General features: G+C 36.7%; 1 pseudogene; it reads left to right on the top strand.

Annotated features, from left to right (window-relative positions):
- Positions 1-62,976: 62,976 nt before the first annotated feature.
- LOC122754784 lies at positions 62,977-137,593 on the top strand (annotated as a pseudogene).
- Positions 137,594-144,179: the final 6,586 nt, after the last annotated feature.

The raw sequence follows: 144,179 nt of genomic DNA, 5'->3' as shown, positions 1-144,179 counted from the left end.
ACATTAATTCAGCCTTCTGGTTACAACACTTGGTTAATCTGAGGAAAAGTTTGGGGCAAGAAAATAATGAGGAAATTGCTCTTTTAGCTTTGTCTTCAGACACACAAATGCAATGCTCTTCAGTAAATTTCTCTCAACTAGTGTCTCATTATTAGACTGTCAAAATCTAGTTTCTGCATAGATATGAACTTTAAATTCATTCATGTGTCCACAGAACTCTTGACTTCCTATGTTTAATGAAAAACAATTGAAGTTTATCATTGTCTTCCTTCATTTCAGCTGTCAGTTCTTTCAGTTCATTTACTCATTGATATTTTCCAAAAAAATCACCTTTTTCCTTAAAAGCACAAATAGCATCTTATAGCAAGTTCCTGGCAATGAAACCCTAGTCAAATGGGTTCCAGGAATATTATTTCTGTATAGATATAGAGAAGACAAGGGAAAATGGCCCAGTAATAAAAAGGTAGAATTGAATATTTATTTCCTTAGACAAGACATACAATACAACCTCCCTTCCCCCACTAAAACAAAGGAAAGGAAAGGAGAGAGAGAGAGAGAGAGAGAGAGAGAGAGAGAGAGAGAGAGAGAGAGAGGGGAAAGAAGAAAAGAATGAAGGAAGGAAAGAAGGAATGAAGGAAAGAAGAGAAGGAAGGAATGAAGGAAGGCAGGCAGGAAGAAAGGAAGGAAGAAAAGAAGAAATAAAAAGAACTTTGTCAAATTTTTTATGTTTCAAATTATCTGGATGATGAAGTTGTGAATATAATTCTTTTTTTTCCCCTCTTCCTCTTCCCCTGCCCCACCAGCTCCCATTCAGTTTTGGCATTAACAATGGGGACAATGGGGGGAGGGGCATGGAGCCAAGATGGTGGAAGAAAGACATAAATGCACAGAACTCCTGACACAATTACCTCAAAAACTGCAATAAAACAACCCCATGGAGCAGCAAAATCCACAAAAAGACAGGCTGAGATTATTTTCCAGCCAAAGACAAATTAGAGGGGGCCATGCTGGGCTGCTAGCAGTGTCCAATTTCATGATTGCCCTGACACAGACCCCAGGCATGCTGTGCCAGAGGAACTTACCCCCTGAGCCTCCAAATCAGCTACAGCACCAGCATCTTCTGGAACTAAGCTAATGTTTGGGTGAGAGGGCTGAAAAGATGACTGGGGAGGGGAATAAAGGGGTGTCTGTGGGACTTAAGGAGGAATTCGGCTATCCCACCCCAGTTGGAAACCAGGAAGAAATAGTGAGTGGTGGGAGGCCCAGGTGGGGGAAGGATGCAGGCTCATCAGGAGATGAGAACCACAGCACAAAAAGTTCTGCTGGCTGGTTAATTAACAAGTTGGCTTGAGGTTATCTTTGGACCAGAGAACAGGCCAGGTGAGAGAAAAATCTTCCCTCCCTCAAACCAAAACACCTGGGACCCTCTGAAGCTGGGGATAGTGTAACTTGGAAGTAGGGTCCCACTGGAAGATGAAGTTAAAAGTCAAGTAAAAGACAGCAAGATGAGCAAGCTAAAAAAGTTGAGAACTATAGAAAGTTTCTTTAGCAACAAGGAAGATTGAGGTGCACCCTCAGAAGATGATAATGACCTTAGGGCCCCTACATATAAAGCTTCCAAGAAAGATATGAATTGGTCTCACACTATGGAAGTGCTCACAAGAGACTTTTAAGAGAAATTAGGAAAGATAGAAGGGAGATTTAGAGAGGTAGAAGAAAGAATGGAAAGAGAAATGAGAGCAATGCAGGAAAGTCATGAGAAAAAAATCAACAGCTTAAAAAGCCGAAAGGAAAAGGAGATACAAAAGCTCTCAGAAGAAAATAATTGCTTAAGATTTAGGATTGAACAAATGGAAGCTAATGACTTTATGAGAAACCATGACAAAGTAAAACAAATCCAAATGAATAAAAAAATAAGCAGCAATATGAAAAAATCTCCTTGGAAAAACAGCTGACTAGGAAAATAGATCCAGGAGAGATAATTTGAAAATCATTGGATTACCTGAAAACCATGACCAAAATAAGAGTTTAGATAGCATCTTCCAGGAGACTGTCAGGGAAAATTGCCCTGGTATTCTAGAAGCAGAAGATAAAATAGAAATTGAAAGAATCCACAGATCACCTCCTGAAAGGGATTCCAAAAGGAAAACCTCTAGGAATTTTATAGCCAAATTCTAGAACTCCCAGGTCAAGTAGGAAATATTGCAAGCAGCCAGACAAAAAGAAATTCAAATACTGTGGAGCTCCAATAAGGATAAACCAAGATCTAGCAGCATCTACATTAAAGAACTGGACGGCATGGAATATGATATTTCAGAGGGCAAAGGAACTGGGACTACAGCCAAGAATCATGCACTCTGCAAAAATGAGTATGATCTTTCAGAGGAAAAAATGGGACTTCAATGAAAAAGAGGACCTTCAGGCATTTGTGATGAAAAGACCTGAATTGAGTAGAAAATTTGACTGGCAAATACAAGATCCTACAGAAGCATAAAATGGTAAACAGGAAAAAGAAATCATGAGGGATATTAAAAGATTAAACTGTTTACATTCCTATATGGAAAGATAATACTTCTAACTCATAAGAACTTTCCCAGCATTAGGGTAGCTAGAAGGAATACACTTAGACAGAGGACACAGGTCTACACTGAATATGAAGGTATGGTATCTGTAAAGCATTTATTTTTTGTTTATCCTTGTTTTTTGTGGGACAGGCAGGGTGGGGTGTCTTATGTTTGGGTCCGGATTTGGGCTTGGGGCCTCCTGAGTCCAGGGCTAGTGCTTTGTCCACTGTGCTACCTAGTTAACCCATGATGACATCTTTAAAATAGGTTTGAGGGGCAGGAGGAATGCACTGGGGTAGGGGGAAGGGAAGAGGTGTGGACTGGGGAAAGGTAACTCACATGAAAGAAGCAAGAAAAAGCTTATGGAGGGGACAGGAAGAGGGGGAAGGAGTGGGGGAGTGAGTGAACCTTACTATCATCAGAATTGGCTCAAAGAGGGAATAACATACATACTCAAGTGAGTAAAGTATTATATTTTGCCCTAAGGGAAAGTGGGAGGGCAAGGAGATAAGGGAGGAGGGAGAAGAGGGGAAGGAAGGAAGGGCAGATTCGGGGAGGGAGCAGTAAAAAGCAAAACACTTTAGAGGAAAGTGAAGATGTTCTGCATAACTGCACATATATGACTTTTATTGAATTGCTTGATTTTATAGGGAGGGTTGAGGAAGGAGGGAGGAAGAATGTTTAGAACACATAATTAGCTCAAAGACTTTAATCTCATCAGAGTGGGCTCAAGGAGGGAATAATATATATATATATACCCAATTGGGAGGAGTAATCTATCTAACCCTACAGGAAAATAGGAGTGGAAGAGGATAAGGAGGGAAGGTTGAAAGAAGGGAGGGCAGAGCGGGGTAGGGGGCAGTCAGAAGCAAAACACTTTTGAAGAGGAATTGGGTAAAAGAAGATAGAAAATAGAGTAAATATCACAGGAAGGGAATAGAATGGAAGGAAATCGTTAACATGATTGACTACAATGTCAAAACATATGGTACCTACTTTGCTGGGCTATTGTGAAGAAAGTTCTTTGTCAAGTTTAAGGTACTATATAAAAGTTATTATGAACATGATACTATCAGAAAAAACTGGAAAGACCTACATGAACTGAAGCAGAGTGAAATGTACTATATACAAAATAACAGCAATAGTGTAAGATGATCTACTGGGAAGCACATGGCTATTTTCAGCAATGTTATGATCCAATATAACTCTGAAGGACTTATAAAAATTGCAATCCATCCACCGAGAAAGAACTGATGATATCTGAAAATAGACTGAAGCATTTTTTTTTGACTCTTCCTTAATGTGAAGTTTTGTTTTTAATCTATTTTCTTTCACAACATAGCTAATGTGGAAATGTTTTCCACGACTACTCATGTATAACTCATATTAAATTGCTTGAGTTCTTGGGGGTCGAGGGTGGGAAGGGAGGGAGGAAGAGAAGTGAGAACAAAGCTTTAAAACTTGATCTCAAAATTTGTTTTTATATGTAATTTGGAAAATAAAATTCTAAGTAGAAAAAAAAAAGAACAAAAATCAATGGGGACTATGACTGGAAAGTATAACATTGAGGAAATAGCCTAGGGCCAAAGGTTCTCTGACTCTGGAATGAGAGTATCTGGCTTCAAATTATATCTCTGATACTAAATACTTGTGTGATCTTTGGTAAGCTTCTTAACCCCTCTAGGCCTCGGTTTCCTGAACTGTACAATTATGGGATTGGAATAAATGACCTTTAAAATCTTTTCCAATTCTACCTCTGCACTCCCCATCCTTCTGGACAGAACCCTAAATATAGTGTGGTGATGATACAAGCTTTGTCCCAGGACTGAATTTTAATGCCCTGACCTTAAAAGTCCAACTGAATGGTCTAACCACAGCATAGAATCAATAGTTTAGCACCTTGTCAAGAATCACTAGTTAAAAGAAGAAATTATGCAATGACCCAAACTTCTACATTCTTTTCCAACCCTCCTCCCATTGCAATTGCTCTTGAGATGAATGCATCACTAGCCTAGTCATTCTCTTAATCTCCCCTCTAAATACCTAGCAACAGCCTCATTGGACACTGGTGCCTTTATCACCTCCTCCATAGCTACACTGAAGGCTTTTTCCATTCCACTTATGCCAGATGCAACTTGTATTCCTGTTAACAGTCTAGTTTCACAATTTTTCAAAGCACTTAACACAAGGTTTGGCATAAAAGCAAATGCTTTTGTCAACCCTTATGTTATGCAGATGGAACCACAGAAATAAAATGTTATTAGATTGGTGAAGGAGCTGGGTGGTTTGTCCAAAGCCCAAGAGTTCCCAGTGACAGCCTAATAAAAGCCATAATGAAGAAGATATTTCAAGGTACTTTTAAAACAAAAAATTTCATCTTTTAATATTGTAATTGTGTCAAGAAGGGATTAAAAAGTAGGTCATGTTTTCATCATTTCAAACTCTGTTAGTCTACAGATGTTATGCTTCAGTTATTTCATAGAAGTTTTTCTTAACCAAAATTTCACCTGTGTACAATATTTCATTTGAATACATGGCATGATTACTTGGTATCTTATCTATAGCTTTAGATGTTTTTGTTTTTGTTTTTAAATGTGAATGACTCAATCCAAATCCATACTTGGAAATGTCATATTTTCTCAGACTCAGTGGGGATTTACAACATTTTTTTAAAAGATCAATTTCTTGGGGAAAGCATTTTATATATAAAGAGTAATCCTTTGACATACCACACAAAGACAAAAATCTTTTAACACTGGTGAACTTCTTTTTGCTTTTGACATTTCTATCCTCTAAGGAGTTTTCCAGAAGCAATATACTGTAAATAGCCCCAGTTGATCACTACTCATCCCAATTCATTTTAATTGCCCAAGTGGGAAAGAAAATCCTTCTGACCTTTAATTGGAGAGCCTACAACTCAAACTCTGACAGCTGACTATTAGCTACCAATTAATAAGGCTAACTTTACCTTGGTGTCATTTTCCACTTGGCTATATTGAAATATTGGAATTTGTATCCTTCAAACAAAAAATCCATGGCAACCCCTAAATGCTTTAATAGCTTTCTTCAAATTTTGCTATCACATTTTGTTAGTCCAATACATCTAATTCAGTGAAAGACAAGGCTAAGTGTTTTTAACCTATAATCTGTGAACTTTTTTTGCCTTTTTAACATTTTAGAAACTATTTCAAAATAGTTCTTTTCCCTTATAATCATAGTTTTTTCCTTCAGTCATTTAAAAATCATATTTTTAGAAAAGATTCATATAGGTTTCACCAGATTGTTCAAGGGTTCCATGTCACAAACACACACACACACACACACACACACTTTCTGGAGAAAGCCTAGAACCAAGGAGAACACTAGACATGATATTCAAAGGTTCTGTTGCCTCTGTCTACTCACTTCCATATCATTGACAGCTTAAGTGAACTATCTGTGATTAAAGCTAGGGCAGATTCTATGCCATGCCAAAAAAAGGACCTCATTCTTTCAGCTCAAAGTTAATAATTCCATGGTTTGGCAACATTGAAACTAAACTCATTTGTAAAGCTGAAATCCTCTCAATGGTGAAAATGGCAATGAAGCCTAAAGTCAAAAGTGATGAAGGTTTTTCAAAAGATTGCCATAAACTTGCTTGTTGAACTTTGTTTGCTCATCTCAGAATCACCCCGAAAAGGAAATTCAAGAATGAAAAAACCCAGATAGGTCCCTTATAGGAATCCCAATGTTATGAATGTGAGCAATGGAACTGCCCAGCAGGAGAACTACAGGGATGACTGGATATTATCTAGTTAAAATGATGGCGTACCACTTTGAATATGATTGGTCATCCTCACTTTTATGTGACTATGAGAAGTCATCATTTCCAGGTCACTGGCCTGCCAGTCACTTCCAAATGATGTAGCTTAGGAGTCAAGGCAGTGAATTTTGAAATACTTTTAAAGAGAAAGGAGGAGGCAAGGGGAGAAGAGACTTATAGATTCTTGGGAAATTTCTGTAAAGGAGATATCCATTTTGTTTTGTTTTTCTTCCTAAAGTACAGATACAAAAAACATTCCACAAGGCATCGTGCTAGGCACTAATGAGAATGCACAGACTAAGAAAGGTACTAATGAGAATGCATAGACCAAGAAAGAAAGGAAGAGATAAAGGGAAGGAGAGAGAGAGGAAGGAAGGAAGGAAAGAAGGAAGGATGTATTTTCTAATGGGGAGCAGGACTGAGGGGAAAAGAATGTACTCAAGTGTAAAACAAAGAAAACTGAAGAATAATAGAGCACTAACAATTGTGTTTGGGGAATTTATTAGAGAAGGCTGAATGGATGAGATGATGTCTTAGATGAGCCTTAAAGGAAGACAAAGAGCTAGGTATGGTGGCCCAGACCTATAATTCCTGCTTCTGGAGAGGCTGAGACTGGGAAATCATTTGACTTTGGGAGATCTGAGCTGCAGTAGGGCTAAAATCAAACGGTATTCTGAACTGACAGGCACCAATATGGTAAGGTCTGGAGAGTAAAGCATGGGGGGCGGGGGAGCAGGGATTGTGTGGGGTAGGAATGAGGAATGTGTTCAAGAATAGCCTTAATTAGAGAGAAAACTGGTCAAAAGTTCCTGAACAATCAGTAGTAGGATCAAACTGTGAGTGGCTACAGCATTTGCAGATTAGTTGAAAGAAGTGAACCATCCATTCCCCACTCCAGAACTACCCCCTCATTAAAATAAATAAATACGGATTCTAAGGTAGGTAAAAATGAAGTATATTCTAACCGTAGGAAATTAATTATAGAAATGCACAGGGAAAGAAGCTATAATCTCAAATTAATATTATTATTGATATTAAGTTAATATCAATATTTTCTGGAAGAAAGTATGTGGAAACAAGATGATTTTTCTTTAGCATCATTTTACTTCCATGTGCCATAGGAAGAGATTATTAGTTCCCTTTCAGCATTTCACAAAATTCTAACCTGATTCTTCACATATGAATTAAAGGTAAGGTATCCATCTTGTCCAAAGTTTTTTTTAAAAGATATTTCAATGGAACTATGATATAATTAGAGCAGATAGGTGGCACCATAGATAGAATACCCGAGTGGAATCAAGAACACTCATCTTCTTGAGTTCAAATCTGTTCTCAGACACTTACCAGCTGAATGAGCCATGGTAACTCATTTAATCTTGTTTGCCTCAGTGTCCTCATCTAAAAAATAAGCTAGAGAAGGAAACGGCAATTCACTCCAGTATCTTTGCTAAGAAAATCCCAAATGGGGACACCAATAGTCAGAAATGACTGGAAATGACTCAATAACAAACAACAAAATCATCATATCATCATTATCAGTTAATGAAAAAACTATATGTACATTCTGGCCATTTCAGGAATCAGGTAATTAGATGTCAAACTAATCTAAGCAATTAGTTACAGAAAAGAGGGGGAAAAGCCAGGAAGGCCCGCTGTTAAAAATAAATTTTTAAAATCTCATTTAAGAGCTCTCTACAAAAAAAAGAAAAAATACACCTCAGCAAATAAAAAATGATCTGGGTCTTTTAGCTGTGAGTGTTAGCAGCACTAAGGATCTCAGATGTAGCCAGTACGGATGACAAGGAAAATGCGCTATTATGTTTTGTGCTTCTGCCCTTGCAAAATAATAACTATGACTTTTCAAACTGCAAGTTGGCTGTCTTGTAGAGGGGAAAGTGAAAGGGCAAAAGGAAGATCTCTCTACTCTCCAATTTATCTGGAAGGGTGTGTTCCTTGAAGAATAGAAGAGGCAATTAATGGGAAAACATAATCTGAAGATAGAGAGGGATAATAAAGTCTTGATCACAGTCTTGGTGTCTGGAATAATGGGACCAAGAAAGCAAGAGAAATAAAGGAAAGCTGAATCTGTGAAAGTATGTAACGAATTTCAGACTCTATATGAGGAAGCTATAAGGGTAGGGGTGGTATGGACTTTCTGTGGATGAAACAGTTTCCCAAGCTGCATGAAATTACCACCCAGTCCTGGGAAAAGGAAAAGAAATAAACCCAAGTTGTTAGTGATGCCTTCCCAAGTATGATATAAGTAGTCCTATGTTGACAATGTCATGATTTCCTTAGAGTCATCTTCATGTCCTCTCTTGGCATCCAATGGGGGATCTTCAGCTCCCTTCCTGGGGCATTATATGCTTGACTGTTGAGAAGGTTCTATTCATAGCTCAGACCAACCCACACTACACTGCTGTCCTTTTTAGAGATACATGTCAGAGAGACCTAGAATTCTAGGAGGAGAAAAATGATGGAATTAGGGAGAGAAGTGTTGTTTTTATATTTATTATTGATTCAAATTAAAGTTTCCAGAAGAGAAAGCAAACTAAAGAAAGTAGAAGATGTGCATTTTAAAACAAAAATAAATAAAATAATAAAATCAAAGAATCAAAAAGTAATCTGTCAGAAATGAGGTTCAATATAGCACTCTATGTATAAAAATAAGGATCAAATGGATATATGATCTAAATACAAAAGCTTACATAGAGGACAAAATTAGAGGAGAAAGAAGGAAGATTACTTTTGCTATAATAGGTAGAAGTGGATATTTTGACTAAGCAAGGGGATGGAGATATACATAAAAGGTAAAATGTTGATTCTACAAACTTGAAAAGATTTCATGCCAGAAAAATCAATAGTTAGATTTAGAAAGGATGCAATTTTTTGAGGAAAATCTTCGTAGACAGTTTCACTGACAAAGATCTGATATCCAACGTATATAATGAATAGATACAAATGTGTAGCCCTGCCTTAAAATGCACACTGCACTCCAGAATCCATTATCAATAGTATTTTTAAATGGGAAGAGCTATGTGAAGTTGTCTAGATTTGTTCATAAAGAGTCCTGGGAGAAACATGCCAGAAAGAGTGAGTAGGCAGTTTGTGGATGCAATGAACATTATCTATGGATCATGTGGAAGATGATGGGATCCAGGATTCTACCTCCTCCACTCCAAATCCTTCAGAAAGACTAGGATGCTACAATACTCTATCACTACAGAGGCTGCTGAGGGTATTGAACAATACAGTGGTCAAAAGAGAGAGACCAAGATTAATTTGGTTGTTGTGGCAGCTGTAAAGACTGATGAGGATGAGGTATTGTGCTGAACAGATTGGGTTCGATAATACTGTCAAAGTTATTCTCTGTCTCCCAAGATATGTTAATTAGCCTCTGGTATCTAAGCAGGAAAAATCATTTTTTGCTCTTGCAATCAAAACCTCTGACTGTTGTTAGCCATAGCCATAGACTGGCTTTGTCTCCTACATTATTTCCTGTTCTTCTTTCTTGGCAATAAACACACATATGTCTGTATATGTATCTGTATACACAAAGCCATATATATGTATGTATACACATATACTCACATACATATATGTACACACACATTATATATATTTGTGTGCGTATGTATTTTTGTTTGTATGTATATGTGTGCATATGTATATATGTTTGTGTGTATATACACGCATATACATACAAATATGTATGTATATACATACACATACATATACATACATATATATACATACACACACACACACACATATATATATATACACATATATATATAACAAAAAATTCTGACATCCAAGATATATAGGGAATAAATACAAATATGTAGCCCTGCCTTAAAATACACACTCTAGTCCAGAATCTATTAGCAAAAGAATGTCATGCTAGCAATGGCAAGAATACCATTTCTATGCATTTTAAAAGAGTAACCTCTAATGCTTGCATTGTGTTTCATAGTACTTCTGGTCACAGAAGTAGAGAAAAGTTTGGTCTTAGAAAAGTGGTAGATTCCATTACCTCCTTTACTGTACCAGTAGGAAAGTGGAATAGTAGAAAAAATCTTTTCCCCTGAGGTTGTGGTGCTGTCTGGGATAATTCTCTTTAGCCAACCTAAAGTAATAAATAGGAAGATTTTTTTTTTAATAAAGGAAGAGGGATTAGGAATTGAGGAATTTAAAAAAGTAAATGTCACAGACTAATAGATATATTTGGATAGAGAAAGGAATTCTTTCTTGGGAATACTTTAATCACATATATACATACATACATACATACATACATACATATGTATATATACATATATATTTGGCTTTATCTCTGGGAATAGACATTGGCAGCTGGGAGGAGATGGCCAAGGACTGCACCTAATGGAGTTCAGTACTCAGGAGCAGCTTGTGTGCAGCTGAGATGGGCCTTCAAGCTCGGGAGGAAGAAAAACGAATGAGACACAGGAACCAACAGGCAACAGAGAGCGCAGTTTTCCGATGTTCTCATTGCAGCAGGAGCTGCGGTTTGTTCCCATATCGAACTGCACAGCCACACTGTGGCCTGTGGCTCTTCAAGGCGCTGATCCATGGTAGTCTGTGACTGGTAGAAGCCTACTACTACTACTATATCTGGCTTTACTTATTCAGCATTTTCTCCTTTCTTATTACATATAACATATTCATTTGATAAATATGGGCCAAATTGTTTTAAATATGTAGGGTACTCCAAAAGTCAGTGCAATTTTAAGCTTTAATAGCTTAAGCAGCTTAAAATTGCAATAATGCTTTTGTGACATCCTGTATAAGAAGAAGGAATAATGTCATAAAAGATAAATGGTCAATGTCATTCAGCCAATAAGCATTTATTAAGTACCTACTCTGGGCCAGACCCTGTGGTCAATGCTGGGAGTTGGGGTGAGGTGGTGTTAAGCAAATGATAACCCCTGCTCTCAAGCACCTTATAGTAATAATGCATACAGCATGTAAAAATAACTTTGTAAAAACAAGATACTGACAAGATAAATTAAAGGTAATCAACAGAGGGAAGTCACTACTATCATGGAGGGTTAGGAAAGCCTTCTCATACAGGGTGTGATTTCAGTTGACCCCTGAAGAAAGTCAAGCAAGCTAGGAAGCAGAGATGAAGAGGGAGAGAATTTCAGGCATGAGAAATGGACATATAAAATGCAGACAATCTAGAGATGGGGTTTCTTGTGTGAAGTACAGCAAGGAGGACAGTGTCACTAGATTGCAGAGTTCATGGTAAGGTGTAAGACAACTGGAAAAGAAGGGGAAGTCAGGTTATAAAGGTCTTTGAATGCCAAACAGGATTTTATAATTTATCTTAGAGCTGATTGGGAGCCCTTGGAGATTGAATAGTATGTGTGTGTGTGTTTCTGTGTATGTATGGCATAATCAAGAGAGCCAATTGTTAAATTTTCAGTGTGAGCATTTATTTCTCAAACATCAGCAAAAAACTACAAATCAGGACTTGATTAATTGCTTTGTTGATTTCTGGACTTTTAAAAGCAACAGAAAATTTTAATAATACTTTTAAACATAAATATGCATCATGTATACTTTTTTTTGTTGGTGATGGGCATCTGGAGGGGAAAGTTGGTTGTTAAGCATTCACCAATACATTGTTATAAATAAGGCAATGATAGTGAAAAATGAAGAAAAGAAAATTTTTCTCAGTTTTGCTTGCTTTCTTTACTGAAAAAAAATGATCATCAGTCTCAAACAGAATTTTTTTTTTTTGGCAGGGCAATGAGGGTTAAGTGACTTGCCCAGGGTCACACAGCTAGTGAACGTAAAGTGTCTGAGGCCAGATTTGAACTCAGGTCCTCCTTAATCAAGGGCCAGTGCTTTATCCACTTCACCACCTAGCTGCCACCCCCAGAAAAACATCTTTAACAAGTATTAAAACAAATGATAAATAAGAAGATAAAAAAGATTATCTATCTTCCCCTCAATTAGTACAAATTACCAAGTCAGAATGAGATACATTAAATCTAGTGGAGCAACCTCAAATATTATTGCTATTTTAAATGGCTTTGGGAAAATTATTGATAACAACAGAAGTGCTATAGACTATTTTTAGGTCCCAGTCTACAATTCCAATGGGGCAAACTCTTCCTACTACCACGTGTCACCAATGATCCTGCAACTAATAGCTATTTTTGCTTTGCCTATGGATATGGAGAGGCTAAGACTTCCCCATGATTACAGAACCCACTTGTATCAGAGGTGGAGCTTTGATCCAGGGTCTCCTAACTCTATTGTCAGCTTTCTAATACATCATGCGGCTTCTTAGCATAAGAACAGAAATGAGCACATGATGGTCAGGTTTTAGAAAAAGAAAAGAAGATAGATCCTTCAAACTACAGGCTATTGAGTTTGGCTTTTATTCCTGGCAAAATTCTAAAATGAATTATTAAACGGATGATTTGAGAGAACTTAGAATGTGAAGTGGCGATTGCTAGGAGCCAGCATGACTTCATCAAGAATAAATCATGCCAGACTAACCACATTTTATTTTCTGATACCATAATTGTCCCGGTAGATCAGGGAAATACTGTCAATTTAATGCAATAAATTACGTAATCTCATTTAGAGTAACATGAATGGAGGCTTCTAGCGAATTGTCATAAGGCCTCTCATTTTGTTCAAACTTAATTTAACTTTTTTTTTTAAGTAACTGTGAATTAGACAAAACTGAAAAATAAAATCAAGGTCCAACAAGATTTTTTAACAAGATGTTATGAAAATGAATCAAATAATAGTAACTTTATTTTATTTTTAATTTACGGAATAAAACAAGCATTTCCATAATATGATAAAATAAAATAATATGATTGTATATGAAACTTTATTATGTACAACTTGTTATTTCATTTAAGTATATAATAAAATTATCAGTTTTTTTTTTCATTCCCCCCTCACCTGTTGCTCTAGAGATGACTACCATTAGACAGAAATAAGCATGTGTATGCATATATATATATACATATATATGTGTGTATATATATATATATATTGTGTATATACATGTATATATATATATAATAAATGTGTATGAAGTTATTCTATACAAACTACTATTTATCAGTTCTTTCTCAGTATATAGATAGCATCTTTCTTCATATGTTCTTTATCATTAATTTGGACATGTACAATAGAAAAAATGACTTATTCACTCAATGTCACATTTAAAATTATATTTATGTTGCTGTAAACAATGTTCTCTTGGTTCTGCTCATTTTGCTCTTCATTATTTCTTACGTCTTTCCATGTTTTTTGAAAATCATTATCATTTCTTATAGCACAGTGATATTCCATCACAATTATATAACATATCTTGTTTCAGCCATTCCCCCAGTATTCCTATAATTTCCCATTCTTTGCCACCAAAAAGAGAGCTGCTATGAATATTTTAGAAGCTATAGCTTCTTTTCCTTTTTTCTTAATGATCTTTGGAAATAGACCCAGTAGTGGTATTGCTGAGTCAAAGACTATTTAATAGACAATTTAATAATTCTTTGGGCATTATTGCAGATTATCCATTATCCAAACAGTTGTATCAGTTCACAATTCCAACAACAACAAATTAGTGTCTAAATTTTTGCACATTCCCTCCAATATTTGTAACTTTCTTCTTCAATAATTTTAGCCAATCTGGTAGGTATAAAATGATATCTCAAGGTTATTTTAATTTCCACTTCTCTAATAAATAATAATTTGGAGCATTTTCTATGACTATAAATAATTTTGATCACTTCATTGAAAAACTGACTGTTCATATCCTTTGACCAATTATTAGTTGAAGAATTACTCATATTCTTATAGATTTAACAAAGTTTTTTTGTATATTTGAAATGTGAGACCTTTATCTGAGAAATTGTCTGTATTTTCCCTCAATTTTCTACGTTTTTTCTGAATAAATCATAGTAATTTTAACATAGAGGACTGCCTAGGTAACACAGTGAATAGAGTGCCAGTTCTGGAGTCAGGAAGACTCCTCCTCCTGAGTTCAAATATGGCCTCAGATGCTTCTTAGCTATGGGAGCCTGGACAAGACATTTAACCCTGTTTGCTTCAGTTTCCTCATCTGCAAAATGAGTCTGAGAAGGAAATAGCAAAGAACTCCAGTATCTCTGACAAGAAAACTCCCAATGGGGTCAAGAAAAGTTGGACACAACTAAAAATGTTTGAACAACAAATTCCTACATTTGCATTTACTTTTTAAAAGTCAATTGCAGAGGAATATTGGTGGTATGGCTAGACAAAAGTTTATTTAGAAATGACCTTGGGGTTTTAGTGGACTTTAAGCTACATGTGAATAAATGATGTGACATAGTAGGCTTCAATTAATTTTTTTTTTTTTTTTGCAGGGCAACGAGGGTTAAGTGACTTGCCCGGGGTCACACAATTTGTAAGTGTCATGTGTCTGAGGCTGGATTTGAACTCAGGTACTCCTGAATCCAGGGCCAGTGCTCTATCCACTGAGCCACCTAGGTGCTCCTTAGGTCTCAATTTTTTAAAGGGTAATATTGGAACTGAATTAGTAAAACCATAGTGTCAGGCATGAGGAACACAATAGTTTTGATATACTATTCCCAAATCAAACCATATCTAGATTTTTAAGTTCATTGCAGGAATCATATCTAAGAAAGAATGTGAATAACCTAGAAGTTATACAGAGGAAGACAATCAAGATAAACATTTCATACGATTATACATTACAAAAAATGGAAATATTTCCCCTGCTTAAGAGACAAGTTTTGTCAAGTTATATAGGAGGCAGGGGTAGTTAGTTAGTTCATTGTTGATAAAATATATGAAAGTCTATTAATTGAGAACGACCATTGTTATTTTGACTTGTCTCAGAGTACAAGATTAGGAGTCGTGGGGGAAAGTTTAATAGAAGGAGATTTTGGTGAAATATGACAAGTGAACAAAAATTTGTTAAATATCTTTTTGTGCCAAGGATTCTTCTAATCAATGGGACTACAAAGAAAGGCGGGGAAAGAGTCCTTGGCCTCAAGCAATTCACAGGCTAATGAAAATAAACTAAATATAATTCCCAACTATTAGAGCTATCAAAAGTGGAAGATGCTTGCATAGGATGTAGTGAGGGAATCATCCATGATGGGTTGGGTTTACAGGGTATTCCTGATAAGGTAGAGGTTAAACCAGAAGACCAATGACCTCACTTTTAAGTCTTTCTTTCTTTTTTTTTTTTTTTAGTGAGGCAATTGGGGTTAAGTGACTTGCCCAGGGTCACACAGCTACTAAGTGTTAAGTGTCTGAGGCCGGATTTGAACTCAGGTACTCCTGACTCCAGGGCCGGTGCTCTATCCACTGCGCCATCTAGCTGTCCCTCCCCAGCTCACTTTTAATTCAGATCATAAGACTTCTAAATCAGGGTTAAGGATTATTGAGAAGTCTTCATATGATCACCCCTTTCACAGGAAAATGTCTACACTTTGTTGGGATAGTTATGGTGGAAGACTCAGATTGTATAATAAGCCTGTTCCCATCATATAGTCAAGTGACATAGAAAATTAAGAAGCTGTAGTGTGTGTGTGTGTGTGTGTGTGTGTGTGTGTGAGAGAGAGAGAGAGAGAGAGAGAGAGAGAGAGAGAGAGAGAGAGAGAGAGAAAGAGAGAGAAACCATTCAGTCAGGGAATCAATAGAATTAGAATCCTTTCATCATTAGGCCCCATTAAACTATTAATGAGGCTGTTTTTGGCAAGGCACCCAAGAAGCGATTATCACCCACACCTCTATTGCCCAATAAACTAGGCCAAGATACAGCTCAGGAAATGATTTAAGGAAGATGCAAAACAAATGTACATTCCCTCCCAAAGCACAGAATTTTCTCTATGCCTAACCTGTACATCTACCCCTGATTAAAAAAAAAAAATGGAAGGAAAGGAAGGAGGGAAGGAGGGAGGAAAGAAGGAAGGAGGGAAGGAAGGAAGGAAGGAAGGAAGGAAAGAAAGAAAGAAAGAAAGAAAGAAAGAAAGAAAGAAAGAAAGAAAGAAAGAAAGAAAGAAAGAAAGAAAGAAAGAAAGAAAGAAAGAAAGAAAGAAAGAAAGAAAGAAAGAAAGAATAGAAGAAAGAATAGAAGAAAGGAAGAAAGAAAGGAAGATTCCCTGTGCTGGGAGAGCATATTTTGTGATGCAGTCACAAAGAGGTACTGTGGTTCCTCTGTACCTTCCTCAATCAGCTGCAAGTTTCATCGAGAGTCCACTAACCTCCTTCTAGTTCAGGTCAATAACTATGGGTCTAGGGACATCCATGCCAGACAAGCAGTACAAATCAGGGCAGAGTACGAACAGCCTTTGCTCCAGGATCAGTGCTTCATTTCAGTATTGCTTATTTGCTACCATCCCTCTTGCTTATTCTCTCTGACCTTCTCAACACTGCACATTGTGTGATTACACTTATGGGCAGCAGCTTTCTCCTTCTGTCTTGGCTAACTTTCTTAGGCTTGACTGATTAATTTTAAATTAATTGAGCAGTTATCCTGTAAACATATACATTAATTTCTTTTGCTATAGCTTTACTCATAGGTGGAACTTATTAAGAGAATAACAAATGTATTTCTTATTTTTCTATAGCATATATCATTGGGATGCCAGTATACATATATATATATATATATATATATATATATATATATAATGATGAAGTATGATGAAGTGAAAAGAGTAGATTTAAAGTTAGAAGAACTGAGTTTGAATAGAATTCTGCTACTCATTGGTGTGACCTGGGGCAAGTCACTTTATCCCACTAGGGCACAACTTCCTCATCTTTAAAATGAGCATGTTGGATTCAATATCCTCTAAGTTTCCTTCTCACTTTAGTTCCATAATAATGTTTTTGAATAATCAATAAACAAGAATTGATTTAATGTTTGCTATATTTACCACTTTACTATGCACTGAGGATATAAATACAACATAATTGAAACAGCCCTTGCCCTTAAGAAGCTTACATTCTGGGAAGGCATGTACATATACAGATATTTACAATACACAAATCAAGTACTGTACTTTAGCTTTAAGGGAAAGTCATCGGCAGCTAATGAGACCAGGAAAACCTTTTTCTTTTTCTTTTTTTTAGAAGGTGGCCATAGAAATGAGTCTTAAAGGATGTCAGGAATTGGGACAGCTAGAGATATGTGGGAAATCATTCAAGCTTGTTCAAAGACATGGAGAAGAGTGAAGGAATATCATCTGTGAACAACAGCAAGAAGGCCAGTATGGCTGAACCATAGAGACTGGAGAGGGATATAATATGTATGTATATTGTGAAGGTAGGAAGGGGTCTAATTGTGAATGTCAAATGCCAAATGGAGAAGTTAATATGTGGAACTAGGGCCCCTGGGGAGCCAGAAGAGGGGTTTTTGTTTGTTTTTACTATTTTTGTTTGTTTTTGAGTGAAGTGTTGATATGGTTAGATTCATGCTTGAGAAAAATAACTTTGGTAAGGGCTATAAAACTGTGCATACCCTTTGACCCAGAAATACTACCACTAGCTCTGTATCCTAAAGAGATCATAAAAAAGGGAAAAGGACTCACTTGTACAAAAAATATTTACATATGCTCTTTTTGTGGTGGCACAGAATTGGAAATTGAGGGGATGCCCATCAATTGGGGAACTGCTGATCAAGTTGTAGTATTTGAATGTAAGGGAATACCATTGTGCTATAAGAAATGTTGAGCAGGCAGATTTCAGGAAAAACTTTGGAAAACTTAAATGGACTGATGCTGAGTGAAGTGAGTATTATATTGTACACAGTAGCAACAACATTGTGTGATGATCAGCTGTGACGACTCGGCTCTTCTCAGCAATACAATGATCCAAGACAATTCCAAAGGACTCAGGATGGGAAATGCTCTCCACATCCAGAAAAAGAACTGTGGAATCTGAATGCAGATTGAACCGTACTATTTTCACCTTTTTTGTTGTTTTCTTTTTCTTTTTTTTTTTTTGAGGTTTTCCCCTTTTGTTCTTATTCTTCTTTCACAATATAACTAATGTGGAAATATGTTTGACATGATTATACATGAATAACCTATATCAGATTGGTTGCTCTAGAGGGGGAAGGGAATGGAGGGAGGGAGAAAAATTTGGAACTCAAAATCTCATAAAAATGAGTATTGAGGGCAGCTAGGTGGCCCTGAATTCAGAAGTACCTGACTTCAAATCCAGCCTCAGACACTTGACACTTACTAGCTATGTGACCCTAGGCAAGTCACTTAACCCTCATTGCTCCACAAAAAAAATGAATATTGAAAATTATCTTTACATGTAACTGGAAACAAATAAAATAGTATTAAGCTTGAAAAACAACAACAACAATAACAAACTTTGATAGCTCCAGAGTAAATAGTTTAGAAAAGGGAGAGGTCTGACACAGGGGAACAAATTAGGAGGCTATTTTAATTATCCAGGAGAGAGGTAATAAGGCTTTGCTTAAAGTAGGGGAGTGGTTCTGAGTATGTGAAAAAGAGAGGGAGAAGGACGGATGTACCTCCTATTAAGTTGGTTATATGAAAGATCACTAAGGAGTCTTTATTTCCCCATAAAAACATAATAAATATATGAAATGGACCCCATATGAAACAATGATCAAGGAAATAAGAGGAAATGGAAGCTCCTCCATCTAGTCCAGAAATCCAATCATATACAGGTTTCAGAAATCAATAGAAGCTGGGAGGTTGAACACGCCAGGAAAGCCAGTGTATTTCCAGGTAATCTTGAATCCTGCTATCCCAAGGAAAGTGGCTGTGCCAAGGAAGCCAGGGCAAGCTCTACTAAATGGTACTGAAATCAGCAGGCCCTCTGGGACAGGGTGTTACAAGTGGTTTGCAAGCCAGTGTGAGTTCTGGTAATGGAAGATTGAAACATGATTCAGGCCCTGGCCTTTCAGAACAGTACAGTATAACAAAGCCAGATCTTTATAGATCATTTTACAGGGAGGCAGGAAAAATCTGTGGACAGTTACTTTGTCTTTCTATCTATCTATCTATCTATCTATCTATCTATCTATCTATCTATCTATCTATCTACCTATCTTAGTTATCTATCAATATTCCTATTCTTGTCTGTCTGCTCATTTGTTCTTTCCTTCCTTCCTTCCTTCCTTCCTTCCTTCCTTCCTTCCTTCCTTCCTTCCTTCCTTCCTTCCTTCCTTCCTTCCTTCCTTCCTTCCTTCATGGATGCATTCATTCATTAATTTAATTCTTTATTTCTTTGTTTATTCACTTGTAATCTATTTATTTGGTCATTTATCCATTTGTTCATTCACTTAATTCTTTCTTACCTTCTTTATTTACCTATTTCTCTATCATTCATTGACTCAGTTATTTTATCTATATACTTGTTTATCCATTTATTCCTTCCTTTATTTATTTGTTTATTTTCTTTTTTTATTATTATTCATTTAAAACTAGGTCTCTCTTTTATCATGCAGGCTGGAAGTGCAGGGGTTCAATCTCACTCTAACCAGTATGGTCATTTTGACTAGCCCTGGGCTTGTTGACTACTCTTTAGGCAGTCTCACCATATTAATCCCAAACACTACAGATAACAACTTGTTTTTTTCTCTCTGTAGTTCATAGCTCCTACAATTGAAATATTCACTAGCCTTAGCCTCCTGTGGACCATGGCAACAATGAAGTCAAAGCAGGATACAGGGACAATGAGAACCTGGGATTCCTTGACATGGAGCCTTGCCAAAGGCATAGGACCAATCAACACAATAGCTAACATTTTACTATTCCCTGGCAGAGCAATAAGAAAAATAGAACCAAGTCCTTTCTATAAGGAAAAGGTAGAAATGGAACAAGACCAACAACCACAATGGAACAGGAGACTGAAAGATAAGCTGGAAATAGTGGTCCCGGTGATATCCACATACCAGCTATCTGTAGCAAATACAAAGCATACAGGTCAAAACAGGGTCTAAGCCAGAAGAAAATGCTGGAGTGGGCAGAGCCAGGCCTTGGTGCAAAGTCCCAATTCAAGAATATAGAAACCACTGAAGTTAATGAAGAAATGCTATGGATGAAGGTAAGCCCAAGAGTTAAACCCTGAAGAAGAAAGAAATTATCCAAGAACTACAAGCAGAGGCTCAGTGGAAAAAAAAAATGTCTTGGCCACAAGGTCTATAAGGTTAGTGGTGTGTTGTTTAAAATCTAAATTGTGGGTTCTAATCTGCCCCACCACCCTAGTTTTGGGGGAAAGCTGGATAAAATCACTGATAAATTCAGCAAGAGTTTAGGCTTTTAAAGATTTATTAAAATATACATTATAAGTTTGTGAAGAGAGAGAGATTGAGAACAGATTCCTTATAGCATGAAAATCCTAGCTCAGATCTAATTTGGTATATCCAGAGAGAAAGAAAGCAATTTCCTTTCCTAGCAGCCCATGTGAAATCTCTCACTACCAAGCCAGTGTCTGAATGACTGAGGCCCCCTCCCCTGTTTTCCATCTGCTGCCATGCTTGTTCCTCCTCACCAAAAAAAGAGTTCTTTTATAAGCTAGTGTCCACTTTCTAGTTCCTCTCTACCTCCCCCAAAGGGGAGGTCCTTCAAGCTGGTTGGTTGAGAGTGGTCTCTTGCTGACCTCAATAGTATACCAACACATCACTCAGGGCCAGCCAGGTGTGGCCTCCATTCAATCATCCTTAAGTAGGTACTTAGTTTCTCATTCTCACCCATTTCAAACAATACTAAATCAATAAGATGGGGCCCCTGGGCTTCTGCCAAATTCCATTGTTTTATCACAGTGGGAATCAATGAGTCAAGGGATAAAAGTGAAATTATGAATGAAGTAAAAGCTTTGAAAGGAAAAATAAGTTAAAATAACTAGAAGGAGAACACACACTTTACAACATACTTTGGAAAATGTTACTCAGGTAATGAACTCTGAATAGTAGAGTAGAGTAATAAGGGCTTAATAGCTCCATGGGGTAACAAGAAACTTTAGAATAAAATGAAGAGATTGAAAAAATGTAAGAAGTACATTTACTAATAAATTTGAAAAAAACGTTATTTGGAAAACAAATCAAGGACAGAATATTTGTTTAATTGGATTCCCTGAAAACCATAACCAAATTAAAAATATTATATTTCAAGAAGATATTAGTAGTAAAGTTGATTTGGAAATTGAAAATCCCAAAAGTATAGGATTTGAAAGAGAAAATAACAGATTCAAAATGGAAACACCTACAAATAAAGTAGAAAATACATTTTTGCAAAAAATAAACAAAAGATAGCTTTTAAAAATAAATTATATAGAATCTAAAGTGACTGGCTTTGAATATCAATACACAGAGAGAGCTTAAGGAATATGATAAATAACAATTTCAAAAACCCTGAATACCATACACATGGTAATAATAAGTGAAAGCTGTTTAGAACATTTGAATATAGACATCATAAAAATGAATGGTCAAACCCAGAGATGGCTAACATAAAATAATCCCATATTTTAAATTCTAAGACATGTAGTAACATTTAGCTATTCAAATAACAATAAATTTTCCAAGCATTCAGAAATCATTCTGCTGTCAAAGAATTCAAATGGAAAAAATATATAAAAATGTCAGACTACTGTTAAGGGCTAAAATTCTAGCTATTCTGTCTAAAATGTCTAATGAGTGGTCGCCAATAAATTATAAGCTTTAGCAAGAATTAGACTTTTAAGCATTTATTAAGGAGAATAAGAGTTTGGTAAAGAGAGAGAAAGGCTTAGATTCCTATCTATTAAAGGGAGAGCACATTTCTAGCTCCCCTCTCCACCAGCGTCCTTAGGAAAGAGCGCCCGAGACAGAGTGCTAGTACCTTCCTTCCTCCTCCCACTAGCCAGCGTCACTTCCTGATGCCAAAGAAAAGACTCCTGGTCTTGCCTTCAAAGACCTTCGCTTCATGGGCGGATCTCTTCTACAGTAAGTCTCCAGCAGGTGGTGTCATTCCAATCATTACACTACCTTAAATCATCAGGGGAAAAAATTGCATATGATAGTCCAAAAAGTAGAGTAAAGGAGCATAAGCTACAATGCAAAATAATATATGTACTGCAGATTAGACTATTAATCAGTGAAAAAGTCTGGGATTTCTACAAAAGAGGAGCATTTGGGGATCCTTATTGGAAGGAGAGTCAGAGATGAACTGAACATTTGACTCGCAATCATTCCAAATAAGAGAAATGTAAGAAAATGAAATAGGAACAGGATCATAAACTTGGAGATGAATAAGGAAAAAAAATAATCAAGAAAAGACTAAGCAAGATAAATAATCATTTTGTTACTGAGTATAAGTTTAGAAAGATCACTGGATTTGGAAGTCAGATGTCTTTAGTTCAAATTTAGGCACTGTAGGGAAAGCTAGGTGGTGCAGTGGATAAAGCACCAGCCCTGGATTCAGGAGGACCTGAGTTCAAATGTGACCTCAGATACTTGACACTAGCTGTGTGACCCTGGGCAAGTCACTTAACCTTCATTGCCTCACACACACACACACAAATTCAGGCACTGTTAATATCTGTGTGACAATGGGCAATAGGAAGATGTACTAGAAAAAATGAAAAGGAGGAAAAAATAAAGGAAAACTTGGAAAACAGAGGACATAGAAGAATGTCATTTAAATTAAGAGACTGAAAGGTAGAGGGACGGGAGTAAAGGAGGAAGGAAGGAAATAAAAAAGAAAGGGAGGGAGGCGTAGATTAACAAAGTACATTTAAGGAATTTGATAAAAGTTAGGTGGTAGGTGAGAGTGAGGAGATCCAGTATGTAATGGACTAGCTTCAAAATAGTATATGAAAAGTTAATGACTGGGTCAAAGAAATGTTTTAAATGACAAAAGGAATATAAATCAATACAAATAAATGGAGGAAACACAAACTTAAAATCATAATTTTAGATATAAAAAGTAGCAGGATGGATTAGAAGAAAAAATGAACATTTTACTTCACACACACATACAAATATTTAAAAACTAAAAAAACATCCAGGGGAAAAATGAAAGGCAACAAAATTTACCATACATCATTCCAATAAAGAATCCCCAAACTTTAATCATGCTATTAAAGTAAAAATAAAAACTCATAATATCAAAATAGATTACAAAGGCAGAAATGATGATCAGCCAATTAACAAGTATTTATTAAAGTGATTATTATGTATCAGACACCATACTAAAGATTGAACTGCCCTGTTTGGCAGTTGGTGCCTGTCATGACCTAGCTCCCTCCTATTTTTCCAGTCTTCTCATACTTTATCTTCACTAAATAATGTTCGATCCAGTGATACTGGGCTCCTAACTGTTCTGTGATTAAGACACTCCATCTCTGTGTTTGAGAGCATTTTCCCTGAGAACATTCTTGGCTTTCCCTTTTATTCTCTGACTACTGAATTTCAGGGAATCTTTTAAGTCCCATCTCATCTTTTACCAGAAGTCTTTTCCAACTCTTCTTAATTCTAGTATCTTCCTTGTGTTTATTATTTCACAGTTATCCTCTATTTTGCTTGTTTCGTATATATTTGATTGCTTGTTCTCTGCTTAATTAGATTGTAAACTTCTTGAGGGCAGAACTGTCCTTTGTAACTTTTCTTATTGTTAGTGCTTAGAACAGGGCCTGATACTTACTAGGTTCTTTTTTTTTTTTTTTTTGGTGCAGGTCAATGAGAGTTAAGTGACTTGCCCAGGGTCACACAACTACTCAGTGTCAAGTGTCTGAGGCTGCATTTGAAATCGGTTCCCCCTGAATCCAGGGCCAGTGCTTTATCCACTGTGCCACCTACATTCCCTTTAGTATATTCTTAGTAAATGTGTATTGATTCATTGATACAAAGTAAAAAAAAATAGCCCTTGCTCTCAAGGAGCTTACATTTTAATGTGAAAGACATGTAGAAAGAAGATAACCTTAGAAGGGAAAGCACAAGAAGCTTAAGAAATCAGGACAGGTCTTTTGAAGGTAGGTACATTTCAGTTGAGTTGTAAAGGAATCCAGGGATTCTGGGACAGGCTGTGCATTCCCAACATAGGGGGCAGTCAATGCAGAAACAAGGAGCATTAGGTGGAGCATCAACTGTGAGGAACAGCAAGTAGGATTTAATTTAGCTAATGGCTAAACTATAGAGTGTGTGGAGTATGAATATGTAAGATTGGAAAGCTAGGGAGAGATCAGTTGTGGAAAGGAATTTATACTCAGTCCTCAGTCAACTAGTTAGTTGAATAGTTAAGTCACAAGCTCAAACTTAAATTGTAGGAAAATCACTATGGCACATGTGTCAAGAATGAATTTCAATGGGAAGAGATATGTGCAAGGAACATAATTTAAGTGGTTAATACAATAGTCCAGGCAAGAGGTGATGAAGATCTGAAGTAAGGTGTTGGTTGTGTCAATGGAATCTACACTCATACCACCCTGAGCACATTTGATCTCTTCTGATCTCAGAAGGTAAGCAGGGTCAGGCCTGGTTAGTATTTGGATGAAAGACAACTTGGGAGGACCAGCTTCTGAAGGTTAAGAAAAAATTAGGATTTTCCAGGCAAAGATAGCTTAGAAGGTCAGCAGGAGGGGGCTGCTCTCCCAGGGTGGGAGTGCAGCAAACCCCTCAGCCACACTGACAAAGATCCAGCCCCAGGCTGGCCACCCAGACCCAGGCCAAGCAGACACAGATCTAGCCCCAGGAAGGTCATGCCAGAGAAATTTATTCCAGAGCCTCTGAATCAGCTGCAGCGCCAATGTCTTCTGGAACTAAGTTCATGGTCTGGTGAAATTACTGAGTGGTTGGCCAGTGGGAAAATACAGGGGGTCTCTGCTGGTGCTGAGGTGGAGCTTGGTTGTTTTACCCATGCCGGGAACCAGGAAATAGTCTTGAGTGGCAGAGGCCCAGGTGGGGGAATGGTGCAGGCTTGCCAGAGCTATCAACCATAGTAAACAAAATTTTGTTGCCAGGTTGAATAGCAAGTAGGCTTGGAGTTACTTACAGACCAGAGCACAGGCCAGAAGAATGAAGAATTTGCCCGTCCTTGAAGTGTGACACCTGGGATCCTGTGAAGCTTGTGACAGTGCATCCTGGAAGGAGTGCCCCATTTTAAGAATGAGGTAAAAGTCAAGAAATAGGCAGGCAAAATGAGGAGAAAGAGAAAATTGAGGACAAAAGACAGTTTCTTTAGTGACAAGGAAGATTGAGGTGCAACCTCAATAGAGGATAGTAATGTCAGAGCTCCTACATCCAAAGCTTTCAAGAAAAAATATCAATTGATCTCAGGCCATAAAAGTGCTCAAAAAGGAATGTGAAGGTAAAGTAAGAGAGATAAAGAAAAAATGATAGTGATGCAGGAAAGTCTTGGAAAAAAGTCAACAGCTAAAAAAGCCAAATATAAAAGCTCTCAGAAGAAAATAATTGCCTAAAAATTGGGATTGAACAAATGTAAGCTAAATGAATAAAAAAGAAATTAGAAGGCAATGTGAATTATCTTCTTGCAAAAACAACTGACCTGGAAAATAGATACAGGAGAGATAATTTGAAAATTATTGGACTACCTGAAAACCATCATCAAAAAAAGAGCTTAGATAGCATCTTCCAAGAGATTGTCAGGGAAAATTGCCCTGATATTCTAGAAACAAAAGGTATAATAGAAATTGAAAGAATCCACTTTCACCTCCTGAAAGAGATGACAAAATGAAAACTTCCAGGAATGTTATAACCAAATCTCAGAGCTCCCTGGTCAAGGAGGAAATATTGCAAGCAAACAGAAAGAAACAATTCAAGTACTGTGGAACCACAGTCAGAATAGCACAAGATCTAGTAGCTTCTATATTAAAGTATCTGAGGGTTTGGAATATGATATTTCAGAGGGCAAAAGACTTAGGGTTACAAGCAAGAATCACCTACCCAGAAAAACTGTGTGTAATCTTTCAGGGGAAAAATGGGACTTCAAAAAAAGAGGATTTTTCAGGCATTTGTGATGAAAAGACCTAAACTGAAAAGAAAATTTGATATTCAAATACAAGACCCTAGAGAAGCATAAAAAGGTAAAGAGGAAAAAGAAATCATTAGGGATGTTAAAAGGTTCAAGTGTTTACATTCCTCCATGGGAAGACGATACTTCTAACTCATAAAAAACTTTCTCAGTATTGTTTTTTGTTTGTTTGTTTGTTTGTTTTGTTTTTATTAGCAATAAGTGTTAAGTGACTTGCCTAGGGTCACACAGCTAGTGTCAAGTGTCTGAGGCCAGATTTGAACTCAGGTCCTCCCGAATCCAGGTCCAGTGCTTTATCCACTGTGCCACCTAGATGCCCCACTTTCAAAGTATTGGGGCAGATGATAGGAATAAATTTAGACAAAGGTCACAGGTGGGAATTTATTATGAAGGGATGATATCTGTAAAGCATTTATTTATTGTTTATAATTTTTTGTGGGGAGGTCAGGGTTGGGTGGCAAGCCTGGGGTAGTGGAGTTTGTGAGTGTCTTGTGTCTGAGGCCAGATTTGGGCTCGGGTCCTCCTTCACCCAGGGTGGGTGCTTTGTCCACTGTGTCACCTAGCTGCCCCATGATTACATCTTTAGGGTAAAATTGCAGGGTAAGAGGATTGCACTGGGGAAGGGGGAAGGGAAGAAGTAGAATGGGGTGAAATCTCACATGAAACAAGCAGGAAAGGGTTTATGAAGTGTGTGTGGGGGGTGGGAGGTGCAGCAAATGAGCCTTACCCTCATCAGAATTGGCTTAAAGACCTTACTCTCATCAGAGTTGGCTCAAGGAGAGAACAACATACACAGTCAATTGGGTGGAGTATTCTTTCTAACACTACAGGAAAGTAGGAGGGAAAAAGGATAAGGAGGGAAGGGTGAAATAAGGGAAGACAGAATGGGGGAGGCAAAACCTTTTGAGGAGGGATAGGGTGAAAGAAGATAGAAACTTGAGTAAATATCATGGGAAGGGAATAGGATGGAGGGAAACAGTTAACAATAGTAACTGAAAAAATTTTGAAGCAGAGGCAAGAGTAATGTAAGATGATGGTGGTGGTGATGATTGATTAATGGACGGATTGATGATGATTGGATTAAGATGGGGAATGATTGATGAAGATTGATTATGACAATGGTTGGTGGATGATGATGTTGATTAATAGATGATGATTGATTGATGATTATGACAAAACATATGGTACTTTACCAGGCTATTGTGAAGAAAATCCTTTGTCTAGGTATAAGGTACTATATGAATATTATCTATTACTGTTGTTGCAATAATTAACCTCATGGGTTTATTATAAAGAAATCCCTCTTTAAAGTACTATATAAATGTAGTTTACTATAAAAACTGATGAGCAGGATGCTATCAGAAAAACCTGGAAAGACCTACATAAGCTGATGTAAAGTGAAATGTTCTATATGCAAAATAACAGCAATATTGTAAGATGATCTGCTGTAAATGACTTGGTTATTTTCAGCAACACAATGATCTAAGACAATTCTGAAGGTCTTATGAAAAATGCTATCTACTTACATCTACAGAGAGAGAACTGATGGTATCTGAATACAAATTGAAGCATATTTTTTGTTAGTTCCTTTATCTGATGTTTTATCTTTGTTTTCTTTCACAACCTGACTAATGTGGAAATGTTTTGTGTGACTGCTCATGTATTATTTATATTGAATTGATTGAGTTCTTGGCGTGGAGAGGGAGGGAGGAAGAGAAGTTGGAACACAACATTTTAAAAAATTGATGTCAAAATTTGTATTTTACATGTAATTTGGGAAAATAAAATTCTAAATATTAAAAAATATTTTAAAAATTAGGACAGGTAGGTGGTACAGTGGATAGTGTGCTGGACATGGAGTCAGGAAGACTTATTTTCATGAGTTCAAATGTGGCCTCAAAAATCCTTACTAGCTCTGTGACCCTGGGTAAGTCACTTAACCCTGATTGCCTCGGTTTTCTTCTTCTGTAAACATGAGGTGGAGAAGGAAATGGCAAACCATTCCAGTATCTTTGCCAAAAATAAACAAATGAACAAACAAAAAACACTACAAATGAGGTGATGAAGTCAGACATGACATTAAAAAAGGGAACAGTCTAAACATGTTTTAGGGAAAGAAACTAGATCTAGCAAATGATGGGATATGCAGGGTGAGAAAGAATGAAGAGTTGAGTATGAGTCCAGTGATATAAATCTAACTGACTAGAAGGCCAGCAGTGGCTCTAACAAAGATAGGAAATTTCAGCAAAAGTAGGGGGTGCTCTGTGAGGGAAAAATAATGAGTCTGGTTTTGGACATGCTGATATGTTCAATGGTCTATCAGTTTCCAAATATCTACTAGAGAGTTGGTAATGAGGCACTAGATTTCAGGAATGACACTAGGGCTGGATATATTGATCTTTGAATCCTATACATAGAGATGATAATTGAACCCAAGGGAACTGGTGAGATCCTCAACCAAGAGAGTATAGAGAGAAAAGAGAATATAATACAGAATAGACTGTGGGGATACAATAGTTATTTGGCACAACATGATTGAAGATCTATCAAAGGGGACAGAAGAATTGTCAAACAGGTAGGAAGAGAAGCAGAAGAGATTAGCACCAAGAAAAGCGGGAGAAAAAAAGAATATCCAGGAAAAAGGTAATCAACAATGTCAATAATGTAGCTAGGTCAAGGATAAAGACTGAAAAAGGGCCATTAAATTCAACAATTAAAAGACCATTGATGACACTGAAGACAAGTTTCTGTTGATTGATGAAGTCAAGACAAATTGTAGACCTTTTAGAAGAAAGTGGGAGGAGAGGGAAGGAAAACATCAAATACTAATAGCTTTTAAAAGTACTTTAGCTAAGAAGGGGAGGAGATGTATAGACTAAAGTTAATGGTAATGGTAGGATTTAGTGTTGTTTTTATGAAGGAGAGATCTGAAATTATTTGTAAAACAGTGGAGAAGGAAATCATAAGGAGAGATTAAAGACTACAAAGAAAATCAATCAACAATTATTAAGCACCTACTATGTGTCAGACGCTATGTTAAGTTTTGAGGATATAAAAAAGAAGCAAAAGACAGAAGAGAATCCCTTCCCTTAAGGAGCTTACAGTCTAATGAAACTGATAATATGCAAACAAATATATACAAATAAAGACATACACATACATATATACAAAAAAAGAAATAATTAGCAGTGAGAATGCACCAGAATTTAGGACTGGGTAAAGCTTCCAGTAAAAGGAAAAATTTTAATTGGAACTTAAAGGAAGCCAAGGAAGTCAGTAGGCAGAGGAAAAGAAATAGTGTTCCAGGGAGGGTAGGACAGCCAGAAAAAATGTCCAGAGTTCAAGATCATTGATAGTGAGGACTATCTGTTGGAAAATAGGGGAAGGGTTGTATCAAGAGTATATATAGAAGGGTTTACCTTAGTAACTACAAGGGCCACTTCTTCATCAGAAATTACTACTTTACCCCCCTTAAAGTTCTATGGGTAGTCCTGAGAAGCTGTGATGTATTTCATGATATAGCTTATGAACCACACTTGTTGGCTTCCAGTCATGTTTATCAGTTGGTATCAATTAGTTAGCCATATTTAATTCACTTTTAGAAATGGGTATGGCAGTGGTATCATTTATACAAAATAAATAAATAAATAGAGACAGAAAGAAAAAAAAAAGTTCGAAAATTGTTTGACATACTCTCCCAACTAATACATACAGACATTAGGGTTCAAGTTTGCAAAGCACATGGGTAAAGGGGTAATTTTTGAATTCCTTTTCTGCTGTGCCCCTTCCCTCTATGCTCCTGCTTAACTTTTAAATCTTCCCTTCCTAATTACATCTAATCTATCCTCACCTCTAAATGAAAAATAACGCCACCAGCTCCATCTGTCCCAGTGACATTACTTAGAATGCAAATGAAAAAAATTCAAATCCTCTAATTTTCTTGACTTCTCAAGGTCCTCCTAATGTCAAGGAGGGAGTCGGTGAATGAGAAAAAGCGCATTTCTCCCTACAGAGTTTAGTTGAAAGACTTTTACCTGGCTCAACACTCACTGAAACCCCCAGGTTCCCAATTAAGTCTGCCATTTTACTGATAATCCATGGGGTGTAACCAAGTTTCCTCAACCAACCTGTGCACATTTTCTGTCCAAGTGTGTATATAACCACAGTTCATTCGATGACTTTCAAGGACATTTAAATTTCTCATGGGCTGTTTTGGCCTTAGTCTAAAGCCTCTGATTGACTGATTCAATTTAGAAGTACTCTTCTCTGATTAATCTGGGTGTAGCATCTTAGCAAATATTTTAAGTGAAGCATGGAGATAATAGGTTCACTAACTCAATTGACCCTCATCCTTAACAAAACCAATATATATGAAATATTATATATACTTATGTAGTTATTTATTATATTCAAATGTTTTATGTGAGTGTTAGAAGTTATTTAGCTATAAATACACACATATATAATGTGTATATACAATACATATAATGTGTATATATACATATACATATATACATACATATGTATACACAAACACATACATATGTGTATGTGTGTATGTGGTATATGTGTGTATATACATGTTGTGAGAATACAGTGAGAACCCAAGAAACAAGATCCCAGTCCCCAAGGAATCCTTAAACTCTTCTGGGGGGGGGGAAGGGGGTTGCAGCTCTGTGTCCCACCTGAGGATTGGGTGTTGCTGAACAGGACCCCAGTATGCTGATGAGCAATCCCGAGGTCTACAAGATGATATGTAAGATTTGGATGGGGGCTTCATATCTTATTCTTACTCATGCCCTGTAAGGAATTAATTGTGATTTGGGGTTTTCATAACTCTATCTTTGCTTCATTATGGACAGACTGAAAAAAAATGTAAGCTTGAAAAGCCTAAGAGAAGATGGGTGTGTACTTTAAGAGATAATTGAACAAACAAGAGGAACTCTGACCACAGGGAATATTTATTGAAATTAAGTAACTAAAGCTCCCCACACCCACATGGATCTGGCAAGATTACAATGGGGACAGCCCATGTGGGTGTGCTGAGCCAACTGGAGACTCAGCATGACTAAGAACCACCCCTTCCTGTGGGAGAGTAAGTTAGAGGCATTAGAGGAAAAGAGAGTTAGGGAGTTTTTCTGAGGAGAGTTGGTTCTGAGGGAAATAGGAAAGGAAGGGACAGTTAGAAGAGCTGCTGGTGTTTGACCTTCTGACAAAACCAGAAGAGACTACACAGCTAATTCTCCTTAGAGCTATAGATTTCAGGTGTTGGTGAGTTTATGTTTTTGAGCTGGGCTGGAGGCAGGTTTGGGGTGCCTGGGGCCTTTTTATCCCCACAGATTTAGTTTCCCTAGCTCTATTAACATCACTTGTGTTTTGAATTTGTTCCCATTAATAAACCTATTTTGTTTTTTGAAAGAGGCTGTTTCCTTTCTTACCACAATACTACAGAGAGCCGCCCAATTAACTTTTCCCATACTAAATTTGGCCCTTACAGCCCCATTATTCCAAAATCCCCTCCCTGTTTGTATTTTCCTCTCAGTGCTTTGTAATACCCTTCCCTCCCCTTTGTTTTGTAAAGATACAAAAGACCAAGTCTTCTCTTAATCCAGTGGGATAGTCACCAGGGTGATTATTTCTCTCTCCTAATAAATCTCTTTTATTTTACAAAATTTGTGATGAATTTCCAATTCTTTAGGTGAGCTGTCCACCCCCCCCCATCCTGGTCACAAGTCCCCCCAACATAGAGAGTACTAATTTTTATGGGAAAGAATATCAGAAAATAAAAAATTAGGGAAAAGGGAAGAGAAGAAGCTTATGGTAAATTATCCCTTTTAAAGATTTTCGAAGTATAAGACAAAGTGTTAAGAAAGTGAGGGGAGGTGGACTCCCATGGGATTCTTGAAGAGATAAGAAAAGATTTGGAACAGCTGTCATATTTAGCTGAATAGAAAATTCAGTTATTTTCCACAAACAAAGGCAGATCTAATTACTTGGAGAAATAATGCTCATTGGTAGGCTGAGTTAATATAAAAATGCCAATGCTACCTAAATAAATTTACTTATTCAGTCATACCAATCAAACTACCAAAGAATTAATTCATGGAGCTAGAAAAAAAAATAACAAAATTAATCTTCAGGAGCAAAATATCAAGAATATCAATGGAATCAATAAAAAAGTGAAGGAAGGTGGCCAGACAATAACATATCTCAAACCATACTACAAGCATTTGTCATCAAACAATCTGGTTCTCGATACAAAATATTATATAAATAAAAGTTTGATCAATGGAATTGATTAGGTACATAATATACAGGAATAAATGACCACACTAACCTAGTGTTTGATAATCCCAAAGATCCGAATTATTGAGATAGATAAGAATTATTTGACAAAACTTATTGAGATTACTATTTGACTAAAACTTACTGGGAAAATGGGAAAGCAATCTTGCAGAAACTATACATAGACCAACATCTCATACTGCATACCAAGATGAGGTTGAAATGGGTACATGATTTCGTCAGAAAGAGTTATATAAGCAAATTGGAACATGGGAAAAATTGCCAAGATAAAGTTGATTTATGGAAAAAGTTACTTGTCAAATATATGGATGGTAGAAGTTCCATTAATAAGGTTCATAACCAAACTAGTGATAGAGATGGGTAGTGTTAATTTCATAAAATTCAAATGGATTTTACACAAACAAAATCAATGAGGCCAAATTTAAAAGGAAAGGTAGGAGATGAAAAGATAGAAGTTTCTCTGATGAAGCTTTCATTTCTCAAATAATGGGGAAATAAGTAAAATTTTTTTAAATAGGAGCTACTTCCCAAGTTATAATTAGTCAACATATAGTTTTCAGAAGAAAAAATCTAAACTATCAATAGTCATTGGAAAAAAATGCTCTAAATCACTAACAATTAGAAAAAAATGCATATTGTCATGGCTGAGAAATTACTGAGGATTGGGGGGATTAGAAGACATGTGAAGGACAAGGAATTTGATTAAGTGGAGTAAAGCATAGGAAGATATGATTAGATTTAGGAATTTCAGAATTATTGATCATGAAATTGTCACACATATGGGTGATTTTGAGATCAAGATCTCTATTTGTAAATGAGGTAGAGTAGAAAAGAAAGTTAGGGTATTTGAAGCAACATCAACATACATGTTGAAGTCCCTAATATAGGTATGAATGAGAGGTAGACTGAGACAGGCTTTGAGCTCAGGAGAAAGGAAGAATAATATCCTAAGATTGATAGAAAAGAGTCACTAGCTTTTGAATTAAGTAATATATTTGGATAGTGTAGACATGAAAGGAGACAGGTGATAATAGTACAAAGAGGTTCTGGAAGTGATAATGGACCCTCTCCTTACCACCACTGCCAGGATCAGTCAGTGCCATAGATAATAAAATACTATCAATAATAAATATGCACTAAATGGCAAAACATCCATAAATATAAAGGAAAAATTAAGTAATCATAAATAACAACATAAAAAATTTTAGAAGACTTTAATGTTCCCCTCAGACTCAGATAAATCCATGAGAAAGATAAACAAATAAAAAGGTTTCCTTTTATTTATATAGAGCTTCAGGATGGAGCCAGGATGGCAGAGGAAAGACATTAAATGCACAGAGCTCCTAATGCAATTACCCCAAAAACAGCAATAAAAGAATCCCTGGAGCAGAAAAACCTACAAAAGTATGGGTTGAGATTATTTTCCAGCCATAAAGAGATTAAAGGAGGCTGTGCTGGGCTGCAAGTCAAGTCCAAACCATGATCACACTGACAGAGACCCCAGGCACACCACACCAGAGGAACTTAACCCACAGCCTCTGATTCAGCTGCAGCACCAGAGTCTTCTGGAACTGAGCTTGCAGTCAGGTGAGAAGGCTGAACAGCTGGCCAGGGGGAAAAGTGCAGGAGTGTCAGTGGGACCTAGGGAGGAATTTGGCTGTCCCACCCCACCAGGGATCCAGGACATCCTGAGAGGTGGGAGGCCCATGTTGGGGAGGGCTGCAGGCTCATTGAAGCTAAATACAACACCATAGAAAGCTTTGCTGGTTGGTTGTTTAGTAAGTAGGCTTGAGGTTATCTTTGGACCAGAGAACAGGCCAGGGGAGAGTAAAACCTTCCCTCCCTCAAACCAAAACACCTGGGTCTCTCTGAAGCTGGGGACAGTAGTGTAGCCTAGAAGCAGGGCTGCCCAGTGGGGAGTTAAAAGTCAAGTAAAAGATGACAAGATGAGCAAGCAAAGAAAGTTGATAACTATAGAAAGTTTCTTTAGCAACAAGGAACATCAAGCTGCACCCTCAGAAGAGGATAACAACCTCAGGCCCCCTACATCCAAAACCTCCAAGAAAAATATTAACTGGACTCAGGCCATGGAAGCTCTCAAAAGGGACTTTGAAGAGAAAGTAGGAGACATAGAAAGAAGATGTAGAGAGAGGGAGGAAAGAATGGAAAGAGAAATGAGAGCAATGCAGAAGAGTCATGAGAAAAAAGTCAAAAGTTTGAAAAGTCAAATGGAAAAGGAGGTAAAAAGCTGTCTGATGAAAATAATTGCCTAAGAATTAGGACTGCACAAATGGAAGCTAGTGGTTTTATGAGAAACCAAGACATGGTAAAGCGAATCCAATTGAATGAAAAGATAGAGGGCAATGTAAAATATCTCCTTGGAAAAACAACTGACCTGGAAAATAAATCCAGGTGAGATAATTTGAAAATCAATGGACTAACAGAAAACCATGACCAAAATAAGAGCTTAGACACCATTCTCCAAGAGATTGTCAGGGAAGATTGTCCTGATATTCTAGAAGCAGAAGCTAAAATAGAAATGGAAAGAATCCACAGTTCACCTCCTGAAAGAGATCCCAAAAGGAAAATCTCCAGGAATATTATAGCCAAATTTCAGAACTCCTAGGTCAAGTAGAAAATATTGCAAACAGCTAGGGAAAAAAAGGGAATTCAAATACTGTGGAGCTCCAATAAGGCTAAAACAAGATCTAGCAGCATCTACATTAAAAGGACCAGAGGGCATGGAATATGATATTCCAGAGGGCAAAGGAACTGGGACTACAGCCAAGAATCATGTACCCAGCAAAATTACATATGATATTTCTGGGGAAAAAAATGGGACTTCAATGAAAAAGAGGACTTTCAGGCATTTGTGATAAAAAGATGTGAAGTGAATAGCAAATATGACTTTCAAATACAAGACCCTGGAGAATCATAAAAAGGTAAACATGGAAAAGAAATCATGAGGGACATTAAAAGGTTAAACTGGGGGGTGGCTAGGTGGCACAGTGGATAAAGCAGCGGCCCTGGATTCAGGAGGACCTGAGTTCAAATCTGGCCTCAGACACTTTACACTTACTAGCTGTGTGACCCTGGGCAAGTCACTTAACCCCCATTGCCCCACCAAAAAACAAGAAACAAACAAACAAAAAAGGTTAAACTGTTTACATTCATACATGAGAAAATAATACTTCCAACTCATAAAAACTTTTTCAGTAAGGAATACACAGAGGACACAAATCTGAACTGAATATGAAGGGAAGTTATTTGTAAAGCATTGATTTGTTGTGTATCCTTGTTCTTTGTGGAGCAAACAGGGTTGGTTGTCTTATGTCTGTGGCTGCATTTGGGCTCTGGGCCTCCTGGGCCCAGGGCTAGTGCTTTGTCCACTGTGCCACCTAGCTAACCAATGATGACATCTTTAAAATAAGGTTGAGGAGCAGGAGAAATGGACTGGGGATTCGGGAAGGGGAGAGGTGGACTGGGCAGTGGTAGCTCACATGAAGGAAAAAAGAAAAAAGCTCATGGACTGGAGGAGAAGAGGGGGAAGGAATGGGGCAGTGAGTGAACCTTACTATCATCAGAATTGGCTGAAAGAGGGAATAACATACGTACTCAAGTGGGTATAGTAACATATTTTGGCCCTGAGGAATAGTGGCTGGGAAAGAGATAAGGGGGGGGGGGAGAGGGGAAGGAGAGAAGAGAAGTTTGGGGGAGGGAGCTGTAAAATGCAAAACACTATTGAGGAAGGTGAAGATGTTCTGGATAACAGCACATATATGACATATATTGCATTGCTTCATTTCATAGGGAGAGTTGAGGAGGGAGGGAGGAAGAAAAATTTAGAAAACAGAATTAGCTCAAATACCTTAACCTCATCAGAGTGGGATCAAGGAGGGAATAACATACACGCCCAATTGGGAGGGGTAATCTATTTAACCCTACAGGAAAGTAGGAGGGAAAGAGGATAAGGAGGAAAGGGTGAATGAAGGGAGGGTAGAGCAGGAGAGGGGGCAGTCAGTAGCAAAACACTTTTCAGGAGGAATAGGGCAAAATAAGATAGAAAATAGAGTAAATATCACTGGAAGGGAATAGGAAGGAGTGAAATAGTTATGATGATTGACTACAATGGCAAAACACATGGTACCTACTCTGCTGGGCTATTGTGAATAAAATTCTGTGTCAAGTTTAAGGTACTATATAAAAGTTATGATGAACAGAATGCTATCAGAAAAATCTGGAAAGACCCACATGAACTGAAGCAGAGAGAAATGTACTGTATACAAAATAATAGCATTAGTGTAAGATGATCTGCTGGGAAGCACGTGGTTATTTTCAGCAAGGCAATGATCCAATATAACTCGTAAGAACTTATGAAAATTTCAGTACATCTACAGAAAAAGAATTGATGGTATCTGAAAACAGACTAAAACACATTTTTTTGACAATTTCTTAATCTGAAGTTTTGTTTTCATCTGTTTTCTCTCATAACCTAGCTAATGTAAAGATGTTTTCCATGACTACTCATGTATAATTTATATTGAATTGCTTGAGTTCTTGGGGTGGGGGTGGGAAGGGAGCGTGGAAGAAAAGTTGGAACACAAAGGTTTTTTAAAAATTGGTCAAAATTTGCTTTAACATGTAATTTGGAAAACAAAATTTAAAATAAATATTTATATAGAACTTAGTAACAATTAGAGAATATAGAGATAAATGACTTCTAACATATTTTGAATTACATCATATAAATATATTCCAGAATTAAAGGATATGTTTTTACAAAAAATAGACCATGGGATAGGGCACAAAGTAAAAAAAAAAAAAAAGTAAAAGCTTAAGTGCTAATCATATTTTTTAAAGAGCTATAATGAAAAGTTAATGATGGCTAATTGCACTTTTACATTTGTAGGGTATTTGAGAGATCCTGTTAATGGAAAGGGGATTCCTGTATATTCAACTGATGTGGTCTATGCAAAGAGATGAGAAAATATACTTAGAGTAGCAATTATGAAATCTATGATCAGATGGAACCTAAAGTTGCCTATCTGAATTATACCAGCTGAATTCAATTCCTTCCACCCCAAAAACCTCCTACTCTCACTCCTGGAGAAAAGTTCTATAGGACCAACATTAGATACATGACAAGTTTCAAATATATCATGATACTGGATAGTGAGTTGATATCCCTGCCACATGACAGATTAGACAACTGAAGCAACAAAGAAATGGTAATAATAAACCAAGACCATATCTTAAATAAATCATGGGGAAATTAAAGAGAAAAACAAAATAAATAAATGTCAGTCAGTGTTCTTGGTGCTTTACAGTGTGTGTGTGTGTGTGTGTGTGTGTGTGTGCATGTGCACGCGTGTAGGGAGTACTTCCCTGGAGATGGTGGTAGTTGCAAAGAACAAAATTCTCAAACTGATGGACAAAAATAGACTATTGTTTTATAAGATTAACAGGTATTGGAAAACAGAGCTGCTAATTCTTTAAATATATATATACTTCATTATTATACTTTAATTAGTGAATCCAAATCTTTAATCAATGTTAGGCATCCTATAGGCATTAATACCATGCAACAGTCACATATCAAAATATGATTTTTCCTCTTGCCAAGGCAAAAATAATGCTATGGACAACAATCACAATGATAATATTATATGAGGATTTAATTTTTCTTATAAAGAAGAAAAATGTACCTCTTTATGAATTGTCAGGTAGAAAGGATTGCTTTAATTTGAGTCTAAATGAAAATTAAGACAATATATCAGAAACAGTTCTTCATTATTTTTTATGTGCTCTAATGCAAGATAATCTTATTGATTTTCCCCGAAAATTTTATACTTCAGATCAGTGGTGTCAAGTTCAAATAGAAATGGGAACCACTGAACTATACATAAAGATCTCTGTAGGCAACATATTGACTTGGGAAATTATATATTAATATTATCTGTTTTATTGTATTTTTATTTATTTTATTAAATGTTTCTCAATTATATTTTATCCTGACACAGGACATGTTTGCAAGTGTTGTAGGCTGCATGAAGCCTTCAGGCCAAGTTTTAGACACCTCCACTGTAAATAGGATGGATACCATTAGCCCTACTTTGTAGATTAGGAAACCAAGGTTCAGACAGGTTAAGTGACTTGCCCATGATCACATCGCTCTTGTCTGACTCTGGGGAAAATAACCAAAAATGCAAAAACAAATAGAGCCACCAATCCTTTCTGACTCAGGGTCCAGTGGTCCTTTAACTATACCACACTATTTTCCCATCCATCTGTCTTAAACTCAGCTACAGTTACCTTGAGTTTTTGATATGAGCTTTTTTGCTGCCTAGGTTTTGTCATCTTTTAATTTCAGGCAACTAGATGGCATAGTGGATTGAGTACTGGGTTTGGAGTCAGTAAGACCTGAGTTAAAATTTGACCTCTGATGCTAAGTTGTGTCTGTCTCAGCTTCCTCAACTGTAAAAGGAGGATCAAAATAGCACCTACCTTACAGGGTTGTTGTGAGGATCAAATAAGATTATATTTGTAAAAGGATGAGCATAGTCACTGGCAAATAGTAAGTGCTTAATTAATGCTTGTCCCTTTCACTTTATCTGTTTTAAATTAGGGCCGTATATTTTACAGTTGGGTTAAAGAATTTAGATCTGCTTTTCCTCATTTATAAAATGAGAGTGTGGGACAAGACCGCCAAAAATGTATGTGCCATTAGACAGTAAGTTCTAAGAATGGACTATGCCTTGTTTATATGTTTCTATTGATGACTCCATCAAGAGCCCTATGGTTTACTATTATTCCCTTTCTATCCAATTTAACATTGAATGATAATGAAACAACAAATACAGTAATTAATCCTTCTGAATTTTTTCTTAATAATAAGAGCTAAAAACAACAGGGAATGACTTTAAGTAAATCTCTTGACTAAAATGCATGGTAGCATTCTACCTGGCATTTGCACAAGGGATCTTAAGCTCTGGGACTAGTCAGACCTTGCCCAAATTATTTAATTGTATCTCTGGGCCTTGGTGTATGAAACATTATGAAAGAAGTGGAGATGCATCGTAAAGTTTGTATTTTAAGGAAATCTCTAGCTCTGACTAAATGAAGGGAGTTGGGAATGAATTACCACTTGGGCATGTAATTTGAATAAATGCAAATACCAGAATAATGGAAGCTGATATATTCAGGATGGTAGAATGAGTCTGATAAAGGGTGACTGAATTTCAATAATAACAAACAGAGTAGGATGGAAAGCACCCACACAGAATAGCTGGGGGAACAGAGATCAGTTGCAAAAAGCTGCCCCCAAACCATAAACATTGGATTGTAACATGGAGAAATGTTAGCTTAATATAAAGAGCAACACTTAAGTTACAAAGAAAAAAATGAGGAAGAAAATCATCATTGAAAGGAAACAATTGCTAGCATTTTTGCACAATATAAGCATTCAGTGAGTAAAATCCTAAACAGCAATTTATTTTTGATATGGCATGTTTTGGTGCATAGAACACTGAAAATGGGAGTTAAGAGTACCTGAGTTCAAATCCAACCCCTTACTGGTTCTATGACTCTGGGTGAGTAAATAAACCTTCCTGAGTCCTAAGGCTTCTTTCTTTCTTTCCTTCCGTCTTTCTTTCTTTCTTTCTTTCTTTCTTTCTTTCTTTCTTTCTTTCTTTCTTTCTTTCTTTCTTTCTTTCTTTCTTTCTTTCTTTCTTCCTTTTTTCCTTTCTCTCTTTCTTTTCATTTAATAGGTTTATTTATGAAGACATACATTATGGCAAATAGCTTGCTTACTCCATTCTTCAGAAATGTTTTATAGGTTGTGGTTCTTCTTTAAGTTTGATTCCTGTATAGGAGAATCTTATTTCTTAAGCAACTTATGTCTTATTATACAGAAAGGTGCAGCAAATCCAGATGCAAAGTTATCATTGCCAGCAACCACCATTTGTTTTCTACTGAAAAGGGCAGGTTTTTCCCCAGGCCCTTCTCACAGTGGCTCCTGCAAACCAAGGAGGTAGAGAACCTATGCAAGCTCTGCCCAAAACATGGCATTGCAGAGGACTCTGTGATCACCTCAGAGGAAGCCGTGATGGAAAAGGAAGAGCTTGGCTTGCTTCTTTCCAAAAAAGTTGACACCCACTTTGGAGAATTATTGAATTTATTTTTGGCCACAGAAAATAATTTCAATATACTCCCAAAGTGAATAACAGAGTCTAACTCATTCCACTGAAATTTAGATATTAATATCCAGCCTTTATTTCTCCCCAGGGGGGAAAAGGCAGGATTTGTTCAAAATGTTTATAGAAATCTGTAAACAGATATAGAAACATGGGAAACAAACAAATAGTCTTCTAATGTCTCCAAAATATAACTGAAATTGGGGATGTAACAGCAGCAACTTCTCGACTTTTCAATGAAATCCCTCACTCTCATAAGTATACACGGTACCTTAAATATTCATAGTGCCACCCTGTGGTTTAGACTCCCCACAGAAGGTAAACAGGATTTAGGGACTGCTGAATAAACAATCCTTTCCCCAATGAATATACACCTTTTGAGTAACTCATTGGATTTTTTCTCCAAGTAAATGAGTACATAGGAACTATGTAAATGATCACCTTCTTCCTCCAAGGAGTACACAGCATGGGGAAATTCTCTCTATATATAATAAGGGTTCTTAACATTTTGTGTGTGTGTCATGGACTCCTTTGGCAGTCTGGTGAAGTCTATTAAGCCATTTATTGAATAATATAAAATGCTTAAAATACATAGAAATGCAAAAAAGAAATAAAATTGAAATTATATTACATATATATGCATATATATATATACATATAAAATATAGTTTTGCCTTCCAAGTTCATGCTTTCCTGGAAATATATTCATAGATATCTTTCTTATACAATCCATTGTCAAGGATTGTCAATTTTATCTTTGCAACATCTCTCAAATATTCCCATTTTTCACCTCATATACTTCCATCATTCTGGTCCAGCTTTCCATCTCCTCCCACATTGAACCTCTGCAATTGTTAGTCTACTTGACAAAAGTCATATTCCATATGGCAACCTTTCATTTATTTAGCTGCCAAAGTGATTTTTTGAACCAAAGGTCCAACTATGTCACTTTCCTATTCAGTAAAGGTTTTTTGCTCCCTATTACCTCCAGGATCAAATGCAAAATACTTTGTTGGGCTTTTAAAGCCCTTCTTAACCTAGCCCCAATGCCTATGTTTTCAGTTTTCTTATACTCTTTCACCCCTCCCCATTATACTCTTCAATCTAGTAACACTCACCTCCTTGACTTACAGGCCATGCAGGCTGAGAACAAGCCTCTCATTAAATCATACCACCTGGGACCCAATGCAGCTTACGAAAGTGTATCCTGGAAGCAGAACTCCACTCTAAGAAGGAGTTAAAAGCCAAAAAATAGTCTGGCAAGATAAGAGATCAGAGAAAGCAACAGACTATCAAAATCTTCTTTGGTGGCAAGGTAGATCAAAATACACCCTCAGAAGAAGATGATAACAAAGTCAAAGCTCCTACGTCCAAAGCTTCAAGAAAAATATGAATTGGTCTCAGGACGTAGAGGCCCCCAAAAAGGACTTTGAAGAGAAAGTAAGAGAGGTAGAGGGAAAAGTTAGAGAGGTAGAAGAAAAAAATGGAAAGAGAAATGAGAGTGATACAGGAGAATCATGAAAAAAAAAGTCAACAGCTTGAAAAGCCAAATTGGCCAAATGGAAAAGGAGACACAGCAGCTCTCTGAAGAAAATAATTGCTTAAGAATTAGGATAGAGCAAAATGAAGCTAAGGACTTTATGACAAATCAAGACACAATAAAGAACATCCAAATGAATAAAAATATAGAGGGCAATATCTCCTTGGAAAAACAGATGACCTGGAAAATAGATCCAGGAGAGATCATTTGAAAATCATTGGACTACCATGACCAAAAATAGAACTTAGACAGCATCTTCCAGGAAACTATAAGGGAAAATTGCCCGGATATTCTAGAAGCATAAGGTAAAATATAAATTGAAAGAATCCAAAGATCACCTCCAGAAAGAGATCCCAAAAGGAAAACTTCCAGGGATATTATAGCCAAATTTAAGAGATCCCAGGTCAAGGAGAAAATACTGCAAGCAGCCAGAAAAAAGGAATTCAAATACTATGGAGCTACAGTCAGGGTAACATAAGATATAACAGCTTCTACATTAAAGGACTGGAGGGTGTGGAATATGATATTCCAGAGGGCAATGGAACTGGTACTACAGCAAGGAATTACCTACCCCACAAAACTTGTATAATATTTCTGGGGGAAAAAACTGGACTTCAATGAAAAAGAGGACTTTCAAGCATTTGTGATGAAAAGACCTGAACTGAATAGAAAATCTGACTTTCAAAAACAAGACCCTAGAGAAGCATATCAAGGTAAACAGGAAAAAGATATCATGAAGGACATTAAAAGGTTAAACTGTTTACATTCCTACATAGGGAGATAATACTTGTATCTCATAAGAACTTTCTCAGTATTAGGGCAGCTGAAAGGAATATACTTAGACAGAGGGCACAGGTATGAATTTATTATGAAGTGATGATATCTGTAAAGCATTTATTTTTTGCTTATCTTTGTCTTTTGTAAGGCAGGCAGGGTGGGGTGGCTTATGTCTGGGGCCAGATTTGGGCTCAGGGCCTCCTGGGTACAGGGCTGGTGCTTTGTCCAGTGTGTCACCTAGCTGACCCATGATGACATCTTTAAAATAAAGTTAAGGGGGAAGAAGAATGCACTGGAAGAAAGGTAAATGGAGAGGTGGGAGAGTGTAAAGTAACTCAAATGAAATAAACAAATAAAAGTTTTGGGAGTGAAGGGGAAGATGGGGAAGGATCATGGAAGTGAGTGAGCATTATTCTCATCAGAATTGTCTCAAAGAGGGAATAACATGCACACTCAAGTGGGTATAGTAATATACTTTGCCCTGAGGGACAATGGGAGGGAAATGGGATAATGGGGGAGAGGTAAAGGAAGGGAGGGCAGATTGAGGCAGGTGGCAGTAAAAAGCAAAACACTTTTGAGGAGACATAGGGTGAAAGAAGATAGAAAATAGAGTAAATATCAAGGGGAGGGAATAGGATGGAGGGTAATACAGTTAGAAATAGTGATTGTGATAGAAATGATGAGCAGGATGCTATCAGAAGGATGTATGCAAAATGCAAACTATCAACAGAGAAAGAACTGATGGTATCTGAATACAGATTGAAGTGTAATTTTATTTGTTAGTTCCTCTTTCTAAAGTTAGTTTGTCTTCTTTCACAACCTGACAAATGTGAAGATGTTTTTCATGATTGTACATGTATAAATTATATTGAATTACTTGATTTCTTAGGGAGGGAGGAGGAGGGAGGAGGGAAGAAAATTTGGAACACAAAGTTTTAAAAAATCAATGTGAAAAAAGTTGTGTTTTTTTTTTACTTGTAACTTAGGGAAAATTCTAAATTAATTAATTAATTAACACTCACCTCCTTGCTTTTTCTTAAATGAGGCACTATATCACAACTCTGGGCATGCATGACTATCTCTCATGCATGGAATGCACACCATCCTCATCTCCAATTCCTGTCACATAATAAACTCTATTATTATTATTATTATTGTTGTTGTTGTTATCATCATCATCATCATTATGACCTTGAGCATGAGCAAGAGTATGAGTGTGAGTATAAGTGGTTTTTCCACTCAAACTATTTCTGGAATAATTTAACTGAATTTCTTTTTTTACCCCATCATACTCTACTCTGTATAATGTTTATTTCTGTATATATTGTACCTTCCCTACATCCCCATCCATATCAATTTTTTTATCCCTAATACTTTGACATATATCACATTATGCATAATATGTTACTAATAAGCACTTATAAAATAATTTTAGCTAATCGCTAAGCTAATAATAGATAATGATGGACTATCATAACAATCTGTGAGGCATTTTGAACATCCAAAGATTTCAGGTAGTCTTAATACCCTGTGCCAATCAAAATAATTTGCCCAACAGAGCAAAGACAGTTGTTCTATAAGTTCAGTATCTAAAGCCTATAGATAGATGTAATGGCAACCCAAACTCATGAATTATCAGTCACAGAAATAGGGAACCTGGAAGTAGATTTCTTAGTTTGTAACCATGAGAAAGATGAGTATTTACAAGAAATTTTTCTGCTACTGCCCTTACAAAGGCAGCTAGGTGGTACAGTGGATAGAGTGCTGATAGAGAATAGAATCAGGAAGACCTGAGTTCAAATCCAACCTTAGAGAGTTACTAGTTGTGTGAGCCTGGACAAGTCTGTTTCCTCCATTTTAAAATGGGGAAAATAAAAACCACCTACCTCCCAGAGTTGTTGTGAGGATGAAATGAAATCATAATATTTGGGGCACATAGTAGGCACTTGAAAAATATTTACTGATTTGTAAAGTGCTTAGTGAACAGCTAAGTGGTGCGATAGGTAGAGCACTAGGCTTGGAATCAGGAATCTTTATGAATTCAAATCAAGTCTCAGACACTTACTAGCTGTGTGACCCTGGGCAAGTCACTTGACCCTCATTGCCCCACCAGAGAGAGAAAGAGAGAGAGAGAGAGAGAGAGAGAGAGAGAGAGAGAGAGAGAGAGAGAGTGAGTTGACAACTTCTTTGAAAGCAATAAAGAATGACAGAGTAGGTAGGTGGGAAGAAGACAAAAGAGGATTAGATGTTTGCTTTATATTTTCTTATCTGTGCATGTTATATTCTTCCAGTACAGGGGTTTTTAACTTATTCATTTCATAACCCCCTTTGACAGTTTCATAAAGCTTATGGAACCTCAGAATAATATTTTAAATGAACAAAATAAAATACATAGAATTACAAAGGAAACAAATTATGTTGAAATAAAGATTTATGATTTTCATTCAAATTCATAGACTAAAATCTATCCACAGATGGTAGATTAACAATTTCTCTTGCAGGAAAATGTATGTCCTCCTTGAGGGCAGGGCCTATTTCATTTTTTGCCTTTGTATACCTAGCCTAGCATGATGTCTCACACAGGGTAAGGCTTAATGAGTGTTTATTGAAAAGAATAGAATTGGATTGGATTGAATTGGATTTCTGTGGCTGCTAGAAACTGATGAATATCTTTTCTCAAGGAAGCAAGGGGATCAGTAGTAGTTGGCTTCCCATTTCCATCTCCCCAGAGTATTTAGAGATTCTAACCAATATTGATAAAGTTGCTTCTATGCAAAGAGTTTGTAGCAGTTCTGAACAGCATCAGAACCAACCTGCCTTCTTCCCCCTCCCTCCTCTTCAGTTTCTCCTCCCTTTCTGCTCAGATCCAAAGTTCCTAACAACAGACTCACAAATGAACTTTTAGAGCTTTTCCCCATACATAAGCTGAGGACTGCCTCTATTATAAAATTTTAAAAAATATACAGAAAGGATGAAGAGAAGCAAGAGGAAAAGGGAGCTGGAAGGGATCCTCTTGTGGGTTTCACTATTTTGTTGTTCTTTATTATCTTTTTCCAAGGAAGCCATGCTTAAACAACTGCCTCACTTACCCTTTTTTTCCCTGTTTTCCTAAATAGGAAAGGAACATTCTGATATATATATAAAAAAGAGACAACTGCTTGTTGGTTCAGATATGAGAAGTGATCTCTACATGGCGATAACCTTTATACTACTATATGCTTTTTGGATTTAATCAGGGCTGGAAGTGCAACAGTGTTTCCATTCCCAAACTATACACTGGGGATTCCTGTAGAATGTGGTGAACAAAAGCCATCCCACAAGCAGCACTAATAGAAAAGAAACAGATAACAGCAGTATCACTCACATACATACTGGCTCACCGTGTTGCAGTCAGGGCTTTAACATTTGATGCAAAGATTTGTCCTTAGTCCAGCAGAGCCCAGGACTTCATTTATACTCTTCGTACATCTTGACTGCTGTGCTAGAATATATCACTGAGATTAAAATCCAAATGTAATCTAGGGAATTATTCACAAATAGTATTTTATCTGTATTAACTGAGATGCAGAAGGCATGTCTTACATATTTTTATGTATACCTTTTGTTGTATTATGATTATGAAGTCCATTTAACCCCATGGATAAATTAATCCTGTTTTGTTGTTGTTGTTGGTGGTGGTGGTGGTGTTTTTTGCTTGGCCATATAGATACATGTGTACATGGGTGTATGGTAAAAAATTAATTTATATTTATTTCTCTGAGCCCTTTTCTGGTTAAATTATCCCATTAAAAAGGTAAAGATATGTTTCTAAATTCAATGTATGTTTTTGACCAGAAACTGTAATATCACATTGTTCGTTCTTGAGGAGGATCATAACATTGGGAGGTGATGTCATGACTTATAGTGAATTAGATTTAAGTGAGGGAGGGCTGTGAAAAGCCTCTCACTCTCTCCTCCAGAGCCATCTAGGTCCAATGGCAAGATATACATCAAGATGTCCCCAGATTTTTGAGACAATCAGGTTTAATTGACTTGCCCAGGGATACACAGCTAGTAAGTGTCAAGTGTCTGAGGTCTGATTTGAATTCAGGTTCTCCTGACTCCAGGACCAGTGCTTTATCCGGTGTGCCACCTAGCTGCCCCTATACTACCATGAGTAATAGAAATAGATGATGTGTCACTGCAAAGGTCATGTTACTGTTGCTGTTTTTAATGTCTTTCTACTAGTAAACAAAGACAGCAAGCTACATATAACATTATCATACTATATAATTTTCTGACTCTTTAACACCATCTATTTGAAAGGTAAATTAAAATGTTATTAAATCAAATTTTGCTTTTCAGGAATATGAGGGACAGTATAGTATAGTAGGTACAACATTGGACTGGGAGGCAAGAGACCTTAAAGTAAAACTGATCTCAGATACTTAGGGTGTAAAGACAATGGAACTCCAGAACTTCAGATTTCTCATTTGTGAAATGGAATAATAATTGCACTATAAATTTGGTATAGAGAAAGAAGGAAGGAAGGAAGGAAGGAAGGAAGGAAGGAAGGAAGGAAGGAAGGAAGGAAGGAAGGAAGGAAGGAAGGGAAGGAGGGAGGGAGGGAGGGAAAGAAGGATTTATTAAGTGCCTACCATGTGCCAAGCACTATGCTACGTACTTTACAAATATCATTTCATCTGATTCTCATAACAACCCTGGGAATTAGGTGCTATTGTTATCCTCAATTTGCAGCTGAGGAAACTGAGCCAGACAGAGGTAGACATGCTAAGGGTCACACTACACAAGCTGTAAGGAAAATGCTTTGTCAGATTTAAAATGCCATATATATATATATATAAGAGATTAGTATTATTAGGAAATTTGTAAGCCAGAAGTAGATAAGAAAATGGACTGACAAATTAAGGAATTTACTATTTAAGGTTTTTTTTTCTTTATTAGTTTTATTTTTTCCCCATCAACTGATAAATAATAAATTTGTTTATAAGAATTATCAGAGGAACTCAAATTCCCATCTTTAGAGTTTATTTTCCTTATCCATGAAATGAGGACATTGTACTGAATGATCTCTGGGTTCCCTTTCAGGTCAAATATTATCAAAATATTACTGTGGAATAAGGTAAAACTTCATCTGAGAATCCTGTCAATCAATCATCACTGAAGTGCTTACTAAGGGTCAGACACTGTGCTCAATCCTATGAAGAATAAAAGAAAACAAACAAACAACAATAAAATCAGTTCCAGCTCTCAAGGAGCTCAGTCATATGATGAAAACAACATGTAAACAACTATGTACAAACAAGAACTATACAAGATAAGTTGGAGGTATTCTCAGAGACAAGCCCTCACAGAATGCAAATTTTACATACATACATAATCTTGCTTGGCAGAAGTATTTAACAATATAACCAGATTTCTTGCAAAAAAAAAAACATTAAAAATAAGTCCAACATCTGCCACATAACCTGTATCTAAGGAATTTGTTTCTGAGGCTTTTACTACAGGAGAGTATAGAGTTGTTTTGTTTAGTCTCTACTCCCTCAGCCCCTCCCTTTCCCTTCCCGAACTTACAGCCAATAATCTTATGACTAGTCACTTTTCCCTTTAAAAATAAAATCATTTTTTAAGCAGGATTTCTTCTGAGAGCACTCCCTGAGCTTTTAATTAGCAGCACTATACATATTACTTGCACTCTTGATTTTTGCATTCAGAAGTACCCCAAATCCAGGTGCTATAATACCAACTAGCCTCAGCAGATTACATGTTGTAAAGGGAATATTTTGGGATTCTTTTTAAAAAGAGCTTCTCTTGGTTCCTAGGAAACACTTAAAAGCTCCAAAGTTTCTTTGCAAAACTCACAAGTCAGCTTTAATTCTTGGAATACAGTCACAGTTGGATGTGGCTGCTCCCCTCCAAGAGCTCTACTTCCAAGGAAGAAGTAAATGCTAGAAGTCTGATATATAAGAAGGTGAAAATTGCTCTAATCACTTTCTTTGAAATGATAATGACTTCTAGAGGTCACAAGTTAGCTCAGATAACAGGAGTTGCCTAGGTTCCCCTTTTCTGTCTTTCAACATTTTGTTCCATATTTACTCCAGTCCCGAGTTTCTAGAGCTTAACCCAAATGTCAAGATGGTAATTCAAAGACAACGACTTCTTCTTCATTTCAGCATCCACTGTGTGCAGTTAGTTTTAAATTTGCAGGTCATTCAAAAGATAATGGAGTGGTGCATTGTGGGAAGACTGAACTGCAACCCATTACCAGTGCTGAATTGAACAGGAGAAACAGTACAAAGCATATCAGTGGGGAACAGGTGTGACAAGAAACTAGGTCCTCTTACTTCAAATTCTGCAGTCTTTCCACTCTAATTATGCTTCTTCTAAAAATAAGACGTTATAGGTCAGGTGCCCATTAGCCCTAAGTACAGGGTCAGAATTTGGTGAGATTTAATCACCAATGCTGATGGAAAAACAAAGAAAAAAACCCAAAAAAGCAAGCAGAAATACTTCTTTTGTTAATGTAGCCCTTCTTTGTGTGTGTGTGTGTGTGTGTGTGTGTGTGTGTGTGTGTGTGTGTTGGGCAGGAAGGAGAGGAATGGCAAGGTGAAGTCTTAGACAGGGGGAAATAGAGTCAGAGATAGAGATTTAATACAGGCTGGAAATTAAGTTTAGGGGTATTTGTCCAGAGTTCTCCTTTGGCCTTCCTCCATAGTGTGAGCCCACTAATTTATAGCTAAGACTAACTCAGAATGCAATGAAAATCAGCTTATCTTTATCTAGAGACAAAAGCCATTATAAAAGTTGAGATAGCAAATAAATAAGATTTAGGGGTAACAATGCCTAATCTCCAGGCAGTGATGAGGCAGGGGAGAAGGAGCAAGTATGGAGCACTGGTTCCAGTACAGTTGCAAATTCCATCTAGCTTACTTCTTTTTTTTTTTTTTTTTTTTTTTTGGGGGGCAATGGGGGTTAAGTGACTTAAGTGACTTGCCCAGGGTCACACAGCTAGTAAGTGTCTGAGGCCGGATTTGAACTCAGGTACTCCTGAATCCAGGGCCGGTGCTTTATCCACTGCGCCACCTAGCCGCCCCCATCTAGCTTACTTCTTAACCATGGGGCAGATAAGTGGCACAGGGGATAGAGTACTGGGCCTGGAGTCAGGAAGACCCAAATTCAAATCCAGGATCAGATACTAGCTGTTTCACCCATGGCAAGGCACTTAATTCTCTTTGCATCAGTTTCCTCATGTGTAAAATGAGCTACAAAAGGAAATGGCAAACCACTCAAGTATCTATGCCAAGAAAACCCACAAAAGGGATGATGAAGAGTTGAATAGGACTGAAACAGTTGAGCAAGGACAGCAATTCTTATATGAATTAGGGAGACAAAGTTTCAACAGCTTATTAGCTGCTGACCTCTATGTGTCCTTCCCCAGGATCTCCACCATTACCAGGTTTCCTGGGTTTCCTCATGGTGTCCATTTCCCATGAACCTTCATTCTCTCCAACTAAGAAAACTACACTTCTTATAATCCCCCTTTCCAATAAACCACTAACTAAATAATGACAGTAAAGGTACTACAGTTATCCCAGATCCCTGCCTGGGTTGTGTCCGGCTCATTAACAATAGCAACCCATCTGGGTATGAGGAGTCTTTCAGGTGTGATTACCATAGGATTATAAATTTAGAGTTGGAAGGGAACACAGAGGTAATAAGAGTGCAACCCTCTTGTTTTCTAAATGTAATGATTGGAATGACGCCACCTACTGGATACTTGCTGTGGAGAGCTCCACCATGAGGAAAATGCCTCAGAGGCATTGTGGCTTTTCCTTGGCGACAGGAAATGACGTTTGCTCATGGGTGCTGTCTATCAAGTCTACCAGCCAATCAACTGGAGGAGCCTCCTATGGTCTGGGAGGAGAGAGGAAGGAGGAAAGGGAGCCTGCGCAGAGAGCGCGGGCCTTTTTGGCTTCCGGACTTGATGGTGGTGGCGGCAGAGGACTTCACAGGAAATTTGAGGAAAGATAGGAATGCCAGGCTGTTAGAATTCTGTTCTCAATCTTTTTCTTTCTATTTTCCAATAAGCCCTTAAAAACCTAAACTCGTTTTATCAGTGATTTTTAGTCAGTTTCCCCCAAACTGGGGGAACACATTAGAATCCACATTTAGAATCTTAAATTACACATAAATAAGGAAATGGAAGCATAAAAAAGGTTAAAGACTTGCCCAAGGGCCTTATAGTTAAGTATTTGAAGTAGCATTTGAACTCAGGTCTTCCACACTTCCTATCTGGTGCCTTCTCCACTATACATACCATATTTTCTCTCCATATCTTACCTTGGCGATGGCTTAATCGTGTTAGCAAAGATAAACTTTCGTGCATATAGGCAATAAGTGAAGCACATAGGATTCTATTACCTAATTTGTAATTTGAGAAAACTACATGTCTTTAATTGCTACCCATAGCCTTGTTTCTGACCTTGGTAGCTAGGTGGACAGGCTGTTGGGCCTGGAGATAGGAAGACTCCTCCTCTTCCTGAGTTCCAATCTGAACTCAGATACTTACTAGCTGTGTGATCTTGAGTAAGTCACTTAACTCTGTCTGCCTCAGTTCATTTCCTTTCTTTCCTAAGAAGACCATGACATTGGGGTCATGTCATGACTTGGAGTGAATTGGATTTAAGTGAGGGAAGAAGACTGGAGATAGCCCTGGATGATTAAGGCAATTGGGGTTAAGTGACTTGCCTAGGGTGTCACAGCTAGTTAAATGTCTGAGGGCAGATTTGAACTCAGGTCCTCCCAACTTCAGAGCCAGTGCTTCATCCACTGTGCCACCTAGCTGCCACCAGCATAGCTAGGTGCTGAACATTGCGCTGCAGGAAACTTTAGCAAATATTATTTGGGGCAAACCCAAGGGAACAAAAGAAATAGAGATGCATACTTTTGTCTTGGGACTGATGAGTTCAAACCACACCTAGATAATGGACTTTGCCTTAAGCAACTTTGAGTAGAGAGTATTTAAAATACTTTCCCCTGATGTCACCTGTAGAATTCATTTTAATATGGACCACCTTCAAATCATGTCAACCAATGGAATTGATTGATGCTAACCAATTAGCTTTTATCAATGTATAATGACCAAACTCTGTCTAAAGAGAATAAAAACTCTGGCAAAAGGCAGGAGCTGCCCTCTTGGTGCACTCTCTTGGCTTGACTCTCTGGCTGGAAAGGCTTGTGAAAGCTCTTGGGTCCCTCTGGGAGACAGCATGGGTCTTTTGGGGTTTTTCTTACTGCCATGCTGAAGCTTTCTCCCTGCTTTCTCTACCACGCAGCCTGAGACCATGAGAAGTTAGGGAGACATGTGGTCAATCCTTTACTAGTATTTAATATTCATAAATGAAAATATGCTTACCCCAAGCTGTTATCTATAGCAATAATAATTATTTTAAAAAACACACTTAGGTTTGTCCCAAATTCAGTTAAACAAGGGACCCGCCTTTATTCTTTTAGTTTGCAAAGGCCTAAAGCCACTTTATAAGCTGGTATTCAAGGATGCTGCTTTGGTAGTAGTGGTGGGAGGAGAGGGACAGAACTCAGGAATTCTGACCTAGCAAAGAAGACATTATCTAATCTTATACAGTTACATTGCTGATGCATATATACATAATTCCTGCTAAGAAAATGAATGAATGAATAAACAAATTAATGGGGAAAAAATCTAGCAAGGACTTACTATATGAAAAGCATAGTGCTAAGTGTTAATGATATAAATAGAAAGGAAGAGATTGTCTTTTTTTTTTTTTTGAGCTCAGATTCTAATGGGATAAACAACATGTATAGAAAGTATCAGCTACAAATCAGATGGAAAGGTCTCATGGTCTATAGCGTGTAGCTCTAAAGCTGATGGTAATGGTGAAGGTAGTTTTCCTCTAACTGCAATAGTTTCAAAATGAGAGCTATACAGAAAACCTAACAAGGGAAGTGGATCATTGAGCTCAATTCCAGCTGGGTGCTGCTGGGCTCCCACTAATGGGTCTCCTTTTGATTTCTACTAATCACTCAGCAGCATCATTCAGATGTTGACTCCTACTTATGCCCACCCTTTAAGGACAACATATAATAATAAATTTGAATGAGAGCCATGGAAATGGAAGTACTAATCAAAAGCTACCAAACCTAAGATTGTAATTTTGACTCCTGTAGGTACACAGAATCACTCCCACTCCCTCTGGTACAAGTGTTAACGAGTACTATTTCTCTAGGCCCATTATTATTTTCCCTTAAAATAAAAATAAAATTTGATTAAATTCTTCTGCCATTTTTTAACATTTGATTTTTTTGGCAAGGTAATTGGGGTTAAGTGATTTGTCCAGGGTCACACAGTAAGTGTCAAGTGTCTGAGGTAAGATTTAACCTCAGGTCCTTCTGATTCCCAGGCCTTTGCTTTATCTACTGTATCACCTAGCTACCCCTTTTACATTTTATTTCAATTGCCTCTCAAAATGAGTGATTTTGGAGGAAATCATTGTCTACACTCATTAAGGGAAAAGAAGAGAGAACCCCCACAAAAAACTCAGAGATATTGAAAGATATTCTTTACATGAGGAAGACATGGAGGGCTAGAGATCGGTATGCTACAAACCTTTAAGTCTATGTCTGGCAATATTCACGTATGTGCTGGGACTTGGAAGGGACTTGGAAGTTGGCTTCACAACTTTCCCTTTTTTTCATAGTTTGCACCTCTGGTGTTCTGGTAAATATCACTTGTTTCCTAGAGGCTCTAGGGTAGAGATTGATGAAAAAGTAAAGTGTTATCTATTTACCTGCATTTGCAAATTGTTTGGAATGTTTGAGTATTAGATAAATGGGATGGGGGCATAATATTGGAACATTTATTTAAAATATTAATTTATCTTGTCACCTGAGAAGGGAATATTTAAGTCTGTCATCTGTGATTTCAGTTTTTATGGGTCATTTGGGTTTAAGTTGTGTACTGGGTAGGTCTGAGGCCAAATTCTCATCAGTCTACCTTCAGTATTGGAACAAAATGACAGAGAGAGAGAGAGAGAGAGAGAGAGAGAGAGAGAGAGAGAGAGAGAGAGAGAGAGAGGAAGAAGAAGAACAAGGAGGAGGAGAAGGAGGAGGAGAAGGAGGAGGAGGAGGAGGAGGAGGAGGAGGAGGAGGAGGAGGAAAAGGAGGAGGAGAAGGAGGAAGAGAAGGAGGAGAAGAAAGATGTTGTTCTTCATTCATGACCTGTTTAATCTTTCCTCAGTAGATAATAGTGAAATCCTGAAGATTTTTGAGCAGCTCTATGTTTATAAAATTTGAAATGCATCGTATATGAGAAACAGCTTGGATACGCTAATACTGTTGTGCTCTGATTTATGGAAAATATGCAAGTATTGTTCACACTTCAATATTTCAAAGATTTTTTATTTCATTAGTGTGGGAACAGCATTTACTGTTGCAGATCCTATCCCCACATGCCTTAGTAGGCCCTTATGTATGTGTAAGTGGAAAGAAAACTGCCAGTGTGGCAGCAGACTTTTTGGTGGTGAATCACTCCACATTTAGTCAGGCTAGTACTCAGAAGACAGCCCATCCACGGGACCATCTTGAAAATCTTTTTAATCTTACCAGGACCTGCCTGAACTTTGCTTAACTAGAAAAGACCCTCTGTGAACTCAGGATCACCTTCACATCAAGATGAGACACAGACAGAGATTTTCCTGGAGGCACATAGATAGAGATAACACACTTCAGCAAAATTAGAAAACTGTGAAATATCACATTATGTTTTTTTTTCTGAGAATGAGTCTAAAATCATAAATATTTTGCATATTTATAGATAATGCCACATGTTCTGTGAATGGCTTCTTTTCTTCCTCTATTAATCTCTTTCTGGATTAATCTCTTTGAAAGGGAGAATGTACAGGGGATGAAGAACTGACCTCACACTTAGAAACTCCTAAATTCAAGTCCCACTTTTGAAACACAGTGGGCGTGTACTTCTGTATAAGTCACTTAATCTCTCAATGTCTAGGCAAATCTGAAAAAGTGTATGTTGATGTACAGGTGCCAATTTCCATTGATAAAACGAAGTCTTCCCATCAGGATTTCCCTCTAACAGGATTTTAATCAGAGGCCTGCCAAAACTTATTTTTATATCTATATCTGTCATACAAGTCTGTGACTATTTATAGAGTTTTGGCTATATGTATTTAGATGTCACAGTGGATAGAATAGAGCCAGAGGAGATCATTCAGTAAGTCCTGAGTTCAAATCCAGCCTCAGATACTTTACTAATTGTGAAGACTTAGGCAAATCACTTCACTTCTGTTTGACTCAATTACTTCAGCTATAAAATGGGAATATTAATTACACTTATTTCCTAGAATTATTGTGAGAATCAAATGAAATAACACTTGTTAAAATCCTAACATAGTGTCCAGCATGTCATAAGCAGTGAATAAATGATCTTCTTATTGCTGTTGCTGTCTACACATTTGTCTAGTCATCTATATGTATCAATATAAATATATATGTATGCATACATATAGATATACATATATAGATAGATAACTACATCAATGTATTATAGATCTATGTATATATGTATTTATAGATATGTATCTATGTATAGATATAGATATGAACATAGTTATATGTATGTAGATATTGATATACATATTTTTTTAATGGATCAGCTTCATTCTGGGTGGTTTTTGGGGGTGGTTTTTTTTGTAGGGCAATGAGGGTTAAGTGACTTGCCCAGGGTCACACAGCTAGTAAGTGTCAAGTGTCTGAGGTCAGGTTTGAACTCAGGTCCTCCTGAATTCAGGGCCAGTGCTTGATCCACTGTGCCGCCTAGCTGCCCCAGCTTCATTCTAATATATCTCTCCCTATTCCCAATACAGAGATCAAGTCCAGTAAGGAAGAATAATAAAGGAGGGTGGTGTTATTGGGGAGAAAAGTAGTTTAGCAAAACTAACCAACATTAACCATGTTATAGGCAGCTAGACAGCATAGTAGATAGAATGTTGAAAGACCCAATTAAAATTCTACCTCAGATATTTAATTGGTTGTGTGATACAGAGCAAGTCACTCAGCCTCAACTACCTAACTGAAAAAGAATGGCCTCTTAAACTGCTGAATTGGGTGTCTCCTTCCATGTTAATTCATTGCTAGATGCTGTGGGCAGCTAGGTGGAGCAGTGGATCGAGTGCTGACTTCGGAATCAGGAGGCCCTGAGTTCAAATCTGGCTTCAGAATCTTACTACCTGTTTGACCCTGGAAAAGTCACTTAACCCCTTTTGCCTCAGTCTTCTCATCTGTATGGCAAACTACTACAGTATCTTTGACAAGAAAACCCCAAATGTGGGTCACAGAGAGTCAGGTACAACTGAAACAACTAAACAGCACAGATGGTGTGGACGTTATGAGGCAAGAGCAGAGAAATCCTTTCTTTCCTCTCTGCACTGGTTTGTCTCTAAAGGGCCATCATGGATTCCAGAGCACTTCCTATTGCTTAGATATGCAAAGTCCTTCAAAGATATGTACAATAAGTTTGCTCCCTTTTTATTTACTGAAGGGATCACCAGGCATTAATACCTTGTTAATACATTAACAATTCAGTACCTCTATTATGATATCAACTGAGCTGGAGATGAAGAGGAGGGAGGCCAATTCCCTTATGCGACCTTAAACCTGTGTTTCCACAGAGATGTATCTTTCGAAATTTTGGCTATGTTTCTTTTCATTCTTGTTTTGTTTTTAATCTATCACAAATGTGGATTTATACTCCAAACTACCTTGAAAATTATTTTAATCATAAAATCCATAAGTTTAGGTGTGAGGGTAGGCTATACTCCTTTGTTTCTGAAGTCTCTTCTCACTCTAAATCCTAAAATCCTGAAACTTACACTTATTCAACATAATTTCAAGAAAAATATAATGGGATCATAAATTTAGAGCTGTGATCATACCATTAGGTCATATAGTTTGATTTCCTCATTTTACTGAAGGTCAGAGAGATGAAACGACTTACCCAAAGTATCAAACAACAAATCTAGGATTTGAATCCATGGCCTTTGACTTTCGATCCAATGCTTTTTCCACTGCCCCATGCTATCTTTCTACTGTTTATTTTTTTTTTCTGCTTGATGCAGATATGTAAGAAGCTTTTAGTCTTCCTTTTTGCACTGGTAGTGTAAAATAAGAGCTAAAGTTATTTTAGATACTAGAGTTAAATCAACACAGCAATGTATTGGCCTGATGATTGCTTTTACCTTGGAAATGATAGATAATTTCATGCTCAGAAAATACTTCTGTAACTGAACTCTCAAAATCACACTGAGCTTGTTCTTTGAAAATGTAGCAATAGGCATTGGGCAAAAGAATACATTCTCTCCTAAATATATCCTATGTGTGCATGCTTCTACCCATATACATGTATTAGCCACCCCATCTCCTATTTAAAATAAATTTAATTTTCTCCATAGGTCAGGACATGATGTACTATTGTACTCTGATACTTGCCAACTTGTCAACTAATCAACATATGAAAACTGAAGTATGTTTTGTTTTCAAAATATATACATAGATAAAGATACATCTAGCTCTGGAACCTGAGCACCCAGCCAAATGGACTAACCTCATATTTAACTGCAATCACCATGGGCCTGCAAGATACAAATATCTAGTAATCATATAGTACTTTAAAGTTTGCCAAGTGCTTTGCATATATCACATTCAGTCCTTACAATAATACTGAAAGGTAGGTGTTATTATTTTCTCCATTTTATAGATAAAGAAACTAAGGAATAGAGAGATTGTGACTTTCTCAGGGTCATACAGTTAGTAAATTTCTGAGGCATCAAAGTTCATCAAGTTCAAACTCTCTATCCACTGAACCACAGAATGACTTAATGGCCAGATCTCAAAGTTTTCTACTACTCTGCTGATATATGTATCCTAAATATAAATATATCTGCTGATATATAATCCTAAATTATCTGATATCAGAAAGTTAAAAGGAATGATAGGGGCAGCTAGGTGGCACAGTGGATAGAGCACCGGCCCTGGATTCAGGAGGACCTGAGTTCAAATCCGGCCTCAGACACTTAAACACTTACTAGCTGTGTGACCCTGGGCAAGTCACTTAACCCAATTGACTCACACACACACACACACACACACACACACAAAAAGCAAATGACACCTCTTGACAAATATGACTCCTGGGTCCTTATAAATTGCAGGTGTTTTTCTTTTATAACGTGACTGAGAGGAACAAATGATACCTCACTGAGTGATAATAAAGGGTGATATCTGATACGCAACATTGGATGTGTCAAGTGTAATTCAAAAAGGCTTTGCAATGATTGGAATGATGCCACCTGCTGGAGACTTACTGTAGAAAAGCTGAGCCATGAGGTGAAGGTCTCTGGGGGCAAGAACATGCATCTTTTCCTTGGCATCAGGAAGTGACATTTGCTTGTGGGAGGAAGATGGGTGAGCCTGCCGCTCTGACTCGGGCTCTTTGCCTGTGGACTCTGGTGGAGAGCGGAGCTAGAAATGCACTCTCCCTTTAATAGATAGATGAATGTAAGCCTTTCTCTCTCTCTTTACCAAATTCTTATTTTCCTTAATAAATGCTTAAAAGCCTAACTCTTGCTAAAGCTTATAATTTATTGGCGACCACTCATTAGATATTTTAGATAGTTTATCTAGAATTTTAGCCCTTAACACCTTACTTACAGAAAAAGTCTATGAAGTAACTAAGATACAAGAGATGAATTAAAAGGCTCTCGGTTGGAGTAGAAGCAAGATGGCTGAGTATAGGCAGGGACTCAGCTAAACTCTCCTAATGTTCCATTCCAAACAACTTTAAAATAATGCCTCAAATCAAATTTTGAAGCAGCAGAGGCAACAAGAGTTTGGAATAAGACCTTTTTCCCCCTTAAGACAACTTAGGAAATTAGCAGGAAAGGTCTGTGACACTGGGACAGGAGTCAGCCCAGAGCATAGCAGCAGTGCCAATTGTGGATTGTAGAGATTACAACAGTAACAAGTGGCATCAGAAGCAGTAGCTTCAGGAACTCTCAGCCTGGAGTTTATAAAGGGCATGGGGGGTGGGGTGTAAAACAACTGGTCAGAAAAAAAGATTACAAGCAACCCTTTGTTGGCATTAGATGCAGCTGAAAATGATTGGGAAATTTATTACTCATACACACTTCTGGGTCTCAGTTCCAGGGTAGAAAGGAGAACTAGCACTTGTGGCCTCAGGAGAGCAGGGCTCCTGGTCATACTTTCAGAGCCAAGTAGAGTGCTAGCACTTGTAGCTGCAGGGGAACAGATACCTTTAGTGGGTAAATACCAGAGCTAAGATCAGGAAAGAGGTGACTACACCTCTCCAAAGATCACACCACCTTGGAAATGCCAAAAAGTTTCAGACCCTAAGAACTTCTGAAAACAGCAGCATGAAAATGGTTGAAGTTTGGGAGAATAACTCCCCATACTCAGGTGAGAAGTGCCCAACTTTAACATAAAATTCAAAGTCATGAAAAACAAGTAAAAAAAAAACTTGATCATAAAAAACTACCATAGTAGCAAAGAAGACCAAGCCATATTCAGAAGACAATAACAAGAAATGGCTACAAGCAAAGCCTCAAAGAAAAAAAATAATAAATAAATCAAAAGCCAAGAAAATTCCCAGAAGAGTTAAAGAAAGAAATAAGAGTGGTAAGTGAAAACTTCTGGGGGGAGGGGCTGTATAAGATTGATACAAGAAAATTATGAAAAGAATTAACATCTTGGCAAAAGAGGCACAAAAATAATGAAGAAAAAATACCATAAAATTGGCTAATGGTAAAAGAGGCATACAAAAAAAAAATCACTGAACAAAAGAATTCCTTAAAAAGCAGAATTGGCCAAATGGAAAAAGATCTATAAAAGCTTATTAAAGGAAATAATTTCTTAAAAATTAGAATTGGATAAGTGGAAGTTAATGACTATATGAGACATCAAGAAATAACAAAACAAAGTCAACAATAAAAATAACAGAAAATATGAAATATCTAATTGGAAAAATAACCAACTTAAACAATAGATTAAGGAGAGATAATTTAAGAAATATTGAACTACCTGAAAGACAACACCAAAAAAATATTGCCTAGATAACATATTTCAAGAAATTATAAAGGAAAACTGCCCTAATTCATCAGATCCTGAGGATAAAATGGAAATTGAAATAAATCAATTGCCTCATTAAAGAGATACCAATATCATTTTTCTCCTATTAAAGAGGTATAGAAGTTTTGAATGTCAAGTTTTCTATTCATCTTTGATCTTTTCATCAGAAATGCTTGAAATCCTTTATCTACTTAAATGCCCATTTTTCCTTTGAGGAATTATACTAAGTTTTTCTGGGTAGGTTATTTTTGGTTGTAATATTAACTCCTTTGCTTTCCAAAAGCATCATGTTCCAAGTTCTCTACTCCTTTTGTATGAAAGCTGCTAAATCTTATGTGATCCTGACCATGGATCCGTGATATTTGAATTATTTCTTTCTGGTTGCTTACAATACTTTTCCTTGGCCTCAGAAGTCTGGAATTTGTTAAAATATACTATAGACAATGTAAAATCAAAATTTTATAGCAAATTTCTCTGATAAGTACTTCATTTATCTAATATATAGAGAACTGAGTCAAAATTATATTTGAAAAATGATCCATTTCCAATTTTGATAAATGGTCCAAGTATATGGACAGATAGTTTACAGAGGAATAAATCAAGGTTATCTATAGTCATGTGAAAAAATGTTCTAAATCACTACTGATTGCAGAAACAATTTAAAAAGTTAAACAAATCTGAGGTACAACCTCCAACTTATCAGAAATGACAAATGCGGAGGGGAATGAGGGAACATAGCTACACTAACAAACTATTGGTGGAATAGTGAACTGGTCCAACTCTTCTGGAAAATAATTTGGAACTATTCCTAAAGGCCAAAAAACTATGCATACCCTTTCATCCAGCAATATTACTCTTGAGTCTATACCCAAAAGAGATCAAAGGAAAAGATAAAGGACCTAAATATGCAAAAAATATTTAAAGCAACATTTTTGTAGCAGCAAAGACTTAGAAAATGAGGAGATGCTCATCCATTGAGGAATGATTGAAGAAGTTACAGTATATGATTGTGATAGATAACTATTGTGCTATAAGAAATGAAGATAGGAATGGTTTCAGAAAAAATCATGACAAGCTGTACGAACTGATGCAAAGTGAAGTAAGAAGAACCAGGAGATAGTTGTGTACAGAGACCACAATTTTGTAATGCTGATCAACTGTGAAAGACATAGATACTCTGATCAATACAATGATCATCCAAGATGATTCAAAAGACTTATAATGGAAAAAATGTTACCTCTTTCCCAAGAGAATTGATGAACTCTGAGTGCAACTTAAAATATGATTTTTTTCACTTTATTTTTTGTGAAATGGCTAATATGGAAAATATTTTGCATGATTTCACACATATAACTGTGGCGGAGCTTTCCTACAGTAAGTCTCCAGCAGGTGGCATCAGGTCAGGAACCAAAAAGGACCCAATGCTTCCTCTGAAACTGGGAACATCCCCCATCCACATGCACACACAGCTCCAAGCTAATTGGCCGGTAGCCTTGATTGACAGTACCCACGAGCAAACGTCACTTCCTGAAGCCAAGGACCTGACTGCATGGCTTGCCCTCAGAAGCCTTCTCCTCATGGTGGAGCTTTCCTACAGTAAATCTCCAGCAGGTGGCGTCATTCCAATCATTACAACTGATGTTATCTTTCTATGCCTTCACATTAGGTGGTGGAGGCAAGGGAGGAAGAAAATTTGGAACTAAAATTTAAAAAATAATAGAATCTTAAACATAAATAAATAATACAATTTTAAAAGCTCTCAGTAGGTGATATCCATGGGATTGCAGTCAATAATATATTGACAAAGAAGACTTGAACAATTGAATGAGTCATGCAGATTTCTTTCTGGAAATGGACGGGCTTTTGATGACAAAGAACTAGGTCACTGCCATCACAAATTACAGAAGAGTTTTGCTTTAAGACCCTGGATGTAATAATCAATGTAGATAATGCAAAGAATTAAACTCAGTAGGATGTCACTGAAGGCTATGAAAAATGTAACACCTGTCAAATCTAAGAAGACATGGTCCACTGGCTAGAATTTTGTGTCAGACATCTTTTGTAGACCTACTGACAAGAAATCCCCATACTATAAATAATGACCTCAAAATATTCTGAAGAATTCAATGAAGAAACTGCACTAAAATGAAAAAAAAATTATCACAGACTAAACAATTGCCCACAATTCACAATTTAATGTTAGTCTACACAAAATTAAGAAAAACATTTTAGTAGATGTTAGTTCACAAAATACTCATGATCTCCAAGTTACATGGGATGATGTTGTCAAAGTACAGAGACATGATTAACGAGATCAAAATCATAGTTTTGGAATAAGATGAAGTACACATGATGCATCCTGTCTTGTTTGTTTGGGTTTTTTTTAGTGAGGTTATGTTAAAGATGATTTCATTGAGACTGTAGCTAATGTACTCATATCATAATGTTTTTATGCAACTACAAAGAGCAATTATTTTATCCACCTATAAAACAGCCTTTTGGAGAAGGAAATGGCATACCACTCCAGTATCTTTGCCAAGAACACTTCACATGTGGTCATGAAGAGTTGGACATAACGACAATGACTGAAAAACCACCATCAAACAGCCTGTATATAATTCAATATAAAAGAATAATGGTACAGCAACTTATCTCAGAAGTGAGTTTTTTGGCCAAACCCCAACAAAAAGGTGAGAAGAATTATCCTAATTCTTAATTATATCACACTTTTAAGGTCCTCAAAGTAATTTATATATATATTATCTCATTTAATCCTTATAACAACCGCAGGAAATATATACTACTATTATCTCCCTTTTATGGGCTAGGAAATCAAAACTCAGATAAGTTAAGTGGCATCTTCAGAGTGACACAACTGGTAAATGTGTGAGGAGAATTTGAACCCAAGTCTTCCTGATTCCAATTCCAATACTCTTTCCACTTACCACATTGCCAGCTGTTTCAACTCACCTACTGTAAGACATTTTACATTTATTAAGGCAGAGACTAAATGTTGATTGTTTAATAGTCACACCCACTCCATGATCCCTAAACTAGTATTAATTTCCCATGTCTGTAAAACCATTGTTCTTCACTTACATCATTTGAACTTGTCTCTTGTGGAAGTAACAAAGGATACAGACATCCCTATTCATAGGATGCTTTCTCCTTTCTCTTCACTGCTTAGCAGATTCCCAGATATCAATTGGCAGAGCACAGGAGGAATCTTCAGGACTTCCCTCTAGATAACAACAGGATGTCCGAGGGACCAGCAAGAGTCTAGCAAGCCAATACAGGGAGCTAAAAACCATTCTCTCACCCTTCTTAATCCACCCATTCTCTAGATTCAAAAGGCTGACCTAGCAACAATTTTAACGGGCTCTTGAAACCCACTCCTCTGATACAAATCAGTTATATCACCCTTTGTAACCCTGACCTCTTTCAGCTTCAGTTTATTCATTTGTACAATGTAGAAAATAATAGCATCTACCTCAGAAGGTCGTTGTGAGGATGAGATGACAAGTATGCAAAGTGCTTTGTAAGCCTGGATGCATTATAGAAATGTTAACCTCCTCTGCTCCCCACTCCTCCAAACAAAGGCAATGGAGATTTCCAGGGTGACTATACTTCAGTGAAAATCTCTGTTTCAAGGAAGCATAGCTCAGGGTTGGATGGATCAGCACTGGGGAGCTCATTTATGTTGACTCTGCTTTCTGCACTCTATGAATCAATTAAGCAAACTGACTACCCTGTGCTTGACTGTTAGGATATTCTTCCATGGCACAACCAAGGTCCTTTATCCTTGCCAGGCAGAGGTCTAAAGCTATTGTTCTTGGTTTGCTCTATATGTATATTATTGTATGCATTGCATGAAGGTCCCTTAACATAGCTGCCAATATTGCATAGTAGTCATCCTTAAATTTACTATAGATGCACCCTAATGTTGCTTCCAATATTGAATAGCTTTTGTTATTTGTTTGTATGTTTCATTGATTCCCTCTGTAAAGGTGAAAGCTACAGATGCTGGTTAACTCTCCCTAGGTTACTATTTAAAGTTGTATTTTTATCTCTTGCTTTCCTATCTGGTTTGAATACACATTGATTTTTAAGTGAATTCATCACAGCTTCTTGCGATTCCTCTAGTTGGCTGTACGTGGTGCTTAGTATATAGCTTTATTGATTTTTCAACCAAACATTTTAACTTCACTATGTGAATATATTGAGCAGTAGGCATGGGAACATATGTTTCTATTATTTCCTTAACACTAACAGTAGGCTATGGAAAATGAGCACAAACATGAGTTTCTCCACTTGTAATTTATATGGTGCCTCAGATCCTCAATGGCTGGAAGTAGAAACATACACATCAATGCCAAATCTCCCATTAGGTTGAAAGATGAGAAGCAGGGAAATGACTACTGACATGGAGGCACTGGGTTACAGAGTATTCTCTTCTCAAGGTAAACTCTACCCCTTGGTACACTCAAAGCTGGAGTTCCCATAAAAACACATGAGTGAACTACACATAAGGTTTTCAGCAAGGCACTTCTGGGAATATCAGTGCCAAAATATCACACTAGGATGTTGCTGGCAGTATAGCAAGAAGCAGTTCCCATGCATCTCCCAAGAAGAAAAAGGATCAGTCTTAAAGAGATTGTTTTCAATATTCTTTTTTTCTCCATCCCTACCTTCTGTTGCAGATATCATGACTCTAAGTATCATCTTCTTTCCAAGACTGGACATATAGCACTCCCTAAAGTGTGGTGATTTTAATACTTGCTTTGCCTGCCAATTCATAGATTCTCTGTTTTAAAGATCCTGTGAAATCTGGGTGCTTATATTCTGCACATATATCAGCCTTATGAATTTTGCAGATTATACCGTTGAAGCTTTCATTAGTTTTAAAAGCCAGCAATTCACTGAGCTCCCTACAGTGTTCAAAGGGAATTCAGTGTAGGCAAAATATCTGATGAGTGACTTCATTTCCAAATAAGTTAGTTATTTGAATATGGCAGGCTATACTTGTATTGGTGCCATCCATATACATATAACCTTTACTAGGATATAGCAAATGAGGATGCCTGCCACAGGCATGGGAAGGCAAATTGAAAGCTCCTTTAAGTCAGAGATGGTTTAATTTTGGTCTTTTTATCCCCAGTGCCTAGTATCATGTGCTATGTTTGGATATGGATATCTAGATTTGGGATTACTTCAGTGCAGGAGACTAACTCCCAGTGAGGAAATTCCCTTTACCAATTTAACTCAGCATATGATCTACACGTTTAGATTGAGAGAGTTCCCAGAGGCAATGAGAACTTAAATGACTCCTTCAGCATCTTAAAATAATGATGATGATGAGAAGGATGAAGAAGAAAAAAGATATTACTACTTATCTAACTTTAAGGTAGGCAAAGCACTTTACTTATGTTATTTCATTTGATCCTCAGAACCATGTGAGGTAGGTGCTATTATTATACCCATTTTATAGATGAGGAAACTGAGGCTGAGAGAGGTTAAGTGATGGACCTTGGGTCACATGGTGAGTAAGTATCAGAGGTAAGACTGAAACTCTGATCCTCGTTTCTCTAAGACTGGCTAGCACTCTATCCATTATACCATGTTTTCTCTCTGCAAGCCCTGAATAAATGCTGATCCATTGAAACAATGCTTCAACTTGATATGGACAATCAGCTCATAGAACTCTTTTGTTTCATCATATACTTGTATGTATGTGTGTGTATGATTTTTTTCCTTCATTTTATTGCCTCCAAGATCCTAAAATCCTATCATTCTAAGCTCTTCACAACCTCAACTCTATTTTTCCAGTCTTCTTATACCTTTCCCCTACCCCAACCCACGCCCTGTAATCTAAAATCCAGCGACACTGGATTTTTGTCTGTTCCTCTCCTATACCACTCCATTTACCAAATACAAGTATTTTCAATGGCTGTTCTTCCTAGGTCTGAAACTCTCTCACTCCTCATCTCCATCTTCTGGCTTTCCACATTTCCTCTAAGTTTCAACAAAACCTTTTGCCAAAAACCTTTTCTAGTTATCCTTAATCTTAATTCCTTTCCTCTGAGGTCATTTCCAATTTATCTTGTTTATAATTTGTACACAGTTTACATACATTACACTGTGAGCTCCTTTAAAGCTAGAATTATTTTTTATCTTTTTGTGTCCCCAGCAATGAAGACAGTGTATAACACATAGTAGAAGCTTAATAAATGTTCGCTGACTGACCTTTCATGGTTGCCCTTGATTGAATTCAACAAGCATTTAGTAGGCATTTATTGTGTATAGGGCATTGTGCTGTTTTTAGAGAGAAAAAGACAAAAAGATTTCAGTCTTTGCTCTCAAGGAGCTTACATTTTGTAGATGTTCATTTTGATATAATTTTACAAAGAGAAAAATGTAGTGGGGGAGAGGAAGGGACATGAGAGTGTATGAGGATAGTATGAATTAATTTGACTCTACAGCCACTAGAGATGGCCCTGAAATAGGCTGAGAAGAATGTTCCCATTTTTCAATTTCTTGGTATCAACACAGAATAGGATTATTTGACAATTCCATAACTTTTATTACTGTCATACATTGCTCAGTTTCTCTCCATAATTAAGACTTTACTTGCTAACAGACTGCATGGTATAAGCTCACACCTGACATTTTTATGAACTGACTAGAGGGGAAATGTGCTTGGCAAATACAAAGATGAATTTTCCCCTCCTTCTTACTGCGATAGTACTGAATTGTTAGTGAAGAGAGCTTCATACAATAGCCCTTGATTTGCAAGTTGCAAAAAACCAAAACAAAACACCTAAGTCTCAAGTTGCTATATTAGGAGAATTAGTGTTGGAAATCAACAACTAGCATTCTCTACCTTTTCCTCCCTACATAATAAAGGAAACAATTTTTTTTCCTGGAGTTGTTTCTGTTTTCTGAAAATGCTAATTTCTTTTAAAAAGTTATAGGATATGGGTGAAAGTTTTTTTTTTAATATAATCACAATACAGAAAAGAAGAGCTATAACAAAGTGAGGGGGGAAGGATGGTTCACTGTGGGAAATTTTTGATTAGAACAAATGTTTATCCACCCCCAAAGAAGGAACTGATAAAAAGAACACTTGTGGATTGTACATATATAACCTGGTTGCGATCTTGTGGAGTGGGGAGGAAAGGGAAGGAGGGAGGGAGGGAAGGAGGGAGGGAGGAAGGAAAATTTGGAACTCTAAAATAAAGCAGATGATAAATAAAATAAAGGAAAGAAAAAAACCAAAAAAAAAAATAGAGCAAAGGTTTAAGTGAGGAACCTAGGTTGCCTCAGACACTTATTAGTTGTATGACCCTGTGCAAATCATTTAACCTCTCCTTCACTTTCCTCATCCGTGAAATGGGCATAATAATATTACTTGCCACTCAGTGTTTTTGTGAAGATTAAATGGAATAATATTTGTAAAGAGTTTTGCATACCTTAAAGAACTATAGAAATGCTAGCTTTTATCTAGTATGACTGTTCTTGTTTGTCCTTCTTTCTCGAAGGGGACCACGGCAAATGTCATAACTTGCAATGAATTGGATTTAAGTGAGGTAGGGCTATGCAATGTCACCAGTTTCATTTCTCCTCTAGAGTCATCTGGGTCCAGTGCAAGATATATATTATCAGGACAACTGGAGATGGTCTCAGCTGTTTGAGGCAATTGGGCTTAAGCCCAGGGTCACACAGCTAGTAAGAGTCGTATGTAAGGCTGAATTTGAACTCATGTCCTCCTGACTCCAGGACCAGTGCTTTATCTACTATACCACTTAGCTACATATTTAGTATGATAATGTTTGATGAAGAATTGTTGACTGTAGTTGTGGTTTTATCATCTGTGCTACATCCCTAACATTTCTGGTGCTGCTATTGCTCATTGTCACCACCTTGCAACAGGAAACTCTTTGTAAACAGCAGAAATTTGACATCACTACATGTACCAGATCATTGTGCTTTGAAACTCAGTCCTTTTGAATGTGGGAGGAAAGGTCTGTGATTTTGGTTTCTTTTTTCCTGATTTGTGACTCTCTCTGGGAGGAGATATGTGTGTGTGTGTGTGTGTGTGTGTGTATATCTATCTATATATCTATATCTAAACACATTCACAATACACATATGTATGTATATGTGTATGCATATATACATGTATGTGTCAATTTTTATGAATGTGTATGTATATGCATATATTTATGTAAGTATGTATATATATATACATGCATATATGTGTATGTGCATATGTATTTATTTGTATGTATATGTTTGAGTAAATCTGTATATATTCTGTGTATGGTATTCTGTATCTTTTCCTTTAGTTTTTAATTTTAAAAATTACTAAAATAAAATTTATTTATGCATATGCTTATAATAATTATCAATTCATAATTATAGATATATTTATATAAATATGTATACATTATATTTAATTGCATTGAATTATATTTTAAGTTTTTGGGGGGATTTTTTTTTTGGTGAGGCAATTGGGGTTAAGTGACTTGCCCAGGGTCACACAGCTAGTAAGTGTTAAGTGTCTGTCTGAGGCTGGATTTGAACTCAGGTCCTCCTGACTCCAGGGCCAGTGCTATATCCACTGTGCCACCTAGCTGCCCCTATATTTTAAGTTTTTAAAAGCTTTTCTTTATATTTTCTCTATTTCTATGTTTATCTCTAATCCTCCCAGTATTGCTTATATCAGGGGAATTGTGCAGTAAAATCCTTTAGAATTTTTTCAACATAATAACATCCCTTAGAAGTTCTTTGGTAACTTGCCAGGGGGAGTCAAAGTTCAAATTGTACCTCTCTAGATGTAGTTTCCTATTAGCTTTTGTATTGACATGACTTCCTGGTCACTCATGCACATAGTTATGGCACCCTTCATACTTGGCAGATGTCCTGAGAACATAGGACTATATCTTACCCTCCTAACTAGATGGTTTCTTATTTGGAGCTAATTGGGCCCATGTCTACCTGAGCTAAGTGCTTGGAGTAACCTTGTTGAATATCCTTTCTATGCTATGACTAAGTGAACTTCCTTTTGTTAACTGAATGAAATACAAGTACCTCATTTGATACCATGATTGAACCTGAACTAAGAGAGTTCTGGCTGGAGTCAGTCCTGCCCTTAACAGCTTGGGGAAAAAACAAAACAAAACAAAAACCAGATCCACTATAAATATTTGTTAAATTGACAACTCAAGAAATGGGCAAAGCCGGTGTTAAATCTTTGAGGGAATGGTCCAGGGTTTAATTTATTAATTTATAGCTAACAATAGTGACAGAGATAGGACTCAACCTGTGATTCCATTGGTAGAGGGAATTAATTCCCTGACAAGTAAACTCCCTTTATCAAAGCAACAGAGTAATGAAAACCTAGAGGGAAGAGAGTATCTAGAAAGTGATTGATAAAGCCAAATTTATATATGTATGTATGTATATGTATGTGTGTATATATATATGTATATATATGTGTGTGTGTGTGTGTGTGTATGGAGAGAGAGAGAGAGACGCGTCCTGAGAGAAGAACATCAGATTGTGCAGCTAAGCAATAGATGGCAACTTTGGAAAAAGCGATTTCCGTTGAGTGATAAAGTCAGAATCGAAATTATAAAGTAATAAGAATTTAGAGAGAAGACAGTAGAAGAAATATATGTAGAGAGATTTTTTTTTTCTAAGAGTTTGACTGAGAAAAGGAGGTAGGATCTAGGGCAGGAATTTTGGGAGGTCTATTTTAAGATGCTGAAAGTTGGGCATATTTGAATTCAGTAGGGAAAGAATAGTAGTGGTGGAATATTGGGCATAACATATTAAGGGGGGCAAAATTCTAGAAAAGATGGGAGGGACTGAGATCAGGAATATATAATGAGGTTAAGCTTATTAACTTATTGTTAGAGATTGAGGGAAAGGAAGAGAAAAAGAGGCATGATGTCAAGGGGCTTTGAGATGAATAGAAGAGAAGAGGGATCTTCCTTCAAATGGTTTCTATCTTTTTAATAAAGAGACAAGATCCTCAGCTGAATGGGAGGGTGAAGGCTTAGGGGCTGGGGTGTACAAGACTTGAAGAGCAAAGAGATTTGAAATCTAAATGTGGGTTCTAATCTGCTCTCCCCCACCCCACCCCAATCATGGGGGGAACCTGTCTAAAATCACTGATAAATTCAACAAGAGTTTGGCTTTTAAAGATTTATTGAAAATATATATTATGTTAGTGAAGAGAGAGGGATTGAGAACAGATTCCTTATAGCATGGAAATAGCTCAGATCTAATTTGGTATAGCCATAGAGAAAGAAACCAATTTCCTTTCATAGCAGCCCATGTGAAATATCTCACCACCAAGCCGGTGACTGAACCACTAAGAGGGTCCCCCCTTATTCTCCTTCTGCCACCACCAAGCTAGTTCCGGATGAAAAGAGGACCTCTCTTTTTCTCTCTCTGCCACCACGCATCGGTTCCTGAACTAAAGTGTGTTAGGGCATCAATTAGGAAGGCCTAAAAAAAATTGCCTTATTTCAATGAGGCCTGAGTAGAAATTGAATAACATTAATTTATAGTGCATCTAGTCAGCACCATTGTGAGATTTCTAGTTATTTTGGTAGTACATGAATAGGAATGAAAGAGACAGATGGCAGGAGTAATCCAGAGGTGAGATTTAGCAATGGCATGAGCAGAGAAAGGACAAGGAGGCAAGAGATTAAATAGTAGGCAACAATTTATTGTTGAATTGGTCAAGGTTGTCCCATGATTGTTTGGTAATATCTTATATGGTGTTTCATCTATGCCATACAATTGTTTATTGATAATAGGCTGATATTATTACTGATAATAGTAAATACTAATGCCTGCCATGGATTTTAAGTGTCTGAAACTAAATTTGAACTCTTCTCTTTTATGATACAGGTATGACTGAATGGTTGTTTAGATCATTGCAGATATAGAGATAGAAAAGATGTCAGAGACTATATTGTTCAATTTCTCTATTTTCCAGAGATGAAACTGAGGTTCAGGGAGGTTGAAAGACTTGTCCAATATAGTGACATTATTTGAATCCAGATTCTCTGCCTCTGGAACCAAAGCTCTTTTCCCATAACATGCTGCCTTGCTTCTAAATAACAATCCTGATGCTCATTCTGATGAGTCATCTCTATTGAGATGTCTATACTTTAATGTGTCTAATAATCATTCTTCATCCAGTAGGGGAATACTTGGGCAGAATTCTTTTGAGGGATTGTGGATCTGATTTAGAAGGCTTTAGAATGGCTTTAAAATGTTCTAAGGGTGGCTTGGTGGCTCAGTGGATAGAGTGCCATGCCTGGAGTCAGGAAGACTCATCTTCCTAAGTTCAAATCCAGTCTCAGACACTTATTAGCTATGTAACCCTGATCAAGTCATTGAAAGCTGTTTGCCTCAGTTTCCTTTTCTATAAAGTGAGATGGAAGAAATAATACATCATTCCCATATTTTGCCAAAAAAGGGGGGGCCAGGTCATGAAGAGTCAGACATGGCTTAAAAATGACTGAACAACAACAACAGAATATTCAAGGGTTTGACATCATCCAGTGCTTTGCCATCCACAAAGCTGAGCATCAGGAGGACCTTACCATCTATAAGGAATCCCTATTCCATTAGGATTTTGCCTTTAGGGAAAAGTAAAGCTCCTTTAATAAACCTTTAATTTAATTAAATCATCCTTTAAGTAAGGCAGCTAGATAGTGTATTAGATATTGGACAGGGAATGAGGAAGCCCTGAGTTTGACTCCTATCTCAGTCATTCACTTAGGACCCTAGGCAAATCTCTGTACCTCATCTTTATAGTTTACATACCTATAAAATGAAAAGGTTGCACTCAGTGGCCTCTAAGACCTCTTCTAAATCTATATAATATATGATCATTTGTTCCTATGACTCCAATCATTTCCCAAAAAGAAAGGCTAATCTTTTAAATACACACTTATTAATTATGTGATTTTGGGCAAGTCCCTTAACTTCTGTTTGCCTCAGTTTCTCCATCTATGAAAATAGGGATAATAATAACAGTTACTTCCACAATTGTTGTGAGGATAAAATGAGATTCTGTTCACAAAATGTTTTGTAAACACTAAAGATCTATTTATATATGTTTATAGCTATATATGTGCACATATTAATGGAGAAAGAGAGAGAGAGAGAGAGTTATATACTCACTATTCAACTGCTTGGTGTCATGACCAGAGAGCCAGGCTTGAAGTAAGGAAGAACTGGATTCAAGGTCAGCCAATTACACATATTTACACATATTGTCTTTGTAACTCTGGACAATTCACTTCTCAATGCTACAGGCAACTCTATTATTATAAGCTGCACATTTTTAAGACCATAGCTCTCTGTATCTAAAGGGAGAATTTCCTTATTGGTCATTCTCTATATTAGTGAAATTGTGATTCTAATAAAAATAATAAACAAGCCAAAAATAAAATTCCCCCAAAGAAACAAAAATGAAACAACTTGGTAGGGCAAAAAGTCACATGATACAACAGTCTTCAAGGAATCTGTATATGACACAAAGAGAAATTGAGAAATGCATGGTAGGGGTAATCAAGCTGCAATGTCTAGTAAGTAAGAAATCCTGAACAAGAACTGGAAAATATCATGTGTAGTATGTATTAGTAATGATGCCAACTTAGGCATTATCATTATAAATACAGAAGCAAGACAGTCCCTAGCCTCAAGGAGTTTACATTTTCAAAAAGGAACACAGAACATATGGGGAAATCATGGCCAGGGAAGGCTCTTATGGCCTGGGACGTAACAGAGAGAGTAGAACAAAAAGGTAATTCAGTAATATATCCATTGCAGAAGCAACTGGATCAATTTAATTATTGGGAGAATTCACTCAGCATAAATTGTACCTCTTCTAAAAAGCTTTTCCTGTCACCTCTCTCACCCCCACCCATACTGCTAGTGTTTTCCTGAGATTACTGTCAATTTACTCTTTATAAATCCAGTTTGTATATAGTTGCTTTCAGTTTGTCTCATCCATTATATGGCATACTCATTATATGCAAATTCCTAAGGGCTCTGGTTTTGCCTTTCTTTGTATCCCTAGCACTTAGCACAGTATTGGTGCACAGAAAGTGCTAAATAAATTCTTCTTGACTTGTATAGAAGTTTGTTGCAGGGCAGAAATTGCCTAGGATAAATGTAAGGGCACATGGTCCCAGGAAGTACAGAACTGAGTGCCTTAGATCCCTCCATGCTAATGTCTATTGGACCAGTTTCTAAGCTGGAGCAGCAGCAACAGAGATAGAGTAGAAAATGATTGGGGTGAAGATGAACTACTATACTACAAAGTATATATACACATACATACACAGACACACTTATGTGTGTCTGTATGTCTATATGTACATATACACATATGTGTGTACAGCTATTGTGTATAATGTAGTAATTATACATGTGCCCTCTGCTGTTCAGAACAAAGAATAGAAGCTGATTACCTATCTATAGGTCTAGGGATCACACCATGGGGGGGCAGGGATCATGGTATAAATAGGGGTCTAACATGGAGTTACAATAAGGTCATGCAATTCAGGATTGATGGATCATTGAGGAATGACTAATCATTACTATAAGAAATGGTTTGTGGAGGTTGATGGACTCTTCTTGTCCCAATGAAATCAGGAGAAAAAGGGTTTTAATTTTTCTATGTCAGATTGGATTTGCCATAGAAAAATGGATTTTATCATGTCAGATCACCGGAAACTGAGTCTTGGGACTGAGGATGCTAAATGGGGCCGCTACTTTAGAGCTGGCAGAACTAGATTGTGGAGTTACTAATCACAACCTTTGTATTTTTCAATCAGTACCTCCCATCATATAAGGGGGAGACTTTTGGGGGCAATCATTTCTATTATCTTATATTATTAACTTGAACATTAATTGACTGGTGTATTAGGCTAAAATAGTACTAATGCAAATAGATACTGTCTACAACTTTTTCTTTACAGGACCTGAAATAGAATCGTATTATTATCCATATTGTGCCTGTGTGTTTTTATGCATTTTGTTTTGTTTTTCACTTCCTTTCCATAGATGAAATTTCAAAATTCTCCCATTCTGCAACTTTTCTGCCTCCTTATTCATTTGTCCATTACTTTCCACTCTCACTGAAATGACCTTTGTTTGAGTTTTTATTTCTCTCAGCTGAAAAACTAACATAGCTTCTTAATTGGTATTGCTATTCTTATAATTAACTGTTATTGTTATTATCCTCTCTTACTCTTTCTCAACAGCCTCATCAATCCCCTTACCTCCTTTTTAAGTGCCCTTTCAACTCCAGTTCTCAGATCATGATCAATAGAGTTCTTCCATTGTTCTTAGCTTTTACCAACTGTGAGTCAATCTAATTCTTTTTGGCTCCACTTGACTAACTATGCTGTCTTTCCTACCAAAATGACTAGCCTCCCTCTGTGTTTTATATCTTCCATCAGAATGCAAGCTCCTTGAGGTGAAGAACTGTCTTGCTTTTCTGTTTGTATCCTCAAATGTTACTTAATTTTGCACATCTATTATACAGGTTTAGTGTGTTTTCCCCCCTCCCCCAGTTTTGAGGAATGGGAGGGAAATGGTGGTAGCTAAGAATGGGATCACTGAAACAAAAAATGAAAAAAAGAGAGACATTGAAGTGTTTCTATTAATGTAAAGAAAAGAACCGAAGATTCTCCAAAAGAAATCATAAACAGGATAGCTTTTAAAGTTATATGTAGATTTATAATATATTATAAAAGTAAAATAAGCCATAGATAAAAGTGACTTACAAATTCAGGTTCAATCTTCTTTTAGAGTTCTTTACCATATATGGAAGTATTCATTTTATTTGGTGTTTGCTGAAGAAAGAAAAGAAAACTGTCTGTGTATATATATACTGAGACACATATATCATCACTATTTATTTGGAACTCGGTATATAATAAATACTTAATAAGTTATTTTTCATTCTTTTATCAAAGTAATATTATTCCTAATTATATGGCAGCACAAATTTAGAAGCCACTAAAGACTTGGGCTTATGACTTGCCTCTTACACAGTCTGGGTACATGTATTGGGGCAAGCCATTTAATATTTTAACAATTCAGGAAATTCTCTAAGACTATAAGTTACAGAGATAATACAGATCTACACTGGTAGGAAGGTTATCCTCCTCTGGGAATACTGTGTTCCAAGGAAATCACAGGCCCAAGCCCTTTCCCTATCCCAAATATTCTTAATATACTCTTTTGATCATGTCCCACTCTAAAAGTTTTGAATTGTATTTAAATATTCTTCATTGTATTTCCAGGTAAAAGTGAATTTCTCCTTTTTTGGAATATTCCTGCTATTTTGTTTTACCTTGCATTTAATCATTATCACATGCACTATAGCTATTTATCTATGACATCTTTTTATCCTTTTGCACCAGTGTGAACATCACTACAGTTGAAATAACTAAAAGAATATTAAAAAGCATTAACTTTTTTTTCTGTGTACTGAAACATTTGTGAAAAAAATATGCCTGTACAAAGACTCAGGAGCTGAAATTTAGTAGCCTATTTAATCAGGGAGATTTGGAAACAATGGCCAGAAAGCAGAACCAAGGAATCAAGGCACATAACCAACTACAGACAAGCTAAGGAATTAGGCTCAGGCAAAAGCCAGTGGCTGACTATATATCCAGCATTTTCTTGTTTGTTCACCAATCTTATATGCCAACTTTTATTTCTATATGTAATTTAAGGTTCACAGAGCTCTTTTCTTAAAATTATCCTGTTAGTCATATATTATAATTATACTCAGATATATGTGTGTAGATAGATACATATGGATTTGTATCTACATACAAGTGCATATACAAATCTATAAACACAGGTATAGTGGTATATATGTACATTCTCAAGTACATACACACACACATATATATATGGCATATACATATATTTCGTACACTATATGTACACATACGCACCTATGCATTTTGTAAGTACCTAGAGATGCATATACAGGCATACATGTACACATACAATAGTCACTTGCAATATAGGCATTGCATTTATGCATGTGATCCACATATACACACATGCACACACATGTACATTGTGTTGTATTATAATGAAGCACCTGGCTTTCACCTCTTCTGCTATGGAGTATAAGCTTTGATGCTATTTTTTGTGAAATAAAAATTTATTAGTATAGGGGAAGCTAGGTGGTACAGTGGATAGAGCACTGGTCCTGGAGTCAGGAGTATCTGAGTTCAAATACGGCCTCAGACACTTAACACTTACTAGCTGTGTGACCCTGGGCAAGTCACTTAACCCCAATTGCCTCACTAAAAAAAACAAAAAACAAAACAAAAAATTTATTAGTATAGTGGTAGAGAGAAGTAAATCTGTATATCTTCTCTTTGAATTTTGTCTGTCCTCCCTCCATTAACTGAATGTTTCTCTTGCCTGTCCTGATATTTGCTTCATAGAAATCGTATATATACTTTTTTAATGCCTGTTTTATCCCTGAGGTAGTATATAAAATCTTTAAGGGCAGGGACGATTTGTTTTTGTTGATTTTACCAGTGTCTTGCATAGTAACTGGTACATAAGACACCCTTAACAAATTCATATTTTTTAATTGATTGCAAATTGCCCTGGCAAAAGACTCTACAATTCCTATAGTATACAATCAATCTACTTAAAGGATGATTTTTATTTTTAAATGACTAAATTTAGAATTGTCTTTAAAAAAACATTTAAAATCTGATTGGATTTTCCTGCTAGACTGTAGTAATTTTGGTCCAGATGTTTAGCATCCTTAAACCATCTTTTTCTTATGATTTATGCTGACACTTCAGACAACTAAGGGGGAGAGGAACGCTGCACTCAATTTCACATTCAACTGTGAAAACTTCTGGTTAAGATGCCAAAATAAAAGGCATAGAAGGGCCAAATTCTCCCATATATGCCCTAGTAATTATAGAAAAGTTTCCCAGATAGAGCTATGAGTAAGAAAATTGAAAAGAAATTAAAACAAAGTCCTCTGTCCAATGAAGAACTTCACAGGAAGGCAACCAGGGGATTGACAATGTTGGGGAGAATAATCAGACCTGGGAAGCTACCCCAAAGAATACCATAGCACCACCTTGGAGCTACATGATGGAGGAGTCCACCTTCTTCTCCCCTTCTTGAAAGCAGCTTAAGATATCCTTTGTTTCCTATTGGCCATAATGGTACTTTTAATTTACTGCTCAACTAAATTTCACTACTTGGCCCTTTCCTTCCTGCTGGCCTCCAGAAGAAACTGTTAGTTCTGTAATAGGTCAATTTTCACTTTCCTCTTTTGGCCTGGCCCTATATGAAAATGTATTCTTAAGGGCCATAAAGGGGCAGCTAGGTGGTGCAGTGGATAAAGTACTGGTCCTGGATTCAGGAGGACCTGAGTTCAAATCTGGCCTCAGGCACTTGACACTTACTAGCTGTGTAAAGCTGGACAAGTCACTTAACCCTCATTGCCCAGGGGAAGGGGGTAGGTGGGGGGTGGGGGTGGGGAAGAGCCATAAGGCACTGTGAGACCTTGAAAGCAAGCTAGCAACCACCACACTCCACCCTTATTCCTGGGCAATTGAATAGCAAAGTATTAAAGTACTAGGGTAGTTACAATGGCAAAAAGGGGTAACCATAAATTAACTGAGAAGAAAAGAGAAACCACCTGAGATAACAGAAGAGATTTGGCCTGCTTTGGGCTTCAGTGATGGTGAAAGTAACCAATAAGCAACGCTATTGCAAATTTTCTGAGAAGGCTTGAATAATAGATTCCTATTGAATGATTCTTTATTGCTTAACATTCCCTTTTCTGTGCATGGAATTAAAAAAAACTGTTCTATACTGAATTTATTATTTTTGGGGGGAGCAGGGTAATGAGGGCTAAGTGACTTGCCCAGGGTCACACAGCTAGTAAGTGTCAAGTGTCTGAGGTCAGATTTGAACTCAGGTCTTCCTGAATCCAGGGCCAGTGCTTTATCCACTGTGCCACCTAGCTGCCCCTGGATTCATTTTTTGTATTCTGGGTATTCTTTAGATTTTCTACCTGTTCCCTTCCACCTAAGATGTGGAGGATACCTTAGATTAAAGTCAAAAATAGAACTGTTTCTTAGAAATTTGAGATGGGAACAGAATTAAAGCACTGAAGAAACTAATTTCTCATTGTAGGAACTCCAGAGCACTGAAGCCAGGACAAAACTTTGAGGTAAGGTAAGGACAAGACAGTGTCAAAGGCTTCCAGCATCAATCCAGGGGTGCCTGGGTAGCTACTATACTAGACAATTCTGACAACTGTGTAAAGGGAAATGATTTTGGTACTCTTGGGAATTCTGATCCATGAACAGACAAATCCAAATACCAGAAGACTAATGACAAAGCATGCTCCCCATCTCTAAACAGAGAGTGGTGTGGTAAAAATTATTTGTGGTAAAGATTAATATTGCCATTTTTAGCTGACTCATTTGGGAGGGGCCACACCTGGCCCACCCCAAGGTTACGTATGCTACTGAGGTCAAAAGAAGAACTCTTCATAGTCAGCTTTTGAATGCTCCCTGAAGGGTGGTGGAGGGTTCTTCCAGAACGCTAGGCATCTTTCAGAACTCGGTCTCTCTGTCTGGTGACTCCCCTTGTTGTAGCACAAGTTCTGTCTGTCTCAGGCGACTGCTGTTATGATGCAACTATAGACTGTCCAGGTTTTGGTGAGTTAATTGCAGAAAACCCTAAATTCCTTTGAACTAGCTTAATTGGAAACGGTCTGAGGATTGAATAGGTTAAGTTTAGAGTTGAGTATTTATCTGTATTTCTATTTTCCTATTTCCTTAACTTTGATTTTTATTAGTTTCACCTTTGTTGTTTAATTAATTCCCAAGTAATAAAATCTGATCCTTTTGTGAACTAATACTTAGAGGCTCCTTTCTTATTGGCCTGGGAGAAATATCTAAAAAGGGCAGTTCAGAGGGGAGGGTGAACCTAAAAGGTCCCTCATATTTCCGGGACCCCAATATTAAGGCGAGTCACCCAAATAATGCTCCGTATATCAAATTTTGTCCCTCACAGTGGATAGAGTAGAGCTACAAAATGAGAAATACACTTTCAGACATAGGCAATGTGTGCTGTTGTTTTGCTTGACTATAATTATTTTTTTCAAAGAAGGGCTTTTATTTTTATCTAGGCTGAAAGTTGTGAGAAGAGCAGTTGAGGATAGGAGCAATGCCAAAAAGAAGATAAAAAAGGTTCATCAATGAACCATTAAAAATACAGAGCAAATAGCAGAAGGGAGGTCAGAAGGGCACGGTCAAGTAGGGCAATAATATAACTACCTTATTAAAGTATATATGATATTAAATTATAATATATAAATATGAAATTAAATATATAAAATTATATATAACACTTAAAGGTACATATTCATATGTATGTTCATATGCATATATATACACACACACACACACATATATATGAGCTTAACAATTTCATAGGAAGTCCTCTTCTGTTCTTTACAATGTTCATTTCCCTTCAAGAATAATAATAAAAAACTTAAAATAAAAAATATGCAAATTTTCATATTTTCATCTCTTCTATAGTGTGCTAACAGCAATCTTCCACACAACACATGTAAAACAGAAATCAAAGAGTTAATTCTATAGCTCAATTCAACATATGCTTCTTGAGTGACAGTCCTTAGACGGTGTCACCTGTCCAATCTTCTAGAAAAAGTAAGCCTGCCAAAGTGACTTAAGGACTCAGATGATTACATCACATTTCATTCCAGGCTCTCTTTGAATTCATATAATTATCTCTCTAATGGCTGGAGATATTTGTCATTTGATTTCATAATATTTAAATGTCAATTTGATATTACTTCTTATGCCTTGAAGGCATTGTAAATCAGGCTTACACACAATATGAATCCTAAATGTTAGAAAAATATGATTACAGGAAGCTTCTGAAATATTTACCAAGTTGATTTTTTTTAGCACTCTGACAGAAGAATCTGTTCTTACCATTTGGCTCTAAAATTATTACAACTTCATCTGCTTGGAAACCATGTTTTAATCATCCTTTTATTGTCTATATCTTTCTCTTACAGGGGTACAGTAAGAAAAAGATCTTAAGATAGCTTTGCTTTACTTGAGAAAAGTGAAAGCATGTTTAAGAAGTTACTTGTTCAGATTACATCTGCCTTAAATTGGATATTATTATCACTGAGTTCTATCAGTTGCAGTTCATCTTGTAAACCGAGGCTGCTTTTAAGATGATCTGTTACTATATTGGAAGTTAGAGAGTTAGGGAAGGAAAAAAAAATCTCCCAGAGGCATCAATCCTTTACTGAATGTCCTTGGGCAAATAATTTAACTTTTTTCATGCCTGGCTTTTTTCACTTATATAGCTGGAATAACTACACTGTCCTTTTCTCAGCTAAGAAGTCTCAATGAAAGAATTCCTTAAATTTTAGAATCTGCCTTGGGTCAGAATATCAAAGGTGAAGCTAATTATTAAGTTCTGTTCCTAATAAATTACTTAATTACTCATAGGATTTAAAGATATTCTTTGTGTTTCTTTTCTTTCTAAAACTCCAAGAGTTATAATTCATTTTAATTATTTTTTTTTTTGGAAATAGGGACTCTTCCCCCTGGAAATATTGTGCATCTTGGATAATAAAACATGGTTTATAGGGATTCACACGGGGTCTGTGGGTTAGCCCCTTGAGGTAGTGATATTTCATTGATTTTCGACATAGATCATTTACTTGGGGATAGATGTGGATCTTTTTTTTTTCCTTCTCTCCAGACCTTGAATAGTACTCTGTTTGCATTTCTTTCACTCATTTACCTAAAAGGCTTATTTTGCACTATTATTATGTGGACTGTTCTCTAATCTCCTCCACTGCTCTGTTTGTTCTATGAGAACAGACACCATGTCTTATCCATCCATGTTTCTCCATTAGTGAGTAGAAAGAAGCTTATTTTACAAGTATGAGTTAAACAAATGGACTAGTTTTGTGATTTCATGGGTACAGGGACCTCCCCAGTGAACAAACTCCCTCTACCTATAGAGACCAGTAATTTAGAGAGTTGCCTCAAGCATTGAAGGGTTATATGTCACACATCTGAGATAGAACTTGAATGAAAATATTCTTGATTCTTAATAAGCTCTTTATCTACCATGCTACTGCCTAAATATGTATCATATTTGAATACCCAAGCAGATATGGATTGGAACAAATAAACCTGAGGTGGATGAGAAAACAGGGGGTGGTAGCTAGTGTGGGCATGACCTCTAAAATGACTATACTAAATGCTAGAACTTCCCTTCTTAACAGGGGAGCAGAATAATGGAGTTATAAGGATTCATGACACTCAGAGCTACTTGACATACCAGTGATCCTTTGCAAAATGAACTCTAGGTGAACTTGGAGATGGCTGCATAGTCCAGACCAGCCCTGATCAGCTCAAAGTGGCATTGAGCAGCAGCTAAAGACTCGGGACTTTCCAAACACCTTACTTCCTGACTCATCCTATCTCCAGATGTCTTCTCCCTTAATCTCACCGCCCACACACACACCTCTAAAAGCCTCATGAAACTATATTATCTTACCCTTTTTTCCTCTCCCCTTTGAGCAGCTGAATAACTCTCTCTACTTCTCTGTTCCCTTGTAGGATGTTCTCTCCCCTACAAGCCTTTTCCCAGTCTATTCATTTGATTGGAGTATCGGACACTGTTTCATATCCCTTAATGGGCCTGGGGGTCATGTGTTAACATTACGAAGGACTTAATTTTCTCCAGGGCACACAAGAATAGAAAGGAGTGACATAGTTAGCCATATTTACTATAGCAATCCCATATTCAGCTGTCCTGTAAATAGCAAAAGGTGTTGCCACTTTCTTTAAGCCCCAAGGAAGGAAAGAATCCTGGCATCAATGGCCATTCTTATAGATGAAGTCTGGGCAGCAAGAAATCTTCCATCTTCATCTGCCATCCTGGGTTGAGGATAGGACTTCATTTAACTATGGCATTTTGCAACTAAACTGCTAAACCTAAAATGGGGCTGCTGGGCAGAATCAAAACGGTGCTCATGATGAAAATGATGGCATATTTATCTAAAAGCACTGAGTATTTTTTTTTTTTTGCTTTGCATACTCTTCTTGGTTGATGAGGTAATAAGGGATGAAGGAAGTTAATATGTCCTCCAATGTATGTTATTATTTTTTCAAGTACACAACCATCATCTCAATTATGAGCATACAAAAAGTCCCATTTGTATTGGCAAGAAAGAAACCCTCGCTAACTACATTCTTAATTCTGTTTTTCATAATATGGCTGTTCAGTCATTTCAATAGTGTCTGACTCTTTGTGAACCCAATTGGGGTTTTCTTTGTAAAGAAACAGGAGTAATTTGTCATTTCCTTCTTCAGCTGATTTAACAGATGAGGAAACTGAGGCAAACAAGGTTAAGTGACTTACCCTTTCAGCTAGTAAGTGTCTGAAGCCAGATTTGAACTGACTCTTCCTGAATCCAGGCCCAACACTCTATTCACTGGGAACCAGAAGAAGCTGATGAGGTTTACATAAGGCAGGACACAAACCTATTTTGTGTGTTGTTGCTACTGTAGCTCTTTAGGACATATGGGAAACCTGTCACTAGCACCTGGAATCTAAACTTGACTCATACATAAGTGAATGGTGAATAAGAAAATCAAAATAAGGAATAGGACTCAGGAGAAAGAACAGAAGTTTTAGCTTGGGCATGTCAAATTTATATGATATTAGGAAATACACTTGCATATGTCCTAAAGTAAATTTAAGGTAGGATTTTGAAACTTGGGACCAAAATCAGAATGGGAAAAATATAATCCAGCATCATTTAGATAGTAATAATGGTTGAAGTCATAAATGAAATGCTTGTGGAGTGAATGTAGAGAGAAGAGGACCATGGAGAGAATCTTGGGAAAGAAGACCATAAAGGGTCTATAAAGAAAAAAATAGCTACTTTAAAAAAATGTGAGGAAGAAAATGAGGAAGGGAGTGAATATATGTGTATGTATGCATGTGTGTACATGTGTACATGTGTAAATGTATGTATGTACATGTTTGTATGTAGCTAGGTGTTACAGTGGATAGAGTGTCAGACCTGGAGTCAAGAAGATTTGTCTAGGTGAGTTCAAATCTAGCCTCAAACACTTACTAGCTATGTGACCCAGGGCAAGTCACTTAACCCTGTTTGCCTCAGTTTCCTCATATGTGAAATGAGCTGGAGAAGAAAATGGCAAACCACCCCAATATCTTTTCCATTTTTAAAAATTATTTTATATTGAACTAAGTAGCTATATAATATGGATTTTTTTGTAATGTAAATATATAGGACTGGACTTTGAAATTTCCTGTTTGTAGGGGTGGCAAAACCATATAGATTTGTCTGATTTAAATACGTTTACATATTATTAAATATAAATTTAAATATATACTTAATATATTGTTCAATATACATATATATGCCTATAATACTATCTTATTTAATATATTATGGTCATATACACATGTATATATATGTATTAATCATATATTAGATATTTGCATGTGTTTATGTATGTATATTTGTACACACATATACATTAGTTAAATCTATATAGCTCTGCTATCACTACACAGCTAAGAAATTTCAAAGTTTAGTACTATAGAGTTATATTACATTATTCACATATATTACATTATTCACCTACCTAGTTTATTTAATAGAAAAGAAAATGGAAAAGATAGAGACAAGGATTCCTCAATAGGGCCAAAGGCTGACCATATTTATGACTCTCTTCATGGAAGGGAGATAATGCCATTGGTTGTATGTGCCAAGGCTTGGCCTCTGGTCCGTGACTGAAACATAAGGACAATGGAGAAACTTGAGGGAATGTCCATGGTTGGACATGAACTTTCCTGCAGCCACTGAGGTTTTCGGGTATCTAGGATTCATCATTTGGTCTAGACTCATTTTTTACCCCCTGCTGGTCCTAGTTTAACTATTCTGGCCACCAGTTTGATCTCAGTTCTCTTGCTTAAATTCTTACAGTAAATTGTAGCTACAATAGTAGACAATAACCATGATATACATGGTCCTGCCTGAAGTACTCAGTTTTGTGGGCATAGTAGCAAAAGTCACCAATGAAGGAACATCTCTGTGTCTCCCTGTCTCTATATCTCTTTCTGAATGTCTATGTGTTGTCCATGTGTCTGTCTGTCTATCTTTCCCTCCTCTCTCTCCTACTGTCATAAGACAAATTGCTGAAAGTCTCTTTTAAGACAAAAGAAGTGAAAATGGGGAGTTCTCAGAACTTGCCAGCCCATGTGCATGTTTTGCAACCAGGGTCCCCTGAATACATTTGTATATTTTCCCTTAAAGGGAACTTTTGGTGTCAGGAAGAAGAGTGATTTTTAGAACCTGCATTACCATTTGCTTTCTTTAAATTGTAATTATCACCGACACTAAAACAGAAGGGAAATATGGGCAAGGAATTGAACGAGTGATTTCTGGAAGGAGGAAACTCCCAGGTGTGAAGACGTCCTTTACTACTTCTGGTCAGCACCTCCTCCGCAACTTAGACATTTGCCAAGAGCATAAAGAAGTTGAATGACACCCTGGGTCAAAGAGCCAATATGTTTTAGAGATAGTACTTTCTGGCCTTTAGAACAGCTCTCTTAGGGACAGTTAGGTGGCGCAGTGGATAAAACACTGGCCCTGGATTCAGGAGGACCTGAGTTCAAATGCAGCTTTAGACACTTGACGCTTACTAGCTGTATGACCCTGGGCAAGTCACATAACCCTTACTGCCCCGAAAAAGAAAAGAAAAGAAAAAAGGACAGGTCTCTGTCCACTCAGGGACTCTGCCTTTCATTTAAGGAAAAACATGGTCATCACCACCACCATCATCATCATTAATAGCAGTACCAGTATCTTCACCATCATCAGAGACATAAGAAGATTCATATTCATCAATTACATATTTTTGAAACACTAGAATTAGGTTTTTCCTCTCCTTTATCTTTCATATTCAATTGTCAATTTTTTGTTTATTCTACTTTTATGGTATTTCTCAAATTTCTCACCTCTTCTCTCTTCCCCCAGTAGTATACTGTTCTGATTACCATTCTCCTGGATTACTATACTACTCTTATAACATGTCTTCTTGCCTCCACTTTGGTCTTCCACCATTAAAGAGTTGTAAGAATAATCTTCCTTAGAGGAAGATCTGATGGTGTCACTCCTGTCCCCAAATCCTTCAATGATTCCTTATTACCTATGAATGGAGTTCAAACCATTAAGCCATTTATTTCAGTCTCACCATATTCTGTTGCCACCATACTAGTTTTATCTTATACTGTACCTAGGTTACAGTCCTGTAAAAGAAGACTACTTGACATCCCCATATATACCCTGTATATTTCATCTTTGTCCATACTTCTTCCTATGGCTGAAATTCCCTTCACATGTACCCTCTACACTATCTTTTGTTTTTAAGCTCTACTCAAATGTCACCTTGTCCAAAAAATCACAGATTTTCCTAGTAAATAATCATCCTACCATCATTAGAGCTTAATTAACATTTTGCATTTATTCATATATAAGGAGAGATAGGGGGACTGGCCAGTGGGAGTCTAGTGGGAGTCTCCTCTTTCAAGCATGCTCAGTATTCATCCTACTACCTGGATGTTTTGTGAGTCTGCTTCCAGGTATGCATGATAGAGGGCTTTTGTCTCCACAATGTAGCACATGCAGATTATTCTGTAATTGTTTCCTGTTGTTTCACCCTTTGACAAAATGGGACTTTTATGCACATTCATTTCTGGCTCAGCAGATAGGAAAAGAATGTTGTTTGGCTTTAAGTAATCAGATAAGAATCAGTCATATAACACTTATGCTTGTTTCAAAGTATAGATTGAGATTCTACATTGTACAAATCCAGAAGCATCTATGTGACCCACCAAACATCCACATGCACATGCAGCATGTGGATATTCAGTGTTTGGCAGAATACTTCACATGTTCAAATGTTGGGATTCTAGTTGGCCAGGACCCCATCCATTTGTAGATTATTTTTTCAAAGTTTAATTATTCATATATATGTCATACCTCCTATTTGACCATGGGCTGAATGACAGCAGAAAGAATACTTCTTGTATTTCCTTTCCTGGTCCCTTATGGGAAGGGAGGGGAAAAAAAGAAGAAGAAAAAAAGAAATTTACATGATGATTTTGTGTATATTTGAAAGGAATAGCAAGTTGTGCTTAGATTTGCAGTTTCATGTACAATAATCTTTTTAGTGTACTATGTTATGGAAACTCTTGTTTTATTTCATAAATGTATATTAATGTAAAATTAATAAAAGGGAAAAATGTTTTCTTTCCTGTAGCACCTCCCAAATTGTAGGTGCCTTCCCATTGGACTTTGATGACTCTCAAAGAAAGAGAATAAGGCTGACAATTTTGTGCAACTCTGATGCACTTAAATCCAATTCACCCATGAGTCAAGACATCACCCTACAATGTCACTAGTTCTCTCTCTTTCTCTCTCTCTTTTTGTTTTGTTTTGTGGGGCAATGAGGGTTAAGTGACTTTCCCAGAGTCACAAAGCTAGTAAGTGTCAAGTATCTGAGGCTGGATTTGAACTCAGGTCCTCCTGAATTGAGGGCCAGTGCTTTATCCACCTAGCTGTCCCATCACTAGTACTCTTAAAAAATAAAAGACAAACAGTAACATCCAAATGGTTCTGTACATAGTGGGTCCTTGAAATTAAAATTACATTTTCATTGAAAAGAAAAATGGAAGCTTCCCAGATGGGGAATGGGAAGTTCAGAAGAGTTGATTCACTATTATCAGGGTTAAGAGAACAATAATGGCTCAATTTGTCAAAAGTGGTAAGTAATCAAAGTGTCATTATATTAAACTTAAAATTCCAATATCTGATTTTCTCTTGTGCCAGATTTACCTTTCTAATTATACTTGTCATTAAAAATGATTAAAATTGGTTTGCATCCCATGAGCATACACTGGCTCAGTAATGCAGGTCAATGGCCAAAAGCATGCTGAATGTCTGAGAAAAGTGATTGAGAAGTAACATCTGACCATGAGATGCATAATCTACATCCTGGTCTTCAAGGATTATGCTTAATTTTCACTAAAAAGTTAGAAGCTTTTTTTCTTTCTTTTCAATCCTGTTTCTATATTCTTAACACATCCCTGCTTTCTCTCATCCCCACCTAGGGGAGCAAGACTCCATCACTATTCAAAGAGTATAAAATAAAGGAATATGAGGGAAGAAGAGGAACTTATTGGCTCTTGCCATTACTGCAGAGAGTGGCAGAATCCTCTGTATCAATCACAGCTATTAGGGAGTCAGGAGGATATCCATATGAGTGACATGAGTGGATGGCTTTAGGCATGAGAACATCCCAGTGGCTACTGGCTGTCAGTGAAGATTGTTAAATTGTGAAAGCTAGACATGTTTATACTAATCTCCCCCCAAGTTTCAATACAGCTTTTACCAAGAAACTAACTTCATCAATGTCACTGCCTTTGGAAAGAGTTGCTCACTTGAAATTAATGGAGCTTTGGATGCTGACGTTGGGTTGTGGGCAAACTATGCTGACCACTAATGTTTTAGATTACAAAAATCTAGTACTAGGGAATGAGAGGGAAGAGAGAAGGACTGCAAAAGAGATCAATCTGAAAAGTAAGGGGCAGAGAGAGAGGAGTTTTCTTGGATCTATGTCCAACACTGGGATCTTATTGTCCACATTTTTCTCTTATATTTAGGCAATATTTTTATTCTTTTCTTATCTATGTCAATAAGAAGGAGGTGTAGATAAGCATAATTTTTTTTTTCTGTAACAATTTTTTCCAAAGTAGCACTCTTAATTATTACTAATTTCAGCTGTTAGTAGACAGACTGCCATAGTCAATAGAGTTCTTGATCAAGAGTCAGGAATACCTGTACTCATATCTAGCTTCTGTTACTTAACCTCTTTGAGTTTTGGACAACTCCCTAGGACTTATTTATGAAATCACTGATGAGTTATAATCTATGCTTGGTGGAATAAGTTCCTTACACTGAGGAAATCACTGTTCTGGTATTTTTTGCATTCACCATTTATTTGTTTATGTGACATTCTGGAATTACAATGAAAATGTAATGATAAGCTCCTTTTCTTTTATCTGAGCATAAGCTCATAATCTTTAGAGCTAGAAGGGCCTTTAGAGACCATCTAGTTCAACTTCCTGATTATAGAGAAGGATCAGAGGCTCAAAGTAGTGAAATGACTTCCTCTAGGCTATACAGATAGAAAAAAAACGCATGGATAGAATATGTATCTACAGTCTTTCTGCTTCCAGGTCTAACACTACGTATTGTGCAACTTAGCTGTCTACTAAGTGTCAAAGGAATGATTTGAACCTGAGTTTCTTGAATACAAAACCATTACTCTTTGCACTCTGTGATGCTGCCTTTCAAAAGATCATAATCAAAGAGTGTGGATTCAAATTTTTTGGAGGAGGGGAGGATTCAACAGTTTTGTCTTAATTTACAGCACATATATTTCATTTGGAAATATTCTCCTATATGGATGACAAGCTACCTTCCCATATCTGTAATAAACAAGGCTTGAGCAGGGAAAAAAAAAAGGAATGCCATGTTTCAGGTAGCTTTTTAGTTTACAAAGTGTTTTTCTTACTGATAATTTTGCAGAGGATGGAGTAAACAAGGGTGGGGAGGAACCAGGGCTCTAAAAATGATCTCCAAAGTAAACATAGATGAATCTACATCCATTTTCATTAAGAAGATTTAGGCATAGTAGAAAAGAGGAAATGTATCTGCCTGCTGGGGAGGGCATGTCCATAGCTTGTGATAATGAACCAGAGTGTATGTGCTTCAGAAGAGAATGAACACACTCCTTAAAACTTCATAGAGCTGTCAAGCTGGTCAGAAATCATTTGCTAAAACTCAGCATGAGCCTTTTCTTGATTTCCTTTTTATTGTTTCGATCACCTACGGATTTGGCATAACCAAATTATGATGATTCACTGTAGGGCTGCAGAGAGGTTTGTAATGTATATGGAAAAATCTTAATAATGTTTGGAGCTCGAGGTTTGTGAGAAATCATAGAAAATTGCCTCAGAGACCATGTGAAATGTGAGTCTCATTTGGAAAGCCTTGAGGGGGAGAGAATGCTCCTGATAAAAGCTACTGAAATACAGTATTTAGAGTGACAGGTCATCATGGAAGTTAGAAAGTGCATTTTAGCTTATCCAGGTAAGCAACATTTACTCAATTCTTGGGACCAGTTAGTAAGCAATGCACATAGTACATTTTGCTTCTCAGTGTTTTCATTATTTGTCTAGGGGACCAGGAAGATATATTCTCTTGAAGCAGAGGGGTATTAAGCACTCATAAAAAGAAACCAAGTTATGCACCATCTCTGCTAGATGAAGCTCAACATTAATTTATAACAAGAAAGGAAGCTAACAACAGGGTTATATGATTTTTGTGTGAATGAGAAACTAGCCACATCAAGATATCAATCTATCAATATATATTCTGCATGATCAAGGCAAGTCCTTTGGAGGGTAAAGTTTCTGTCTCTCCACCATGAGGAAGGTTTCTTTTTAGATTGAATGTCAAAATGGATTGCCACAATCAAAAAGGACACCTCCATCTCAGACAATCCAATCCAATAGCTATTTAAGTATACCTATACCAGAGGTAACAGGAGTGAATTTAATTTTCTATTAAAAGGTATTGACAGTATATATCACAAGGTACTCAGTCATCATTAGAATATGTCCTGACTCTGATTCCCTTTAGTATATATATTCAAGAAAGTTTGATGATTCTTAGAGTACAAATTATAGAGAGGTATGACATCAGGCCTGAGAACAGGTCTTTGAAATGATTTATGTTCTGTAATCCCAATTAAATGCTACTGACTTCTTCCAGACCCACTAGAGCCAATTTATTTCAAATCAGTTAGCATTTATTGATATAGTGATTGGACTTGACCTGGAAGAAGAGAAGAGAAAATAGACCACCTTTCTTTGCAGAAGTGGGAGATTATGGGTGTGGAACATTGCATATAATCTCAGATTCTATTAATGCATTGGTTGTGTGCAAAGTTAGCACACATGTGCAGAGTCAGTCTGAATGACCCCAGGTTTAAGTCTTGCCTGGACTGTGGATACTTGTAAAGCCAGCCTGAAGGGCATGGTGGTCTAGAAATATCCTGGTCATGCACACTTAGACTTGGGGGACTAGCAGAAGCAGCACAAAACCAACCCAGGCCCTGATACTGTACCAATAAACATTCTTTTGTCTTTATATGCAAATTGTTTACTCTTGTCAATAAAAGCAAGGCAGTTTGAAATTCATCGTGGTCACACCCAACTGCTTATTGCCTTAAATTGCTGATACATTACCTTTACCTTTCTTTCCTTGAGTTAGCCTCACTGACCAAGGAAAGGCACAAACCAAGATTTATTTTTTTTTTGCCAGTTAGTACACCATTGGTTAGGCTCTGTGCATGTGGTTCTCTCAGTCTCTGCATGTCCTTTTCTGACTCTGTGTCTCTGAGTCTGTCTTCCTGATGTCTCTTTTACTCACTTCTTTCCTTCTTATGTTCTCTTCCTTTCTCCCTTTCCCTCTCCCTGTGTTTCTCCATCTCCCCTTATCTCCCACCTCTCACTCCTCTCCTTTCTTTTCCTCTTCCCTTTATCCACCATCATCATCATCAACTGGCATTTATATGACATGTAAAGTTTTGCAAAGTGCTCTTTATCATTACATCATCTGAATTTCATAACACCCCTGAAATTAAGTATTTGAAGGACTGTCATGTATAGGAGAAAATAATTTTGTTCTTGGACTGACAATACAGAACCAAAAGCAATAGGAAGAATTTGAAGAAAGGCAAATTTAGTCAAGAAGCATTATTAAGTGCTTCCTATGTGTCTGGCCCTATTCATAGAAGATGAAAAGTACTCTGAGAGGGAAGGCACTAGGAGCTAGAGACCCAGCATAGAATACTGAAGAAGGTAAGAGTAGATCTGAATATTTTGTGGTGGTTGTTTTTTGCATCATCTTTATTCCAAAATGTGTCTATTCCCTTCCTAGAGTACCTTCCTTTCTTTGTTTGTTTGTTTGTTTTCTTGCAGGGCAATGAGGGTTAAGGCCCAGAGTCACACACCTAGTAAGTGTCAAGTGTCTGAGGCTGGATTTTAAATCAGGTCCTCCTGAATCCAGAGTCAGTGCTTCATCCACTGGGCCACCTAGCTGCCCCCAAATCCCTTACTTTCTAACAGGGATCTTAAAAAGAAACAAGGACTTAAAATAGCTTTGCAAAAGACCAATCAATATATCATCAGTTGTATTTGACAGTATTAGCCATATTTCACATCACTGTCATCTACCTTTGCAAATAAGCTAGTTACATTTCCAATTCTTTTCTCACTCTCTTTTTAATTTCTAGAACTTTAAATGAACATTCTCTTTGAAGCTATGACTATTTCATCCTTCTTATTTTCTTTTTAAAAAGTGTATATTAAATTATAAAATTTATATTTTGCAATCTTCCTGCTTGTCTATACTTCCTTCTGAATTTACTTAGGTTTTCTTTTATGAATGTTTAAATAAACCTTTTCAATCAAATTATCCCCCCACCCCCACCCCATCCCTCAGGGGGGAAATAATAAATCCTTCAAAGACTTTTGCCTTGGGGCAGCTAGGTATGGCAAGGGATAAAGCACCGGCCCTGGATTCAGGAGGACCTGAGTTCAAATCCAACCCCATGACACTTGACACTTACTAGTTGTGTGACCCTGGGAAAGTCATTTAACCTGCATTGTCCAGGCACCCACCCCACCTCCAAAAAAAAAAAAAAGACCTTTGCCTTGAATGCTTGACCAAATTCCTGCATTGTCCATAGAAAAAGAATACATTTTATTTTTCACCAAATATATCACCTTTCCTTTAGGAGGTGCATAGTATTCTTCATTTTGGTCCCCTGAACTCACGGTTGGTCACTGCATTGAGAAGCATTCTTAAATGTTTCAAAGGTTTTTATTTTTATACAATTGTTAGAGTATAACCTCTTCTATTAGATCTGCTTCCAACATTAGTTCACAAAATCTTTACAGGCTTCTTTGAAACCTATCCATTTTATCATTTTGAAGAGAAAAGTAGTCTACTGTTGCATTCCCATGCCATTTTTTGTCAAGCCATTCATCTATTCATGGAGATGGAAAGAAAAAAATAAATAAAAGGTCAACAATATCAACAAAACTAATGAAAAAAATGTGAAGGAATATGGGGCTAAGGGTACCAGTTCTCAAACTATATTACAATCAAAATGATTGTCAAAAAACTTTGGACAGCTTAATCAGCAGAAGAAATTAAGGATACACATGAAAATAAAAATTTAGCAAACAAAAAGATCCCAGTAAGAGCTAAACTTAACAAACCTAAAACAACAAAAAGAACAACAAAACTTGGCAGAAATTATGCTTATAGCAACACCTCATGCCATTATACCAAGATAAGTTCCAAATAGATATATAACTTTGATATAGGTCACATCATTAGAAAAATTGAAGGAAAAGGAAAAAAAATACATTTTGAATGCATGGATAAGGGACAACTTCATGAAGAGAAAAGGGATAGAAATGATGACAGAAGATAAAATGGACAAATTTAATTACATACATAACACAATATTTCCCAATGAAAAGTATATCAGGAAACTGGCATATGTACAAAGTGTATCATTATGCTCTACTGATATAAAGTTACCAAATGGGAGAGGCTAGAAGGCCTGCAGCTGGGAGTGTCATGATAATGTAGTGATGGATAGAATGCTGGACAGAATCAGGAAAACAACATCAAAACATAACCAAAATAGATTAGTCCAAATCAGACCCTTCTTTGCTATGTGATCCTGAATAAGACACTTCACCAATGTCTTCCCCAGTTTCTTCATCTGTAAAATTTAGATAATAGCACTTACCTCCTAGGTTTTTTTTGTGAATGTTTGTAAATTACTTTGCAAGTGTTAAAGTACTCAAATTTTAATTGTTATTATATATAATGGAAGTGCTTTGAAAGTAGTTGGAAAATCTAAGTCATTCTGGTTGTGGTTTGTTAACTACCTTATGTATGTCATCCTCTTTATTGACTGCATAAAAAGAACTGGAGGTACCTTCAGAATGACTAGCCACCAGGGCTTCATCACTTTCTGTTTGAGTTTTTGATACTGGCTGATCTGTTTGACTCTACTTTGGTGTCGGCTGAGTCACCACAATACTTTAAGGCAAGAGACTTTGGGCCTTCTACTTTCAGAGGCCATTGTAGCCTCATGAAAAGGAGCCTTGGTTCTCTGATTGCCTTAGCCATATGTTCTGTTACATTAAATAGAGGACATTAATCTGGAGCCTTAGACCTTATGAGTTTCAAAAATTTGGGAGAGCAAGCTTCTAAGAATCCTGGAGTCATAGTCCATGATGGTTTGTTGTCAATTTATTTGTTAAATTCATTCATTCGTTTGTTTCTTTGCATCCACCTTACCTTCAATACTGCAAAGAATGACGGCTGATCTTAAAATTTCAGGACCTAGACTACCAGTAGCTGATGAAGGGACTCATTGGATAGTCATTTCACATCTGGATGTGAACTTGTTAGTATTGATGCTATATAGAAATTCAATTAAGTTTTAGCTTTCTCTTCTCAGGGACCAAGGTAGGATAGCTAATATCTTGCCCCCACGTTGGGGGGAAGTATACTTTTGTTATTGTTTTGTATTTGAAATAAATATCTTTTATTTTAAGTAGTTAAGAGGAACTGTAATAAAACTCATTGGCAGCTAACAGTGGGGAATTAATTGGTGGAGACTCCACTCTAGGGCACTACAGGAGAAATACCCAGAAACCTAAGAAAGAACTCATAGTAACCTTAGAGGGAAATGTAGCCAACTGGGCTTTGGGCTAGTGAGTCAGAATATACTTGCTACAAATACTATTTTAAAGTTGTTGCACAAATAAAACCAATATAGCTAAAATAAGAAGCGAAATAGTTAACTGGGAACATTTTCAATAAAATTCTCTGATAAGAGCCTCTTTTGGAAGATAACTAGGTAACTATACTCAAATTGTTTTTAAAATTTGCAAACTCTTTGACCTAGTGACATCACTATTGAGCATATTCCCTAAAGAGATCAAAGAGAGAGGAAAAGCACACTTAGGTACTAAAATATTTATGTGAACTCTTTCTGTGGTAGCAAAGGAATGTGCTTTTGAAAATGTTATAATAATCCTCCTTTTGACATCATTATTTCTAAGTCCCTCTTTCCTTAATCCTTTCCCCTTAAATGATCAAAAGAAAGAACAACAAAAACAAAAATAAAACAGCCTTGAAATTATGTACATCTCTTTCTGTCGCTTATATCCATCATCTCATCATCTCTCTGTCAGGATGTGGGTAACATGTTTTATCACAGGTCCTTGTTCCTTGCATTGATCAGAGTTCTTAAGTCTTTCCAAGTTATTTTCCGTTACAATGTTGTCCTTTAAAATATTACTGATGCTATAAACATTACTTTTGGTTCTTCAAAATTACTCCATGTCAGTTCATATTATATAGGATTCAAAACGAATTAGCTCAAAGACCTTAATCTCATCAGAGTAGGCTCAAGGAGGGAATAACGTTCACATCCAATTGGGAGGAATAATCTATTTAACCCTACAGGAACATAGGAGGGGAAGAGGATAAGGAGGGAAGGGTGAAATAAAGGCATGCAGAGTGGAGAGGGGACAGTAAGAAGTAAACACTTTTGAGGAGGAATAGGTTAAAAGAAGATAGAAAATGGAGCAAATATCACTGGAAGGGAATGGGATGGACGGAAATAGTTATGATGATTGATTATAATGGCAAAACATATGGTACCTACTTTGCTGGGCTAGTAGGAAGAAAATTCTTTGTCAAGTTTAAGGTACTATATACAGGTTATAATGAACAGGATACTATCAGAAAAACCTGGAAAGACCTACATGAACTGAAGCAGAATGAAATGTACTGTATACAAAATAACAGCAATTAGTGTAAGATGATCTGCTGGGATGCATGTGGTTATTTTCAGCAAGGCAGTGATCCAATATAACCCTGAAGGACTTATGAAAATTGCAATCCATCTACAGAGGAAGAACTGATAGTATCTGAAAACAGATGGAAACACATTTTTAATTTGTTTTGTTTTTTGTTTTGTTTTTGACAGTTCCTTAATCTGAAGTTTTGTTTATTGACTGTTTTCTCACACAACCTAGCTAATGTAGGAATGTTTTCAATGACCACTCATGTATAACTTATTTTTAATTCCTTGAGTTCTTGAGGGTGGGGAGTGGAAAGGGAGGGAGGAAGAGAAGTTGGAACAAAAAGTTTTAAGAAATTGATGTCAAAATTTGTTTTTACATATATTTTGGAAAATAAAATTCTATTCAGGAAAAAAAAAAAAAGAATTATCATCCGTTCCTGAATCAAACTGACTGCATTTAGGTTTTCTTGTAAGACATACTTTAAAAACATAGCCTCTTCTTGAATGACCTAGGTAGTCATTTTGGATAGGAAGGAAAATTAACCTTATGGATTTACATTTTTAAGGTCTGTAAATTCTCTCAGAGAGAATTTCTCATATTTCTAATGAATCAGTACTTGTAAGCAAGTTTCCAGCAAAATAGCTTTGTAGTCTTATCTGTCTTGGCAGACAGAAATGTGTCATGGCCTTATCCTATAAAGAATATTGAGGACTGTTAAGGTGTCCCCTGAAGTTGTCTTTTTGAGTTGCCATATTTTCCAGAAACATTGGAACCAGAGTATGCATGAGACCCTGAACAGGTCTAGGCTGAAGCCTGCCCCAGTTCCCAACCCTCTCCCCTCTCCCCTCTTAATGCCGCCCTCCCCCCAGCAGACATAATGTATTGTTTGCATCCCAATCTGACTGTGTGTCCATAAGAGTCAAGACTGGTGCCAGTCAGTATACACTATACTGAGAAATTGCTTGTGCAGCTTGGACCCTTGTAGATAAGCAGGGTATTCTATATTCATAGTCCAGGAATTCCCAAGGGAAAAGAATGTCGCTTTTGCCATCACATTGCTCCTCCCCTTTGGAAGGGGATTTGTCCTTTCCCACCTCTTTTTTTCTGATAAAAGTATTTTATTTTTTTCCAGTTACATGTAAAAATAGTTCTCAAAATTTGTTTATACAAGCTTTCCAATTTCAGATTTTTCTCCCTCGCTCTCCTCCTTCCCCCCTCCCCTAGACAGCAGGTAATCTGATATAGGTTATATATATATATATATATATATATATATATATATATATATATATATATATATATATATATATATATATATATATATATATATATAAAATAACATCAAATGAATTTCTTATAAGAGAAGAATCAGAGCAATGAGGAAAAATCTTAAAATAGAAAAACAACAGCACCAAAAGCAAAAGAAATAGTATGGTAATATGGTTCAATTGGCATCTCTACTCCACAGTTCTTTTTTTTGTTTTCTGGATTTGGAGATCCCCTTCCATCACGGGTCCCCTGGAACTCTTCTGTACCATTGCATTGGTGAGAAGAATCTAGTTCATCACAGTAGATCAACACATAATGTTGATGATACTGTGTACAATGTTCTTCTGGTTCTGCTCATCTCATTCATCATCAGTTCATGCAAGTCCTTCCAGGCTTCTCTGAACTCCTCCTGCTCATTGTTTTTTACAACACAATAGAATTCCATTACATACATTCATATACCACAACTTGTTCAGCCATTCCTCAATTGATGGGCAAGCCCTCAATTTCCAATTCCTTGCCACCACAAAAAGAGCAGCTGTAAATAATTTTGTACATGTGGGTCCTTTTCCCTTTTTTATGATCTGTTTAAGGAAAAGACCCAAAAGTAGTAACTGATCATGGCTTTCAGGCAGTCCCATAATTCTCAAAAATTGTCTCTCCTGGATCCATTTTCCTGATCAGTTGTCTTTCCAATGAGATATTTCACATTTTCTTCTATTTTTTCATTCTTTTGATTCTGCTTGACTAATTCCTGGTGTCTCATGGATTCTTTATCTTCAAACTGACCAATTTTAATTTTTAAGGCATTGTTTTCTTCAATGAGATTATGCACCTTTTTTTTCCATTTGGCCAAATGAGTTTTTTAAGGCATTGTTTTCTTCAGTCAATCTTTGTGCTTCCTTTTCCAAGCTGCTGGTTCTTTTTTCACAATTTCCTTGTGTTGCTTTCATTTCTCTCAATTGATTTTTTAAATCCTTTTTGAGCTCTTCCCAGAAGGCTCTTTGTTCTTGAGATCAATTCATCTTCCCTCTGAGGCTTCACATGTAGGCAATTTGGGAGTACTGTCCTCATCTGAATTTGTGTTTGCCCCTTCCCTGTTGACACAGAAACTCTAAATGGTGAAAGTTCTTTTTTGTTTTTTACTCATAATGCAGCTTATTTTATTTTTTATTTTTTTAAAGTTGTGTTCTCCTCTGGGGGCACCTGGGTCCCTGTTTCAAGCTTCTTGTGCAGGGATATAAGGGCTGTGTCATCACCCTGGACTTCCTGTCAGAGCGTGCTGGGATCTGTGGATGTGCCCCTGGGCTTCCTGTCTGAGATCGCTGGGATCAGTAGGCCTTCTGGTGCCTGTCCTGTGGGTATCCCTCCAGCTAGCAACCTGCCCTCTCAGCTGGTGCAGGAGGGTTTCACCACTGTTCTGCTGCACCACTGGCTTGTTGTGCCAGGATCCAAGGGCCTCAGTTGCTAAGCTGTGTCCCACAGCTTCCTGCTGGCTTGTCCCACCCTCTCCTGCACACTGTGCTGCAGTGAGCTGAGCCTCCCTTTTGCCCCAGTGAGACCCACCTTTCCTGAAGTCTTCTAAATGATCTCTGGTTTAAAGACTGTCTCTCTCTGTCTCTTTGCAACTTCTGTAGTTTCAGAATCCATTTAGAGGCTTAATTTAATGTTCTTTTTGAGGGAACAGAAGGAGAACTCACGCAATTTGCTGGCTACTCTCCGCCATCTTGGTTCCACCTCCCTCCTTTACCACCTTTACTGCACCTTTCCCCCTCTTATGCCATGCTCCTTTAGGTGGATATTTGTGTTTCTTCCTCTTTCCTTTGTTATACTGTTATAAATATGCAAACTTCTGTATGGATTGCAATCTCTTTGGGTTCCATATGCATGTTCATTTCTGTTGTAATAAACCTAGTTTTCATGTAAAAAAGATATATAGGATTCTTTTAAATTTTCTACTTTGTCATTTTTATAACACAAAAATTTTCTAATAAAGTCATACAAAACAATTTATTTATCCATTTTTTCCAGTTGAGAAGTGATCTTAAGTAATTTTTTTTTCTTTCTTTTTCCCTTCTAACTCCCTCTCCCCATTGGGGATCAAGAATTTTGTTTTGCTTACAGCTCTTCTTTCCCCAGTATTCTTAATTTCCACCCCTATCTTCACTTGTTTTCCTGTTAAATTTGATGTGTTTCTAAAACAAATTGTGTGCATATGATCAGCCATTTCACTATTTCACTTGGAATGAGATTCATCTAATGCTTACACTCCCCACCCCTACATCTATGTCCATATACTTTTGTCAGTGCATCTGAATGGTGAAAAATCATTATTTCCCAGTCCCTTCTTTGCCCTTTCTCTACTTAAATTCTCAGAACAGAAAAAATCCACCCTCAATACCTCTGTTTTTCACTCTTTGAGGACATTATTTGAAGGGAGACAAACATATCTATTAGAATGTTAAAACTACAGCATCATATACCTACTTTCAAGTACTCAAGATAATATTCTTTTGTGATGTTTAAAATCTGATGTGGGGGGCAGCTAGGTGGCGCAGTGGATAAAGCACTGGCCCTGGATTCAGGAGTACCTGAGTTCAAATCCGGCCTCAGACCCTTGACACTTACTAGCTGTGTGACCCTGGGCAAGTCACTTAACCCCCATTCCCCCGCCAAAAAGAAACAAACAAACAAAAAAAAACCAACAAACAAAAAAATCTAATGTGGTCCTTACCTGCCCCACCCCCCTATTTTTGGGGGAAACTAGCCAAGATTACTGAAAAACTCAACAAGAGTTTAGGCTTTTAAGTATTTATTAAAGTGTATTAGAAGTTAGTGAAGAGAGAGAGAGAGTGAGAACCGATCTCTTGTAGAATGGAAAACCCTAGCTTAGATCTATGTGGGATAGACAGAGAGATAACTTTGCCTTTTCTCTCTCCTCCACCAAACCAAAGTCCCAGATGAATAGAGGAAGATCCAGCGAGTGAGTCTCACCTTCCTACTTCCTGTCTCACTCCCTGAAAGGGGAGGTAGGTCCTTCAAGATGATTGGCTGAGGGTGGTCTCCTGTTGATGTCGTAGTCCACAGACTCTGAGAACAACACCCCACTCAGGGCCAGCCAGGCATGGTCTCGATTTTACCAATCTTAAGTAGGTTCTCAATCAGTTTCTCAGTCTCATCCAATTCAATCAATTCCAAATCAACCTTTAGGTGGGGCCCATGGGCATCTGCCAAATCCCATTATTTTATCACGCTTTTCTAGATATCTCTGGACTTGAGTTTGTATTTCAAAGTTTCTATTCAGCAGTGGTCTTTCCTTCAGAAATTCTTGAAAAGCTTCTATTCCAATAAAGATCCATTTTCCAATTGTAAGATTATACTCACATTTATAGGATAATTTATTCTTGGCTGTAAGCCTAAATCTTTTGCTTTCTGGGGTATTAATTTCCAACATTTCTCATTTTTCATAATAGCTGGTGGTGTGAGAGAGAATGCTGTCCCTTGTATATAAACAGTTTCATTTTGGATACTCGCAGTATTTTTTTCTTCTTTAATGTGGGAGCTATGAAATTAAGCAACATAACTCCTGGAACTTTTTCTCTTGTATGTTTGTTTTTTAGGATAGGTGTATTCCTTCAATGTTCACTTTGCCTTCTTCTTATAAATGATCTGGACAATTTTCACTTAAGCTTTCCTGAAATATTGTGGCCAGGACATTACCAAAAAGAATCATAGTTATCAATGAGTCCAAGGGTTCTTAAATTATTTCTCCTTGACTAGTTTTTCCAGGTATGTTGTTTTTGATATAAAATATCTTTGATTTTCATTTTCTTTTAAAACTTTTGATTATTTTTAATATTCTTTGTTGTTTCATGTAGTCATTAATTTCTGTCTGGTGTATACTAGTTTATATATGGGTTAGGTTTCCATTTATTAAGTAAAGTTTACCACTTTTGCTTCTAAGTTATTTATTCTCTCTTCAATTCTTTCTCCAAGAGTTTTAATTTCATTTTTCATTATTGTTGATTTCTTCTACATATTTATGTAATCTTTGTGGAAAATTACTTTTTTCCCTTTAAGTTCACTTGTAATTATAACATAGTTACTCTTTCCTTTTTGGTGATTTCTAGATTTCTGGATTTTTTTTTAATACTGCTTAGTGTTTTCTTTGCCTTATTCCTTTTATTTTTTTCATTTTCAGTTTCTGAATTGAGACTTCAGGCTCAAGCCATCTTATGGTTTTGGGTGGGGCATTTGGCCCTATTTGCTCTCACTAAGGTCACCCTTACTGTCTTTACTGACTTTTTCCTTTTGAGGTTAACCTCCCAAAATGGATACAGACCTAATAGCAGTATTGCTAGGTCAAAGTGTATGCATGGTTTTATAGCCTTTTGAGTATAGTTACAAATTGCTTTACAGAATGGTTGAATCAGTTTAAAACTCCACCAACAGTGCATTAATGTCCCATTTGCCTCATGTCTCCTCCAAGATTTGCCATTTTCCTCTTCTTCCTATCAGCCAGTAACCAGAATTGTTTTGGTTTGCATCTCTCCAATCAATAGTGAGTTAGATCAATTGGTTTTTTCCAATATGGCTATCAATAACTTTGATTACTTCATCTGAAAAATGTTCATATCTTTTAATCATGTATCAGTTGGGAAATGGCTCATATTTTTATAAATTTGTTTGAGAAATGAGGTCTTTATCAGAGAAACTTGCTTCAATAATTTTCAGTTACTATTGCTAACTCTATTTCTCTCCATCCTATTCTCCCATTTTATTTACTCTATTCTCTCTCTCCTTTCACCTTGTCCTTCCTCAAAAGAGTTTTGCTTCTGACTACCCTTTCCCCCAATCTGACCTCTCTTCTATCACCCCCTCCTCTTATCTTTTCCCCTTCCTCTCCTACTTTGCTGCAGGGTAAGACAGATTTCTAAACCCAATTGAGGGTGTATGTTATTTCATCTTTGAGCCAATTCTGGGGACAGTAAGCTTCACTTACTACCACCACTACCCCAACTCCTTCATTTTCCCTTCCACTGTAAAAGATTTTTCTTGTCTCTTTTATATGAGACAATTTACCCAATTCCACATCTCTCTTTCCATTTCTCCCAGTGCATTCCTCTCTCACCCCTTAATTTCATTTTTAAAGATAGCATCCTTTCATATGTTCAATTCACACCTGTGCCCTCTGTCTATATATACTCAATCCAGCTGCCCTAATAATCAGAAAGTTATCAAGAGTTACGAGTATCATTTTCCCATATAGAAATGTAAAACGTTTAAACTTATTAAATCCTTTATTATTTCCTTTTTCTATTTATCTTTTTATGCTTCTCTTGAGTCTTGTATTTGAAAATTAAATTTTCTATTCAGCTCTGGTCTTTTCATCAAGAATGTCTAAAAGTATACTCTTTCATTGAATACCCTACCCCTTTTTATTCCATTGAAGAATTAAAGTCAGTTTTTCTGGGTGGGTGATTCTCAGTTGTAATACTAGCTCCTTTGCCCTCTGCAGTATCATATTCCAAACCCTTTGATCCTTTAATGTAGAAGCTCTAAAATCTTGTGTGATCCTGACTGTGGCTCCACAATCCTTGAATTATTTCTTTTGAGCTACTAGCAATATTTTCTCCTTGACCTGGGAGCTCTGGAATCTAGCTATAATATTCCTGAGAATTTTTATTTTGGGATCTCTTTCAGGAGATGATTGTATGATTCTTTTAAATTCTATTTTACTCCCTGATTCCAGAGTATCAGGGTAGTTTTCCTTGATAATTCCTTAAAAGATGTTATCTAGGATCTTTTTTGATCATGGTTTTCAGGTAATCCAATAATTTTAAAATTATCTCTCCTGGACCTATTTTTAAGGTCAGTTGCTTCTCAAATGGGATATTTGACATTGTCTTCTATTTTTTTTCATTCTTTGGGTTATGCTTTATTGTTTCTTAATTTCACATAAAGTCATTAGCTTCCTTTGCTCAATTCTAATTTTTTTTTAATTCTAATTTTTAAGGAATTCTTTTCTTCAGTGAGTTTTTGTACTTCCTTTTCCATTTAGCCACTTCTACTTTTTGAAAAAGTATTTTCTTCAGTGATTTTTGGTGCCTTTTTCCCATTTGGCCAATTCTGCTTTTCAAGGTATTCTTCTCCTCATTGGCTGTTTGTACCTATTTTACCATTTGACCTATTTAGGCTTTTAGGTGTTATTTTCTTCAGTATTTTTTGTGCCTCCTTTACTAGGCTGTTTTCTCTTTTTATTTTCATGGTTTTCTTGTATCACTCTGATTTCTCTTCCAAACTTTTCCTCTACCTGTCTTACTTGATTTTCAAACTCCTTTTTGAGTTCTTCCATGACCTGATACCAATTCATATTTTTCTTGGAGGCCTTGCATGTGGGAGCTTTGACTTTGTTATCTTCTTCTGAGGGTGTGTTTTGATCTTCCTTTTCATCACAGTAATTTTCTTTGGTCAGAATTTTTCTATTGTTTGCTCATTTTCCTAGCCTATTTCTTGATGTTTAACTCTTTGCTAAAGTAGGGCTCTGCTTCTAGGTTGTACCAAGCTTCAGAAATTTTGTACAGCTGCTTTCAGAGATAATTCTAGAAACCTGTAAGCTTTTAGTTTTTCCAAGGTGGTATGATCTATGAAGAGATGTGTTTACCACTTACTTGACCTGTGCTCTGGTCTATGAGTGACCACGAGCATGCTCTTCTGCCACGGAACTATGACTCAGGTCCCTGCCCCGCTGTGGTTTCAAGCTCTGGTGTGCTATTTCTCCTCTTCACTCTGGATTGCCACCCCAAACTCTTATCTGAGTGTGGGGAAAGCAGTAGTCATGCCTTGGTGTTAACAAAGGGACCCCTGTATTCTTCTGAGAAGTTGTTCCACCTCTTTACTATCTGTGGGCTGAGATCTTTGGAAGCAGCTCTTCTTATTCAGTCACTCCCAAGGTCTGCTCTTGGTTTGTTGGTGCCTTGTCTGGGCTGCCATGACCTGCATTGAACTGTGCTATGCTCTCACCCAGGTGCATCAGACCTTTTCTGATTATCTATGAAGTTGTCTTTGCCTGGAAAATTATTTCACCCTGTATTTTTTTGGGTTCTGCTGCTCTAGGATTTGCTTTGTGGCATTATTTAAAGGTATTTGAAAAAGTTTTAGAGAAAGCTCAGGGGTGTTGCTGCCTTTCTTGGTTATTGCTTCTGCCTCCCTCAATGGATTTGTTGAACATGATTCAGTGCAATAGAAACGTCAGGGTTTTGATGAAGTAATTATATGACAACTGAATTTTCTCTCTAGAGTTGAATTTTGAAGGAAGCCAAGGAACCTAAAAGGTATAGGTGAAGAGGAAGAATATTCCAGATACAGATAGAAGAAAATACAGTGCAAAGGAATAGAGATCAACAATAGAATATGGCATGTTAGTAAGAGCTAAGGCACCATTGTATCTGAATTCTGGAGTTTGTAAAGGAACTTGAAGTTTAAAAAGACCAGAAATATAGGAAGGGGCCATATTATAAAGAATTTAAGTGTCAAATAAAGGACTTTATATTGGGTCCTGCTGGTTAATTGCATTAAATTATATGACATTTGATGTGAAGGTAATAAGGAATCATCAGAGTATAGATTGGTGATGAGTGAGTAGGATGCAATCAGTTAAATTACCTTACCAGTGAATTAGAATATAAAGATACTTGAGACAAGGAGTCGAAATAAACTTCTACATAAGGAATATTTTCTTAAAAATAAATGATGTTCAAAAGTGAAATTAATTGTTTCAGGAACTAGAAGGTAACATTCACTGAAGAGCCTATGCTCTTAACATGCTCTTAAAGGATGGATAACCACTTTTCAAATTCAATATACAAAAAAAAAAAAAAAAACCCGAATTTGCTCATGTATCAGTTCGACTTGATAGCTTCTAAGCATTCTTCCCCCTCAGAGATTCTTTTGATTCATGCCCGATTGGTCTAACCCAGTTCTTTTGTTGGTGTTGGTGTTGTTGTTCTAAAATGACTGAATAGTCAAAAGCAACAAATACTTAAATAACTTATTTATTTTTAGTTAGTTCAATAAAACCTGTTCTATTTCTTTTTAATTAATCTAAAAAACCTCTAGCTTAGAAAAATAATTTTGCCTATGCCAATTACATTTTGGCAGAAATGCTGTTTAATTAAATAACAGGAATGTTTTGAGATTGTGGTGGTAAGAATGAAAATTGGCCCATTTCCAGAAACATTATTATAGCACTCCTGAGACATGCTGATTTACAAAACTCTGACTATACAATGCTGAACACATCCAGATGTTTGAAGCTTTGAGCTAAAATGAATGACTAAGATGAATGTCCAAATGAATGACTAAAGTTTTCATTCAGTACTCTTGGTGCCATGTAGATGTAACTCCAAGTGAATTTCATGTCTGTAATTCATTTATTTTCCGATTAAATAGAGGCACTTTTTAAAAGTTGCATTGGATCTAGAAATTAACATATAACACATTTAAATTCTAGCTTCTGAATTCATTACTTCCAAATACTTTGATAAAAAGAAGAATGTTTAAGGATTTAAACAGCCAAGGCAATAAAGGCAAACACCAACCAACTGGAATTAATGCTAAGAAAACCTCTCTTTTTTGCCTAGGGAATATAAAAACATACTTTGAAACGCTGATCCATTCAACAAAATAGGTTCTTTTTTCTTTTTGCATACACTGTCCCATGATGATAGATTATGTATTCATGTTTAAGAGAGATTAAAATAAATGAATTCCACTTTTGCTTTGTGCTACAGAGAAAAAAAATCTTTTAAAATACTTTATTGATTTTAAAGTAAGCTTAATGTATTTTAACTGAGCTTAGAGACTTGGGGGGAAATGCAACTAATGATGGATTTTTTAATAATGTGTTCATAAAACATTAAAATAGGTCCTAGCTCCACTCATCTCTCACACTGACAATACCCTTTACTAGATTAATCTTAAAATAAATGTGATGTATTTTAATCCAGTGTAAATGTTTCAAAGATGCATTGTAATGTATTTTAATAAAAGATAAAATCAATGACACCTTCAAATCCCCTCCCACCTCCATCCCCCAGCAAAAAATACATAAAGGTACTTCTGAGTTTAGGGCCATGCCAGGCATGAAGAAGTCCAGTGTTTTTCTAGCTCTAAAAGATCCTTTTTATACCATGAGAGAATCTCTCAATCTCCTCTAACTTGGCTAACTATACCCCTTTTCATACCGTGGACATTTGTAATTAGTGTTTATTTAGAAAACATATTAAGTGCTATTAGAGATCTTTGGTATAATCACTAATGAATATACAGTATTTAACCATCATCACTAATGTCAAATAGAAGAGACTGATGAGGAGAAGCAAGTAGCATCCGACACTGAGGATTTGCTTATAATTACTGCATTGCCATTCTAGAAGCTAGAATTAGTCCCAAGTCATTTTCATTAAACTGATTTATCTTTTGTAAAAATTGTAGAGGAGAGAGTTCAATTGTATTCATCTAGCTATACTGATATTCATACAGCTATGTTTGTGAAATAAGATTTGTATGACTTTTTAAGAATTATAAAACTTGAGGGGCAGCTAGGTGTCACAGTGGATAAAGCACCATCCCTGGATTCAGGAGGACCTGAGTTCAAACCCAGCCTCAGACACTTGACACTTACTAGCTGTGTGACCCTGGGCAAGTCACTTAACCCTCATTGCCACATATGTGCGCACACACACACACACACACAATTATAAAACTTGAATCAGGAAGAAAAAAGAAAATAATCTCAGTGTATATATACCATGATATAACAAAAAGTGTCCTGGACATGGAATCAGTACAAACAGGGTTCTAATCTGGAGTCTGACACTTAGTAGCAATGTGAATTTGGGCAAGATACAATCTCCCTGAGAAGGTTATTTTAAACCTATAATATTAGTATTAAGAGTACTTATTATTAGTACTTATGGTACTTAGTAGTATTTTTAGTACACACCTCATAAGGGTTTTATAAAGATTGTCCTTAATAAAGCTGAAAGTGGCATTGAAATATTTAACTATTAGTTGGTTAGCTAACTTTGACAAGGTGTCAGTGCTGAAAGTTTTTCTCTCCAAATCACCTGTTTGGGAAGGTAACCATGAGTTTCAAAGCTAGTGTTGGAGACTTGAGCTAGGAACGGAGGGCTTCCCATTTGTAGCTTAGTTGTGTCATGTCTTGGTAGTCAGGATTAGTCTAGGCCTTGGTCAGAGAAGGCAGGAAGGTTGGCTGGTGTTAACTTGGCATGGGTAAGACAATTTTGTGGTCAGGCAGAATGTGGTTTAGGGAAGTCATGTGTTCTCAGAAGTAGCTGAAGGAAAGATACAATCATAAATACTAAAATGGATTAAGAATTAAAACTGAAGGAGTTTCTCTGATGGATAAAAGAGAGTTTTGGGACAAGGGAGTCACAGAATGACAGAACTTAGGATTGGAAGATACCACAGCATCCGTCTGGCCCAACTCAGAAACAAATGGAATCCTACTCTCACATACCCAGAAAGTGATTGTGCTTGGAGGAGGGGGAAGAAAAAATGATGAAAAAAGAAAAAGAAATTTATATGATAACTTTATTATATCTTTAAAGGGAATAGCAAGTTGTACACAATAGATTTGCAGTTTTATGTGCAATCATTTTATTATTATGCTATGTTATGGAAATGCTTGTTGCATTCCACTTAAAAATAAAAGAAATAAAAATTTTAAAAATACAAAAAAAAATGCAAAAAAATGCAAAAAAGGGGGGGCACTCTGCTTGAAAGTCTACAAGGAGAGGGAAACTACTTCCTTTCAAGGCAGCCTATTCCACTTTTAGACATCTTTAATTGTTAGGAATTTTTCTGTTTGCTTGTTTGTTTGTTTTCCTTGATGTCAATCATAAATTGACATTTTTTACACCCTGCTTTCTGAGGGAGAACAGGGAAAGTCTGAGCCCTACTCCATATCATAGCCCTTCAATTGCTTAAAGACAACTATAACATGACCATTCAGTATTATTTTTCTCTAGGATAAATATTTCCAGTTCTTTCAACTATTAATGAATCAGAGAACAAGTATTTATTAAGAGACTACTATGTCTTAGGACTTACATTAGGTGCTAGGTTTACAAGCACAGATAATGAAACAAACCCCACTTGCCATGAGCTTATATTCTAATGATGTTAGATCCTTCATTCTTTGGGGGGGGGGCAATGAGGGTTAAGTGACTTGCCCAGGGTCACACAGCTAGTAAGTGTCAAGTATCGGAGGCCAGATTTGAACTCAGGTCCTCCTGAATCCAGAGCCGGTTCTTTATCCACTGTGTCACCTAGCTGCCCCCTTGTCAGCCATTTTTTAAGTATACCCCAATTGCAGGCAGGAATCTGTGAACCCTATATTGAAATCTGTGATTCAGAAATCCATATTAATTTTTCAGACACCATTTTCTTAACTGCATTTTCTCTCCTCCATTTTTTTTTCTTTACTGAACTCTTTGTTTTCCATGGGCAAGAGTAGAAAGGCTACAAAGCCATCATAATCATTGAAAATACCTCTTGGTTCCTTTCTTATTTGACTGAGACATTTTTCCCACTTACTTGGGTAAACTTTGATAGAGCTCACTCTTCAAGTTTCATGTATCTTAATCATGTATCAAGTTCTCTGAATCACAATGCATGTCTTAGAGATGGTGGACCTGGAGATAAAGGAGGGCTGTCTAGGTCACAAAACTTGTAAGAGATACGTAAGGTATTTAACTCCATGTCTTCTGATTATAAATCCAACACCTTATCTCCTATATGAGAAAAGGGAATTGAGACGCTGAGAGAAATCAGAATGTCATAGAATTAGTCAATGGTAGAAAAACAACTTTTTAGAATTTCTATCTTCTTCCCCCTATGCCCTAAACCAATATAATCTTTCTATTTCATCATAGTATGTCCCCTTAGTTCTAGCTGGGAAAAAGGAAAGAAGATAGAGATGGGGAGGATCATTATGCAAGTGTAAAGAGGGGAAGAAGAGGTCAAAGAACTCCTTGTAGTGGGGAATTTCCATTCCCCAAAGAGTAAGGGAAAATTAACAAATATAGAAAGGAAAAAAGATGAAAGAAATGATGAAAGAAAAGATGTGTTAGCTATTGTGTGTGTTCTATAACTTACAGAAGTTCCTGTTATGATTTAGAGCATGGAAGTAGTTTCAGAGTGACAATGGTTCATTCACTCTGTTGGAACCCAGAAATGAAATTATATTTAAATTTCTCAGGACTGATGTTCATCTGAAACAGAAGCTCTTAGGCTGCAATCCATAAACTTGTTTATATTTCTTTCCTTTTTTTGTGGGGCAATGGGGGTTAAGTGACTTGCCCAGGGTCTCACACCTAGTAAGTGTCAACTGTCTGAGGCCAGATTTGAACTCAGGTCCTCCTGACTCCAGGGCCGGTGCTCTATCCGCTGTGCCACCTAGCTGCCCCAACTTGCTTATATTGCAACATAATTGCTATTTTTTATAATCTAGGATTATGAAAGAAAATTGTCAATCAAGCTATATATTTTATTATATGCATTGATAAGATTATTCTCAGAAGGAGGCTTCATGGGCTTTTCCAGTCTCCCAAAGAGGTCCATGACACACAGGCAAAACATTGAGGGTTTATAACCTCAAATATAAAAGGACAATAGGGCTAAAAAAATGGAATCAAGAATCCTGACTCCCACAATTATATTCTCATTGCTTATAACTCCCCTTGGGCTCGGAAGATTATTCAAGGAAGAAAAATATTCCTTTTTGCTAATGTAGATGGACAACTTATTTGCAACTTAATGTTTTAAAGAAATGCTGGAGGACATTGAAAGTTTAAGAGATTTGCTCAGGGTTGAACAACCAGTATGAGGCTTGTTGCTTGTCCTTCATTCTCAATGAGGATCATGGCACTGGAAAGTGATGCCATGACTTGCAGTAAATTGAATTTAAGTGAGGGAAGGCTGTGCAAAGTCACCAGCCTCATTCACTCCTTCAGAGCCATCTGGGTCCAGTGGCAAGATATTCATCAAAACAACTGGAGATGGTCCCCCAAATCAGAATTTAAACCCAGACCTTCCTGATTCTAAGGTTGGTCCTTAAGTCATTTTGCTGTACTTCTTCTCTATCCAGTCATGTCTCTTGGACAAAATTACTTGAAAATTTTCTTTGTGCATGTTAGCAAATTTGTTGCTACGTGTATAAATCTGTGAAGAAATTCTGTCAGCCAGTAGTAAACTAAAAAAAAAAACTTTTCACAAGTTTAGAAAAGCCAAGAAGGTGTAATTCTTTTCTGTGCTTGTTATAAAATATAAGGCAGGTTGCCAAGACACAAGCTATAATTTTTATATGGAAAAAAGACATTTCTTTTGCTACAAAGTCCAGTGAAGTAGCCCAGTTTTCATTTTTACTAGTAAAAATAGGGGTAATTCTTTGAGTTTCTTTTACTCTCAAAGAGGAACAAGTTTCTCTTACTAGTTTTTACCCCACCTCCACGCCCTCCACCATGAAAAATAGACTCCTAGAATGACAAAAGGCTTCTTACCTTATTCAGTTGGTCATGTGATGCTTATGGTTAGCAGTAGAAATTTCAAAGTAAGAGAAAATGTATTTTTGTTGTTGTTGTTGTTTTTTGTTTTGTTTTGCTGTCCATGCAATCATATTCAATTCACTTGTTTCAGAATTTAGCCTAAGTGAATTAGTAATGTTGGCTTTAGTAATAGATTTCATGTTTAAACTACTTAGGATAACAACATAGTTTTAATGACTGTAGCTCACATTTGTAAGGAGATAGATATCTATTCACTGAAGAAAGACCTTGACACCATTTTGAAACAGGTTCAAAGCACTAGATTTCTTTTCAGTCATGGGATCACAGATTCAGGGCTGGAGTTAAGTGATTCATAAAAATTATCTTATATATTCAAGCTAATCACAGGAAGATGCCCCAGGGGTGGAGTATACTTCCAGTGCAAAAAGCCAAGTGGTAGAGTGAACTTCCAGCATTACAAGCCTATTGTAGCGTGGTAGAGGAAATCTGAGGAATGAAGAGGGCAGCCAAAAGACAAATGAAGATAAATTGATTTGCCTATGGTCACTTAGCTTGTTCATGGCTTCTTAAACTTTTTCCACTGGCAACCCCCTTTTTCCAGAGAAATTTTATGTGACCCGTGTATATAAGTATATAAAATAGGTATACAGATTAAACATCAACAGCCAAATTTTTCATTACCTCCACATTCAGTTATGCAACCCCATATAGGGTTGAGATTCACAGTTTAAGAAGCTTTGAGTTAGTCCATGTCAGAGACAGGACTTGAGGCCAGCAAGCTAGTCATTTTTTTTTAGTCTCTTTCTGCAGGTATGATGCTGGGGATATCACTGGTCAATTTAATTGCACCCTCTCCCCCTCCCCCATGATGACATTATAAAGTATCTCACCAAATGACTCACCAAAATACATTTCTATACTGGAATTTTTCAAATTAGTATTCCTCATTTTCCCTCAAAATCGGCTATTGGCTCGTAATTCCACTAATTATGTTAGTAGTATCACCATTTATCCAGTCACAGAATTGCAAATTTTGGAAATCAGGAGAGAACTTAACAGGCATTTAGTTTACTCCATAACCAAAACAGAGATGAGTGGCCATCTAACCCCTTCTTGGAGGCAGTACATTCTACTTTTGAGTACTCTAAATGTTATTTCCCCATCTCCCCCCCCCCATTCCCATCATCAAGCTTAAATCTTCTTTGCAAGTCCTGTCTTTTGCTCCTGGTTCTGTCCTATAATAAAAATCAAAAGTATCATCCCTCTCCAGCATGATGGCTCTGCGAATACTTGGAGACAATTATCATGTCTGCCTGGAGTCAAACTAAACATCGACAGTTCCTTTGACAGATTGTCATAAGATATGAACTGAAGGCATTTCACTGTACTGCTTGCACTTCTAAACGTTGGCACCTAGAATTGAACATAATACTTCAGATATATTCTGACCAGAGTTCAGCAGGATCATCAGCTTATTGTTGGAAATCATGCTTCTCTTAAGGCAGTTCAAGATTGTATTTACACTGCTGACTCATATTGATCCTGCAGTCCACTAATCCCTCCTGAAGATCTTTTTCAGACTACCTGTTATCAAATTGTGCCTTCCTCAGGTTTTTTGTTTGTTTGTTAACTTGATCAAAAGACTGTACTTTTATGCCTACAGAATTTTATCTTATTATATTCAGCTCAGTGCTTGCCAAGAGCTTTTTGTCATGTATTTCATGTCATGAAGTATATAAGTTATTGGTCCCTACTTTATATTGTCTTCAAAATTGATCAGCATGCCATTTAGAATTTTATCCAAGTCAATGATAAAAATATTAAATAATATAGGACCAAGCACAAATTCTCAAGAACTCTCCTGGAGATATCCAACCAAATCAAGTTTGAACCATTAATGGCTACTCTTTCGGTCCAGCTATTACACCAATTCTGAATTTGTCTAAATTTTTAATAACCTAATACAAATCATTCCACATCCCTTCCCAAATAAAGTATGTACTATTTTACCAAAGCCTTGACAAAAACCACATAAACTATATCTCTAGAATTCTGCTGAAATACCAATTTAGAAACTATAAGGGTTTACACTGTTCTTGATGAAAACATGCTGAGTTTTTGTAATCACTATTTCTTACTCTAGATAGGACTAATGTTTAAAACTTTTTTTGTGTTATCTTTGACTCTTCTCTCTCCTTTATTCCTCATTTCTAATCAGTTAACATGCCTTATTGATTCTACCTATGCAATATTTTTCTAGCCTGTCTCCTCTTTTCTAGTACTGCTGCCAATACAGGATCTCATTACTACGCATCTGGCCTACTGAAACCACCTTCTAACTCTCCCCACCTTCACCTCTCAGCCTTTATCTTCTTCCCTTCTTAATTTAGAACAAAGAGATTTTCATATTCCACATTTGATCATGTAATTTTTCTCTTCAAAATCCTTCCGTGATTCTATATTCTCTACTGAATATAGTTTAAATTCTTTAGAATGGCTTAAGAAGTCATCCATAACTGCCATCTAGAGTACTCTTCTTACTTGCCTTTCTTTTATCATTTCTGACCCAGGTCTGCCCAGACACATGTGGACAAGCAGAAAGAACAATATGGCTACTCACATATTTGTACTAGCAAAGAATCAACAAATTCAATTCTAGTGAGATGAAAATCCACCAAGCCTTATCATTTGCCTTGTCGCAGAGTCTGAAAGTCCTCAAGGCCCTGTGAGTATGTGCTCCAGTCAACCAGTCACAGCAAACTGACTCACTGATATATTCTAAGGACTCCTGGACCTTATCCTTTGTTATGCTGCTAAAACCTTTAAAATGTTCATTTTCTTGCAGATGAACTATCAAAAATGTTGTCTCTCCCAATTAGAGTAGTAATTTCTTAAGAGTCTAACTTTGTTTTTTTGTTTGCAATTGTATCCTTGGCAATAAATATAGTTTTTGTCAAATAGTAAGTCCTTTTTGTTGTTGTGGAGTTATTTACAATTCAGTGACCCCATTTGGGATTTTCTTAGCAAAGATATTTGAATGGTTTTCCATTTCCTTCTCCAGCTCATTTACAGAGGAGGAAACAGAAGCAAACAGGGTTAAGTGACTTGCTTAGGGTAACACAACTAGGAAGGGTTTGAGACCATATTTAAATTCACAAAGATTAGTCTTTCTGACTTCTTGTCTGGCATTCTATCCAGTGCACCACCTAGCTGCTCCAGTAAGTACTTACTAAATGCTTTTTCATTTGTTCATTCAGAGACCAATACTTTCCTGTTTTTTTAGCCTTAATACAAACTATTCTTCATGCATACCATACTTGTCAAACTAATTCCCTTCCTACCTCTTATACCTATGACAGCTTATTACTAACATACATATCTTTTTCATATTGTTCTCTCTATTTGTAATGCCATCTAAAACCTGTGAAAACATTCATATTTCACAGCTCAGGTCAAACACAACTTTCTCAATGAATCCCTCCAGTAAACTACTTTGCTCCTTGATAACAGGGAGTGTTCTTTTCAGCTTTTATCTTGTATTCCCAGCACCTAGCATTATGCATTGCACAGATTTAGTGCTTAGTAGATATTTTTGAATGGTATCCCCTAAATTAGAAAGTGAGCTTTCCATCCTTAGCCCTTGTATTGTATATTTATATAAATATTATGCCTCTACTGGAATCCTATAATTCAATATCTCTGTCACACAAGTTTGAAGTTGCTATGGAAGTATATTAAAATTTTTCTCCATCTGTGGTTTTGTTTATATGTATATGTTTAGTGCCTCTGAGTAAAATCTCATTAATTGTAAAATTCAAGTATAGCAGAATTGAACTAATGTGAAAGGATTTCACACTCATTTTTAATTGTAGCATAGTTGAACGGTTGAATAATTCAGCAACTCCAAAGACTGGTTAGTTCTAATGACTCCTCATTATGGGCAGGAGCTCCCTGGGTTGAAGCTTTGTTTGCACTTTTAATACTTCCTGATCTCTCCTTGGCAAGTAAACAGTGAGACTCTTATATTCATGGCTTCATTTTTAGATTATGTTGAACTAATAAGCAACACTTCCAATTGTCTGATCCATTGAGGTCTTCATGCTACTAAATTGGAAGAGACATAATTTTAGGTCATAAACAAGAGTTTAATGAATAGGTCCAAATATTTGATTTAATACTAGGAATTACGGCTGGAAGAGTCTAAGAAGTAATGTAACCCAATCATATATTTTTATACAGGAATACAACCAAGACCCAGAGGTGAAGTGACTTGCCCAAGGTTATACAGGAAATTAAGTAATAAAGTCAGAATTCGGGGCAGCTAGATGGTGCAGTGGATAGAGTACCAGCCCTGGATTCAGAAGGACCTGAGTTCAAATTTGGCCTCAGACACTTGACACTTACTAGCTGTGTGACCCTGGGAAAGTCACTTAATCCCAACTGCCTCACCAAAAAATAAATAAATAAATAAAATACAGTCAGAATTCAAACCCCAAGCATTCATATACTCACATAGGTGAAATACTAACTTTGTTTCATAATAAATGAAAAATTTGCAATATCAAGAAGAAAAATTCTTTTGGGGGGAAGAACACTGAAGTCTATATTCAGATCCTGAGAAATGTGCCCTACTAAAGAGTATGTTTTACAACTTCTAAATACTCTGGAGAAAAAGATACTAAAAAGTAACTTTTAATAACAACAAAGGCAAAACCATTATGTCATTCATGTCAACTGTCCAAGTTTTCACTAATTGCAATAACTTTCATATTGTCTGCTGCATATCCCATGACTTCCGGCCCAAGGCTTTCTTCCTACCATAGTAAAGTAACTTAGCATATAGATGTATAAGAGATGATACGTATAATTTAGTCTAACCTTTTCATTTTGCAGAGGAGAAAACTGAAGGTGAGAGAATTTACTTTTTAAAAGAACCAAAAGAAAGTAGTAGAGCTGAAATTTAAATCCAGGTTCTCTGAATCCAAGTTCACTGACTTTTAATTTTTCTATGTTACCTCCCTTTCCTGTTATCTGATGCTCTCTAGCTTTTTTGGATATGTCTATTCAGAAGGCATTCTGGAACTTCTTCTCTGATGAAGGCACACTAACTAGCTGCTTCAGAAGGACATATAGCTCTTCAAAAGAAATCTAGATTTGTTGAAAAATCTTTACTTTGTATAAGGGCAAGATCACCACGCCTGAGACATAGTGGAATATTGAGAAAAGGATATTGGTGTCTTCTTGTAAACTGACCATCCAAGCTATGAATTAGTCCCACCAGTCTGGAAAGAAATTTGGAACTATGCTGAAAAGTTATAAAATGTGCATTTCCTTTGACATACTGGTAAAATTACTTAGGTCTATAAAAGAAAGAGATCAAAAAGAGTAGGGGAAAAGATACAGGAGTGCACAAATATTCCTACCAGCTCTTTCTGTTCTAGCAAAGAACTGGAAACAAAGGGAGTGTTTTTCAATTGTCAAATAGCAGAACAAACTACAGCATATATTTCATGAAACATCATTGTACTATAAGATGAGATGAAAGTGATAATTTCTGAGAAACCCAAGAAGCCTTGCATTAATTGATTCAAAATGAATTGAATAGAACCAGGATACCAATTTAAGGAATAAAAACCTTATAAGGAAAGTTAATTTAGAAAGACTTAAGAACTATGACAAGTCATTCTCCTATAATGTTCAATACTACTCATCTCCTGCAGAATGATACATCTATTTTTGGCCATGACAAACAAGTGGATTCGCCTTCTTGGAATATGTATGCATGTATGTATATGTATACATACATACACACAGGTTTGTATGCATGAGTAGTTATATGTGTAGATATATGCACATGTATGCAAACATATACATATAAACATGCATATACAGTTATCCCTTCCATATCACACAATTTAGGAGTATGGTTCCCATGTAATCTGGAAAATCCATGTAAAATTTTTTGGCCCTCCCTTCATACAGGAGAAGAAGTCTGAATTATTATGGTATTAAAACATAAAGTATTTTGATATTATACAATGCTTTACGTATACTTTATGCATTTCTGAGTTTCTAAACTTTCTCTCTGTTGTCTGCTGACTTTTGCATATTGCCCACAGATTCCACAAAACTCCACCAAATTCCCATTTAATTTTTTATGGTGACACATAATATATTGAAATTGCAATGAGGGAAGTAGTGATATGGAAGGGATAATTGCATTGTATATACATTCACATGTGCATGCATTGTGAGGGAGAAGTTAGTAATAGGGCGGCCTAAAAGAAAAAGAAAATAAGAGGCTCACTGAGGTAATCAATGTTAAGCCCAGGGTCACACAGCTAGTTAAGTGGCTGAGCCTGGATTTGAACTCAGGTCCTCGTAACTTCAGAGCTTGTCCTCTATTAGCTGCACTACCTAGCTGCCTAAGGCATCTTTTAAGACATACAGAAGGGAGCAAAAGGAAGTTCAGAGGAGAAAACAGAAAAGTAGGACAAATTTAAAAGTACTAATTTTATTATACACTTTTCAAAAAACAAGATGAATATAATGAAATTTATAGTTTCATATATAATTTATAATATAATATATAATATGGTTTCATATATAATTCTTTTTCTGTTATTCGCATATGCAAATGTTCTGTTTCTAATATTCATTAAATTAAGGATAAAAATAAAAAAAAAAACAAGAGAAAGGGAGAAAATAAAAAAGGATATTAAAAAAAAAACAAAAGAAAAATGACCCCTCCCCTCTTTTCCAGTTTATTTCTATCCCAACTTGACTGGATAATTGGTCATTGACCCCATATGCATTTTGGATAGCTACCTCTACGTCACATCCTAGATCTGTATATTCTTCCAAACATAAGAAAAGTATGTGAGGGGTGATACGTGTCCCCATATAATCATATCTTCAGTTTCCCAGAGTGATAGCTGTTAAGAAACCCTAAACATCCTTCAATTTCCAACATTAAGTCTAAGACAATCTATATAAATGAAGTTTCTATTTTTATTTCTTTAACAACTATAAGTCGCAAATACTAATAATATACAAAGCTCTTCCTGTATTGACTGGGGGATAGCAGTTCTTTTTTGGATGATTTTATGAATTAAATGATGACAAATTAGTAAGATTTCTTTTTTTTAAAGACATATTTTATTTTACTTTATTTTTCAGGGCAATGAAGGTTAAGTCACTTGCCCAGGATCACACAGCTAGTAAGTGTCAACTATCTGAGACCACATTTAAACTCAGGTCCTCCTGAATCCAGGGTTAGTGCTTTATCCACTGTGCCACCTAGCTGCCCCAAGATTTCTTTATCTATAGACTTCCCAAGAAATTACAGTAGATTTAAGTGTAACTTGCAGTTGTCAAGTGAAGAACAATCAAGAACAGTCATTTAATAAGTGGGATGCTTTTGGTTGGGCTAAATGGATCAGTTATACAAATGCTTTGCTATATTTTATTGTGAAGATAATGTAATTTCATAACAAAATAAAAGGGTTCATTTTGTTTTGTATAATGGGATATTATCATAATGTTTATGACACATAAGAAGAAGAGTAGCAGTTTGGGATTGTCACACTTTGGAGGTCAATGGGGAATGCTTCATTTTAATTATTTATTTTAATTAAGTGAAGAAAGGAAAATGGAAAGCATTCAGTCTCTATTTAATGAAACTAGTAATTCTCTGCCCTGTAATTTCCATGGATCCACCTCCATACACCTCTGAGCCAAGCAACACCAGATACAATTTCTCAATAGGAAGACTGATAATTGCTCTGCTTAATACAAGAGACTAAAACTGGAAGGGAACCTTAACTCATTTCATCCCACTGCATGATTTTAGGGATAAAGAAAAGGAAACAAAAGGATTTTAAGGAACTTATCCAAAGTTTATAGCTAGTTCATGGTATAGTTGGGGTAGAGCCCAGGGTTTTTTTTGTTTGTTTTTTTTAGTGAGGCAATTTGGGTTAATGGACTTGCCCAAGGTCACACAGCAAGTAAGTGTTAAGTATCTGGGGCCAGATTTGAACTCAGGTACTCCTGACTCCAGGGCCAGTGCTCTATCCACTGCGCCACCTAGCTGCCCCGAGCCCAGGTTTTTAGATGGCCAATTCAATCTTCTAAAAATGGAGTGTGGAAATCGTGGTTATGACATGGATGAAAATTATATCTGGAGAATGTAAGTTTACCTTCAATCCATTCCATAAATAATTATCAAGGACCTACTATGTGCCAAAAAGTGTGTTAAGCACTGAGGATATAAATAAGAGAAAGAAAAATAGTCCCTGCCCATAAGAAGTTTATAATCTTATGGGGGAAGACAATATGGAAAAGAAAGGTAAAAAGCAGGGAAAAGGAAGGAGGTGGACTAGACTCCAGGGTATACTAAAACCAGACAGAACAGCAGATGAGAAGTGGAGTGATACCTTAATAATAACTCAGACAAGGAGAGACTTCATGCTAAGACCACTATCAAATGGAAGACTAAGTAACATAATATACTTCTGTCAGAACTGTTAGAAATTTTTTAAATACCAAATTTTCTCATGATTTTCAATTTTCATCCATGCAAAACAAGCTTTCAAACAGTTATTATTGCTGTTCAGTCATTTCAATCATGTATGACTATTCCTGATTCTACTTGGGGTTTTCTTGGCAAATATACTCAAGTGGTTTGCCATTTTCTTCTCCAGCTCATTTTACAGATGAGGAAACTGAGACAAACAAGTTTAAGTGATATGTTCAGGGTCACAAAACTAATAGGTGTCCAAGGCCAAATTTGAACTCAAAAAGATGAATCTTCCTGACTCCAGGCCCATCACTCTATCCACTGTGCCACCTAGCTGCCTTCCAAACACTACTATACTATTTAACTACATTTCATCAGTGCGGCCAATTCCTGGGATAGAAACTTCTCCACAAGTACATACATATCCACAACTCCTCTGTAACTTATCATCATAGTTGCTTACATCATGGTGACTTGGTAGTGACCACGCCTCTGTGAAGAAGCTAGAATATGACCTGTGGTAAAAAACGGAAGTTTTAGCTGAATCATTTGAGAGTTGAGCACATGCTACTGAAGCGGCTTTTGAAGGACCGCCCTTTTGGGGAGGAGACCTCTGTGTGCCCAATGCTGCCCGGAGAGCTGGCCAAGCACGCAGTGTTTAAAAACTGAGAGTGGAACGGAAGTTTGGACTCTGTCACTCAAGCTCTGGTTCTCGGCCTGGCAGGCAGTTTTGGGATTTGGTGAATTTTATAATGGAATATAGACTAAGCTTAGATCTAAGATTATTCATTTGTATTTCTACTTTCCTATTTCCCTAATCGGTATCACCTTTTTGTTGTCTAATTAATTCCCAAACAATAAAAGCTAACCCCTCACGGATTAAAGCTCAGAGGCTTCTTTTTCTTAGTGGTCTGGGAGATATATAAGGGAAAAGTTAAAGGAGGAGTTTAATACTCTTATATCCAATTTTAAATCTCACAGACCCCAAAGTTTCTATGACTAAACTCCAAATGGTAAGATATTAATCTGTTAGAGGGTAATAGATATATCCTCTACTTTTTGACTTTTAGTCAGATTTATGTCACTGAAGGCCTCCTAGGAAATGTTCAGAATTGCAAAGATACGGCCTGCATTTCCATGCATAGCATCCCATTTCCCAGATGACATCTATTATACAGTATGCACTGACCTGGATAGGTTTTGGAAGATCTGGAAATGTTACTAATAAGGAGACAGGGAGCAGCTGTAGTAGTTGTGACCAACAGCAAATGGAGGATGCCTTGCATGAAAACTACCTTAAATATTGAAGCAGTCAGAGACTTTCTTATACTTGTTCATGACTTTGGTCATTGAGAATCCATTCAGGAGTAACTGAATTGAAACTATCGTGATAAAATTGCTGGAACAATGGTAAATGGCTTTTTCTCTCTCCGTTCTTTTTCTTTTCTCTCCCTTTCTTTTTCTTCCTTCTTTCCTTCCTTCCTTCCTTCATTCTTCTTTTCTTTATTCAGAAAGTTAGCATTGTTTACTCTTAAGTGTTTCTCTCTTCTTATAACTTGCTTTCTGATAATTTGTTTCTGATAGTTTCTAATGTCTTTTTTCTTGTTAAAGGTAAAAATTTTTATAGTGTTCTGTGTGATTGCCTTTGCTATATAAAGTAAGGTAAGAAGCCATTTGATTAAGCAGAATAGAACTAGCTACAGATTCTCATCTCTGACCTTGTGACTAGAGGTCATCTGCAGGCTCAGGATTTTATTTTATGTTCAGTTAACAGTTCATTTGCATAAATCCCCCAAAATGCCTTGGTTAAACTATATATCAGGCTTTGTTTTTTTGCTTATAAGTTAAATGAATCATTGCCTGTAGCTAGCTTGGTCAGTCAAAAAGCTAGTCTGGTCTTAGGCCTCTGACCTTTTGATCCCATAGAACCAAGGCTGGCAGAATGTTTTAAGACAAAATCTCCAAGCATTGGGATACTAAATTGAGGTATCTAGGTGTCGGGGCTCTGGAAAAGATGTCCCTAATTCCTTTTCATTTTCATAGCACCATGACTTTGGTTTACTACTGTAAAAATGGTAATCACCAATGCAGGATGGTGATAGCAGGAAGCTTTAACCTAGCTGGACTTGTAGTTTAAGTCACCATTTTTTTTTTTTGTGGGGCAATGAGGGTTAAGTGACTTGCCCAGGGTCACACAGCTAGTAAGTGTCAAGTGTCTGAGGCCAGACTTGAACTCAGGTCCTTCTGAATCCAGGGCTGGTGCTTTATCCACTGCGCCACCTAGCTGCCCCAAGTCACCAATTTTTAACGGAAACAAATGCACAGTATGCTTTCTTAATAATATAAATACTTAAATATGCAAATGAATCAATGAATGAATATATATTGTGTCTGAGGCTGAGCAGTCTCCTACCACCTGGCTGGGAGTCAAGACATAAAAAGGAAAAAGATAAGACAAGAATGCCAGGCACTTATGTGGCAATAGAAGTGGTCTGATATTTCGCCTTACCTCTTTCTCTTTGGAGGGGGGATACCCTCCTAATCTGAACTCTCCCCTCCACAGCAATATCTCCTGACTACCAGAAGGTAGAAATATGGGTTACATCCCACTGTTTCCATTGCCTAGACCAGATCATGGACTTGTATCTAATAGATTCACATTGTCCCTTTTATCACTATCTGACTTTGCATCCTCTCATGCTTGATCTTTTCTGATTGCCCCAGTTATGGGAAACTCAGAAAAAATAGAACCTAACCTGACCCAGGCATCCATAAAACATATGCAGTCAAGTTTCCATCTCCACAGTACTCCTTGGAATCCCCTGAATCACACGGCTGCTAGCTCTGTGCTGTAGGAGAGTGACCAGTAGTTATCCCCAATTTCAACTTCACACATACAAACACACACATTTTTAAAAACTAATATTTTTTTCCAATGGTAAACTGAATTACACAGCATGAACAGAATAAGTTGTTTTTCCAAACCAACCCCTCTTTTGAGCTTTTCTATTTCCATTGAGATTAATATAATTTTCAGTTTAACAGGTTTTTAACCTCCTACTTATCCTTGGCTCCTCATTCACTTAAAATATCTCTTTAAAGTTACCAAATATTTAATTACCAAAAATTATGGTCTTATTTTCAATTTTCATTCTTTCTTGACTTCTCTGTAACATTTGCCACTGTTGACCAGTCTACTTCTGGATACTTAATCCCTCCTCTATGTATTATTTTGACCCTGCTCTTCCTTGGTTGTCCTCTGACGTATCTGGTCACTACCTTGAAATTTGCTTTTATGGATTATAATCTATTTCATGCTCCCCAGCTTTCAGTATACTCAAAAATTCTATCCTGGAATTTTTCTTTCTAAATTGTGCCATTTGCAATTTCTCATTCATATTCACCCTACATATTCAATGTTATCAAATCCTGTCATTTCTATATTCACAACATATTTTGCATATATTCCCTTTTCTCCACTAACATATCTACATCTTGTTGCATAACCATAGCACCTCTGGCCTGGAATATTTCCATTCTTTTTTCATGTGGAATAAGGGAATGTCACCAAAAAGGTGTTATTCAGTGGTACTAGTGCCTTGGGTAGCAGCTCCCTTTCACATGACCCATACATCCCTACTAATCTAGTTTATTTACTTGCCTTGGGATTATACATCAGTCAATCAAAAAATATTTATTAATTGCCTATCATATTCAAGAAATCATACTAAGAACTTAAGATGCAAAGATGAGGAAGAAGTGCACTTCAGAGATGAAGACAGAAAATATAATTTAATTCAGGTATCGTGAAGAACAGCAAGGAGGACAGCTTGATTATGCTGTGAAGTACGTATAGTACGTACATATAGTAATCAAGCTGGAAAAGTATGAAGAGGCCATTTATATTTATGTATATGCACATACGTGTGTATATAGATACATTGTTCAGTTGATTCAGTTGTGTCCAACTATTCATGATCCCGTTTGGGGTTTTCTTGGCAAAGATAGTGGAATGCTTCTCTTCTCTAACTAGTTATGCAGATGGGGAACTGAGGTAAACAGAATTGAGTGACTTGCCCAAGGTCACACAACTAGAAAGTGTCTGAGGCCAGATTTGACTTGAGATTTTCCTGAATCCAGTACTGGCACTCATCTACTGTGGCACCTAGCTGACCCATACATGCAAGCACACAAACATGCCTGCATGCATGCATACATACATACAATGTATACATAAATTGTGTATACACAATGACTACATGCACACATGTATACATATACATATATCCATACACATACACAAACACAGAAACACACATATACATGCACAATATATACATAAACATATGCATGAATTTGAATTCTCCTTATTCGTGGTAGTTCTATTACATCAACTTACCACAAATGCTTAATTAGCTAATCTTGAACTGTTGCTCCTAGGGGAAATTTAAGGTTAGGTTCCTGTGATCCTCTGGTCACATTTGCTAAATTATTTTCCTGAGTGGTTTCATGCACAGATTGGTGAATTTCTGCTTCCTTTTTCTGGATGTACCATCATTTTGATTCATCAACATTGACATCATGATCAAAAGCACTATAGTTCATGACTGAACAAAGCTTATCTAACCTATGTATTATCTCTGTATGATAGATCATAACCTTTTTGTGCAAAAGTACACTAGACAGCGCCTCAGAACTATAGTTGAGGGGCTATTTTAAACAAAAAAAAAATCACCAACAAAAAGTATAAAAGTGTGAAAAATGCGGCACCAAAAAAACTGCAAAAAGGACACGTGTTTATCATATGAAAGATGAAACAAGCAGGTAGAGTGTTACCTTTGACCTCACCTGGGAATGTGGGTGGGGAGGAGGCAACTCAAATTCTTCACCACTTTGCATGTATCTGTGAATGATTATGAAAGTGGTATACATATTGATTTGGGGGTTACATATACATTTCAGCGAGAAGGCAAATTCACAAGCATGTAATCTGTGAATAATGAGTATCAAACATACATGTAATTTTTGCTTTTCAAATGCCTTCATATTTTATTTATATGGTCATTTTCAATACTTATAAAGGTTAAATCAATGTATTATCTTCATAATTATATATTTAATAATAATTTGATGTTAATATTTAGCACAATAATTATGTATATATCTGTCTGACTATATGCATGCATTTATGTACACATATATAATGCATGTATATATGTATATTCATATGCAGACTTATATGCATATATACACTCCCCTTAGGGTTAATGGGGGCCCCTCATGTTTATTTAGATAACAGTCAGATTTGAGTTTTAGGGAAAACATTTTAGTGCTTCTGGAGTGGTTGGATTGGAGTGAAGAGACACTAGGAGCAGGAGACCAAATAAGAGACTATTGCAATAAATCCATGTGAGAAGTCATGAAGGTCTGAACTACTTTGGGATTACATTCAAACCATTTCATCAGTTCTAAAAAGTATCTGGGACAGATATTGACTACAACAACCCTTTGTGCAATATTAACCAAAGCCCCATGGTAATGCTGCAATATCTGAGATAATATGGCTAATGGAAAGAAGGAAGCCCATGATAAAACTCTATCTATGTAAGCTACAGAGCAGCATTTATTCTAAGCAACCATTTAAGCTTTCACTAAGTAGCTACCCAACAAGATTGCAATTTTCAACATCAGGAAAAAAAATCACTCAGCCCTGACTTTGATGGATGCTGTCCTCACAAATTTGCCACATACTGTTTTAGGCACTAGATTATTTGCCTAAGTGATCACTGCATGATTAACTATGCATGAAGAAGTGAGTGTATAATCGCTTCTACATATCATGCTATAGCAAATAAAGTTTTTTTTTTCCCTCTTCCCCAACAGTTTTCTGATTAAATGCTGAAGGGGATAAATATAAATCCCTGACTGATAAGGAAGCTTGATGGCATGCTATTCAGAAATATGCTAAATGTTTGTTAAATAATTTATCCACCACTGTTATGAACTCATAGCAAGAGCTACCTTTCTTAGTCTATGAAGCAAGTATTTACCTTCTGCTGTCATCTGATTTAAATGGAAAGAGCACTACCTTAAAGGATCCATTTATCAATAGGTGGAGTATTAGGTGAGGTATTCTTTTGATGAAATTTAAACTGGGACTACAATCCTCCAAGAGATTTGTTGATACTTTCTCTTGTCTAGGAAAAAAAAAAAAAAACAACCACCATAAGGGCACTAAAAGACAAGAAGATGATCTAAAAGGGTTTTTTCCTCGCAGAAAGTCTTATAGTTCTGGTCAATTAACATCCCTGATGTGGTAAAGTATAGAGGAGTATTACCAAATTGCATGCTGAACTAGAGGTTCTCTCAGGTTGAAGGGTATTTAAGAGAGAGGTGAATGACAGACATTCTCCACTTTGCCTGGGGCAGCAAGAACTCCAGTGTCACCCTTGTCCAGCTGTGTTTCCAAGAAGAACTAATTTGGGACAGCGGGTTTTGATGCTGAAAGCTAGCAGGGAGATAATAATGGAATTGTAGGGAGAAGCATCTGCTCACCAATTAAACTGGTGATGGCATATAAAAAATAAAAAAAAAAGCTTGCTCTGCAGAATGGAAGCAGGGATGTAGAGATAAAAGAAACAGGGTCATTGTAGTTATAAGAATAGGGCAAGAAATTCATATTAGGGCATTCAAACTCCAATATTATTCCTTATTCACTCACTTTTCTCAGAGATTTTGGACCATTGAGCAAAAGGGAAAAGAAATGGTCTTTAAAAATATTCTGAGATGAAAACAGCAAATTTAACATCTGTTTTATTTCCTGGGGGAAGAGACAAATATAGTCTTCTGAATGAAAATGATTTAACAGTTCTCCTATAATAAGAATTCTAGGTAAAACTGAAGTTTAAATACTAGACAAACTTTGTTGTTTTTTTTTTTTCATCAATGGAGGGGCAGGGGAGAATGGAGGTGTAAATGACCCAAAACTGAATAATACAAACATTTATAAAGTGATAAATAAGGTATAAATAAAAAGCTTTAAATGGGAGTCAGTTGCATAATGGTTAGTGAATTATTGGGCGTGTATCCACAGAGAAATGGCATTAAGCCCTCTCTTTGACACATACTGGCCTGTGAGGGCCAAAATTTGATATACGGAGCATTATTTGGGTGACTCACCTTAATATTGACTCTCCTCTGAACTGCCCTTTTTAGATATTTCTCCCAGGCCAATAAGAAAGGAGGCTCTAAGTTTTAGTTCACAAAAGGATAAGATTTTATTACTTGGGAATTAATTAAACAACAAAGGTGAAACTAATAAAAATCAGAGATAAGGAAATAGGAAAATAGAAATACAGATAAATGCTCTCACCTCTAAACTTAGCCTATGAAATCCTCAGACCGTTTTTTATTAGGCTAATTCAAAGGAATTTAGGGTTTTCCGTCATTAACTCACCAAACACCTGAACAGCCCACCAGACCTAGAACCAGCATGCATCACTCAATCAACAGTCACTACGCTGAGACAGCACATGAACAAGCACTGCCAGAGCAAGGGCCCAGAAGGAAAAAGACGTAGTTCTGGAAGACATCTAGCATTCCAGAAGCAGCCTGCCTCAATCTCTCCTCCCCCAAAAGGGGAGGTCCTTCAAAAGCTGCCTTTCTGAGCTCAGTAGCATATGTAACCTCGGGGTGGGCCAGGTGTGGCCCCTCTCAAATGAGTTAGGTAAAAATGGTACTATTAATCTTTACCACAAATAATTTTTACCACAGGCCATATATGATCATGGCTAAATCATCTAACATCTAAGGGATCCAGATAATTCTCTAGGACTCTTAAGTTTCAGAACAATTGCCAATTTATATGAGTGGAGAGATTTTCATCACAATATCAATTCAAAGACAACCTTAGCTCCTCTCCAATACTACCCCACCCCAACAACAGTTATAAAGTAATGAGACTATTTTTTATAAACATTTTTATTTATAGTTTAGGGTTCCAATTTTTGTCCCTCCTTCCCTCCCACCCCTGCCACCTCCCTGAGGTGGTAAGCAATCAGATATCGGTTATACATGTATGATTATGTGAAACATTACCATATTAGTCATTTTGTATAAGAAAACTTGAATAAAAGAAAAAAATGAAAGTAAAAAAACAGCATGCTTCAGTCTGTGTTCCATCAATATTAATTCTTTCTTTGGAGGTAGATTGTATGTTTCAACAATAGTCCTTTGCAATTGAGACTATTTTTTTTTAAAGAAAATAATGTTCTGGTAATCCAAAGAAACCATGATCTTATTAATTTGGGTATTATCTCCAGTTCTCTATTCATGCCCTCCAAACCTCTAGAGCTTTCATCAATAAGTTATGCACCCGGCAATCGGGCCAACACACCAAACACCCGCCAGAGGAATATGCCCCAGTGCCTCTGAATCATCTGCAGCACCAGCATCTTCTGGAACTGAGCACATGGTTGGACTGAACGGCTGGCCCGGGGGGTAAGTGCAGGGGTACCAGTGGACTGGGGGAAAGGATTCGACTGTCCCACCCCAGAGGGGAACCAGGAAGAAATCCTGAGTGGCGGGAGACCCAGGTGGGGGAGGGGAGCAGGGGAGCAGGCTCATCAGAAGTTGAGAACCACACCACAGAAAGCTTTGCTGGTTGGTTGCTTAGTAAAGTAGGCCTGAGGTTATCTCTGGATCTGAGAACAGGCCAGGTGAGATTAAAGCCTGCCCCCCCCCAACCCAAAACACCTGGGACCCTCTAAAGCTGAGAACAGGAACGGAGCCGAGAAGCAGCCCCACCCCCCACCCTTACCCCACAGTGGAGAGTTTAAAATCAAATGAACATGAGGCCAGGCAGGCTGAGAAGCCCAATCATCCCCCGATCATGCTGTAGCTTGAACAGTGTGTCCTGGAGGCAGCACCACACTTTAAGGAGTTAAAAGCCAAGAGATAGTAAGCCAGAATGAGTAGGCAGAGAAAGCAGAAGACCATCAAAAACTTCTTTGGGGGTAAGGTAGACCACAATAAATTATGCACCCAAGTTTTTAAGTGCTTTCCTTATGTTTTCTTCATATTCTGCTGATAACAATGGGGCATATTGGCTGTCAATCATTTTCCCTTCATTGTCACCATAAGACCATCCCATCATATTTTTCTCTTTTTTCTTTCCAATTCATACATTTCTCTGGTGGCAGCCTTTGTGCCACTTATCCTTCATAGTTCCTCAATTAACATGGATTACAGCCCACTTGTGTTTGCCATTTGCCTCTGAGTGATACTCAACTTCAGTTCTTTGGTGGCAGTAGAGTGCTACAAATCAGTCATGTACCATTATCAGAAGAATATTGGTATTTCAAAGATGAGCTTTTGCTTCATGCAGGAGCTTGGTGTCTTTAAAAGAATTCTGCCATTTCCCAAAGATTCACTTTCCAAATTGTGCAATGCAATTTATTCAATCATGTTCATGCTTCTGAATTCACATTCAGAATTTCTCCTGTGGAATCATCACCATATATCATAATTGGAAGTTAAGTTTTAATGCCTTAGAGTTATACCTACCCCCCCACTCCAAATGTATTGCCAGCTTGATGGTTTACCTTATTCACCATACATTGGCTTTTTCTAAAAGTCAAATTCATTCTCAAAGGATTAATACTTATGACCTATTTTGGTATTCAAAAGACCGTGTTACAGGGATTTGAAAGTGATTCAAAATTAGGACATCTAAAATATTTTGAGCAATAGCAGGCCAATTGGATGGGTATGTGGTCTCCAAGGATGGTTACTTTGAAGGAGATAATATTCATTTGGACAAGTAATATTTGGCATGCATATTTGTAAAATTTCAAGTTTATGGAATCATTTTAAGAGGTACAATGACTCCAGTTCATCCTGGGAGCATTTAAAGGTGGACCTATAAAAAAGGACAATAAACAGGATAAAAGTGAGAAAAAATAGTCAAGATATTTACCATATTTTTTTCTGTCATAAATTATAATACAGCTATCACATTTGAAATCTAATATCCTAGTTCCAAAAATATTTATACAGTAAACAGAGGGAATTAATTCACAGGCCAAAAATGCATGTCTTGTATTAGCTAGAATCATTGTGCTAAGTATCTAAGAGTCAATCAACTAAGTATAATAAGTGATATCAACAAATTTGTTGACAACCCTTTCTCCTGAATATTCTCTCTTCCCTCAGCTTTTGAGACTCTCTATACTCCTGATTTTCTTTCAACATTTAGTCATCCCTTCACTGTCTTCTTTAGTAAATCCTTATACTAAGGCTAATATAATTCATCCCTATGTTTTGGGGGGTTTTGGGGGATTTTTGCAGGGCAATGAGGGTTAAGTGACTTTCCCAGGGTCACAGAGCTAGTAAGTGTCAAGTTTCTGAGGCCGAATTTGAACTCAAGTTCTCCTGAATCCAGGGCCAATACTTTATCCACTATACCACTTAACTGCCCCTATCATCCCTGTCTAGATAATCCTCAAACCTATATCTCCAGCCCTGACTTTTTAAAAGATACTGATACACAACTGCCTGAATATGTCACCCTATTATCATTCTCCTAGTCACCTGGAAGTTCTAACTGAACCTCAAACTCACTTATCTCTCTGATAAAAACTGCTATAACTTTTGACTCTACTACTTCTATCAGTAGTACAGCCATTCACCCAGTGTCCCATATTCGAAGCCTTGGTGTTTTCTTTGTCTATTTCCTCTCCATTCTTCCAATATTATCAATTATTAAGTCCTGACCCTTTTGTCTCTGAGAGATCTCTTGGATCCATCCCTCTTCAGTACTCCCACCTACACCCTAATTATAATATCTCATTAATAATTGCAAGGAAAATTGCCACATATTCTGGTGAAGTCTTTCTTGCCTCTACTCTCTTCATTCACACCAGTGATGAATTAACCTATGTTTTGTGTAGATTATGTCTCAGAATTCTTTTATTCAGAATTCCTCAGGACCTCTCTATTGTCTGCTGAATAAGGTGCAAATCCCTTAGATTTGAATTCATGGTTCTCTGTAAACTGGATTTACTCTGCAATTCTAGCCTCTAATCTTATGTGCTTCAAAAAAAAATTTGATTCCATACCAGCCCGTATGCATGCCTTACACTTCCCTATTTCTGAATTTATATTCACACTGTACCTAAGATCATAAATAACCTTTCCCCATCATTTTGTCTTTGAATTCCTACCTATTCTTTAAAGCTCAACTCTCATACTATTTCCATGAAGATTTTCCTGTTTACCTTGTCGGTGATGACCTTTTAGCCCAGAAATACCCTCTTGATTTCGTATCACTGATTGGACTCTTCTAAAATATTTATTTTTCAATGAGTTTTTCTTAGTGCCTTTTGCATTTACATCACTGAATAAACTATACTACTTTATTCTTAACCTCTTGAATTGAACACGTCCTTGTGATAAAGCAAAACAGGTAAGCAAAAATGAGTAATTCAGCAACTTTATCTAAAAATTAGGCATCACATTTTCCATGTAGAACCCCTATTTTCTATCAAGAAAATCAATGTATATTTCACTGTTTGTTCTTTAGGACCATAATGGGTTTTCCATTTACTTAAAATTTGGCTTCATTTTAGTGATCTCTTTCATTTATATTACTGTAACTACTGTCTATATTCTGAATCTGCTTATTTCGCTCTTTATAATTTCATACAAATCTTCCCATAAAATTTTACAAGGGCAGGAAACATGTCACATAGCATGGTTTTCTGCACTAAGAAGGCACTTAATATATGCTAGTTGATTTGGATTGAATAAGTATGAAAGCAATATTGTCCAAGGGTAAACAATGTAGCTAATTTCCCAAGGATAATCATGATGCCATGATTCTCAAATAACTTAGAGAAAGCTATATAAGTTAATGCAAAAGTATTTCCATTATAATTTTCATCTCTAGATTAATATTTCATTTTTCCAACTGCTGTAAGAGGAAAAAAGTGAATATTAGTGCACATTCTTTCAAGTAAAGTAATAAAAAAAATAATTATGATGATGATGGTCACAACAACCAACACATTCCCTTAAAAGTCCTGCCCACAGTTCACATTATTAGGAAATATTAATTCCCCACAAATGTTGGGTAATATCAACTAGGGTGATGTACAGCCTTAGGAATCTGTGTACCCTTAGGTGTCTGGTAGATAGAGTCTTGGTAGTATGCTTGAAACACTAGCAAAATGGTCTCTGACAATAAGAATGACTGAGTAACTGGATAAGTCAATTGGTCACTGTGATCAAACTACATCAATTAATAAAAGGCATACATAGGATGTTTTAGTGTTATAGGATGACCTTTGTCAATTCTATCATGATGGTTATTATCTCAGCACTGAAGAGAGTATAACAAATGGTGTTCCTTTGTACTCTGGTTCTAAAAGAAGTCAAAACAGACTGAAACAACTCTGAAATGCCAGCATCCCTCCCTGACTTAAATGTTTCAGGGCAAATGGCACTGACAACTAGAAGGTATCAAATGAGTGGGAGAAAAGGGACTTAAGATAATTTTTTATTTTATTATTCACCAGAATTATATGAGAGCAAAACTGACAGTGAATCTCAGAAATTATATGCAAATGGTTTATTCTGTTTTTGTCAATATTACTCACTACCTCAAGACAAACAACAATGTACTTTCAAATAGTATAAAAATAAAGAAAAAATGTCATCCCTAAAATTAGATTAAATGAAATAAGACTAAAACAAAAAAAAACCCTAATAAAATGTGAAGAGTTAAAATTTGGTGAGCCTAAGGTCCATGAAAATTTTTGCTTAAGCAAATTCTAGAAATTATACTCAATAATGAAACAGATGGCAAAAAGAACACCTATATTCTCGAATGGCTTTGACAATAATATAGGCACCATACCAGATTTCAAACTGTTTTACAACATGGTAAACATCAAAACAATCTGCCATTGGATAAGAAATAGAATGGTGGATCAGTGCAATAGATTAGGTACACAAGGCACAGTAATAAAGGCCAATAATGACCTATTGTTTGATAAACCCAAAGACTCCTGCTTTAGGGTTAAAAACTCACTACTTGACAAAACTATTGGGAAAATTGTAAAGAAGTTTGGCAAAAAGTAGGTACAGACCAACATCTCACATCACATAGCAAGATAAGGTCAAAATTGGTGCATGATTTAGACTTAAAATGGGGTCATGATTTAGATATAAGCAAATATGGGGAACATGGAATCATTTACCTGTCAAGTCTTTTTATGGTGGAAAAGAATTGAAAATTGAGGGTATGCCAAAGCATAAGAATAGGCAATTTTCAGATGAAGAAATCAAAGCTATCTATTGCCATATGAAAAGATGCTCCAAATCACTACTGATCAGAGAAATACAACTTAAAACAACTCTGAGGTACCACCTCACCCCTATCAGATTGGCTAATATGACAAAAAGGAAAATAATAAATGTTGGAGAAGCTGAGGAAAAATTAGAACACTAATGCATTGTTGGTGGAGTTTTGAGCTGATTCAACCATTCTCAAAAGCAATTTGGAACAATACCCAAAGGGAAATGGGGTTGTGCATACCCTTTGATCCAGTAATACCACTACTAGGTCTGTATCCCAAAGAGATCATAGAAAAGAGAAAAGGAACCACACATACAAAAATATTTATAGCAGCTCTTTCTGTGGTGGCAAAGAACTGGAATTCAGGGAATTGCCCATCAATTGGGGAATGGATGAACAAGTTGTGGTATATGAATGTAATGGAATACTATTGTGCTGTAAGAAGTGATGAGCAGGAGAAGTTCAGAGAAAACTGGAAGGACTTACATGAACTGATGCTGACTGAGAGGAGCAGAACCAGGAGAACATTGTACACAGTAACAACAACATTGTGTGATGAACAATGAGGATAGACTTGGCCCGTCTCAATAATGCAACAATCCAAAACAGTTTCAAAGAACTCGTGATAGAAAATATTCTCAACATCCAGAAAAAAGAACTGTGGATTATGAATGCAGATTGAACCATACTGTTTCTACTTTCAGACCGGTTTTTTTTTTCTGATTCTTCTTTCACAATATGACTAATGTAGAAATATGCTTACTGTGAATTTACATATACAACCTATATCAGACTGCTTTCCATCCTGGGGAGGAGGGAGGGAAGGGAGGGTGGGAGAAAAAAAAATTGGAACTAAAAATCCTGTGAAAACGAAAACAAAAACAAAAACAAAAAAGGCTGTTCGACACCATAAATAAATCTACTGCAATACATTCTTCCAAAATATTTGAGAAACACTTTAATACCTGTAAACACCAGCATTTGTAGTAGTCTTCATCATAGTAAAACCTTTTAGAAGAAAGGCTAAGTCATCAAGGATTATCTTTCAGGAAAGTTGTTGAACACCATTATGGTGGAAGACATTCAATTGTTAATGAAGATTAACAAAAAAGCACTGAGAGATTGTATCAGTATCTACTTCATATACTGAAGAATAAAAATGAAACTTGAATATCATTGCCCATAAAGGTAGCAACGATAACAAAAACTACATAAAGGAATCCAAAAAACAAGGCATATGAAAATGTTATTTTTCCTTAATCAGAATTTTTTTTGAAGTCAAAAGGTTTAGGTGATTTGAAGAATTAATGAAGTACAAAAATAAAAATAACACAATAAACATTAAAAAGACACTATTACAATCTTGAGAAATAAATAAAAGACTGGAGAGAAACAATCTACTTCCTTCTTCCCCACAAATATACATACAAAAAGAATGATGTGGAAATTTTCTAGTCATCTTTATGGCTGAAAGAAGTCCAAAGAATGAAAGCATATTTAGCTTATGCACTTTGAGTATAATGAATGACAGAATAGTTACATTAAGAGAAAAGATTGAGAGTTTAGCTTCTCAGCAAAACTAAAAAGCACAGGGCTGGACAACATACATTATCATTTACTCAAATGAAAGCTGGTAAAGTATTTTACTGGTAATTCATGTGCCTCTTCTAAGAAGCAAGTCTAATCCCACTTTTAGTTGTTGTTTTTTTTTAAATAAGGCATAAAAATACATTACTAAAAGATGAAAATACCATCAGACTCTCCAAATACAGACCAGTGATATGATAGCATACTCTGTACAAAACATAAAGTCAATAACCCTTTTTGAAACACTTATAATGTGCCAGCCACTGTGCTAACCTCTTGTCATTTAAAAGAATAAAGAAGAAGACTATCTCTGACTTCAGGAGTTAACATTCTATTGGGGATGGGGGAGAGAACATGTTGATAACTATATTTGAATAAGATATTGGGGCACAGATGGAAAGAATTATATGAAAGAAACCTTACAGCCTTACAAGGGTGTGGTGTACGCAAGAAAGGCCCCTTGTAGAAGACAGGATTTGAGTTGGGTCTTGAAGGAAGCCAGTGAAGCTAAGAGGCAAAATAAGATGCAGAACACTACAAGCATGTAGAAGGCAACTGCAAAAGCACAGAGTAGCAAGAAACATCATATACAATAAATAGCAAGAAGGTCAGTATACCTAATTCAGAGTTTAGGGAAGGAAGTAAAGTGTAAGAAGTCTGAGAAAATAGGAAGAAGCCACATTGTAAAAGGAGGATATTTAAATTTTGAAGAAATATTTAAATTCCAGAGGACTTTATTTGGTCACTGAAATAATGAGAAACCAATGGATTTTATTGAGTAGAGGAATGACATGATCAGATCCAAACTTTCCCAGGTAAAGAGAAGATGAATTATAGTATGGAGAAATTAGAACCTGGGAAATCAAGCAAAAGGCTATTGGTGTCTAGGCAAGAGGTGATGAGAAACTAATTTAGAATGGTGGCTCTATAAGTGGAGAAAATATTATATGTATGAGAAATGTTGTAAATGAAGAAAATAATATTTTTCAACTCGAATGACTGAAAAATTCCATAAAGACAAAAAAAGAGCATATTTGCTGAAAAACAAAAAAGACAGGCCAAAAATCCAAGGCATATAGAGAGTAAATTAACATGAATTCAGTAATTATAGTACAAGCTGCTCATAAGCATTGTTATACAAATAATGCCTTTGTTGAAGATCACATTGACTGACTGAATGAATGAATGTAATAGATCAATAAAAGCATTTACTCCATATTGAGTACTCTATTAAGCACTAATGATGTAAACTTAAAAGTAAAGGCAATTCTTACATTCAAAGATCTAACATTCTTTTTTTACTTCATTAAATATTTTCCAATTATATATAAAAAATTAACATTCACTTTTTAAAATTTCATGTTCCAGATTATCTCCCTCTTTTCCATTCCCCTCCTTGAGAAGACAAGCAATTAAATGTTGATTATATGTGTGAAGTAATGCTAAACATATTTCAATGTTTATCATGTTCTGAACATAGACACAAAATTAAAAATAAAAATTTTTAAAGTATGCTATAATCTTCACATAGAGTCCATCAGCTCCCTCTTTCTGAAGATAGATAACATTTTGGGTCCTTTGGAATTATCTTGGATCATTGTCTTGGCCAAAGGAACGGAGTCATTCACAATTTATCATCATTCAAATTTTGCTGTTGTGTACAATATTCTCCTGGTTGTGCTCAATTCATTTTGCATCAGTTCATATAAATCCCCCCAGTTTTTTCTGAAATCATTCTCCTCATCATTTCTTATAGTACAGTAGTATTACATTGCAATCAGATATCACAACTTGTTCAGCGATTCCCCAATTGATGGGCATCACCTCAAATTCCCAATTCTTTGCAACCACAAGAGCTGCTATAATATTTTATTTATAGATAGATAGATGATAGATAGATAGATAGATAGATAGATAGATAGATAGATAGATAGATAGATAGATAGATAGATAGATAGATGGACAGATAGCCTTTACCCTTTTCTTTTGCTCTTGTTGGGATACACACCTAGTAGTGGTATTTCTGGGCCAAAGGGTATGATGCAGAGTTTGATAGCTTTTTGGGCATAGTTTCAAATTGTTCTCCAAATTACTTGGAACTTTTAAGAACTCTACCAACAGTGATTAACATCCAGCTTTCCCACATCCCCTCCAAAATCCAATATTTTCTGTTTTTTGTTATATTTGCCACTATGATAAGTGTAAGGTGTTACTTCAGTGTTGTTTTAATGTGCATTTCTCTGATCATTAGTGACCTAGAGCATTTTTTCATATTATTATAGATAGCTTTGATTTCTTTGTCTGAAAACTGCCTGTTCATATCCTTTGACCATTTATCAATCAGGGAATGACTTGCATTTTTAAAAAATTTGACTCTCATCTCTATATAATTGAGAAATGAGGCCTTTATCAAAAGTACTTGTTTTAAAACTGCTGGGAAAACTGGAATATATTATGTCAGAAACCAGGCAAAGACCAACATCTTAAACCTTATACTAAAATAAGGTCAAAATGGGTACGTGATTTAGACAGAAAAGGTCATACCATAGGTAAATTAGGAGAGGAAGGAATAGTTTACCTCTCAGATTTATGGAAAGGAGAACAGTTTATGACCAAACAAGAGATAGAGAATATTATGAAATGCAAAATGGATGATTTTGATTACATTAAATTAAAAAGGTTTTGTACAAACAGAAGCAATACATCCCAAAATTAGAAAGGTCACAGAAAACTGTAATACAATTTTTACAGCCAGTATTTCTGATAAAGGCCTCATTTCTAAATTATTTATGTATATATGAAACTAAATCAAATTTATAAGAATCTAAGTCATTCCCCAATTGAGAAATGGTCAAAGGATATGAATAAGAAGTTTTCTGATGAAGTCAAAGCTATCTATTGCCATATGAAAAAATGTTCTAAATCACTGATTAGAGAAATGCAAATTAAAACAACTCTGAGGTATCTACCACCTGTTACCTATCAGATTGGCTAATATGACAGAAAAGGAAAATAATAAATGTTGGAGAAGCTGTGGAAAAATTGGAACATTAATACATTATTGGTGGAGCTGTGAACTGATCCAACCATTCTGGGGAGAAATTTGGAACTATGCCTAAGGGGCTACAAAGCTGTGCATACCCTTTGACCCAGCAATCCCACTTTGTGGTCTTTTTCACAAAGAGATCATAAAAAAGGGAAAAGGACTCACATGTGCAAAAGTATTCATAGCTCGGGTCGCTGAGCTCGGCGGTGAGGGGGACTCCAGCTCGGCCATCTACACGTGCTTGGTTACCCACGCGCCTCCCAGGGCCCGGGCCCCAAGGCTCCTCGCGGGAGAAAGCGCAAGGCGGACATGACGACGGACGGGGAAGTCGAGAAGCCTGAGAAGCTGGCCCAGGGCGGCAATGCAGGCGGGGGAGAGACCAGCGTGGTCATCGAGCACTGCCGAAGCTGACGCGTGTACGCGAGCCATGCGAAGGCCGTGGGCCAGGCGCTGCGCCTCGCCCACTCGGGGCTGCTCGTGCGGCTGAACCCCGGCAAGCACGGCCGGAGCAGCTTCGACGTGACGCTGCAGCGGCCCGACGGTAGCCGAGCGGAGCTTTGGAGCGGGATCACGAAGGGCCCCCCGTGAAAACTAAAGTTCCATGAGCCCGGGCAGGTGGTAGAGGAGCTTAAGAAGCATTGGGCCTGACGACGCCCGCGCAGGACGCTCCATGACGAGCTGTCCGTGTCCAGGGATCCGGAGCATCCATGACAAAGCACGACCAAACCTCGCCGTCGTGTCCCTGAAGCTGTGGCTCCTTTTACGGGGCGGGAAGAGGGGGAGCGGGGGCGGACTTGGCCCTGTCGAGTCGTTAATAAAATCCTTGGGTACCCAGTGCCTGGGGTGGCGCGTTGATTTCTAGGGGCGGCCTCCCTTCTCTTCCGAGGCGCACCTGCTTATGGCCCAGAGAGACTCAGAGTCCTGGCAGGTTTTTAAACGGTTTATTCCAAATGAAGTGCATCTCCTCTAAACCCACTTCCTGGAAGTGAAGCAACGATCTCCCCTGGGTCTCCAGCAGAGCTATCTGGACAACCTGAGGTGAACACCTGAGAATGTCAAGGAAGAAGGACTAGCCAGATTCTGGTGGGGGCCATTCCCCTATCCCCCCCACCCCCCATTCTGCTCTGCAAGATTGACCACGGGCTTCTTTCCCCCAGGATGTGCCCTGTGGCTGCCTGCCCTCCAACTCACTTTTCCTGCATTAGCTGTTATTAAGGCATCCCTACCAGGCCCTAGGTAGGAGGTCTACACTCTTAGCTCTGAAACCACTAAGTACCTACCGTGGGCTTCCTTTCCTTATTCCAAGGTAAGGCAGAATGCCATTACCATGTAACAAGAGATGGAAATGCACCTTAGTAAATAAATACTTCCTACCCAGGCTAAAAAAAAAAAAGTATTTATAGCTGCTCTATTTGTGTTAGCAAGGAATTGGAAATTGAGGGGATGCCCAGAAAATGGCTGATCAAGTTGTGGTATATGAATGTAATGGAATATCATAGTGTTCTAAGAAATGTAGAGCAGGCAGATTTCAGAGAAACCTGGAAGGACTTACATGAACCAATGTTGAGTGAGATGAGCACCATGAGAACATTGTACACAGTATCAACAACATTGTATGTTGATCAACTGTGACAGACTTGACTCTTCTCAGCAATACGATGGTCGAAGATAGTTCCAAAGGACTCATGATGGAAAAATGCTCTCCAAATCCAGAAAAAAAAATAACTGGAATCTAAATGCTGATTGGAGCATACTATTTCTTTTTTTTGTTTTTCTTTTTTGAGGTTTTTCCCTTTTGCTCTGATTCTTCTTTCACAGCATGACTAATGCAGAAATATGTTTAATGTGATTGCACATATATAACCTATATCAGATTGCTTTCTGTCTTGTGGCAGAGGGAAGGAGGGGATGGAGGGAGAAAAATTTGAAACTAGAAATCTTATAAAAACAAATCTTGAAAACTATCTCTACATGAACTAGAAAATAAATAAAATACTTTTTTGATTAAAATTAAAAAAGAAGAGGAACTCCCACACCTCACGATTTGCATTTTCCACATGAAAAAAAAGTACTTGTTTCAAAAATTCCAGTTTTCTGCTTCCCTTATAATCTTGGTTACATTGTTTTATTGTGCAAAAACTTGTTAAATTTATATACTCAAAATGATATATTTTACATTTTGTTTTGCTCTCTATATCTTCTTTGGTCCTAAATTCTTTGTCCATCAATCTGACAGATAAACAATTCCATACTCTTCTAATTTGCTTATGGTACCATCCTTTATGTGTAAAGCATGTATCCATTTTGACCTTATTTCGGTATACAGTGTGAGATGTTGGTCTATACCTAGTTTCTGCCATACTGTTTTACAGTTTTCCCAGCAGGTGGGGTGTGTGTGTGTGTGTGTGTGTGTGTGTGTGTGTGTGTGTGTGTGTGACATAATGAGTTTTTGTTCCAAAAGCTTGGACTTTGGGTTTATCATATAATAGATTACTATAGTCATTTACTATATTGTAATTTGTACCTATTCTATTCCACTGATCCACCTCTCTATTTCTTAGCCAGTATCAGATTGTTTTGATAATTACCACTTTATAATACAGTTTGCGATCTCTACTTCTAGACCACCTTCTTTTGTATGATTCCCATGATAACCTTAAGCTTTTCTTTTTCCAGATGAATTTTATTATTTTTGCTAGATCTATAAAATATTTTTGATTAATTGGTATAGCACTAAATAAATGAATTACTTAGGGAGAAGTGTCATTTTTATTATATTGTTTTGGCCTACCCATGGGCAATTAATATTTTTCCAATTCTTTAGATTTGACTTTATCTGTGTGAAAGTGTTTTGTACCTGTAGTCGTGTAGTTCCTGGGTTTGTCTTGGCAGGTAGACTCCCAGGTTTTTTGTGTTGTCAACAGTTATTTTAAATGGATTTTCTCTCTCTGTTGTTGCTAGACATTGTTGTTAATATATAAAAATGCTGATAATTTATATGGGTTTATTTTGTATCCTGCAACTTTGCTAAAGTTGTTAATAATTTCAAGTGGCTTTTTATTCTCTAGGATTTTCTAATCATATCATAATATCAGTTGCAAAGAATGAGAATTTTGTTTCCTAATTACTTATTCAAATTCCTTTCATTTCTTTTTCTTCTCTTATTGCTATAGCTAACATGTCTAGCACAACTGCACCCCTGATTGTATTGGGAAGGCTTCTAGATTATCCCCATTACAGATAATGCTTACTAATGGTTTTACATAAATATTACTTATCATTTTAAGATTAGCTCCTTTCATCCCCATACTCTCTAATGTTTTTGTTTGTTTTATTGTGGGGCAATGGAGGTTAAGTGACTTGCCCCGGGTCACAGAGTTAGTAAGTGTCAAGTGTCTGAGGCCGGATTTGAACTCAGGTACTCCTGAATCCAGGGCTGGTGCTTTATCCACTGTGCCACCTAGCTGCCCCCCCTTCTAATGTTTTTAATAGAAATGGCTGCTGTATTTTGTCAAAGGCCTTTTCCATGCCTACTGAGATAATCATATGATTTCTGTTGGTTTTGTTATTGACATGGTCACTTATGCTGATAGTTTTCCTAATATTGAACCAGTCCTGCATTCCCGATATAAATCCCACATGCTCATAGTGTATGATCCTTATGATGTATTGCTGTAATCTTTTTGCTAGTATTTTATTTAAAATTTTTGACTTGATGCTCTTTAGGGAGATTGGTCTATAATTTTCATTCTATTTTTTAGCTCTATCTGATTTGAGTATCAGCATCATATTTTTCTCATAAAAGGAATTTGGTAGGATTCCTTCTTTGCTTATCTTCTCAAATAATATTGTAGTATTGGAATTAATAGTTCTTTAAATGTTTGGCAGAATTCACTTGTGAATCCCTCTGGTTCGTGGGATTTTTTTCTTAGGAAGTTCATTGATGGCTTGTTCAATTTATTTTTGTAAAATTGGGTTAAGTATTTTATTTCTTCTTCTGTTAATCTGGTTATTTTTTTAGATATTTATCCATTTCATTCAGATTGTCAAATTTATTGGAATATTATTGGCCAAATTAATTCCAAATAATTCTCTTAATTTTTTCTTCATTGGTAGTAAGTTCATGCCTTTCATTTTTGATTCTAGAAATTTGTTGCTTTTTCTTTCCTTTTTTGATCCAATTAACCAATGGTTTATATCAATTTTATTGTTTTTTCCATAAAACCAACCTCTAAACAAAAAAGTCTATTATACCTAAATTAACTTACTTATTTGGTGACATACCAATCAAACTATCAAAATACTTCTTAGAGCTAGAAAAAATAATAACAAAATTCATATGGAAGAACATAAGTTCAAGAATATCAAGGGAAATTAATGAAAAAAATTCAAAGGAAGGTGGCCTAGCTGTATCAGATCTAAAACCATATTGTAAAGCAACAACCATCAAAACTATTTGCTACTGGCTAAGAAATAGAGATATGGATCAGTGGAATAGGGAAGGCACACAAAACACAGCACTAAATTAATATATTAATCACCTGTTTGATAAACCCAACGATTCTAGCCTCTAGGATAAGAATTCACTGCTTCGGGGCAGCTAGGTGGCGCAGTGGATAAAGCACTGGCCTTGGATTCAGGAGGACCTGAGTTCAAATCCAGCCTCAAACACTTGACACTTAACTAGCTGTGTGACCCTCAGCAAGTCACTTAACCCTCATTGCCCTGCAAAAAAAAAAAAAAAAAAAAAAGAATTCACTGCTTGACAAAAACTGCCGGGAAAGCTGAAAAATAGTATGGCAGAAACTAGGCATAGACCAACATCTTACGTTGTAAACAAAGTAAAGTCAAAATAGGTACATGATCTAGACATAAAGGATGATACCACAGGCAAATGAGAAATGGAAGGAATAGTTTACTTGTGAGATCTATGGAGAGGGGAAGAATTTATGACCAAAGATGAGACAGAGAATATTATGAAATTCAGAGTGGATCATTTTGACTACATTAAATTAAAAAGTTTTTTGCAGGAACAAAACCAATGCCAACAAGATTAGAAGGGAAGCTAAAAGCTGGGAAACAATTTCAACAGCCAGTATTTCTGATAAAGGCTTCATATCTAAAATATATATATAAAAATGAATCAAACATATACAAATACAAGTCATTCCCCAATTAGAAATGGTCAAAGGATATGAACAATCCAATTTTCTGATATGACAAAGAAGCAAAATGATAAATGTTGAAAAAGTTATGGGAAAATTGGAACACTAATGCCCTGTTGCTACAGTTGTGAACTGATCCAACCATTCTGGAGAGCAATTTGGGACTATGCCTAAAGGGCTATAAAACCTGGCCACTTGGCTAATTTTTTTTTTTTTGGCTAAATTTGTTTTTTAGGGATTTATTTTCCTTGGTAAATTATTTGGTTTTTTTCATTGTTCTCTTGAATTACTTTTATTTCTTTCCCCAATTTTTCTTCTACTTCCCTAATTTATTTTTTTTAAAGTCCTTTTTAGACTTTTCAAAGATGGTGGAGAGAAGCCAGGAAGTTTCCAGAGCTCTCATGGGTTTCCCTCAGAAACAAGATTAAATTGAGCCTCTAAAAAGATTCTGGAACTACAGAATCTACAGAAAGACAGAGAGACACAATCTTCTAACTTGAGATAATTTGAAGGCTTCAGGAAAGGTCGGTCTCACTTGAGTGAAAGGGCAGGGCAGCACAGCTCAGTGTAGTACAGAGGGGTCAGGGCAAGTCAGCAGGAGGCTCCTGCCACAGCTAGATCAGCAGCTGAGGCCCCTCAGTCCTGGTTCAGCAGGCCAGCTGTAAGACCTGCCAGTCCCTGCTGAGAGGGCAAACTGCCAGCTAAAGAACCACCCATAGGACAGGTGCTACTAGGCCATGACACCCTAATGCAGGGAGCAAGCCCAGAATGGTAAAGAATCCACAAGCCATGGATGCCTCTGAATGGAAAGCTAGTGACCAGGCCCCTATCCACCAAAACAAGAAGCTTTCCAGGAGTAGACCTCACCTTTAAAAGTAAAAAAATAGGCTACAATATGAGTAAGAAATTGAAAAAGACCCTTACCTTCGAAAACCTCTATGGTGACAGGGAAGACCAAAAGACAAACTCAGATGAGGACAATACTGTCAAAATGCCAACATGTAAACTGCTAGGGGAAGATAAATTGGTCTCAAGACCAAAAAGCCTTCTTGGAAAAGCTCAAAAAGGATTTTAAAAATCAAATGAGAGAGGTACAAGAAAAATGGGAAAAGAAATGAGCAAAATGAGAGTTACACAAGAAAATTATGTAAAAAAAATCAACAGCTTGGAAAAGAAAGCATATAAATTGACTGAAGAAAACAACTCATTAAAAAAATTACAATTGGCCAAATGGAAAAGGAGGTACAAAAACTTACTGAAAGAAATAATGCCTTCTGGAGAAACCTACATGAGCTGATGCAAAGTGAAATGTACTGTATACAAAATAACAGCAATATTATAAGATGATCAGCTGTGAATGACTTGGTTATTTTCAGCAATGCAATGATCCAGTACAACTCTGAAGGACTTATGAAAAATGCAATCCATCTATAGAGAAAGAACTGATGGTATTTTTTTGTTTGTTTTCTTTCACAACCTGACTAATGTGAAAATGCTTTGCATGACTACACATGTATAAAGTATAGTGAATTGTTTGAGTTCTTAAGGGAGGGTGGGGAAGGAGGGAGGAAAAGAATTTGAAACACAAAGTTTTTTTAAAAATCAATGTTAAATTTTGTTTTTACATGTAACTCGGGGGGTGGGGGAATTCTAAATAAATACAAAAAAAGAAGGAAAAGAAAATAATGCCTTAAAAATTTAAGGACATAGAGAAGGACCAAGAATCTGATTATCTAATTCTTTTTACTCTCTTCCAGGAATTTTTTTGGGCCTGAGAACAATTACACTTTTCTTTGAAGCTTCACTTTTAACCATTTTATTATTCTTGTCCTCCTCTTTGTTTATACTTTGATTTTTCCCTATCACTTTAGTAACTGTCAATAGTCAAGGTTTTTATTGTCATTGTTGTTTTGCTCATCTTTGTGCCCTTGTATATTTATGAGAGAGTTGGGCTCTATTGTTGCACTGTCCCAAGTTTTTGTGCTGAGGCCCACTGAAAGTCACCAGTAAAACCAAAAGCCTAAAAGCAGGGGTTCACTAAGAAATTTTAGCCATAGAGAATCACCAAG

Source organism: Dromiciops gliroides, chromosome 4 (genome assembly GCF_019393635.1).
Source record: "Dromiciops gliroides isolate mDroGli1 chromosome 4, mDroGli1.pri, whole genome shotgun sequence".
Lineage (NCBI taxonomy): Eukaryota > Metazoa > Chordata > Mammalia > Microbiotheria > Microbiotheriidae > Dromiciops > Dromiciops gliroides.
This window is presented reverse-complemented; position numbering and strand designations above follow the sequence as displayed.